The 144,179-nt window shown below is 39.9% G+C and overlaps 3 long non-coding RNA genes across 9 annotated transcripts; 1 reads left to right on the plus strand and 2 right to left on the minus strand.

Moving 5' to 3' along the window:
- Positions 1-3,127: 3,127 nt before the first annotated feature.
- Positions 3,128-96,643, minus strand: LOC132158034 (uncharacterized). 5 transcript variants are annotated; one of them, XR_009437647.1, is made up of 6 exons: positions 96,470-96,643; positions 95,185-95,392; positions 94,975-95,058; positions 94,271-94,375; positions 94,090-94,186; positions 3,128-3,137 (listed from the first exon to the last, which is right to left on the minus strand). It is a non-coding gene; the product is annotated as an uncharacterized LOC132158034 (long non-coding RNA). The 5 variants fall into 5 exon arrangements; XR_009437644.1 differs by lacking the exon at positions 3,128-3,137 and adding an exon at positions 93,893-93,950 and having other exon boundaries at positions 94,083-94,186; positions 96,460-96,642; XR_009437643.1 differs by lacking the exon at positions 3,128-3,137 and adding an exon at positions 93,893-93,950 and having other exon boundaries at positions 94,083-94,186; positions 96,470-96,640.
- LOC132157651 (uncharacterized) lies at positions 88,025-90,743 on the plus strand. Of its 3 annotated transcripts, none has more exons than XR_009437569.1 (3): positions 88,025-88,183; positions 88,952-89,369; positions 90,060-90,300. It is a non-coding gene; the product is annotated as an uncharacterized LOC132157651 (long non-coding RNA). The 3 variants fall into 3 exon arrangements; XR_009437571.1 differs by having other exon boundaries at positions 88,044-88,193; positions 90,060-90,735; XR_009437570.1 differs by lacking the exon at positions 88,025-88,183 and adding an exon at positions 90,680-90,743 and having other exon boundaries at positions 88,648-89,369; positions 90,060-90,647.
- Positions 93,310-93,788, minus strand: LOC132158035 (uncharacterized). Its single transcript, XR_009437648.1, has 2 exons — positions 93,578-93,788; positions 93,310-93,489 (listed from the first exon to the last, which is right to left on the minus strand). It is a non-coding gene; the product is annotated as an uncharacterized LOC132158035 (long non-coding RNA).
- Positions 96,644-144,179: the final 47,536 nt, after the last annotated feature.

Genomic DNA, 144,179 nt, shown 5'->3' on the forward strand with positions numbered 1-144,179 from the left:
GTGATTGCCCGCTCCATGTGAATTCCATACAAGCCTGCACTAGAAGATTGAAGCTTCACCGTGGACTAAGGGACTGAAAACACTGAGCACTTGAAACCTTATTTAAATAAACACAGTTCTGAACTCACCTTTACATCTGTGTCCCGAGTCCTACCGGATAATTACTAGAGAGACGCTGCCATGTAGAAATAATATACACGCACAATCGCTCTCACTAATGCATTCATATAAATGTAATCAGGGGCGGACTGGCCATCTGGAGCAACGGGACTTTTTAGTTACCGACTTTTCGGTACACAAATATATATTTTAAATAACAGAAATCATATTGCAACATCGATTTTCTACACAACTGGATGAACAAGTCGATTGCGAGGCCGCGGCCGACAAGGAGTGTGTTTTATTTTCATGAGTGTTTTTCCCTCCTTTCCTGTTTAGTTTGGTCTACTCCATTGCGTATCTTGAAAAACACCCACTTTCACATCATCTAATTTACAGAGAGAGAGAGAGACATATTTATCAGGTACAGCGAATTTCTCTGAGTAGCAGGCCACTGTATACGTTCACTTAAAACAAAACCGACTGTGTTTACAAGATTACTTGCACAGACAATTATTTTGAGATAATTTGTGTGTATGTGTTCATTCAGATTATTGTGTTCATTACGATACACGAAAGAATTAATTCTGTGTACGTCCATTGTCTGAAATGCTGCTCTCAGTGCGTGCTTTGAACAAGTGCGTGCAAGCTCCAAATGCACGCAAATTGTTTAAAACACTTGAATCAGCAAGGTTTAAAGTGCAAACGATTAACTACGATCCGTTTCACCCCTTCAAGTGAGAGAACAACGCGAATCAAGTTAGGAATTTTACATCACTATTCGAGATAGCCCGTCGTGCAGGGCGGTGATATATTTTGGATCCAGTTTGTGAACCATTGGTTTCCACATTTGTTTCGTCCAACAAAATAAATTATTATTTTAAAAGATTGACTCAAAAGAATAATCTGTTCACGAATCGGATCATGAACTTGTGTTACCGAGTCAAAGATGATCTATTATTGAACATCTCGAATGAATAAAGACTTCAAGTTCATCTGTAAAGCACAAAAACTATCGTTTGAGTTTATAAACTTCTATTTCATGCATGATTCATATGAATCTGTTAAATGAATGCAAAGTGTGAGCTTAAGGAGAATGTTTGTGTCATAATGAGCATGTATCGCTCACTAGGAGTTGCTAAATGAACAGCTGCTGCATGCATTTTTTTTTTTCAATGGAGGATCAGTTGCCCCATTGTTTAAAATCCCCAAACTGTATACTTAAATATTAAATTAATAAATGACATCAAAACAGGGGCGGATGCGTTATGATGTGGTGGGCTGCTGTGGGCCAGAAAGTCCAGGGCCACTTTTTGGTCCCAGTCCGCCCCTGAATGTAATCTTTACTGTGCTACTTTATCTGTATCTGATTTAGAACGAGCATCAATAGCCATGTGGGCAGTGCTGTGTCATATGCCATAGTTGTGCACTGTACAAGGTGTAAAGACTTATTTGTTCATTAATGACGTTATAGGCGACTAGTCAACTTCGACTCAACTTTCATCACATAAAATTCGACTTTAAAAAATCAAAAGACATTCAACCCCTATTTTTGACACATATTCCTGTCATGAGCACTGCAAACACCAACTCGATCACCTCAAGCTTTGAATTCCAGCTGTTTCCAGTTCGCACTGACCACATTCACTGGTCCATCTTTAAAGGAACACACTCCAGACAGTTTCAAAGTTCTTCATCGTTTGCACTTTGATTCATTTTCTCCTACTTTCAACACGTTCCTGTTTTAAGCACCGCATTCATGAATTTCGTAGCACACAGTACCGTTCACATTTTGAACTCGGGTGACTTGCAGCATCCTCTCTTTCACGTCCTCCAAATTCATAACTCAGCACTGTTGGTTTAATTATTACTGTAATCAACCCAAATTGGGTCAAATCAAGCCATCTTCCTAATCCAACAGTCTCAACTGAGTGTTTGGATTGAAACAATTACAGCGTGTTTTATATGTGTAGGCTATAATAAAGTACACAGTGCATGTTTTTGCTAAATTGCTTGCAAATATGAGATTGATGTCAGGTCACGCATACCATGTAATAACAGATACCCTTTAGTTTCAAAATACTGTACTTACAGTAGAAATAATTAAAATAAATTACAGATTATTACCACTTTATTCCCCAAATTTTGCATATTATTTTATACCTACATGGAGGTACTGAATAGGTACACTATAATTATTAAAAAGTTATGCTGTAAATTTTGTTTACTTGAGCAGTACGTTGTGGGTTGTAATCTAAAGCGTTACCTAACATTCTGTAAACACTGCCAAATGTATCTTTGCCTTTATCTTTAATGAGAAATTTGCCACATCTTAATCAAATGCACCTTTGTCTCTGTACTGCACAAACAGACTTATTAAAATTCCACAAAAAGTGGCCAAAAATGACATTTTCACTTAACTTATCAGCATCTAATGTTTATAGTTAATGCTAGTCTCTTTAAATTGGATGTATGCAATTTTAGGGGTGTTAAAATGCTATCTGTTTGTTCAGCCAATGGAAGACAGATAATGTTTGGGTAATCTGTTTGAAAACTGTCATTATTTTTCTGTTTGATGAAGTGTGAAGTGGCACAGAAAATACACACTACACCTTTAAATATTGTTTTCAGTTTACTCTGGAAGCTAATTTCAGTTATGCTAGTACAGCTTCTGTCTACTTGGGGAAATACCATATTCTCAAAAATGTATTTTTAGCAATACAATTAGTTGTGATTGAACTCAGAAATTTTGTTACGTACACTCAAAATGTATTTTAGGTTGGTCCAGTCAATGCACAAATGTGGTGTAGAACAAAAGCTGCACCACTATCTTCAAACCTCTTTTTATGTTGTAAATACCAAGTGATGACTTTTGATTTACTATAGGCTTTATTTGGAAGGCAGTACCTACATTACAAAAATATTCTAGTTTCTCCCATTCCCCATCATTCAAATGGCCCATTTATGCACTATATATTGACTTTGCATTTGTTCCATGCTTTTCTCAACAGTCACACATTATTTTGTTATTTTAGGAGCTATTTGCTGAAAGGATTGTCTTCAGGGTAAAATCTGAATTAGGTATTTGTGCCATTTTCTCCTTTACTGCACCATAACACTTTTCCACAGACAGTGGGAGTTTTAATGGCTGTGAGCTGCATGGGCACTTGCTTTTATTGAATTTACAGACAGGAATCAGAAATCACCAGTGCTGGGGTGACCCTGATTCAGTGCTTGTAGGAAAAGGGGGATTTGCATATCAGTACCGTGTTAAAATATCTTGATATCAGTTCTAAGCTAACTTTGTACTTCAAATAATAAAAATAAATAAATAAATAATAATAATAGTAATAATAATAATAATAATAATGCCAGCAGATAATATATTAATTAAAGATTTTAAGTGTACTTAAATAAAGCACATTTTCATGACTTTTCTTATCACACTTAAGTACATTTTTTAAAAAGTTTCTCTCTCTCTCTCTCTCTCTCTCTCTCTATATATATATATATATATATATATATATATATATATATATATAGTTAATTCTTAATTTAACTAGTTGCATTTAATAATGGTGGATGCCTTCTAAGGCACTAAAATGGAATCTTATTAGTTACTGATTTATAACTCAGTTACTGTAGTGCGTTCTGGGTGATTGTGACTTTTTGGGTGAAGTGCTGTCCACAACATAAAACAGACCTGACAAAAGCAGGTGAGTGTTTAATAATGGCCGGTACACTGATCTATGGGTCACAAAACACACTGCAGCACTGAATTAGGACCAGCCAATTTGCTGCATTTTTCTCACATACATAGCCTACTACTCACAGCGCTGAGCACCGCCTGAAAAACAGGATTAGCAGCCTCTAAATAGCAGTCATTCAGAGAGCTTGGATGCACTGAATGCTTCCAATTACTGCCACATCTAATCTGGGATACACTGCAGAATTAAATTTAAAAAAAAAATTAAATAAAAAAAGTAAAAATACAAATATATGCACAAAATCCTGAACACTGATGATAATGTTCTCCTCCTCCTCCTCCTCCTCCTCTTCTTCTTCTTCTGTGGAACACAAAAGGAGATATAAGTATTGATATAAGTATAATGACAGCTTTAGTCAGCATTCAAATTTATGGAGAAAAAAAAAAACAACCTGTGAATTAATTGTGACTGAAGTTGTCAGAAGTGATGTCTCTTCCATGAAAAAATAAAGCCACATATGCGTTCACAAAAAGTCATCATAGTGGTTGCTATGCATGTTATTATGTGTAAAATAAGCTATCTTTATGCAAATTATGTTGCAACATCACATCATGCATTAGTGATGTGCTTGAACTTCATTTTCAAATCATTTTAAGATAAAATGTTATATTCTCAATAGCCTGAACATGTCCTAATATGCAATCTTTAAACAAATAATAATATTGTGAATCATATATAATTAGCTGTTCACACTTTATTTTAAGGTATAAAGAACTATATAGAGAAAAAAAAAGTCAAAATTAATAAAATAAAAAAAAACACTGGCTCATGAAGATTTTTCAGATCTCAGTTTTTAGTATTAATTTAAAATGAGACAAATTTGCTATTATTTCAATCTCAAATCTGTTATTTACAAGTTTAGATTTATTTTTAAAGCTTCACCTAATAGCTGAATACCCTAACCAGTTTTAAATTCCAGTTGTGCAGATGGGGAACGTCGTAACACTGTTACAGTGTGCCCTGCTATTATTAAACTATGCTATTATATGACATATTTGTTCTAGACAAGTGTGAAATGTGCATTATTACTGCGGAACATTACTGTGGATAAATGAAATAAATAAATAAATAAATACAAAATAATAATAATAAAATAATGTGGATTAACAAACTGAGAAAGTCAAAAAGTGCTAGGCTGTGCCCTGCTCTCCCCTACTAATAAACAGTAAATGTGTTAATAATAGGCATGCTAATAAGCAACTAGTACTAAAGTGTTACTGATTAGTCAATGATAAACTCTATGTTTAGTAGGGCTGTAACGATTCACTTGTTTTATCGATGCATCGATTACAAACCCTGACAATGCATATGCATCGATCTTGAATCATGATTTTTGAATCGTGAAACACCAATTTCGGACAGTTATTGATTTAAAATGCTGGGAATCGAATGAATCACGATTTCTATAGTGATTCAATGCTTTCAAAATATATAAACATTAAATTACTTCAAGCACGAATGAATGGAGACCTTGAAAAGTGTTCGTGGCTCACATCTCTCCTTCACAAGCTCTACTAACCGCCTATTACTGTCACAGGATTGCGCTCACTCTCTATTCGTCTCACTACAGACACTTTTTTGAGTAGCTTATGTGTGATCTCTTTAACAATGTTGTTGAATCAAATGTACGAAGGAAACTGTTAAAATAACCACAGAATTAACAACAACCTTGAAATAAGATTATATGATAATCAGATAAGTAAAAGAAAGTAACGAAAGTAGCTTTTGTTGCTGTAGAAACAGACATCAGTTGCGTTTTCTTTCAGAATCATCATTAGCCAATGGAGAGGAAATTTAAGTGAAAGAGAAGTGATCTTTCACTCATAGACGTGCCAAGCTATATCTGCAGCTAAGCTGAATAAAAAGCAGAATGAACTGATGAAACGTTAAGACAAAAAACTCAATAAATAAAATTTATGAATGACGCAGTGCTAATTGACATCATTTATTACAGTACAGAAACTATAAAGTATATTTTCTACCTTATTCTGTGCAGAAATTTAAATAATTGTTTGTAGAATATAAAACAATCATAAAATTGCCATTAGGGAAACATGATGAGAAATGGCGCAGGTGTCAATGACTTGCTGTCTGTCTCTTCGTTTGTCCTTAGCCATATTTGTCTTTTTATTAATAAATAAAACCATTTGTATATGACCGCCAGATGCTCCTTAACATCAGAAGACAAAGGATGTATGCAGCATCAAAGATGTGTTGGCTGTGTACCACAGCTCTCCACCTCCTCCTTTCCTGACAACTCTACATGTGAGGTTGCGCCGTGTGCCGTTTGTGCTCACCTGGAGGAAATGGCGTAGGAGGAGAGGAAAATGGGGCGGTAGAGTCACCAGGCTAAAATTGAGCATGGTGTCTAGTCTGACAGCCTTCTGAAATTTCTGTCTAGAGTAAAGCCTTTTCTGTCCCCCAGAGATCTTAAAAGAGTCACACATGCTTTAGTTTTATTTCGATTGGACTATTGTAATTCTTTTTTTTATGCTGGAATTTCCCAGTCCTCTATTACAAGGCTTTAAATGGGGCAAAATGCTGCAGCCAGATTTTTAATGGGAGTCATCAAATGCCAATGTAACCGAATGAATAGGACGAGCGGTGGTGATTGACGGTTGTGAGTACCAATCAGCAGGGAGGATCCACTATTTAAGAGCTGGTTGGTTATGGCCTGGGATGCGTCACGTCCGGCTCCTCCTCTCTTTCCGTTGTTTACAGTGGACACAGGTATGTTTCATTAGCATGTAGCAAGTTTTGTTGTTTGCTGTGTGACAGTAATGATTCATGGCGCATTCTAGCCTGTCTTTTCCCCTCCCTGGTTCCCTCGGCTTGTGTTGAGTGGATGTTAAGACTACTAACCTCCCAGGTATGTGCGGACCGTTTATTGAAAGCATATTGGTTAGCTTGGTGGGGATTGGGGATTAGTTGATGTTTCACGTTGTGTGCAGTGTTCCCTGTATCTCAGCTGAACGGCAGTTATGTGAATATCGTATATTTGTGCCGGTAAAGGGATAATGGACCTTATCTCCACTTTTTCAGTAAGTGTTATGCACATAGTTACATGCTGAGAATTTTAGCAGGTGATGTATGCATTTGGTAATTGTTTTTCTGTGTGGATTTGTCTCAGGATTCTCTCTCCCGCTCGTGAGCGATTTGTTTCTGTTATAGTTGCAGTCCCGGTTGCTTCTCCGTTGCCATACGGCGAGAGCGCCGTATCGTCCAATTAAGCAGGAGGCTTGTCGCTGTCTGGTTTCTCTAAATTATAGTTTAGTGTATTTTGGAGTCGACGTTCACTACGTTGTGAAATAAGGAGAAGGCAACCCCGCGGTTGCTCCTTTTAAGCTGGTCTGATTTAAGTTAACTTTTTTTTCTGTTTTTCTTTTTCTATTGTACCAACATCTGTATATGGTTTGTGACTTGATATGATTTTATTTTCGCCCTGTTTTTGTGATCAGTGATGTAATCAAATTGTGATTTATTGTAACTGTGCTGAAGTTTGTCTGTTTGTTTTTTTCTTTCTTTCAGTCGCCGGGGTCCCACGGGTGACGGGTCTCTTGTGGTGGTGGTGGTGGTGCTCCCCCTACGGGGGTGTCACACTTTTGAAGCGGTTTGGTTGCGTGAGTTGAGTGCACGGTGGTGTGTGTGTGTGCAAGTGTGCTTTTGATTTACTAGTTTTGTGACCTCTTCTCCATGTTGAACCCCGGCCCTGTAAGGTTGTATTACTTTTCTTTTCAGTTGTGTAACTAATAGTGATGTGAATTGTTGTATGTCACTTGTTGTTTTTGTTTGTCTTGAAGCCGATGTCAGCCATGCACTAACGAGTCATCATCAGACATCATCATCCCGGTGCAATGGAGATTATTTTAATGTGAATCTCACACACTGTTTTTTAAATAGGATTTTGTATTAATAAAGTTTTGTATTTCTTCATGATACCTACGTTCCCGCCCACTTCCTTAAGAGAGTCGAACCTGTGTGACCTAAATTCTTAGGTATCATTCATATTTCCCGGGGTGAAATTCCCATGGGTGCCGTAGTCGAAACCCCTTGTGTATGAGACCTGGCATTGCTCCGTCACACCAACATATTACTCCTATTTTTATGTCTCTAAATTGGTTGCCGGTTCATCATAGAGTTGATTTTAAAATATTGATGTTTGTTTTTAAATCTCTTAATGGTCTTGCACCCTCGTACCTGTTTGAACTTTTAAATCTGAACACATCAGTCAGGTGCCTGCGGTCTGCAAACATTTACTCTCTAGCTCAGCCTTGAACATGACTGAAGTCAAGAGGGGATTGTGTATTTGACGTTTGTTGGACCTAGGCTCTGGAACAATAATTCTTTTTATCTGCAATCTGCAATATTCTGCAAAGCACTGTGGTCAACTTCTGTTTTGTTTTTTGTTTTTTGTTTTTTCATTTGTGCTATATAAATGAAAATTATAGATTATGATTGATTATTGTCCAACAGTGCATTTGATTTCTTATAGCAAATTCTAAGTAAAAGATAAGAAAATAATTAACTATAAAAAATAAATAAATAAATCATACATTTATACATACTTACAGTTATTGTATTTGACATTTCTGTCACTTCTGAAATGATGCCACTGGTGTGACAAAATGTTGTTGTTGTTTTTTTTACATCTTGGCTTACATAAATTTCTACATATGCCATGTCATGCCATAGCATCATTAAATTAGCATTTAACAATGGACAAAATGCCCCCCCCCCCCACCCTATGGTTCTGTAACCATAAAGGCTGCTGTGTAATATGCCCCCTGACTAGGCATTTAAATAATTTAGAGGAAGCATTTAAACAATCCTGTGAATGAACTTAAAGAATGCAGAATCAAGTTGTTATAATTGAAACAAATCAAATTTAATTGTGAATCGAATCGAATTGAATCGTTTTTTAATCGAATTGAAAACCTATGAGTCGTGGATCGAATCGAATCACTGTCTACCCAAAGATTCACAGCCCTTATTATTAGTTTACTTTCTGAATCTTGACAGAGGCAACTCAGGCTCATTGGAATAATGGGCCTATGGCTACATTTCTGCAACATGATATTATTATTATTATTATTATTATTATTATTAATAATAATATTTATTTATTTATTTTCTAGTATGCTTCAGAACACTTTCAAATGTCCAGTAAGGAATGCTAAAAGGTGAATACTCTATTGTGTTTGAAAATAACGCAACACCTACTCCAACTAAGGACAACAACTATTCAATTCAAGATTTCAGTTCAATTCAAGTTTATTTGTATAGCGCCTTTTTAAGATTAGTTAGTTAGTTAGTTAGTTAGTAGTACTTTATTGTTCAGCCTAAGCTGAAAATTGATCTTTGGTCTCACAATACAATCACAAAACAATTAACAATACACAACATTGAATGAATACATCTAGCCAAACACAACATCCACAATAACAAAATTAAAATAAACATTCCTACCTCTTATTCAAAAGACTTATTGCATTTGGTACGAAGGTTTGTTTATATATTGCTTTCATTGCTTTTGGTGTTCTATAACGACGACGTGATGGTAATAATTCAAAAACATGATTCAAGGGGTGTGTTATGTCTCTCGTTATAATCAAAGCTTTTCTCTGAACAGCAATTTTGTATTAATGAGCGACTGACTTTTGCTTTACATTTACATTTACATTCAATCATTTAGCAGACGCTTTTATCCAAAACGACTTACAAATGAGAACAATAGAAGCAGTCAGGTCAACAAGAGAACAACAACAGCATACAAGGGCCATGGCAAGTCTCAGTTAGTCTAGTATAGAACGCATAGGTTTTTTTTTATTTTTATTTTTTATAAAATTAAAAGACAAGAAAAGGAAAAGTGCTATAGTTAGTTGGTTAAGTGCAGGCGAAAAAGATGAGTCTTTAGATGTTTCTTGAAAATGAGTAAAGACTCAGCTGTACGAATTGAGATTGGGAGGTCATTCCACCAGCTGGGCACAGTCCAGGAAAAGGTCCGTGAGAGTGATTTTGAACTTCTTTGGGATGGTACCACAAGGCGTCGTTCACTTGCAGAGCGCAAACTTCTGGAGGGCACATAAGATTTAACCAATGAGTTTAGGTAAGTTGGCGCCGTGCCAGTGGTCGTCTTGTAGGCTAGCATCAGTACCTTGAATTTGATGCGAGCAGCTACTGGTAGCCAGTGTAACCTGATGAGGAGAGGAGTAACGGGAGCTTTTTTTGGCTCATTGAAGACAACCCTCGCTGCTGCATTCTGGATCAATTGCAGAGGCTTGACAGTACATGCAGGAAGGCCCGCCAGGAGAGCATTACAATAGTCCAGTCTGGAGAGAACAAGAGCTTGGACAAGAAGTTGGGTTGCTTGCTCTGACAGGAAGGGTCTAATCTTCCTAATGTTGTATAAGGCAAACCTGCAGGACCGGGTAGTTGTAGCAATGTGGTCTGTGAAGCTTAACTGATGATCCATCACAACTCCTAGGTTTCTAGCTTCTAGCTTTAAACCTATAATTTTCCCAGCTACTCTTATAATTCTGTCTAATTTAACTTTATTCACAGAAGTAACCACACAGTTATATTATACCCTAAAACACTCTTAATTAAACCTGTATAAACTCTTTGCAACACAGCTTTGCTCACACAAAATTCTTTCAGTTTCCTTAGCAAGAATAGCCTTTGATTTGCTTTCTTACAAATAAGAGCCACATTATCAGAGAAGTTCAATTTACAGTCTATCATGATTCCTAAATACTTAAAAGTATTCACAATTTCAACAGTTTGATCACATAACATTATTTCTGTTAGAGGCTCTGAATGATTTAAAATCAACTCTTTTGTTTTACTTACATTTATCAATAAAGAACTTTCTTCACACAATTTTTCTAGTTTCAAAACCTACTCCTCGTACTCAAGATGTACACAGTCTTTCCATAAAAGTGCCACAAGTGCTATATCATCTGCATATTTATATAGTTTGTAATTCTCATGCTGCACTCTTATACCACTTGTATAAACAGAAAATAAAAGGGGTGACAGGATGCATCCTTGGGGTGCCCCCGTGTTTAAGGATATAATATCTGATTTGAACCCCCGAGCACAAACTCGCTGTGGTCGATTTGTTAAAAAATTCTTTATCCAATGAACTATTCCCCCATTCACACCTAGAACCAGGAGACGTTCCAAGAGTAAATGTATCTGCATGGTATTAAAGGCAGAGGTGTAATCTATAAAAAGAACATGCACATAAGCCTTTGCTTGTTGTAAATGGCTAGCAATTGTATCAACCAAAGTGAGCGTTGCGTCCTCTGTTCCTCTTTGCGATTTATATGCAAACTGCAGTACATCTAATTGTTCTGATATGTATGGTTTTAGATGATAACTAACTACTCTTTCCATGCATTTAGCTAGTATTGAGGTTAACGCCACAGGACGAAAGTTCGGAAGGGGTAGTATAAATGATAACTTCCACATACTTGGTATCGTCTGTAAGTCTAATAAAACCTGAAATACTTTTGTTAGGGGGTCAGTTAGTTCATTTATACATATCTTTAACACTCTGCCCTTAAGGCCATCTGGACCCGGCGCTTTATAGGGCTTAATGCATTTAAGGGACCTTCTAATTTGGTCCCCTGTCAACCGAATGGGCAGCCCCACTGGAATCTTATCACTTATTTCTTCAATCTTATTCCAGTTGTCGGCTGCATCATATCTTCAATAAAACAAATTTAAATCATTAACCCATTTTAAATCATCCTTCCCTATAGTGATATCATTATTTACATTTCTTGAGTCATGCCCCATCATCGTATTCAAGCCTTGCCAAGCACTCCTTACATCTTGATTCGCTAACTGATCCTTTAACTTATGTTTGAAATCAATTTTTGCTTTCTGTATCATAGCTTTCAGTTCCTTCCTTTTAATTTTAAACCCCTAATGATTATTTTCACGAAATGCCCAATTCTTTTCATTAAGGAGTTTCCTAAAATCTTTAGAGAGCCATGGCTTATTATTCGAGTAGATTTTAACCATTTTAGTGTCAATAACTGTTTCTTCGCAAAATTAAATATACAAGGTAATACAGTCAGTTAGTTTGTGAGGGTCTCTGCATGAATCAAAAAAGACATCCCAGTTTGTAGTGCAAAAACAGTCCTTTAACATGTCTTCTTTGTCCTTACTCCAAACCTGAATTCTCTTTTCCACTGGTTTATCCCTTCTAACAAGTTGTCTGTATTTTGGCAGTAGATGGATAACATTGTGATCCGATCTGCCAATCGGTGATCGACGTACTGCTTTTTATGCGTCGTCAATGTTGCCATAACACAAATCCAGTGTGCGTGAGAAACATGTTGGACAATTAATATATTGTTGCAAGTGTGGAAGAGTCTCTGTTAATGAAAGTGTATTGAAATCCCCTAGTATGAAGACTGGTTGATCTGCCGACTTTGTTAAGATCCTAGTAAAGCACTCTGCAATATGCTCCGCTGCCTTGTTATTATTAGGACCTGGTACATATACTAGGAATATGGTTATTCGACCAAATTCCCTCGGCAGATAAAATGGTCTAAAAGATACAACCAAAGTCTCATAGTCCGGGGTACAAGTCTATTCAATTATAGTATACTGTGATGACCAACATACATGCAGAGACCCCCGCCAACAGATTTCCGTGATTTTACCTTGTCTCTGTCGGCTCGTATAGTGGTAAATCCCTCGATATCCACACTATGATCTTCATTTAACCATGTTTCCGTAAAACAGATGAGATTACTGCTCCTAAATTCCTCTTCATGTTTAACTCGAGCAAGACCTCATCCATCTTGTTATTAAGAGATCTCACATTAGACAGTGTGATCACTGGAAGGGGGTGACGGCTTCCTCGCATCCGCAATCTGTTGCGAATTCCTCCTCTTGACCCTCGCTTCTTAATTCTTGATATCCTTCTTTTACGAAAACATCCACTTGTTGGAATCTCTAAATCGACGGAATGATTAACATATCGTAACAATAACAAGAAGTCTCTTGAATAAGTCCGACTCGACACCATAGAAACCAGTTGATCTTCAAAGGCTTCGCCCACCAGCACCAATCCAACTAGCGCCAAGGCCATGCAGATCATATACACATTCATACTGCTCCCAATTTAAGAAACCAAAATTAAAAACGAATAAAATAACAACTTAGATCCACAAACAAACAAATACCACAAATAAGCAGCAGGCCGCGCCCCTGGAAGTTCAAAATCTTTCAGATTTTAGTAGTAGCTTATCAGTGGTGGCAGTCATTTTATGTGCATATGGCAAAATTATACAGAAAAAATATATTAAAGACGTAATCAAACAGACAATGAACACTATGAACAACAATTGTTATATAATACAATCACACTTAGGTAGTTCTGTATGTTGTTTAAGGGTTAGCATCATCTGGGGTCCTCTGAGGGGTGACATCATCTCTTCTCCGGTGTTCTGGATCTAGACTGGAGCTTGCGTAAATCCTAGTTACCACGGGATGTAAATCCTGTGGCAAAACAGAGAAACAAATAGAGACATAATTAGCATAGCTGCTGTTCCAACCAAGTAAAATTAATTAGTTTAACCCAGGAAGGCTATTTCAGAGTTTGGAAGCCAAATGTGAAAAAGCTCTACCTTCTTTAGTGGACGTTGCTATCCTAGGTACTACCAAAAGTCCAGCATTTTGTTACCTTAGGGAACGTGATGGATTGTGGCGTGGTAGAAGGCTAGTTAGGTAGGCAGGAGCTAAACAATTAAGGGCCTTATAGGCAGTGTTGGGGAGTAACTAGTTACATGTAACGGCGTTACGTAATTTAATTACAAAATAAATGTAACAGTAATCAGTTACAGTTACTAAGAAAAAATGAGTAATTAAATTACAGTTACTTATGAAAACTGTAATGATTACAAAGAGGATTACATTTGAATATTTACACACATCCACGTACAGCTTATTTCTTTCCCAAATTGCACTAAGACATATGGCCCATAATCTCCGAGACGCGGAAAACACATTCGTAGAATCCAGTCATAAAAATGTAATTCAGCCTATAACGCGGACGGAATATGCCACATTTTGGACGAATAAATCAAAAGTAGGTCAGTACACTTGAATCAAAACCCGATATGGACTGATGTCTGTGAATATTAAGCCGCAAAAAGACTGAAAATGAATCCTGCACGTTCTGCGTGTCTGTGGAAATCAGGCGCTGACTGGACATCAGGAGAACCGGGACTATTCCCGGTGGCCTGGCAGACGATTTGGCCTTCTACTTTAATATTGTTATTGTATAATTGCAGGCCGAATATACTAAAGCGATTATTTTCGAATCCGCCATTCGATAATTAAATATCTAATAAATCATGAATCGGTTAGTCGTGACTGACAATGGTTGGGCTCGCGCGCTCTCTGCGCCTCCGCCGAACGGTTTGGATCAGACTCCGAGTAATCAATGCGAGAGAGAGAGACCGGAGTGAACTGTGTAAGCGCACAGCTGGAGCAGAGAAGCGACACTTCTGTTCAGGGTTTCAGGTGCAGGTCAGTTTCATCTGTAAATATGCTAATGTAGTTATGTCTTTGTTTACTTAGTCAAGCAGCAGCAGCACATTGCTCACAATCACTCAAAATACTGTATAAACGACATCATTATTATCTTTTGTAATGTTACAGTAGTAAGTTAGCAGACAAATCATCATATTTTATCATAGGTTTAGGGGGAGCTAGTGGATACAAAAACACAACCCTTAGGAAAATTAATATAGCCTATGGTATGGCACTAACCGTGGTTTAATTATGGAATTTGTAGTAAAAATAAATACAAGTGGTAATTCATTTGCCAAAAAAACAAAATTGCACTTACAAAACATGGTAAAAGTCAAATAAAAATATTCAGTATTAAAGAGAGATGGATGGATAATAGAAGTGAAGGTGCAGTTCAGGAGAGAACTCTTAATTACGTTGCAAGTCCCCCAACCTAAGGATTCAAATCTTTTTGATGTCAGGTCCAAAAAAAAAAAATAGGGTTGTCCATGTTTCAGAATGGGTTGTGGGTGTATGAGTGTGAGATTTCCCAGCCTATTTTTTTCCCCAGTCCGCCCCTCATGGAAATTAATCTCTAGAACAGTCACTTCATGAGCATTTTTTACTTATTTTGAGAAACTATCATCATATCATATACAAAGAAACAGCAGTGTTTCAAAAAGACACCAATGTTTCAGGAGTTTAGTACACAAAATAGGACACATGCTTATTAGATAACCGTATTTGAGTTGATGTATGTGCTTTTATTTTTTTATTAACTATTTTTCCCCAAACCATTGTTAGATGCAGTTAGATGCCTGTAGTTATGCCAAGATTTGGTTTTAAAAACAGTATCTATAAACTATTTCTTTTGATTTTAAATCTGCTTTGAACTTCAGATCAATCTCTAAGTAAAGTCTGATTGTGTGGTGGATGTGTTCAAATGTGATCATCTTAATTTAAGTGATGAAGGATGGTGAAAGTCTGACAGTATTGAGCACTACTGTAAGGTTAAACCTGCATGGTGTAAAATGGTTGAAGATGATTTACAGTTGCAAATTAACATTCATTAGAAATTTATAAAAGTAATCAAAATGTACTCAAAAGTAATTAGTTACATTACTTTATTAAAGTAATTAAAAAAGTTACACTACTATTACATTTTAAATAGGGTAACTTGTAATCTGTAACCTATTACATTTCCAAAGTAACCTTCCCAACACTGCTTATAGGTAAGTAATAATATTTTGTAACTGATACAGAACTTAATTAGTAGCCAGTGCAGAGACTGTAGAATTGGGGTAATATGATTATATTTACTTGACCTGGTAAGGACTCTAGCCGCTGCATTTTGGACTACCTGTAGCTTACTTATTGAATATGCAGGACAACCACCTAGCAGTGCATTACAATAGCCCAGTCTAGAGGTCATGAATGCATGAACTAGCTTTTCTGCATCAGAAACAGGTAACATGTTTCATAGCTTGTTAATGTTTCTAAGATGGAAGAATGCTGTTTTTGTAATATGGACAATATGGTTTTCAAAACACAAGTTGCTGTCTAATATAACACCCAGATTTTTGACTGTAGAAGAAGTAGCAGTACATCCGTCTAGTTGCAAAATGTTATCTACGAGATTCTGTGTACTGTTATTGGTCCAATAGGTAATATCTATGTCTTATCCGAATTTAATAGGAGAAAATTATTGGTCATCCATTCTTTTACATTTTTAACACACTCTGTTAGCTTAGATCATTTAGAAGTTTCATCTGGTTTCTTTGAGATATATAGTTGAGTATCAGCATAACAGTGGAAACTAATCCCGTATTTCCAAATATAATTACCAAGGGGCAACACGTATATTGAAAATAGCATATGACAGATCCTTGTGACACCCCATATTTTACTGGTGATAAATGAGATGAGATAAATGAGACTCACCATTTAAATAAATAAAGTGGTAGGGATCAGACAGGTAGGACCTTAACCATCTTAAATCCTGTCCTTGAATACCTGGGGCCCATTCTTCGTACGTCGCTAACTCAGTTAGCTGGATTTGAATGTTGACGATTTGGCGTGATCTTGGATCATTTGGTTCTTCGAAGCTCATCCCGGAGCTGCTGTCATAGCAACAGGTCCGTAAACTCGGGAGCAGGCTTATTTCATGTAAACAGGATTAGATTGCTTCTTTTCAACCAGAACTGGTACTCAAAATATGTCTGCTACCACTGCTACTTTATTACAAGAGTATCGTACTGATCCAGGGACAATAATTAAAAAAATTATTTAAAAATAATATAAAAATGCTGTGTAGTCCATAACAGTCTACTATAGACACAGCCAGTTTTACTCACTGAAATATTTATTTGTCATAAAATTATTACTTCATAATTGTATTAGAGTCTTACACACATGCTATACAGATAATAGAGTCGTGCATTATTTTGAGTGATGACTGCTATTATAAGAGTGGCTTGATGGAGTGCAGGAGATGCAGATAACATGATATTGACCCTTAAGAAACTTTCATTAATGCTGTCACGTAACAAATCTGTCCAAATATAAAATGAAATGAATAGATAATTTCTACATTGAAATAAAAATGTAAAGACTGTACAACTATTATAAATTGCGAATATAAATAATTGGGAATCATGAAAAAAATTCTAATAAAATAAAAACATGCATCTATTATCTGTTTCATTTATCTATTATAACATTTATGTAGTTTTGTTTGCTTGGCTGTTTCCTTATAAAAGTCCAGAAATTTGTCAAGTTTTTCGTCGGGTGTCTTTTTAAATTATAAGACGTCATTACATTGCCGTTTTGCCACCAGCCAATCGCTGCACTGCTGATCATGGTTTCGAGTATCAATACATATTCCCTTTTAAGCCAACACATGAACGCGCAATTATCTCTGATAACTCAATCCAGCGATACTAATCATACACAAACAGGTTTGTTCGAAGAACCCAATTAGCCGGATCATGATTAGCACGATGATATCATCTTGGATGTGTCATTTGATCTCGGATGTAATAAGCGACGTTCGAAGAACAGGCCCCTGTATAGTTTTGTAATCGATATATGAGTATGTTATGATCTATGGTGTCGAACGCAGAACTAAGATCAAGTAAAACTAGCAATGAGATGCAGTCTTGATCTCACGCAAGAAGCAAGTCATTTGTAATTTTAACAAGTGCAGTTTCTGTGCTATGGGGAAGCCTGAAACCTGACTGAAATTCATCAGACAGATGTTTTTTTTACAGGATGGAATTTTAGGCATAAATGGAAAATTTGAAATGGGCCTATAATTTGCCAACTCACTAGGATCTATTTGTGGTTCCCTTTCAGTCAGTCATTCTCGACGGCACGTCGGTGACCGACGCAAAATGGGATATCGCTTCGATAGACCAATCTACTTCGAGTATAAACTAAATGAGTCAATGCACATTGGCATGCATTTATTGCCTCCAGCTGCTGCTGATCACAGCGTGGGTATAAGAAGGCAGCAGGTGCAATGCATACCAGCTTTTCACTTTCGTAGCCGAGCGTTAGTATCGTTCTGCTTAACCATGTCTGCTGTGAACTACGAGTTCAGCAAGCTCTCGGAAGCTTCGTGTGTTGGCGAGATGGCGCTTCAGCGACGGTCGTTCCTGTGTCAAGTGGGTTGTGCACTTCAGGCTGCACTGCCCCCTGTCATATTTCAAGTGGCCAATTCCCCTGTGCACCTCAGCACTTAAAGAGCGTTTCCTAGAGAGCAAATTTCTCTAAAAGAGCTTCACATGTGCGTCTTTATAAAGATGACAGATCGTCCTTATAAGGATGCCGTTTCACCTGTGCGTTTCTGGGTGTGGTAGTTACGGGTGATGGTCACGATCGCTGCCTCATGTGTCTGGGCATCGAGCACACTGAGGTGGCTTCGGGAAGATGACCATCTCGGAGCTGCAAACCATGCTCTGCTACCTTCAGGGGGGCGGAGTCGTGTTGCCGCGATCTAGGGCTCGTTCTGGCGGCCGACAGACGAGAACCACTATCGGCAGTAGCGTAGGTGGTTTGAGGATTACAGTGGTGGTAAACCTCGCAGGGAACCAACCCTCTGGGGACCATTACTCCTCTTGCACCTCCGATCTTAACCGTACAGCCGACAAGCTGTCTTAAGCAATGGTCCAGGGAGAATGGCGACTCGATCCCATTCCCTTACGATCCAGCTGATTTGGAGATGGTTAGGAGCCACTCAGGTAGGCCTGTTTGCTTCTCCAGAGACCTCTCACTGCCAGTTGTTCTACTCCCTGATGGATGAATCTCTCGGCACGGACGCACTGGCACACAGCTGGCCGCGGGCCTACACAAGTATGCATTTCCACCAGTGAGCCTTCTTGAACAAACACTGTGCAAAGTCCAGGAGGACGAGGAGCAAGTCTTGCTAGTGGCAGCGTATTAGCCCACTGGGTCCTTGTTCCCCGAACTAGTGCTCCCCGTGACAGCCAATTCCTCTGAGGAAGGATCTACTGACTCAGAGACGGGGTACCGTTTGGCAACCGTGTCCAGACCTTTGAAACTTCCATGTCTGGTCCCTGGATGGGATGCGGAGGTTCTAGGTGACCTACCCCAGGAAGTAGTGGACACCATCACTTTGGCAAGAGCACCATGAGACACGCTTATGCCTTGAAGTAGAACCTGTTAGTCGAGTGGTGTTCTTCTCGCCAAGAGGACCCCTATAGATGCCCGATTGCGGTTGTGCTTTCCTTTCTGCAGGAAGGGCTGGATCGAAGGCTGTCTCCCTCCACCCTCAAAGTCCAGGTTGCCGCTATTGCTGCGTACCATGACCCCATGAATGGAAAGTCTTTAGGTAAGCATGACCTCATCGTCAGGTTCCTTAGAAGGGCCAGGAGGTTAAATCCTTCGCGGCCCCCCTCTATACCCTCTTGGGACCTGACTCTAGTGCTTAAATCACTACAGCAGGGCCCATTCGAGCCTTTGAATTCAGTTGAGCTAAAGTTTCTTTCATTGAAAACTTTGTTCCTGCTTGCATTGACCTCCATCAAGAGAGTAGGGGACCTGTATGCATTTTTGGTATCCGGTATCCTCCTGTGTTCTCACCTCAAATGGGTAGTGGCACTGAGAGGCCCTGGTTAGTGTCGGCTTGCTTAAACTGCTCCAGAGTGTCCGTACTGTAGACCCTGTTGAGATCCTCCATCACCCTAGGCAGCTGGACGTGGCGGAACGTCCGGTGCAAGGCCTTCACGATGAATCCAAGAGAACCATGGAGGGCTGGGTTCCATATTGAGACCTAAGCGGTTCTCGTATATGTATAGTCCATGGTATAGCCTTAGAGCATGTGTTTCCCCGGCAGACTTCTGCCTTCCCAAGAGGGTTTTAATCACCTCAGATTTCTCCATATACACCTAAACGGATGCTATATGTGTATTTGCTCCTGAGACCTCCTTCGGGAAGGATGGGGCTTCCGCTGTGTCCCTGTTCCAAGCGGAATGGGTACGTTTTCCCAGTGTTATCAAATCTCACCCAGTGAGGTAGTGCTTTGACAATGGTGAGTGGAACGACTTGGTGAGTGGAACGACCAAGGCCTACACCTAATAAGGGCGCAGGCGGCTCGCACAGGGCACTGGAAGGGGCAGCACCTATGGCGCTTTGGTAGGGATCCCATTTTGCGTCAGTCACCGACGTGGTTGAATGGTTTTGGGACGTGAACTAAAGATAACAATGAGTTAATAACATTGAAAAGAAGTTCTTCTGCTACAGATAACTCTGTCACAGTAATTTAGTGGGTACAGGGTCCAATAAATGTTGTTGGTTTAGATGCAGTGAAAAGAATATTTAGCTCTTCCTGTCCTATAGTTGTAAAGGACTGCAGTTTATTTTTGGGTGCGATGGATGAAACTGAAGTATTAGATGTTGTAGAATCTACATTTGTTATTGCATTTCTGATGTTATTTATTTTATCAGTGAAGAAACTCATAAAGTCATTACTATGAAACTGTAAGGGACTATGTAAATCGGGTTGTTTTCAATGACTTTGTGTATATGCTCAGATCTGGCAGTTTTTAGAGCCTGTCTATGGCTGGACTTACTGTTTTTCCACGCAATTCTAAAAACTTCCAAGTTCGTTTTTCTCTATTTGCGCTAAAGACTATTTAGTTTCTTTTTAGTATTGAGTTTCTTTCTTGAGAGAGTGGGTATAACTGTTGTACCATGGCATAGTACGTTTGTCTCAGACAAATAGCACTTTATCAATGGTAACCAATTGGCCTGAGAGGAAATCTGCAAATTATTTTAGGAATTCTGTATATGGCCCTGGTGGTCTATACACAGTAGCCAGAGCAAAAGATAGATTTGCTTTACAATAGATTTATTTAGCATATCTGACTGTGGAACATTAATAAGAAGTATTTCGAATGATTTAAACCTGTATCCTGTTTTCTGGGTAACATTGAGAATATCACTATAGATTGTTGCAACACTTCCCCCATGACCAGTCTGACGTGTCTCATGTTTATAACAGTAGTTTGGTGGAGTAGACTCATTTAGACCAATATAATAATTTGGTTTTAGCCAGGTTTCAGTCAAGCAGAGTACATCAAGTCAAGTCAAGTCACCTTTATTTATTTAGCGCTTTAAACAAAATACATTTGTCAGGAAAAACGGCCTGGATTCAGTTGCGGGTTACACTGAGCTTTATTGAAAGCAGATAAGACAAGGCAGATGAGTATCGTTCCACAGTTTAGCTCGTTCAACAGCCGAATACCAGAGACATGAGTGCTGGAATCTTCTTGGAGTACTGCATTCGTGAGAACAAGAGGCAGAGAAAAACAGCAAAAGACACTGGAGCCTGACCCGACGCTCCAGAGAGGGGCCCACCTCGATGGGTTTGACAAGACAAACAGAAACAACCTTTAAGGACAGGACAAAACAGACAGGATAGCCCCTTCAGATGGCTGACAACTAGCAGGAGCATCCTCCGAGGGACTCGTCAGAAGCAGCAGACAGCTGGTCTGGTATGATATCGTCGTCCCAACCTCTAGCAGGAACAACCTCCGCGGGCTTGACAAGGCAAACAGGAACACATCTCCACGGCCATGACCCAACTGGCAAAGACGACCTCAGGACATAACCAGACCGACAGGAACATTTTACATGACCATACCTTGACATGCAGGAACACCGTCTACGGCCTTGACCCAACTGGCAGGAATGACCTCTGTAGGTCTGACAGGACAGGCAGGAACACTTTACATGGCCCAGATGTGACCGGCAGGAACAACACTTGAGAACTTGTCAAGACAGGAACAATCTCTATGGCCAAACAGACAAAGTAGGTAGGGGCAACCTCTGAAGGTGTGATCTCTGGACACTTGACAACATCTGTGGAGATGACAGGAGGAATCTCTGGACACTTGACAACATCTGTGGACATGACAGGAGTGATCTCTGGACACTTGACAACATCTGTGGGCAAGACAGGAGAGATCTCTGGACACTTGACAACATCTGTGGACAAGACAGGAGAGATCTCTGGACACTTTACAACATCTTCTGGACACTTGACAACATCTGTGGACATGACAGGAGTGATCTCTGGACACTTGACAGCATCTGTGGACATGACAGGAGTGATCTCTGGACACTTGACAACATCTGTGGACATGACAGGAGTGACCTCTGGACACTTGACAACATCTGTGGACATGAAAGGAGTGACCTCTGGACACTTGACAACATCAGTGTGGCTCGTCACCTCTCGCTGAAGGCTATCCAACAGTGTGATGAGTTCGAAGACTCGGGCACTAAGAGCGTCCACATCCTGTGCAATGGTGTTGAGCTGGATGGCATGCTGACCCTATCAAACTCCCTGCTGTATGAGAGCCGAGCGAAGTGGATCAGATCCCGCTGAATCCATAATTGGCCAGACTTTTCTGTCAGGAAAAAACGGGCTGGATTCAGTTGCGGGTTACAGTGAGCTTTATTGAAAGCAGATAAGACAAGGCAGATGAGTATCGTTCCACAGTTTAGCTCGTTCGACAGCCGAATACCAGAGACATGAGCGCTGGAATCTTCTTGGAGTACTGCATTCGTGAGAACAAGAGGCAGAGCAAAACAGCAAAAGACACTGGAGCCTGAAGACAAGACAAGACAAGACAAGGTGAGTACACAGACCTGTTCGAGCTATTGGTAAGAGTTACAACAGTCTGGCAATGGACAGAGAAACACAGGGAATTATAAAGGGAAGAAATTAGAAGAACATTGAGAACAGGTGGCGAACAATTAAGGTTAACAACGGAGAAAACAAGGAGGGCGGGGAAAACTTAAATCAAACAGGCAGATGCAGTGAGCTGTCAAACCATCCAAACACACATTCACAACCCCAAAAGGCAGGTGATTAGCCCCAAACCCTGACAACATTGCGTCAAAGCAACAACAACATTCAACAACAACAACTGAACAACGTTCATTAGGAAAACAGTGTGTCAATAATGCAAAATGATAGTTAAAGGCAGTTCATCATTGAATTCAGTGATGTCATCTCTGTTCAGTTAAATAGTGTCTGTGCATTTATTTGCAATCAAGTCAACGATATCGCTGTAGATGAAGTGACCCCAACTAAGCAAGCCAGAGGCGACAGCGGCAAGGAACCGAAACTCCATCGGTGAAAGAATGGAGAAAAAAAACCTTGGGAGAAACCAGGCTCAGTTGGGGTCAGATTGTGCAGAAGAATCATATGTTTCCTGTGGTCTTGTGCTGGTGGTCCTCTGAGACAAGGTCTTTACAGGGGATCTGTATCTGGGGCTCTAGTTGTCCTGGTCTCCGCTGCCTTTCAGAGATGTAGAGGTCCTTTCTAGGTGCTGATCCACCATCTGGTCTGGATACGTACTGGATCCGGGTGACTGCAGTGACCCGCTGATCTGGTTACAGACTGGATCTGGTGGCAACGGTGACCTCGGAATAAGAGAGAAACCGACAAATATTAGCGTAGATGCCATTCTTCTAATTATGTACCAAAATACATAGGGTGTTATGGGAAGTGTTCCCAGTTCCGGTTTACCTAATTAATGCAGCCTAAAAATCCTTTAACGGATTTGGATATTAAAGGCATATTAGTATGTTATGTGTAAGCCAGGTTAAAGAGATGGGTCTTTAATCTAGATTTAAACTGCAAGAGTGTGTCTGCCTCCTGAACAATGTTAGGTAGGTTATTCCAGAGTTTAGGCGCCAAATAGGAAAAGGATCTGCCGCCCGCAGTTGATTTTGATATTCTAGGTATTATCAAATTGCCTGAGTTTTGAGAATGTAGTGGACATAGAGGATTATAATGTAAAAGGAGCTCATTCAAATCCTGAGGTGCTAAACCATTCAGGGCTTTATAAGTAATAAGCAATATTTTAAAATCTATACGATGTTTGATAGGGAGCCAGTGCAGTGTTGACAGGACCGGGTTAATATTGTCATACTTCCTGGTTCTAGTAAGAACTCTTGCTGCTGCTTTTTGGACTAGCTGTAGTTTATTTACTAAGCATGCAGAACAACCACCCAATAAAGCATTACAATAATCTAACCTTGAGGTCATAAATGCATGGATTAACATTTCTGCATTTGACATTGAGAGCATAGGCCGTAATTTAGATATATTTTTGAGATGGAAAAATGCAGTTTTACAAATACTAAAAACGTGGCTTTCTAAGGAAAGATTGCAATCAAATAGCACACCTAGGTTCCTAACTGATGACGAAGAATTGACAGAGCAACCATCAAGTCTTAGACAGTGTTCTAGGTTATTACAAGCAGAGTTTTTAGGTCCTATAATTAACACCTCTGTTTTTTCACAATTTAGCAGTACGAAATTACTCGTCATCCAGTTTTTTATATCGACTATGTATTCCATTAGTATTTCAAATTGGTGTGTTTCACCGGGCCACAAAGAAATATAGAGCTGAGTATCATCAGCATAACAGTGAAAGCTAACACCATGTTTCCTGATGATATCTCCCAAGGGTAACATATAAAGCGTGAAGAGTTGCGGCCCTAGTACTGAGCCTTGAGGTACTCCATACTGCACTTGTGATTGATATGATACATCTTCATTCACTGCTACGAACTGATGGCGGTCATATAAGTACGATTTAAACCATGCTAATGCACTTCCATTAATGCCAACAAAGTGTTCAAGTCTATGCAAAAGAATGCTGTGGTCAATTGTGTCAAAAGCAGCACTAAGATCCAATAGAACTAATAGAGAGATACACCCACGATCGGATGATAAGAGCAGATCATTTGTAACTCTAAGGAGAGCAGTCTCAGTACTATGATACGGTCTAAATCCTGACTGGAAATCCTCACATATACCATTTTTCTCTAGGAAGGAATATAATTGTGAGGATACCACCTTTTCTAGTATCTTGGACAGAAAAGGGAGATTCGAGATTGGGCTATAATTAACTAGTTCTTTGGTGTCAAGTTGTGTTTTTTTTATGAGAGGCTTAATAACAGCCAGTTTGAAGGTTTTGGGGACATATCCTAATGACAATGAGGAATTAATAATAGTCAGAAGAGGATCTATGACTTCTGGAAGCACCTCTTTTAGTAGCTTAGATGGTATAGGGTCTAACATACATGATGTTGGTTTAGATGATTTAACAAGTTTATACAATTCTTCCTCTCCTATAGTAGAGAATGAGTGGAACTTTTCCTCAGGGGGTCTATAGTGCACTGTCTGATGCGATACTGTAGCTGATGGCTGAATGGTTGCAATTTTATCTCTAATAGTATCGATTTGAGAAGTAAAGTAGTTCATAAAGTCATTACTGCTGTGGTGTTGAGAAATGTCAACACTTGTTGAGGCTTTATTGTTCGTTAATTTAGCCACTGTATTGAATAAATACCTGGGGTTATGTTTGTTTTCTTCTAAAAGAGAAGAAAAGTAATCGGATCTAGCAGTTTTTTAATGCTTTTCTGTAGGATAGGTTACTTTCCCGCCAAGCAATACGAAATACCTCTAGTTTTGTTTTCCTCCAGCTGCGCTCCATTTTTCGGGCTGCTCTCTTTAGGGTCCGAGTATGCTCATTATACCATGATGTGAAACTGTTTTCCTTAACCTTCCTTAAGCGTAATGGAGCAACTATATTTAAAGTGCTAGAAAAGAGAGAGTCCATAGTTTCTGTTACATCATCAAGTTGTTCTGAGGTTTTAGATATGCTAAGGAATTTGGATACATCAGGAAGATAACTTAAAAAGCAGTCTGTTGTGGTAGAAATGATGGTTCTTCTATACTTGTAACAAGAAGTAGAATTTACAATTTTGGCTATATGAAGTTTGCACAAAACTACAGTAAATAATGATCTGAGATATCATCACTTGGCTGCATAATTTCAACACTATCAACATCAATTCCATGTGACAGTTTTAAATCTAGAGTCTGATTTCGACAATGAGTAGGTCCTGAAATGTGTTGTCTAACCCCAATAGAGTTCAGAATGTCTATAAATGCTGACCCCAATGCATCTTTTTCATTATCAACTTGGATATTAAAATCACCAACTATTAAAACTTTATCTGCAGCCAGAACTAACTCGGATGTAAAATCACCAAACTCTTTAATAAAGTCTGTATGGTGCCCTGGTGGCCTGTATACAGTAGCCAGTACAAACATAACAGGGGATTTATCGTTAACATTTGTTTCTCTGGATAATGTTATATGAAGCACCATTACTTCAAACGAGTTATACTTGAAGCCTGCCCTCTGAGAAATCCTGAAAACGTTGTTATAAATTGAAGCAACACCTCCCCCTTTGCCTTTTAGACGTGGCTCATTTTTATGACAGTAATCTTGAGGGGTGGACTCATTTAAAATAATGTAATCATCAGGTTTTAGCCAGGTTTCTGTCAAACAGAGCACATCTATATCAGTGATCATATTATTTACAAAAAGTGTTTTCATAGAAAGGGATCTGATATTCAATAAGCCAAGCTTTATCATTTGTTTATCCATATTGCATCTGTTTATTATTTGTTGAACCTCAATTAAATTGTTAATCTTAACTTGGTTTGGACATTTTTTGTATTTTCTAGTTCGGGGAACAGACACAGTCTCTATAGTGTGATATCTAGGTGAAAGAGTCTCTATGTGCTGAGAATTAGCTGACCTCTGTGACGTGAGGCAGCTAGCAGACGGTCGGTTTAGCCGACATCAAAACTAATTTCTGTGATCATTTAATTTACAATAACTGATTTGGGTGTGAGTGATCTAATGTTTATGAGCCCAAACTTTAAAAATTTTGTTCATTTATTATTTTTTTTCTGGTTTAATCACGTTTCAATCAATCTTAATAGATTGGACAGTGCAAGTACTTCTATCATTTAAGCAGGTAGAACAAAAGCCATCATAGCAGTTATTTGAGAATTGGCTTACAAAAAAAGCCTACGACAATCCCAGAAAAGATTCCAATTATTAATATGATAGAGGATATAAAGAAGTATATAGAAATGAAAATTATGGTGTATAAAATAAATTTTAAGATAAAAAAAAATAGTCAATAAAGAATTAACGTGACAGAGCTCAAACTCAAGACACATGGCAGCAACAAACAGGAAATGATTCCATTTGAGTATTGCTTTTCTCCCCTTTCTTTACTTTTTGTACAGCTTGTTCTTAAATACTTAATTACGACAATTGTACTCACTATGTGCTTTCAAATCTCTACTATTACTACAAACACTCGGAGAGCACTGTACGTTGGAGGCAGGCCTATTCTAATAATTTACGGCCTGTCCCTCTGACCTCTACTACTTTACTCTCTAATCCAGTTGGTCTCTGGAGCTGCCAGTCTGCTGTTAACAAAGCAGAACTTATTTATTCTATTGCTACTCATTCTGGTCTCCACCTCATGGCCCTAACTAAGACTTGGATCAAACCCGAGGACACTGCCGCTCTTGCAGCCCTCTCCACTAATTTAACTTTTTATCACACCCCTCACACGACTCGGAGGGGTGGAGGTACTGGTCTCCTTATCACAATTGAATGGAAATTTGATCTTCAGCCATCTCTTATAGGCAACAATTCATTCGAATCACATGCAATTATGATTACCCACCCTGTTAAAATCCACTTTGTAGTTATTTATCATCCCCCAGGTCAACTGAGAAACTTCTTGGAGGAGTTGTATGTGTTACAGAGGATGGTACTCTTATGGTACTGCTCAGTGACTTCAACATCCACCTAGGAAACCCCCAGGCTGCTGACTTCAACACTCTGCTCACCTCATTTGATCTCAAGCAAGAGTCTACCACAGCTACTCACAAATCAAGTAACCAAATGGACCTCATCTACACATGCTATTGCTCCACTGTCAATACTTTAGTTACTCTACTGCACACCTCAGACCACTTCCTCATCACTTCTAACCTCACATTTACTCCTGACACAGCACACACTCCTCCGCAGGGCACCGTTCAACGTAACCTATGCTCAATCTCTCACTCTCGCCTATCTTCTATAGTTTCATCCTCACTTCCTTCACCATCTCGGTTTTCAGTATTGGAAACAAACAGTGCTACTGACACTCTTTGCTTCACTCTAACTTCTTGCATGGACAACATTTGCCCACTGTCGGCCAGATCAGCATGCATCACCCCTGATATTCTCCTTTTTTTAACAACCATTCTTGCACACTTTTCAAAACGTTATGTCCTCCTCCCCCTCCTCCTTCAATCAACTCTTATAGCTGATTTCTTCACAAATAAGCAGACTGATGATAACTTCATAATGACTATTACACACTCTCTCTCCTCCTTCTCTCCACGCTCAAAAAACAGACCAAACTTTCCAAACTTATCATTTCCGATTATCCTACTACTTGTCCACTTGATCCTATCCCCACTCACCCCCTTCAGGCCATTTCTTCTACAGGCATACCTTATCAACAACTCTCTTCACACTGGTACATTTCCCACAGCATTTAAACATGCTCGGGTAAGCACACTGCTTAAGAAACCCTCTCTAAATCCAGCACTATAGCCAGCAAATAAACCCAGTAGTTGTGATCGATAATCAGTATAGGCCTTCCTGCATGTTCTATCAAGCCTCTCCAACTGATTTAGATCAGTTCGCTTGATCCGCTCGCATCAAATTCAGGGTACTGATGCTTGCCTACAAGACAACTACTGAAACTGCACCGATATACCTAAACTCAGTAGTTCAAACTTATGCACCCTCCAGATGCATTGCTACGTGTACTGGGCTACACTAATTGAGACGTGTCATGGCACTTCTATCTTGTTGTAGTTCTCTCGTTGGACTGATTACTGCTATTGTTCTCATTTGTAAGATGCTTTTGATAAAAGCGTCTGCTTAATGATTAAATGTAAATATGTCTAAACCCTACCTTAAACCTAACCATGAACAAAAACAGTGTAATGAAGTATGGCCTCTTTAAAGGAACTGATCAATTAACCATGTTCATAATTTATTGTAACAAGCAATTAAAAAAAAAAATACAATAAAAAAATACAGCAGATGGTTACACTTTATGTTGATAGTCCACTTTAAACCATCTACATACCTATTAGACTCTAGGTTTAGGGTTAGCAGAATAATATATTTCTTATAGTCAGTATGTTGTGGACACATGGGGAAGTCATGGTTGGAGAGTCGGACTCACAATCGAAAGGTTGTGAGTTCGAGTCTCGGGCCGGCAGGAATTGTAGGTGGGGGGAGTGCATGTACAGGTCTCTCTCCACCTTCAATACCACAACTGAAGGCACTGAACCCCCAACTGCTCCCCGGCTGCCGCAGCATAAATGGCTGCCCACTGCTCTGGGTGTGTGTTCACAATGTGTGTGTTATCACTGCTCTGTGTGTGTGCACTTTGGATGGGTAAAAAGCAGAGCACAAATTCTGAGTATGGGTCACCATACTTGGCTGTATGTCACGCCACTCACTCATCAAAATAAAGTGTTAGAAGATATTAAGCAGACAGTCTACTAATACTCTAATGACTGCTAGTTGACATTTAGTTGCAAAATTACTTACTATTAGTAGAATGTCTAAAGTGGATTATCAGAATAAAGTGTTACCCAGCAGACATTTAATATGTATTGATCTGCAAATAAGCCATTATTCTATTGTCAAAACTTATTATACACTATCAAAACACTTAACTTCAATATATTAAAATAAAAGTTTAACTTAATGATAATTTAATTCTGCAAACAAATGAAACAATACCCCATTTGGAAGCCTATTTTTAAAATGAGCCATTTGTGAACAACCCCTGACTAGCTACAGGCCATAACATTCGTATCTATAAATGTATGTGTATTTATTTAGTTATTTATTTATATATGTGAGCAAATAGTTTTGGCATGTTGCTCAGAAAGTAGGTTTTCTCTTAAATCCTTGAGGAGCATTTTACTGTGAACGTCTGCAAAGACCTGCTGTCATATCTAGCATCGAGTTTTGTGAGTCTGTTGGGGAATACACCAGAGGCCATTTTTTGTGTCCATTTGTGAGCCTACAGTAATTCATCACTCCTCTCTGCTCCCTCTCTACCCCGTCTGGTCTAATTGCCTCTCCAATTTAGGTTTGCACCACAGACCTGTCAAGACCTGACCTTGCTCATAGACTAAGCACTGATCCTCCTAAAGGCCTGGAGAAGCAGCTAAAAACTATAAAAGCATTCATAACTAATTAATTTGTAGCTACCCAGTGCATTTAGCATACAGTGATTAAAACAAATATTAATTACCAGTTTATTTTATTTAATCATAAAATTATCAGTACTAACTGTATATCGGTTTGCAAATAATTACCTGTGCAATCTTATTATTTCATCACACTCAAAGCCAGACGTCTTGTTTGAAGTTGTGATAAGATATTTGGGATTAGAATAGCATATTTATTCATATTAGTATGAACTAACATTGTGGGATGCGATTATGCAAACCTAAAACCTCAACCACTCTTGACACTATTATTCTGTTTCATTTTATCATATGTAACAAATTGCATAATAGTAGGTTAACCAGAGGTTCAACATTTATTTTATTTTTTTATGTAGCTACACTAATACTGCCAAAATCACTGAAATTATGTGAAATCAATATTACACTTTACATTTATTAATTTAGCTGATGCTTTTTATCCAACTTAAGCGAAACATGGGCTGAAACATGGGATGTTTTGCAGTACAAAGTTCTAGGTTTGTTCAGAGAAGTACTAAATTGATAAAATTGTTACAAAAAGTCAAAAGTCAGAGTTAAAAAACATGAATAGCAAACCACTAAGGGGTTAAAAGTTAAAAGTGCACCTTAGGGGTTGGCAGAGCCTGTTGCTTTGACAATGTATGTTGTTTATCTCTGTCTGTTGAGTAACCTGTGGGGTATTCCTAATTCTGACATTCAGACTTGCTCTATTGTTATTTAGTGGGTTGCATGTCTGTACATTTCTTTAGAAATGTGATTTCAGCTGACATTTATATCAGATTTCTTTAAATAGTTGAAAGTAACGTTCTTCTGCTAGAGAGTGTTACTATAAACTACAGTAGAACTATAGCATTATATCGTTAATTTATATCTGGTTGATTTAACAAATTATGAATCTATCTCAGTCATGTAGTCAAAAAATTCTAAAACATTATTCAGATTTGCCAAATAATGACCTTTTGTCCCTAATAATGAATAATGTGCAGTGGAAACTTTTAATGTGAATTGCAGCCATGCAAACTCATCACACATGCACATTATTATTTTTTATACCCAAGATACCGGTAAATCATATAGCAGAATACAGTTGTCAGTCTTGTATTTGAGTTATTAATGTAGTTTCATTCACACAAATTTTGGTTATTTACAGTATGGGAGTAGCAAAAGCATTCTATATATTCTACACAAAACTCACAGTGAATGTTCAAGTTCATGTTTTTTTTTTAGTGAAGCCCTGCTGTTTTATACTTGGGTGCATTTCCCAAAAGCAAATATGGTTGCAAGTTCAATGCTGTTCGGAGCTGCTCCCATGTTTTTTTTTGGTCCGCACCTGACTCAGATGCTCTGCTTTTTTCCGAGTTATACAATAATTTGATGGATGAGCCTCAGTTGGGCACTACTTACAGGTGATAGTTACAGAATGTAGGCTTGATTTAAGTTGCATGTTCATTCAGACAGTATCTGAGCTTCTATCATAAGCTGCTGTGTGAACAGGACATTTTGAGACTCACACCTATAAGTACATGTGGTTCTCAGTCCAAAATATTGTGAGTGTGAAGACAGCCACAGGAGTTTCCCTTTAGCACGCAAACTTTATGGGAGGAGAGTATTCAAATGAATCACGCAACGGCATTTACTAATGTTTGTGCTTGTCAAATTACTGGTATTTGTGTCATTATTTAAATCCCCCCAAAGAGGCATGTCTAAAACTCTCTTGCTCTTGAAATGGCTGCAATTGTTGTTGCTTGGAGGAGGCACCGCAGAGAACAGAGTGCATAGTAGAAGGGAGAGGATTTTTTCAACACATATTAATTTATTTGTAATGCCAGAAGAACACATTATCTGAACATATTGTTTGCTAAGCCATGTTTTTTTTATTTTTTTTTATTTGCTTCAGGAAATAAAAGACATCACCCGTGTTTTCACAACTTCTTGCAATTCTTAATTTTTATTTTATTTTATATATTTTTTTCAAAGTACTGTGGCTTTATTATTTCTTTATTCTTTATTTGTGACTATGTTAATTTACACTGCATTTGATATATTGTCTTGGTCAATATGTAAATGAGATGTTGCGTCTGTGTTCTTTAATTTGTAGACCTAAATCAATCAGAAATTTCCACACCCATTGGCACTGTTTTGGAATTGCGCTATTGCGCTAATTTGCCCTCTTTTGTAAAACTGGCCCAAATAGTCCTGCCTTGCCTGCACTTGAGAAAGATAAGGTGTGAGCTTCAATCTCACACTATCATTACTCCAATAATTTGTTGCAAGTCACTCTTAATTTGTATTAACATTTCTAAACTTTTTATGTCACTGGACATGCCTGCATCCAGTTACCAACTGTTACTGTTGCTTGGATTGCCAGAAATCGCCAGCTTTCCATTGAAAATGAATGGGATCATATAATTTTTTTCTCTGCATGTTGCTGGAGGTGAGAACGGGGCTTAAGAGAGACAGAGAGTGAGTGCGCAATCACCTTCTAGGGAAGTTAGGAGCCCAGGAACAGTTGATCACACTACTAGCACACCAGTGACTCACAGACACCCCAAGAGATAAAGTCACCAAAGGTTAGTGTCACAGTAAAACCAAACAACCATGCAGAGAAGAAAAAAAAACTAGAAATCTCTCCCCAGCAGAACAGCCGCACAACACATTTATAATTATTAGAATAGCTGGAATAACTGGAAACAGCAGTTGCTTGACCTCAACAAAATCACCAACATAAAATACTGCAGTGTTTGCCCAAAGAAAGTATCTAAGTCAAAGTCAAAGTCACCTTTATTTATATAGCGCTTTAAACAAAATACATTGCGTCAAAGCAACTGAACAACATTCATTAGGAAAACAGTGTCAATAATGCAAAAATGATTGTTAAAGGCAGTTCATCATTGGATTCAGTTATGTCATCTCTGTTCAGTTAAATAGTGTCTGTGCATTTATTTGCAATCAAGTCAACGATATCGCTGTAGATGAAGTGTCCCCAACTAAGCAAGCCAGAGGCGACAGCGGCAAGGAACCGAAACTCCATCGGTGACAGAATGGAGAAAAAAACCTTGGGAGAAACCAGGCTCAGTTGGGGGGCCAGTTCTCCTCTGACCAGACGAAACCAGTAGTTCAATTCCAGGCTGCAGCAAAGTCAGATTGTGCAGAAGAATCATTTGTTTCCTGTGGTCTTGTCCTGGTGCTCCTCTGAGACAAGGTCTTTACAGGGGATCTGTATCTGGGGCTCTAGTTGCCCTGGTCTCCGCTGTCTTTCAGGGATGTAGAGGTCCTTTCTAGGTGCTGATCCAGCATCTGGTCTGGATACGTACTGGATCCGGGTGACTGCAGTGACCTTCTGATCTGGACACAGACTGGATCTGGTGGCCACGGTGACCTCGGAACAAGAGAGAAACAGACAAATATTAGCGTAGATGCCATTCTTCTAATGATGTAGCAAGTACATAGGGTGTTATGGAAAGTGTTTCCGGTTCCGGTTTACCTAATTAATGCAGCCTAAAAATCCTTTAATGGATTTGGATAATAAAAGCATATTAGTATGTTATGTGTATGCCAGGTTAAAGAGATGGGTCTTTAATCTAGATTTAAACTGCAAGAGTGTGTCTGCCTCCCGAACAATTTTAGGTAGGTTATTCCAGAGTTTAGGCGCCAAATAGGAAAAGGATCTGCCGCCCGCAGTTGATTTTGATATTCTAGGTATTATCAAATTGCCTGAGTTTTGAGAACGTAGCGGACGTAGAGGATTATAATGTAAAAGGAGCTCATTCAAATACTGAGGTGCTAAACCATTCAGGGCTTTATAAGCAATAAGCAATATTTTAATATGGTCATACTTCCTGGTTCTAGTAAGAACTCTTGCTGCTGCATTTTGGACTAGCTGTAGTTTGTTTACTAAGCGTGCAGAACAACCACCCAATAAAGCATTACAATAATCTAACCTTGAGGTCATAAATGCATGGATTAACATTTCCACATTTGACATTGAGAGCATAGGTCGTAATTTAGATATATTTTTGAGATGGAAAAATGCAGTTTTACAAATGCTAGAAACGTGGCTTTCTAAGGAAAGATTGCGGTCAAATAGCACACCTAGGTTCCTAACTGATGACGAAGAATTGACAGAGCAACCATCAAGTCTTAGACAGTGTTCTAGGTTATTACAAGCGGCATTTTTAGGTCCTATAATTAACACCTCTGTTTTTTCTGAATTGAGCAGTAAGAAATTACTCGTCATCCAGTTTTTTATATCGACTATGCAATCCATTAGTTTTTCAAATTGGTGTGTTTCACCGGGCTGCGAAGAAATATAGAGCTGAGTATCATCAGCATAACAGTGAAAGCTAACACCATGTTTCCTGATGATATCTCCCAAGGGTAACATATAAAGCGTGAAGAGTAGCGGCCCTAGTACTGAGCCTTGAGGTACTCCATGCTGCACTTGTGATCGATAGGATACATCTTCATTCACTGCTATGAATTGATGGCGGTCATATAAGTACGATTTAAACCATGCTAATGCACTTCCACTGATGCCAACAAAGTGTTCAAGTCTATGCAAAAGAATGTTGTGGTCAATTGTGTCAAATGCAGCACTAAGATCCAATAAAACTAATAGAGAGATACACCCACGATCAGATGATAAGAGCAGATCATTTGTAACTCTAAGGAGAACAGTCTCAGTACTATGATACGGTCTAAATCCTGACTGGAAATCCTCACATATACCATTTTTCTCTAAGAAGGAATATAATTGTGAGGATACCACCTTTTCTAGTATCTTGGACAGAAAAGGGAGATTCGAGATTGGTCTATGATTAACTAGTTCTTTGGGGTCAAGTTGTGGTTTTTTGATGAGAGGCTTAATAACAGCCAGTTTGAAGGTTTTGGGGACATATCCTAATGACAATGAGGAATTAATAATAGTCAGAAGAGGATCTATGACTTCTGGAAGCACCTCTTTTAGGAGCTTAGATGGTATAGGGTCTAACATACATGTTGTTGGTTTAGATGATTTAACAAGTTTATACAATTATTCCTCTACTATAGTAGAGAATGAGTGGAACTGTTCCTCAGGGGGTCTATAGTGCACTGTCTGATGTGATACTGTAGCTGACGGCTGAATGGTTGCAATTTTATCTCTAATAGTATCAATTTTAGAAGTAAAGTAGTTCATAAAGTCATTACTGCTGTGGTGTTGGGAAATGTCAACACTTGTTGAGGCTTTATTTTTCGTTAATTTAGCCACTGTATTGAATAAATACCTGGGGTTATTTTTGTTTTCTTCTAAAAGAGAAGAAAAGTAATCAGATCTAGCAGTTTTTAATGCTTTTCTGTAGGATATGCTACTTTCCCGCCAAGCAATACGAAATACCTCTAGTTTTGTTTTCCTCCAGCTGCGCTCCATTTTTCGGGCTGCTCTCTTTAGGGTGCGAGTATGCTCATTATACCATGGTGTCAAACTGTTTTCCTTAACCTTCCTTAAGCGTAAAGGGGCAACTTTATTTAAAGTGCTAGAAAAGAGAGAGTCCATAGTTTCTGTTACATCATCAAGTTGTTCTGAGGTTTTGGATATGCTAAGGAATTTGGTTACATCAGGAAGATAACTTAAAAAGGATTCTTTTGTGTTAGAAGTGATGGTTCTTCCATACTTGTAACAATAAGTAGAATTTACAATTTTGGCTATATGAAGTTTGCACAGAACTAAATAATGATCTGAGATATCATCACTTGGCTGAATAATTTCAACACCATCAACATCAATTCCATGTGACAGTATTAAATCTAGAGTATGATTTCGACAATGAGTAGGTCCTGAAACGTGTTGTCTAACACCAATAGAGTTCAGAATGTCTATAAATGCTGATCCCAATGCATCTTTTTCATTATCAACATGGATATTAAAATCACCAACTATTAAGACTTTATCTGCAGCCAGAACTAACTCGGATGTAAAATCACCAAACTCTTTAATAAAGTCTGTATGGTGCCCTGGTGGCCTGTATACAGTAGCCAGTACAAACATAACAGGGGATTTATCATTAACATTTGTTTCTCTGGATAATGTTATATGAAGCACCATTACTTCAAACGAGTTATACTTGAAGCCTGCCCTCTGAGAAATCCTGAAAACGTTGTTATAAATTGTAGCAACACCTCCACCTTTGCCTTTTAGACGTGGCTCATGTTTATAACAGTAATCTTGGGGGGTGGACTCATTTAAAATAATGTAATCATCAGGTTTTAGCCAGGTTTCTGTCAAACAGAGTACATCTATATTATGATCAGTGATCATATTATTTACAAAAAGTGTTTTCGTAGAAAGGGATCTGATATTCAATGAGCCAAGCTTTATCATTTGTTTATCCGTATTGCTTCTGTTTTTTATTTGTTGAACCTCAATTAAATTGTTAATCTTAACTTGGTTTGGACGTTTTTTGTTTTTTTTCTAGTTCGGGGAACAGACACAGTCTCTATAGTGTGATATCTAGGTGAAAAAGTCTCTATGTGCTGAGAATTAACTGACCTCTGTGACGTGAGGCAGCTAGCAGACGGTCGGTTTAGCCAGTCTGTCAGCTTCCTGACCTGGGCCCCAGTTAGTCAAGTATAAACACTAAGCCATATTTCTAGAGAGAAGAGTGGCGCCACCCCAGGAGGGATGAAGACCATCTCTTTTCAACAGGTCAGGTCTGCCCCAAAAGCTCGTCCAATTGTCTATGAAACCTATGTTATTCTGTGGGCACCACTTAGACATCCAGCCATTGAGTGATGACAATCTGCTATGCATCTCATCACCACGGTAAGCAGGGAGGGGACCAGAGCATATTACAGTGTCTGACATCGTGCTTGCAAGTTTACACACCTCTTTAATGTTATTTTTAGTGATCTCCGACTGGCGAAGTCGAACATCATTAGCGCCGGCATGAATAACAATCTTACTGTATTTACGTTTAGCATTAGCCAGCACTTTTAAATTTGCCAAGATGTCAGGTGCTCTGGCTCCCGGTAAACATTTGACTATGGTGGCTGGTGTCTCTATATTCACGTTCCGTACAATAGAATCACCAATAACTAGAGCACTTTCATCAGGTTTCTCAGTGGGTGCATCACTGAGTGGGGAGAACCTGTTTAATGTTTTGATCGGAACAGAGGAGCGGTGTTTTGACCCACGACTACGCTGCCTCACCGTCACCCAGTTGCCCTGCTGCAGGGGCTCTGTTTCCGGAACTGAACAATGTACAGGAATCCCTGAGCTAGACGCATCCAAAGCCGTATCTAGAGCCCTAACATTCTTACTGTCCTCAATTAAAGTTTGGATGCGTGTCTCTAATTCTGAAATCTTCTCTGTCAGCCTAACTATTTCCCTGCATTTATCACATGTGAATCCCTCATCAGCGACAGAGATAGATAAGCTGTACATGTGGCAAGAGGTGCAAGTAACAATGACGGGAGAAGCCATTACTCACCGTGCTTGATGAAAATTCTTACTGCGGTTGTTTGATGAACTTGTGAAAAACACTTTAAAAAACAGAGAGTGATAGTAAGATAAAGAAAAAAATAAAATAAAAACAGCTACACGGAGCTACGATTTGCTACAGAAGGCCAACAGGAAGTAGAGAAAACACTGTCCAACAGCGACACCCGCAGGCAGGAGGAGTTCTGTCAATGTCAAATTGTCAACATTCAAATCCAGCTAACTGAGTTAGTGACGTACAAAGAGCCTTGCAACACAGGGCAACACAGAGGACCAAGCCACACTGTAAGCCAAAACACAATAAAAGAAAAGGTAATGAGTATTACTATGTATTTGACTATTAATGAATATTTTTCTACCACATGCTAATTTGAGTAATTTTGTACATTTGTGTAAAATATACAATATTGTCATATTAACAGCATCAAAAATGTAAATCATTTGTCTATTATCAAATTTACAGATTCATAAATTGTTAAAAATCCTTATTTATTCTATTAAAATTGAATTCATGGAATCATCCGGCTGATTCTATTTTATTTATCATCAGTTAAATTCAGTTTTCGATTGCAATTTTAAAGAGCTGCCTCATATACAATTTGCAAATTATTGTACAATGGCTCAGAAAATGTTCAGACACATGTTTGCAGATTTACACTTATTTTTAATATCTTTTATTTACACAGTGATATTATAACGGAGTGAAGTGTGACTTATGTGTCCAAATGCATTATGGAGCCACTATGTGTACATACATATACAACTGAGAAATATTCTGTTCATTCCAATTGAAAATCAACACAAAAAAGGACAGCTTCTTCACAAGTATTGTGTTTGTTTCTGAAATTCACTCTTGGTCATGTTATCCTACTGCTATTTCCCTTGACATAAATGCATGGCCAGTGGATTCATTTGCTGGTTCTCTGTGATGAGGAAGATCACAGGTAGCGCCTCTAGGAAATGTGTCTCACCATGTTACCTGGGCCCTCAGCCAGTGGCCTCATTCCCAATGACACATCAGCCTTTACAACACCAAATAACAAGCAGCGAGTCAGATGCTATGCTCCTAACAGTTGGATGTGTCAAAAATGTCTTCAGTTAAACAAGGAGAAAACTGAAGTAATTTAATTTGGAAACAAAGACGAAGTTCACAAGATGAATGCATAACTTGACTCTAAGGGTATCCAATCTTGGTGTGATTCTAGAGACGGACCTTAGTTTCAGTAGTCATGTCAAAGCAGTAACTAAATCAGCATACTATCATCTCAAAAACATTGAAGGAATTAGATGTTTTGTTTCTAGTCAAGACTTGGAGAAACTTGTTCATGCCTTTATCACCAGCAGGGAAGACTGTTGTAATGGTCTCTTCACCGGCCTTCCCAAGAAGACCATTAGACAGCTGCAGCTCATCCAGAACAATGATTTTTTATGATTATTTTACTTCCTTTTATGTAAAGCACTTTGAATTACCATTGTGTATGAAATGTTCTATATAAATAAACTTGCCTAGCCTAATTTAAACATTTTTGTTTATATTGTGAATTTCATTAAACTGAAGACAGTTTAAAGCACCTATTCTTAACCATAGGGCCGCGGCCCATGCTTGGACCATGAGCGCCACCTGGAGGGCCGCAAAAAAATTGACATTTTTCACCTGTGGGCCGCGAGGGCCGCGGGACCAAACAAGTTATCAATTGAAGACACCAGAATGACCACTTGTTATCCATGAGACAGTTACAATACACCATCCCACCACTAGTGGCAGTAATGCCTCAGTTGTTTAACAAACGCTAATAAGCAGAAGAACCGTAGCCTGAAGCAAAAGTTACGCCTGTTTCACCCTGATTTCCACTGCACACGTCTGCGGCGCATTACCGGAGCTGATGGCGGTCACTCTAGTCTATGCTTGTGTTTACACCAGACGTTCTGCGGCACTTTTCAAAAGCATCCCAGAAGTAGCTCTCCGCGCCACTTCGCTAAAGATAGGCACCTAGTCTATTTCTGACGAAAAATCATGAAAAAAAATAATGTGCATTTCAAAATAAACACCCTGTGCAGACTCCCAATCATATTTCACATTACTATATTCATGCGGCCAGAAATAGATGACAAGAGGTTCATCCTTAAAGTTGAAAAACATCATGTTATTATATGACACCACAGATCCTTTTTACAAGGACAATTTAAAAAAAAAGGAATTGTGGTGTGGAGTTTAACTGCAGGAGTTTAACTGCACTGGAATAAACATAATTAAACCGGACAAATCATTAACATTTAGCCAACCATGTTAGATCACACAGAAATCAAGAAAATAATGTTGGACCATAGGGTGTAGTGTTGGACAGGCAAATCACGTGGTCTCGCGAATCCTACCACTGTGCTTCTGATCCGCCTGTACCTTGTCTATTTTTGCTGTGCTGCACGCGCTGAATTAGTGCGTTCCAGGAGCGGTCCGTCAGGATGCCTATATTTTTTCATTTGCACTTTATTTCAATTTTCATTTACAACTTATTTAATTTGAAAAATATTATTTTGAATTTATTTTAGCAAAACATTTTATTGTTTTTATTTTATATAAATGTAATTTTTTTGTAAGTAAAATCTGTCAAATCTTACTGATTTTTGTGTTAATATGCCTGACTTGAGCCTTTTAATTTTGTTCTTGATGCAGATTGATTTGTTCCTTGAATTGTTGTGTGTTTGATATCTTGTTTTATGTGCAGGTTTATATACACATGAATAATAAACTGTTAAACTGCAAGTGGATTTCATTTAGTTATTGAATACAAATCAAACCAAGGCTGAGATCAATAAACCAATACAGTGCTAATATTTGATTGGGCCCTGGGCCACTTTGTACTGTAAAATTTGGGCCCCGACATCAAAAAGGTTAAGAACCCCTGGTTTAAAGCTACAACCATCTCTTTTGTCCACCTAATGACAAATGTGAGGTTGCATTTGAACAGTCATTATTATTATTATTATTATTAGTTTTTTTTTTTTATTATTATTATTATTAGTTTTTTTTTTCAACTTCATTTGTGGATGCTGAAGTGCAGACATTAAACAGTTCACTTTAAAAGCAAAACAATCTAAAGATAAACAAAAAGTAACACTCTGTTGAAGCTGTACATTTAAATTACTTTAAGATGAATCACAATGCAGGCAAAGAAAAACTAATAGAGAAAAAAATAAAATTTTCTAAACCAAAGCAGTCTGATGTATTTGATGTCTTTTTGTCCCACACTGGGTGATCACGCATTAACCTTCGGGAAAAGATACACCAAATCAATGCATGAATCTGACATACCACACTCATTGTGCAAAGAGACCTGGCTTTTTAACAACTTGTTTCAAAAATCATTCTTGGAAAAGAACCAAAGCGTTGGTTATGAGAGGCGAGGGACAGCAGATTCTATTTTTCAGTATTGTATATACAGAGGAATTAAGCATTAATGCAGAGATTGCTGAATGATTTCTATAGCTCTAGTTTGTTTTGCAAGTGGGATGAAAACAAATCATCTGGTGCTCACAGAATTTCATACTGTTTCCCCCAGATAGATATAAAAAAAAAAAAACAGAGGAAAAAGAAGAAATGCAATTTTCAGAGCTTTTGCATTTTGGGTCAAAGATTAGCAATACTATGCTTATTATTTTTTCCACAAAACAATAATGAGGATAGTCAACAACATTGTTTTGCCCAAAGCTGGATTTACAGTCTTACTTTCAGATGAATATATAGTATATTACAGCCTCACAGTGCCTAAAAAATAATAATGAATCACACATGCTAACACAGATGAAACTGAAATATTTGTAGATGATCGCTTACAAAACAAGTCTTTTTTTTTTATTAATTGTACACTTATTTATTTGTTTCTTTTTAATAATGTGCTCTCATTAATTTTCTTTCTGTGGAAAAAGACATGCATTATTCTATTAAACCTACTGACTGTGTTCCACTAGAAGAAAGAAAGTCAAATGGGGTTTGAATAACCCTTATGGTGTTTAAATTAGTATTTTGCTTATGTTTATTTCTGTATTTATATCCAAAGGAGAATTTGTTTCTCGTGTATACTTTAATCGTAGTTTACATGTGTTGTTATAATATAAAAGACACAATAATTATTGTGTGGCAGTTTATCTGAGTCAAGTATAGGGGAGGCTGAGTTGGAAGGAAACTCTACTCTGTGTATAGTAATTAAGCATGTTGAGATTTTCAGATATTTTAAAACAAAAGACAGAGCAATGAATATTGGACAAATAGAAGCAAAACAACAAACACTTTCAGTGAGTGAATTGAGGATGCTCTGGATGACCTTTGTGTTTCCATTCTGGCAAAAAAGAGCAGTTTTATGAATGGTCTGTGAACAGTCTGTTGGCATGACATCAGAGGCGAGGGCTCATCCGGTTGTTTTTGATGAAACATTTGGCACTTGGCTATGCACAACATACTCTGGACTGTTCCAGCACCTTCAAATCCGGACAGAATCACTGTAGTAAAAATACACAAGAAATATAAAACAAAGACAGTTGATAAAAGGAGGATTCATAAAGGAGAATGGGTTCAAGGAGGGCTGACGGAATCATTGAACATTTGCAGTCAGTTTAGTACTTGATGCATCACTTCTTACAGATGAATAAACTTATGCTGGCCTATGCTCACCTGTTTTGGCCTTAATGATTTATCTAAAAATATGAAATTAGGGTAAGCACTTCCAAATCTGAGGCCACGGTTTTCAGCGGGAAAGGGGCTATCGTGGTGTAGACAGAGCTTAGCCTGAAGGTGAAGCTCTCTATTTTCCAGTCAATCTATGTTCCAATCTCCACCTATGGTCATGAGCTCTGGGTAATGACCAAAAGAACGATCATGGATGGCAGAAATGACTTTTCTCCGCAGAGTGTCTGGGCTGACACTAAGACAGTGTGGAAATCTCAGATACCCATGAGAGACTAAGAGTAGAGACACTGCTCCTCTATGTTGAAAATAACCAGGTGAGGTGGTTTGGACATCTGGATAGAATGCAAGGCATGTCCAACTGGCAAGAGACCCTGGAGCAGACCCAAGACATGCTGGAGGGATTATATCTCCTGGCTGGCCAGGGAAATCCTTGGGACCACACAGAATAAGCTGGAGGAAGTGACATACAGGTGCCCTTACATACTCTGCTGCCACGAGAAGGGTCTGGCTGCAGACTTGCACTTGCACTCTCAGACTTACATTCTCAGACTTGCACTCTCAGACACTTGTGCTTCTGCTAGCAACGTCACTTGCAGTGTATATTTTTTTATTTTGTTCTATTTATTGATAACTTTTTGTTTGAATCTCTCAATATTTTACAACAGTAGCCAGGTGGGAAGACAAGAAAAAAGAAACTAAATTACAATGTCACTTGTAATCGCCACTTGCACTCTCCGCTACCTGTGACGTCATTTGAAAAGGATCAACTCCGTACGGCGGCTCAGGCAAGCAGACGAGTACATATCGCAGTGCGTTAAATTGTACATTAAATGTTTTTCTCCTATAGAAAATCATTATAAATAAAACACATATAGCTTGGACAAAGACAGTGGTATAAACGAGTTGTAGACAGTTTATTGTCAATGTCACCTTTATTTATATAGCGCTTTAAACAAAATACATTGCGTCAAAGCAACTGAACAACATTCATTAGGAAAACAGTGTCAATAATGCAAAAATGGCAGTTAAAAAATGGTTAAAGGCAATTCATCATTGGATTCAGTTATGTCATCTCTGTTCAGTTAAATAGTGTCTGTGCATTTATTTGCAATCAAGTCAACGATATCGCTGTAGATGAAGTGTCCCCAACTAAGCAAGCCAGAGGCGACAGCGGCAAGGAACCGAAACTCTATCGGTGACAGAATGGAGAAAAAAACCTTGGGAGAAACCAGGCTCAGTTGGGGGGCCAGTTCTCCTCTGACCAGACGAAACCAGTAGTTCAATTCCAGGCTGCAGCAAAGTCAGATTGTGCAGAAGAATCATCTGTTTCCTGTGGTCTTGTCCTGGTGCTCCTCTGAGACAAGGTCTTTACAGGGGATCTGTATCTGGGGCTCTAGTTGTCCTGGTCTCCGCTGTCTTTCAGGGATGTAGAGGTCCTTTCTAGGTGCTGATCCACCATCTGGTCTGGATACGTACTGGATCCGGGTGACTGCAGTGACCCTCTGATCTGGACACAGACTGGATCTGGTGGCCACGGTGACCTCGGAACAAGAGAGAAACAGACAAATATTAGCGTAGATGCCATTCTTCTAATGATGTAGCAAGTACATAGGTTGTTATGGGAAGTGTTTCCGGTTCCGGTTTACCTAATTAATGCAGCCTAAAAATCCTTTAACAGATTTGGATAATAAAAGCATATTAGTATGTTATGTGTATGCCAGGTTAAAGAGATGGGTCTTTAATCTAGATTTAAACTGCAAGAGTGTGTCTGCCTCCCGAACAATGTTAGGTAGGTTATTCCAGAGTTTGGGTGCCAAATAGGAAAAGGATCTGCCGCCTGCAGTTGATTTTGATATTCTAGGTATTATCAAATTGCCTGAGTTTTGAGAACGTAGCGGACGTAGAGGATTATAATGTAAAAGGAGCTCATTCAAATACTGAGGTGCTAAACCATTCAGGGCTTTATAAGTAATAAGCAATATTTTAAAATCTATGCGATGCTTGATAGGGAGCCAGTGCAGTGTTGACAGGACCGGGCTAATATGGTCATACTTCCTGGTTCTAGTAAGAACTCTTGCTGCTGCATTTTGGACTAGCTGTAGTTTGTTTACTAAGCGTGCAGAACAACCACCCAATAAAGCATTACAATAATCTAACCTTGAGGTCATAAATGCATGGATTAACATTTCTGCATTTGACATTGAGAGCAAAGGCCGTAATTTAGATATATTTTTGAGATGGAAAAATGCAGTTTTACAAATGCTAGAAACGTGGCTTTCTAAGGAAAGATTGCGATCAAGTAGCACACCTAGGTTCCTAACTGATGATGAAGAATTGACAGAGCAACCATCAAGTCTTAGACAGTGTTCCAGGTTATTACAAGCGGCGTTTTTAGGTCCTATAATTAACACCTCTGTTTTTTCAGAATTTAGCAGTAAGAAATTACTCGTCATCCAGTTTTTTATATCGACTATGCAATCCATTAGTTTTTCAAATTGGTGTGTTTCACCGGGCTGCGAAGAAATATAGAGCTGAGTATCATCAGCATAACAGTGAAAGCTAACACCATGTTTCCTGATGATATCTCCCAAGGGTAACATATAAAGCGTGAAGAGTAGCGGCCCTAGTACTGAGCCTTGAGGTACTCCATACTGCACTTGTGATCGATAGGATACATCTTCATTCACTGCTACGAACTGATGGCGGTCATATAAGTACGATTTATACCATGCTAATGCACTTCCACTGATGCCAACAAAGTATTCAAGTCTATGGCAAAGAATGTTGTGGTCAATTGTGTCAAACGCAGCACTAAGATCCAATAAAACTAATAGAGAGATACACCCACGATCAGATGATAAGAGCAGATCATTTGTAACTCTAAGAAGAGCAGTCTCAGTACTATGATACGGTCTAAATCCTGACTGGAAATCCTCACATATACCATTTTTCTCTAAGAAGGAATATAATTGTGTGGATACCACCTTTTCTAGTATCTTGGACAGAAAAGGGAGATTCGAGATTGGTCTATAATTAACTAGTTCTTTGGGGTCAAGTTGTGGTTTTTTGATGAGAGGCTTAATAACAGCCAGTTTGAAGGTTTTGGGGACATGTCCTAATGACAATGAGGAATTAATAATAGTCAGAAGAGGATCTATGACTTCTGGAAGCACCTCTTTCAGGAGCTTAGATGGTATAGGGTCTAATATACATGTTGTTGGTTTAGATGATTTAACAAGTTTATACAATTCTTCCTCTCCTATAGTAGAGAATGAGTGGAACTGTTCCTCAGGGGATCTATAGTGCACTGTCTGATGTGATACTGTAGCTGACGGCTGAATGGTTGCAATTTTATCTCTAATAGTATTGATTTTAGAAGTAAAGTAGTTCATAAAGTCATTACTGCTGTGGTGTTGGGAAATGTCAACACTTGTTGAGGCTTTATTTTTCGTTAATTTAGCCACTGTATTGAATAAATACCTGGGGTTATGTTTGTTTTCTTCTAAAAGAGAAGAAAAGTAATCGGATCTAGCAGTTTTTAATGCTTTTCTGTAGGATATGTTACTTTCCCGCCAAGCAATACGAAATACCTCTAGTTTTGTTTTCCTCCAGCTGCGCTCCATTTTTCGGGCTGCTCTCTTTAGGGTGCGAGTATGCTCATTATACCATGGTGTCAAACTGTTTTCCTTAACCTTCCTTAAGCGTAAAGGAGCAACTTTATTTAAAGTGCTAGAAAAGAGAGAGTCCATAGTTTCTGTTACATCATCAAGTTGTTCTGAGGTTTTGGATATACTAAGGAATTTGGATACATCAGGAAGATAACTTAAAAAGCAGTCTTTTGTATTAGAAGTGATGGTCTTCCATACTTGTAACAAGAAGTAGAATTTACAATTTTGGCTATATGAATTTTGCAAAGAACTAAATAATGATCTGAGATATCATCACTTGGCTAAATAATTTCAACACCATCAACATCAATTCCATGTGACAGTATTAAATCTAGAGTATGATTTCGACAATGAGTAGGTCCTGAAACGTGTTGTCTAACACCAATAGAGTTCAGAATGTCTATAAATGCTGATCCCAATGCATCGTTTTCATTATCAACATGGATATTAAAATCACCAACTATTAAAACCAGAACTAACTCGGATGTAAAATCACCGAACTCTTTAATAAAGTCTGTATGGTGCCCTGGTGGCCTGTATACAGTAGCCAGTACAAACATAACAGGGGATTTATCATTAACATTTGTTTCTTTGGATAATGTTATATGAAGTACCATTACTTGAAGCCTGCCCTCTGAGAAATCCTGAAAACGTTGTTATAAATTGAAGCAACACCTCCACCTTTGCCTTTTAGACGTGGCTCATGTTTATAACAGTAATCTTGGGGGGTGGACTCATTTAAAATAATGTAATCATCAGGTTTTAGCCAGGTTTCTGTCAAACAGAGTACATCTATATTATGATCAGTGATCATATTATTTACAAAAAGTGTTTTCGTAGAAAGGGATCTGATATTCAATAAGCCAAGCTTTATCATTTGTTTATCCATATTGCTTCTGTTTTTTATTTGTTGAACCTCAATTAAATTGTTAATCTTAACTTGGTTTGGACGTTTTTTGTATTTTCTAGTTCGGGGAACAGACACAGTCTCTATAGTGTGATATCTAGGTGAAAAAGTCTCTATGTGCTGAGAATTAACTGACCTCTGTGACGGGAGGCAGCTAGCAGACGGTCGGTTTAGCCAGTCTGTCTGCTTCCTGACCTGGGCCCCAGTTAGTCAAGTATAAACACTAAGACTATTTGCCATATTTCTAGAGAGAAGAGTGGCGCCACCCCAGGAGGGATGAAGACCATCTCTTTTAAACAGGTCAGGTCTGCCCCAAAAGCTCGTCCAATTGTCTATGAAGCCTATGTTATTCTGTGGGCACCACTTAGACATCCAGCCATTGAGTGATGACAATCTGCTATGCATCTCATAACCACGGTAAGCAGGGAGGGGACCAGAGCATATTACAGTGTCTGACATCGTGCTTGCAAGTTCACACACCTCTTTAATGTTATTTTTAGTGATCTCCGACTGGCGAAGTCGAACATCATTAGCGCCGGCATGAATAACAATCTTACTGTATTTACGTTTAGCATTAGCCAGCACTTTTAAATTTGCCAAGATGTCAGGCGCTCTGGCTCCCGGTAAACATTTGACTATGGTGGCTGGTGTCTCTATATTCACGTTCCGTACAATAGAATCACCAATAACTAGAGCACTTTCATCAGGTTTCTTAGTGGGTGCATCACTGAGTGGGGAGAACCTGTTTAATGTTTTGATCGGAACAGAAGAGCGGTGTTTTGACCCACGACTACGCTGCCTCACCGTCACCCAGTTGCCCTGCTGCTGGGGCTCTGTTTCCGGAACCGAACAATGTACAGGAATCCCTGAGCTAGACGCATCCAAAGCCGTATCTAGAGCCCTAACATTCTTACTGTCCTCAATTAAAGTTTGGATGCGTGTCTCTAATTCTGAAATCTTCTCTGTCAGCCTAACTATTTCCCTGCATTTATCACATGTGAATCCCTCATCAGCGACAGAGATAGATAAACTGTACATGTGGCAAGAGGTGCAAGAAACAATGATAGGAGAAGCCATTACTCACCGTGCTTGATGAAAATTCTTACTGCGGTTGTTTGATGAACTTGTGAAAAACTGGAGCGAGGGAGAGGAGAAAAGAAAACAGCGATAGAATGAAATTTCTTCGAAATTTTTTTGAATGAAAACGCTAATGACAAGCTAACGAGTGCTAACGCTTTGCAGGTGTACTGCACTCACGTAAATAAAATAAAAGTGAATGATCAAAGTTAATCTGATAAGATTGATCGATAATATCAGAAATATGGTGTGAATTAAGTTATATTTTACCACTTTAAAAAACAGAGAGTGATAGTAAGATAAAGATTCTAGAGAAAAAAATAAAATAAAAACAGCTACACGGAGCTACAATTTGCTACAGAAGGCCAACAGGAAGTAGAGAAAACACTGTCCAACAGCGACACCCGCAGGCAGTTATTCTATATGGAAAACTGCTTAACGCAAATCTTTGCATTTTGCGTTTATTCTGGGATCACCTGCTTGCCTGTACATATTAGTTATGTATTTTAATAATGTAGAGAAGCATATAGAGTTTGGCTTTTATCATCTTAGTCCATTATGCCACATTTGATAATTTAGTTGTAATAGCACTAAATATAAAATATCAATAGAGGGGTACGATTGCCCCTACTGGGGTAATGTTCATGAGCGTTGAATGGCCGATGACATTTTTTTTAATGGCCTAAAATTTGAATTAAAGACTTTTTAATGATCCACATGAACCTAGAAGATAAAATAAATGGGCAGTAAAAAAGGCTTTGCACTGGCTCCTAATTTAAGCTTTTTCACACCATGTGTCCAGAACAACATCCTGCTGAATCAATGGAATTAGTTCCTGGATTAATCTGACTCGCCACAAATCATTACTTTTAGTGTGTTTGACCCTAAATGAACCAAGAACTGTTTTTGTGTTATGTTTTACTTTAATCCTGTATAGCAGTAGTGGTCTAACTCATATAGTGCCTTAGGCAAGTTCAGACATAATCTGAAAGAATCAAAGATGGAAGTTAAACTGAAAAGAAACACAATGGAGAGCAACAGTTTTAAAACAACAGTTTCAAAAAAGAAACAACAGAGAACAAAAGGGTAATTAAAGACTGAGTTAAAATGCATAGGACTAGGCTGTTCATATAGAATAGATCATCACCAATCTATCATGGTAAAGTAAAAGTTTGGGAAAGTATTTTGTCAACCATGTGTCCCCATATTTTGGGAGAGAACCGATTTGCAGTAAATCTACAAAAAGCTATACGTTTATGTGAATTTATGTGAATGTGAATATATAACTCTGTTATTCACTTCTTTCTTATTCTTTGTCTGTAAACAAAGGATTGCATGCATTGGGTGTGTGTATGTAAAAAAAAAAAATGATGATGCAGATCATTTATTGTGTAAATGCATGTTTTATATGGTACTTATATTTGAAAATTAGAAGTCATGTAATTACAGGTACAGCTAAAATTAATTTCTATAGTTACATACATCTATAATTACACTGCTGACCCTACATCTATCACTTAAACCTAATCATACCACCAAACCTGTCCCTAGCCTTACCTGTATCCCACCTCAATAGCAGCAAAACTGTTTATCAATTCAACATGAACACAACAGATTCAATGTACCTAACAATTCATTATTTTAAGTTCACACCTCATGTAAAGTGGAAACACTTCTGCCTATAGTAGAAAGTAAAGCATCTCACATATTACCTTAATATATTATCACAATCTGTTGGAGTGGAGTAATGCCCAGGTATGAATAATACGCTGCTGTGCAGTAAATGAACCAGTAAGAAAACATCAAAGAAGATGAGGAAAGAAGCTGTCACAAACTGAAAGATAGGGTTGATGGTGTCTGCATGGTGAAATTAGGGCCCATCAATCAAAAATGAGCAGGACATTATCTAAATGACTGAGAATGATAGATTTAGTGCATCGATCTACCTGCTAATTCCAGCCTTCATTGTTTGCCACATTTTTCACATTATCTTTAGCTTTTACTAAAGAAATGTTTGGTAAAACGTATGGTCTCTGACCAAATGAGAGCATTTAACATAAAACACAACAACAATAACAATTTAATTTTTAAATCATAGATACAGCAAAATGTTATAGTATTCTACATAATTGTAAAGTTTCATTAACTGAGTATAATACAGTACATGGTCTTTTTAAAACTACTGTATTTTTCGGACGATAAGTCGCACTTGAGTATAAGTCGCATCAGTCCAAAAATACGTCATGACGAGGAAAAAAACATATACAAGTCGCACTGGAGTATACTGTAAGTCACATTTATTTAGAACCAAGAAACAAGAGAAAACATTACTGTCTACAGCCGCAAGAGGGCGCTCTCTGTTTTCAGTGTAGACTACAGGGGCACTCTTGGTTCATTTCTCTTAGTTCATGTCAAATTAATTTTTTTTTAAGTCGCAGAACCAGCCAAACTATGAAAAAAAAGTGTGACTTATAGTCCGGAAAATACGGTAACTACAATACAATTTATTTGGTGAGTCAGTTTTCATATTGAGGTTTTTGATAGACTTGACACACATCTATATGGTCATCTATTCTACACTCTCAAAAAAGACAGTTCTAAACTTGCAGCACATTGTTATTAATTTATCTTTTGAACGCAGGAAAAGATGAGGAGCAGTGTGTGTTTGTGTGTGACTGTAACAGCCAGCAGCTGTCAACTTAAGCAGAGTTTGGTTTGATTAGTACCTAAATTGAGTACCTTCTTCCTTGATTTGTGTATATATATATATATATATATATATATATATATATATATATATATATATCATAAATAAATAAATCAAAGAATGAACTGGTGCGATAATTTCAGGAAAAACTGCAAATTTAAAAATTAAAAAAAAAGCAAAACTATTAATTTATTTTTATAGTTCAAAACAGCAAAATGAATGTCCTAGAAATGTTTGGTTTGGCTGGTAAACACTTATGAAGCTACCATTGGCTTGTGGTGATTTTGTACATTAAAAACCCAAAGTGTTTCAGGGTGTGTGAACCTGAAGTCCAATTATTCCCACCTATGAACTGGCCACATCAGTTTGTATTTTTCCAGTAATAAAGAGTGTGATATGCATTCTTGTGCACTGAGGGCAGTTGAAGAGACTCTTTAAAGCACAAGTGCATTGATGGTTCTCTGCTGAACTCAAGAATAAAAGTGGCCATTTTCAACCTGTTTCAAAGTAATTAGACACAGGAGAAATGTTTCTGGAAAACCCTAACTCTAACCCTAAATGTTTGCATGCTTTCTGGTCTGCATATGTCAACTGCCATTGAGATGAATGGGAATGCTAAGAGACTCTATGCTCTCTCTATGCTCTCTCTGGGTATTTTAGACCTGCTTGGCAGATCCAGCAGATCTGAGTGAAGCCCACACAATGGCCTGTATTTCATCGATAAGATAGCCATTAACTGAAGGAATAGACTATTGATTTCTTGGTTGTCCTCGTCTCAATGCAAAGGAAGTCTTAAAGCACTATCAAACGATAAGGTGCAGACTCAATGTAGCCCATTGTAGGTCTTTTCCAGCACAAGTGTGCGGACAAGACCGAGCTGTTTGCGCATGCAGTCGGATTGTGGTCCTGTTTTGCATTCCCTCACTGTGAGGTGTACCATTAGCGGGCCCTAACCTAATTAATGGAGCAGCCAGCAGGAGAAGAGAGGTGCTGAGTGCTGCTGGTAATGTGATGTCACTGCGCATTAGACTGATGGGCCTGAACTCTCGGCAGGGATACGACAAAACGCTTTCCCTGTCACTGGCTGCTTTCCTTGTCACTCTGACCCAAGATAGACCCATTCTCTTCTCCCTGCTCAACATTTCAGAGTGCCTCTGATTCAATCACATCTGTCCAATCAGTTCTGCAGATCTCCATAGGCATGCTGATTAAATGAAAGAAAAATCAAGATTCTTTTGCTGTTGTTGTTATACACAGTGGGAGGATAATGGAAGGACCTCTCAGCACTCTCTTGGTTGGTCTAAGGAATCTGTACTGTTTGGTTTTGCTTGAGTCAGTCATGGGCAGGGCAGCAAGACTGAATGACTCAGCAAAGTTGAATGAGTGGCTCGGGAGAGGATGGATGGACTGCTAATCTGATCTGTAGCCTGTGGGCCTTGACTTTCGACTGCTGGAAGTGACCGCCTCAACCGCATATTAGCCAGTCTAAGTCTCTTGCACATTTACAGACACTTGAAAGCACTCCTAGATTAAATTGTCACATCTCCAATTCCTGCAGTCCCCTCCTTCTTGTCATAAGAGAGCTGTGGTGAGGTTCCATGTTTCACTCTATGTCTGCTTTCCCCCATCTGTAATAAAAAAAGAAATAATCTGAGGTCCGTGCAAACCACAGCAACTTCATGTTATCCAATGACTTTGAAAAGCTTGTATTCTATCCCTGGCATTAGATGAATTAGAATATTGCAAACTTGCAGGTCTTCAGTTTTGCATTAAAGTATAACTAATTCTATTCAGGATTATACATAGTCGGGAGGATGTATATTTTATATACAGTATATTTTAGAGAGTCTCTCAAAATTTCTGATTGCTCAAAGTCAGGGACCTGCGTTGTATAGGGGAAGTCCTGGCCTAGTGGTTAGAGAGTTTGACTCCTAACCCTACGGTTGTGGGTTAGAGTCTCGGGCTGGCAATACCACGACTGAGGTGCACTTGAGCAAGGCACCAGACCCCAAAACTGCTCCCCGGGTGCCGCAGCATAAATGGCTGACCACTGCTCCGGGTCTGTGTTCACAGTGTGTGTGTGTGTGTTCACTGCTGTGTGTGTGCACTTTGGATGGGTTATATGCAGAGCACAAATCCTGATTATGGGTACTTGGCTGTATGTCACGTCACTGTATAAGAGAATTGCATGAACAATTGCAGAAGCACAGGGCCAATACTGAACTAGTATTTATCATATTACCATGGGACAGATTACAGCAAATTAGTCTAATGTTTCATTGGACATACAGACTTTGAACTCAACAACGAAAGATATCGGAAATGTTACCTCTTCTCTTTAAAAAGTCATATCTAGGAATTTTGCCTTGCATTTCATATATTTTTTTTTTTATTGTTTGCACACTGCATGGTTTGGGCCAAGAGCCACTAGTTGAGAGCCTCTGCTGTATAACTACTTCCTAATGGTTAGCTATCAGTTTTATTATTTTTTATTCTTTTTCTTTTTTCAACACAGAAAACTGCTGTGAAATGGTTGCTGTGTTGAAGAAGGTAATTGTTCTGCAGGTGCTCATCCTGTCTGGGACACCAAATTACAGCTTGATATCTAACAGGGAAGAATAAAAATGTGTGTTTCACATGATGACAATGATATTGGCATGCTGTGATAGTGAGAGGGAAAAGACAGCAAATACTTCTGGGCATATTACTGACTTGCAGAACAGATGTGAAGTAAAACACTGCATCATAACACCATTATTATCTCCTCCCATTTTGATCAAATTCACCCTTTGCTTTTGTAAATGAATCCACAATCAAGAAATGTTTTGCAGACCAAATGTTCCAAGGGGCCTTGAACTATTGACTTCATTTCTGGTGAGTTCTATGGAGCTTGAAGGAAAGTACACATGGAAAGCGTGCTCTCCTCATCTAATATTTCTAACTTTGCACAGTCCTTGTTCTTGTTGCAGTTTGCATGGTTAGCAACTGACAGTACCTCATGACACTCGATATCTCAGCTGCCGTAAGTGTGTACTGAACTGCAAAAAGACTGTCCAGAAAACCATGGCCCATCAAACTAGCTCCAATTTTCTCATGTCAGCAGGAAAACATCAACGTAGACGATTTCACCTTTGTGACAGCTGGGTACTTAGACTTTTTTTTTTCTTTTGATAAATCAAGTATTAATGTGTGCATAAGTACAGCATTGCAAAAGTCACATGTCTAGTGACCTAATTTGAGGAGCGGGAAGGAACCTACAGTATATAGGTTGGAAAGGTGAAGCGGGAACAGTAAAAACGAAAAATGAACCTTATAACATCACTTGCCCGACTCTTCTCAAACTTTTTGTCCAGTAAACACACTGGGAAAACCTACAAATCACAAAATGGGAAATCACAAAATATTATTATATCAGGAAGTTAACAGTTTTCAAAATTAAGATATCTAAAATATACTGCAATTGTGACCTAAAAAGCCTTACAAAACACTAAACTTAATTTTATGTTAATTTAAACTAATTAAAAAACATCTGTAAATTGTAAACTGGTTAAGTTTGAGAATTTTTGTTGTTTTTTTTGTGCTATTTCGTCTTCTGTGTTTAATATCTTCACTGTGTCAGCATCACAGGATGAGTTTACTTACACCTATAGCACACTGATGACTCATCAGTGAAAAAGTGGTCGCTGAGGAGTCTGAAGGTCAGGAGCCAATCCTTGCAGATCTGACAAGTTTGACATATAACACAAATGGATGCTCGGGAGGCAAAGAGCAAAAGGAACAAGAATGGCGATTTAAAGCCCTAGCTTCAGTTTGGCTGGCTTTAGATGGAGGAGCAAGCTCGTACTACCCCTACTCCTGATTCACTAGCTGCAAATTTGTGTCCTGGAGAAACGCAGGATGGTCACCATGATTCCAGCCAACCATTGTCTCATTCTAAGGGAAGTGAAAGAAAGCATCATCAAATGGACTATAAAGGTCAGTTTAAATAAGCAAAAAAAAAAACTAAGTGATCCTGATGATGAAGATCACTTGATAACTTCTTAAAGAATTTCTGCTGCTTGTTTTTGGCATTAGCGTGATTGGGCTTTCTGTTTGATTCCCTTTCTGACCAGTAAAGCTCAAGCAGCATATGTACAAATGGACATTGACATTTTTCTTGATTATGATAGTGTGAAATCAGCTATTCTGAGAAAGCATGACATTAATTCAGAAACTTATCGACAAAGACTTCTTTCAGAGAGCCTAAAAGAGCTATATGTCAGACTAAATGAGCTGTATGTAAAATGGATTCGTCCTAAAGATAAAACCGTTGAGGAAATTGGATAAATAATCATTCTTGAGCAGTATCTCAGAATGTTCTCTCCTGAGCTCCAGGTATGGATCTATGAGTTGGGCCCAGAACCAGCTGCTGAAGCTGCATCACTAGCCGATGTATTTGTGGAACCAGCCATGGAGTTGACGGAGTGGCAAAGATTCTCACAAACCCAATGTCTATCACCTGTCTCAGTAAAGCACCTCCAGTAAGCCTACTATAGGAGGAAAACATGATTCAATAACATTTAAAGGGGTTGTATGATGTTGCTAAAAAGAACATCATTTTGTGTATTTGGTGTAATGAAATGTGTTCATGTGGTTTAAGGTAAAAAAAAAAAAAACTTTTTATTTTCCACATGCTGTACATTATTGTTTCTCCTCTATGCCCCGCCTTTCTGAAACGTGTCATTTTTTACAAAGCTCATCGGTTTGAAAAGTGAGGTGTGCTTTGATTGGCCAGCTATCCAGTGCATTGTGATTGGCTGAATGCCTCAAGCGTGTCACGGAAATGTTACGCCACTCACCATACTGTGATGACGTGTCCTGGTCAGAACTGGTACCGGCACGACAGGACAAAAACAATAAAACCCATTGCAAACAGGGAATTTGATGCATCCAGTAGGGACATAATTACTGATTATAATGACTTATAATTTCTATTTTACACATTGTGTTGTGCATTGCACTGCGTAAACATAAAACCACATCTGCATTTGTGATAGAGTGAGGAACGGCTGTCGGCTTGAGTGAGGATCAGCACCTAGAGAGGACGTCTACAACCCTGGATGTCAGCGGAGACCAGGACAACTAGATGAGCCACAGAGACAGATCCATAGTCAAGACCTTAGATGGCTATTGGGACAAGACCACAGGAAACAGATGATTCTTTTGCACAATTTGATTTTGCTGCAGCCTGGAACAGAACTGCTGGTTTCGTCTGGCCAGAGGAAAACTGGCCTCCCAACTGAGCCTGGTTTCTCCCAAGGTTTTTTCTCCATTCTGTCACTGATGGAGTTTTGGTTCCTTGCGGCTGTGTCTCTGGCCTGCTTAGTTGGGGACACTTAATTTCCAGCGATTTCGTTGACTTGATTGCTCAGATACTATTTAAACTGAACTGAGCTGAATGACAGCATTATTGAAGTCAATGATGAACTGCCTTTTTGCTTTATTGACACACTATTTTCCTATTTAATGCTGTTCAGTTGCTTTGTTACAAATATATATTGTTAGAAGTGCTATATAAATGAAGGTCACTTGACTTGACTGTCTGGGAACTGTGCTGTCTTGGACGGGTGGTCGATGCATATTTATCTGTTTTGGTTTACTATAATTATTTGATGTTTATATTAATTTGCTGTTTATGATCTACTTCTTTGTTTTTCTATCTTTATTTTTTAATTAATTAAGTTAATTATTCCCTGTGTAACCCCCTTTAAAAAGTGAAGGAGGTTAATGGACTTTTAATTTGAAAAAGAAATGTAGTACCTACTATTCTCCACTATAGGGTTTTTCTCCGTGGTGAGTGTAATAATAGACAAAGGAAGCAAGCAGCCATTTTTATTACCAAATGAGAGTGGAGAAAGAGAACAACTGTTGATTCAGAGCATGACTACTATAAAAAATGTTTAAAAAGAGTGAAAAAAAAAGATTTTACATTTTTTTTTAGTGAAATTCGGGGGGGATCTTTAATACTTTTGTTTCAAGAAACTCCGGTGAGTGTTTTCCTCTGTTGTTGCTCTGTGATCGTGCGTATGTGTTCAATTCATAGGCGGAAATCACCCTGTCTGAGGGTTGTGCCCCCCTAAAATATAATTGAAATATGTGTATTGTAAACAATATAATGATATATAAACTAATTGTGTAAGTAGTAAAACAATACAAATACAAACTGAGCAACAACAAAAAAGTTTTAAACATCTCGAGTTCCCCCTGCTTTGCCTCACAGTGCTTTGGTCCACTGCCTGCTCCCCTTTTACCTCACCACCACCGACACACACACAGTCCGGTGCGAGAAAACAACGGGTTTTAATTGTTGTGGAACACCATAAGTCTAGCTTACTTTATTCACATTAAACATCGGATGACGTGATTATTTTCTCTTTAATATAGATGATGCTGAGTCATTAATAAGTCGTGTCCAAAAAATATTATTGTGTACCAATTTACTTTTGTCACCGATGTAGTCTGCGCTGTAAGCGATTATAACAGCCGTTTTATACAGGCGTTTACCTAGCTTGTTTAATAACGTCTTACACACACCCATAGTGTACGCATATACAAGTCTTGTACGTTAGATTAGACTAGTGCGGGTGCGCATTTAGATTTTCCCGTGTTCACTATGATTTAGCTCGTCCGGGGAGGCACATTTTCCCCAAAATTTTTAGGTGAAAATGAGGAAGATTTAATGTTAATAAAATTCTCTATTCATTTCAGTTCATGTCTCAGAATGTATATATTTTTGTTTGTAATTCCACAGTTGTAATACCATTACATGAAAGCTCCGCTTTTCTATCGCGAATGTGCCGAATCTGCTGATGTAATTACAACCGCTAAGTGAAAGAGAAGGGGAGGGGCAGGCCAGGGGAACCAATCAGCATTGAGTGTTCACTTTCAGCGTTGAGGAGTGCTGAGAAAAGTAACATCATAGAGGAGGCTAGCCTCCCTTCTGGAATATCAACCAACCATCATAGAGACATAAATTAGATGCTATTAGTTTGAACCTGTTTTTATACAGTATATGATTTGAACGTCTCCCGGAGTGGCTGGGCTGATAATTTACCAAGTATTTATAATGAGTAGCGATACTGAATATATTTTCTTTACGGTTTCTGACTAAAAGCTGCCAACAAGCCATTTTAAAATGGTTAATAAATAATAATAATAATAATAATAATAACAATTGGCAGGGATCCCCAGACCAATACAATTAGTTTGCCTCTATTAAATTCACAAGCTGCCACTGGTCGGTTTATTTCATTTAATATAGTTAATCTAATATAACATCATACTAAGAGTGCAGTTGTTCTCCAGATGTTAGCATAACAAATGTGATTTAGATTTTTACAAAAATTGAATAAAAAAGAAGTTAATATTAAGTGCATTTTAGGCACCATATTGCCTGTTTTAGCTCTTTCACCAACGAATAAAGTTGAAAACTAAACTACAGTCATGGCCAAAAGTTTTGAGAATTACATAAATATTGGTTTTCAAAACGTTTGCTGCGAAACTGCTTTTAGATCTTTGTTTCAGTTGTTTCTGTGATGTACTGAAATATAATTACAAGCACTTCATACGCTTCAAAGGCTTTTATCGACAATTACATGACATTTATGCAAAGAGTCAGTATTTGCAGTGTTGGCCCTTCTTTTTCAGGACCTCTGCAATTCGACTGGGCATGCTCTCAATCAACTTCTGGGCCAAATCCTGTCTGATAGCAACCCATTCTTTCATAATCACTTCTTGGAGTTTGTCAGAATTAGTGGGTTTTTGTTTGTCCACCCGCCTCTTGAGGATTGACCACAAGTTCTCAATGGGATTAAGATCTGGGGAGTTTCCAGGCCATGGACCCAAAATTTCAACATTCTGGTCCCCGAGACACTTAGTTATCACTTTTGCCTTATGGCACGGTGCTCCATTGTGCTGGAAAATGCATTATTCTTCACCAAACTGTTGTTGGATTGCTGGAAGAAGTGTTTTGGTACCATTCTTTATTCATGGCTGTGTTTTTGGGCAGAATGCTTTACTGTTGGCATGACACAGGACTGATGGTAGCGCTCACCTTTTCTTCTCCGGACAAGCCTTTTTCCAGATGCCCCAAACAATCGGAAAGGGGCTTGATCGGAGAATATGACTTTGCCCCAGTCCTCAGCAGTCCATTCACTATACTTTCTGCAGAAGATCAACCTGTACCTGATGTTTTTTTTTTTTGGAGAGAAGTGGCTTCTTTGCTGCCCTTCTTGACACCAGGCCATCTTCCAAAAGTCTTCGCCTCACTGAGCATGCAGATGCGCTCACACCTGCCTGCTGCCATTCCTGAGCAAGCTCTGCAGTGGTGGCACTCCGATCCCGCAGCTGAATCCTCTTTAGAAGATGATCCTGGCACTTGCTGGACTTTCTTGGACGCCCTCAAGCCTTCTTTACAAAAATTTAACCTCTTTCCTTGAAGTTCTTGATGATCCTATAAATTGTTGATTTAGGTGCAATCTTAGTAGCCACAAAATCCTTGCCTGTGAAGCCATTTTTATGCAACGCAATGATGGCTGCACGCGTTTCTTTGCAGGTCACCATGGTTAACAATGGAAGAACAATGATGTCAAGCATCACCCTCCTTTTAACATGTCAAGTCTGCCATTCTAACCCAATCAGCTTGACATAATGATCTCCAGCCTTGTGCTTGTCAACATTCTCACCTGAGTTAACAAGACGATTACTGAAATGATCTCAGCAGGTCCTTTAATGACAGCAATGAAATGAAGTGGAAAGGTTTTTTTGGGATTAAGTTAATTTTCATGGCAAAGAAGGACTATGCAATTCATCTGATCACTCTTCATAACATTCTGGAGTACATGCAAATTGTTATTATAAAAACTTAAGCAGCAACTTTTCCAATTTCCAATATTTATTTAATTCTCAAAACTTTTGGCCACGACTGTACAGCAGTAACAGCACTAATTGCGTCTTTGGGAAACACACTGAGGAGGTGTTTCCTAACTGAATGAATCCACTTTTTGAACAAATCAGTCAGTGCTACATATATGACTTTAAGGGCCCTATAATACATCCGGTGCAATGCGACGTAAGGAACAGCCCAAGGGTGTTTGCTAGTTTCAGTCCGGCGCCGTTTGCAATTTCCCGTTCAGCGCCATGTCGTTTAATTAGCAAATGCATTTGAGCTCATTTTTGCGCCCAGGGACGTGCTGGTATAAAAAAAGAGGTGTGTTCAGGCGCATTGCTGGCGCAATGATATTTTAAGGAGCTGAAAATAGACTGCGCCATAGACCAACCTGGTCTAAAGTCTGGCGCAATGTTTTTTCTTTGTTATTTAAAGTGCGTACACTCTGCTTATTAAACACAGGGAGGCACAGCAGCACAAAAACATGCCAAATATAAAAAATTAAAGGATTGCAATGCATAAGATATATATATATATATATATATATATATATATATATATATATATATATATGCCTACATGTCATAATGGATAGTCATCGCATATATCAGAATTAGGCTATTTGCTCGCACACGAACAGATCCGTTTCATCTCGGAGACGCGTTCTGTTTTTGAGCTTGCCAAATTCCGCGTGTAAATAGCAAATCCATCATGGCACGAGCGCAACTGGCTCTTAAAGGGAACGGAAGATGAGACTCTGATTGGTTTATTGCATGTTACGGCGCCAACCGTTTTTCCGTCATTAAAATGGCAAAAGTGGATTTGGACACACCCTGAGTGCACCTAAGACTTCCACCTGTTTGTGTGTGAAATAAGTTACTTATCTGAAATTTCAAATAAGACATTTTTACATTTGATCTTTTTTGACTGGAAAAGTGTTGCATGGTTTAACATTGATTGCTAAAAAAACATCTAAGAAAACTTGACTTTGAAAGATAGACAACCCCCCCAGGGCAAGCTAGGGTACTCCACTAGTGTGATGTGAAGGTCTAAAAAAAAGCAGCTTTGGTTTATTAACCGTCTACCCTTTGCTTTACTAACCGTCTGAACCTGCTCTGTATGCTAGTCCATATGACTCTTGATCTCAGTCCCACCCTGCCAAGCACAAGGCCTGATCGCAGGATCCTGCCTGGCGTTAATTGTCACGGCAACTGTCTCTTGGTGAAATGCATTCAAATCCAAGCGAAACACAATTAATGCAGAGCAGCAGGATGTTAAAAGCAAAATGTGTCACTGTTGGAATCAGTGTTAGCTAATTGCCAATCTGATTGGAGAAGATGCCTGTGTCCCCCTTCTAAATTGCACCCCTGCCACCCCTTTATTTGTGCAAGATCCTCTCCTGCACAGAAAAAAGACCCAGTGTTGTGTCCCGATCTCATTCTCCTTCTTCTCACTTTTTCATTTTTGCCTGAAGCATCCCTTTAACTGCCAATGCTAACCAGCCAAACTCAACCCCCTTGTATATGTAAGGAAGAAGGAACAATTGAGAGAAAGTCAGAAGAAGGTGATAAAGAACACAAGGTTATGAGAGCAAACAGGCCACCTGCAGTCCCATTTGAAGCAATCTGTTCAGCAACTGGATCAAAAGAATCAAACGGACACACATGATATTGCGCTGCTGATGAGAGGGTGGGGAGTGTCTGTGAGCGTGTGTTTTGTGCCTTTCAGATTACACCTCACCTAGTGGGCAGGGTAAAGTATATTCTCTCATACTTCACATGGACTAGAAAATAGCAGAAATGGTGTGGATGTATGTGATGACTTATTCATGCAGTCTGATTCTACCTTTCTCTCTTTCTTCTCCTCCGAACACTCTCTCATCTGTCCTTGTAGCCTGAATTCATATGAAGTCAATACCGATGCTATATCTATACTATAGTGAAATAGATGTCCATGTCAAATTAACAAAGACAAATTGCATACTTTATTTTCTAGTAGCTGTTGATGTGGCTGGCAGCGTCTTGTCTCTACACCAGGGGGCAACATCATTCTATTGTACTTACCATTACACATAGGTTTAGAGCTTGCTTGGCAATATCAACGGACCTAAATAAAATAGTTTAACTTGATACTTTATCTAGCTAATTTGTAATTCATTACATTTTCTAAAAACTGCAGATTTTTATTCTGTTTTAAACTGTATCCTGTGTCCTTTATTTGTATGTTTATGTGTGCTGCAGCTGTAGCAAGGCTGCAAAATGCATTCATATGAATAACAAAGAAATGCCTCTTGTAATTTTTCCATGTTTGATAATAGAACTACTATTTATACTATTTACTATTTATTTTTATATCTAAAAAAAAACATATGCTGGTTATATATGTTTTGAAAAATGGCTGCTGGTTTGAGTTGGTTCTTAGCTTGTTATGAGCTGGTTTGAGCTGGTCATGTGCTGGTCATAAGTGCTTCAAAACATACCAAACCAGCATATTTATCAACAGGGTAGAGAGAACAAGAGAACAGAGAGATGTGAGTGTGTGTGACAACCATATTTTGGTGACAAATCTGTACCCAGAAGTGAGCTTATTCTGACAAAAGCCACTTTTTGTCCCAGGAACTTTCTTTCCCCCAGACCTGTTGTTGTCTGCATTTCCATCGCGATCTAAAGTACATTCAAAATAAGGCAGTTAGCCTTAATGTAGAAATGTACTCGACCGCTCCTCCCAGTCCAGGGACATTTCTCAATGGCAAGTACGCAAATTTCGGACTTGTGTCCTTGGTAGTTCGACTTCGCAAGTTCGGCTAGGAAGTGTGGACTCCCAGGACAGGACGACACAAGTCAGTAATCAGTAATTCTGCAAATGGAACAGCAGCGTACTTGATAAAGTCAGTCAGATCGCCTTCATTGCTACTGCTATTTCCTTCACCGTATTAAAATTAGACTAAATATGACATCAAACACCACTGACACTTTTTTTTTCATTTAAACATAGGCTATTTATAGCAACAGAAATGTAGTTTACGAATAATACATGCATAACAATGAAACTAAATATTATTTCAAACAGCATTGCCTCTTTTAATTTTAATAAAGTTATAAATATATATATATATATATAAATGTAGATATTTATATATGAATTATGAAACATAACTTTGTGCTCAGCCAAAACGATATGACTTGGAACAAATAACAGATTAATAAGAACAAAAAGACTGCCCATTAGATTTATCCAAAACAAATTGTACTTCATGTTTAACCACTACAGAGACATCAGAGCCAGTGGGAAATGTCATAAGGATTAGCCAAGTTGAGGCTGCTTCAGTGGGATACATGAGCACTGACCGCCATCTGATCGCCTGGAGCTCATATCTCCAAAATCAGTGAAGCACATTGTCAAATAGAAGCTGTCTTTTTTAATAAATGTCTCTGGTTACGAATGTAACCATGGTTCCCTGAGTAGGGGACAAGACACTGCGTCTTCTAGGGGTCACTATGGGAAACACCTCGTCGTGACCCATGTCTGAAGCATACATTGAAAAAACACCAAGTTGTTGGCCGGCTACAGCCTCTGACATCACTACTGGCATAACTATAAACAAGCACCGGGAGAACACGTCATTCACTTCTTCGTCTGAAGCTTGCGTCCGAAGAATGACAGGGAGCTAGAGGATGCAGTGTCTTGTTCCCTACTCAGGGAACCATGGTTCCCTTTCAGTCGGTCATGTTCGACGTTACGAATGGGATCTCGCCCGAGAGCCCAATCACCTTCGAGTGGTACAAAATGAGCCAATGGAACACAAAGTACCTTGGTCTGCGGGATTTGCATCGCGAGTTCCGCCCAGCAGAGTGGGTATATAAGGAGCAGTGCGAGCAACTCACATTCAAGCTTTCGCTTCGGAGCCGAGCACATCACTTGCTGCTTTCACCGGAGTGCTACAAGCAAGAGTCACTGGTGTTGATGTGACTACGCAATTCAGCGGTTCGTCTGGGTTTCCTGCGACAGCTCCCGCGTTCCCCTGAGCGCTTCAACACCTCTGAAAGAGCAAATTTCTTTCACAAAAGAGATACCGGTCGATTTGCGTCTTTTTAAAGATGTCATTTCGCCCATGTGTTTATGGGTGCGGCCACGATCACTGTGTCACGTGTCTGGACTTCCAGCACGCTGAGACTGCATTCGTGGATGGCTCATGTTCTCATTGCGGGGACATGACCATCTCGGCTTTGAGATCGAGACTCGATTACCTTAAAAGGTATAGAGTCCCCTCTGCCACACCCCGTTCTAGCTCTTCTCGTAAGAGGACTACTTCGGCTGGTGGCCAGGGTGATCTGAGGGTTACTGTGTGGGCTTCCCCGATGAGCCAACCTCCTCGGGCCACACCCTCCTCACATACGCCGCAGCCAGTTGAGTTTCCGGATAAGTTTGCATGACCCTCTAAGGCTCCTGACATATCATTCGGGGCTCGGGAAGAGGACCGTATGTTGATCGCCGCATCACAAGGCGGGCTTGAGTCCTCGGGAGATGAGGATTCGGCTGCGTTGCCTCACTCGGGAGTGCCAGCGTTGTCCGAGTCCGATCCCGAGCTGACGGCCGTGCTTTCCCGGGCAGCGGAGAGCATCGGGCTTGAGTGGAATCTTCCGCCCTGTCCTGAGCGCTCGAGGCTGGATGATTGGTTCCTGGGGGCTGCTCATGCGGATCGCCAGCACCCCCCTCTGGTTCCTTTCTTCCCGGAAGTGCACCAGGAAGTGACCAGTTCATGGAAGGCACCTTTAACCCTCTGAAGTCGATTAACGCGGATACGCGTTTTGAGTCATTTTCTCCTGATAACCCCGAAAAGAACTTAAATTACACTTTCAGTTTTAATCGTTCAGATAAGAGCAATACATCAATCGAATCTGTAAAGGGTCTACTTTTTTTTGGATACAGACATAATAACAACAAAACTTTGTGCACTTATAAAATAAAGATAACAAACAAGGTGTGCTGTCTGCAGCCTTTGTCTGCGCTGATCTTTATTTACCAACATGTCATTAAAATGAACTGTAACTCCGTGAATACTCAACGAAGAGACATGAGAGAGATATCTATAGAAAGCTTGACATGTCTACTTTTAAACTAAACAAGTGTCGCCGAAAACAGATATTCTGTGATAAAGTAATCCATATGAAAACAACGCGATGTCTGTTTTTCATGTCTCCCTTCATTATATCTAATGTGACCACGCCCCCGCGCTGAACGCGCTATTCAGATTCAAACTGAAGCGCGCGGCTTGAGTATGCCCATAACAGAAGAAAAAGCAGCCAGACTGTTCTTCAAGTTTTATTTTACTGTATGCTTCGCGATGAGAGGAACAAGACATAATTCACCCCAAAAAGATGTGATGTGGTTGAGGATTTCTGCTCGAAACCGTTCTGGTACTTCCTCCGCCTCCACTGCCCTCGATGGCGGGGCGGCCAAGGGGTATGCTGGGATTCCCCCGGTGGAGAGTTCTGTTGCGATGCAACTGTGTCCACTGAGCGCCTCCGCTTGGCGTGGTGGTCCCAAGCTGCCCTCCAAGGCCTGTAAGTTCTCATCCACGCTTGTGGCCAAGGCTTACAGAGCTGCGGGTCAGGCCGCTTCTGCCCTGCATGCCATGGCCTTACTTCAGGTCTATCAGGCCAAGCTGCTCCGGCAGCTGCACGAGGGCAGTGCTGACCCAGGGGTTTTGCAGGAGGCGCGCACTGCTACCGACCTCGCTCTCTGGGTGACAAAGGTCACTGCGCGCTCCTTGGATCAGGTGATGTTCACTTTGGTGGTCCAGGAGCGCCACTTATGGCTGAACCTGGCAGACATGAGGGAGCCTGATCGGGCTCAGCTCCTCAACTCCCCGGTTTCCCAGGATGGCCTCTTCGGCGACGCGGTAGAGAGCTTTGCCCAGCAGTTCTCTGCCGCCCAGAAGCAGTCTCCTCCACTCCCGCTCGGCCACAGCAGCAGCCTTCACCCCGGCCGCAGCGAGGAGATGGCTGCAGAAAGGTGGTGCAACCCGTCTCTGCCCCTAAGCCTGCCAAACGGTGTTCCTGAGATGGGCGACCCGGAGTTGGAGACGTCAGCTCGTCAGGATATGGTAGCAGGACCACTCCTTCCCCCGGAGGAGGGCCGGGGGAGAATCCTTTGTTCTTGTTTTCTTTTTTTTCCGCCAGTGGCCCTGCGGCCGGTGGTACCCAAACCTTCACTAAAAGAGCTGTTTCCTCTAACTCCGGGTCTCAAAAGGCCACGAACGACAGTTGGCGACGTGCTTCCTCGCCACTCTCGTTCTCCTCTCTCCTTGCCAGTTTCCATGCAAAACCGGCTCGTAAACGCTTCGCCTTCTCATGCCTCTTTGCTACTTGGAGTCAGACGAGTGCCCGCACTCCGCCCCCACTAAGGGACGCCATGCCTCCCATGCCGGGGCTGTCTGCTCCACTATGCTGCACCACCGTGGGCATGCCTGTAGTCCCCTTGACCCCGCTGGTTCGGTTTCTGGGAGCCTGGCTAGACGTTGTGGTTTCTACCAAGTCTTGCCTGTCACACAGGGGCTACCATTAGCTTACGCATAAGCTTGCTGAAAGAGCTGTTTCAACAGTTCTCTAGTAGCAACACCCTGTTTAGATGGGTATCCGAGGATACATAGGTGGAGTGGTGCTCAAGATGAACAGGGCTTTTACCAACTCAAGAAATGGCACAAAGCAAACACGCAAAACCCTCACCGTATAGGATTTTAGAAAGAACAAAGAATACAAGGTCTAATCATCTCAAGAAAGGGAATGAGGTGGAGCGCGTAAACGTTACAATTTAATACACATAAGTATATACAGAGAGGGTTACATACTCACCCACCCTCCTGCGCTGGAGCCCTGCTCAAGGGGGCTCCTCCTTTTAGTCCGGACCATCAGTAAGATGGTTGTTATGAACATAAAACCAGCCAAAAACATTATAGGAGGAGTAGATTCCTCGGTATCACTCTGAATCGGACGAGAACGCTGCCTCGTCTGGATCACATTCCTTAGGTTCTGCTTATTTCCTTGTGACCCACGTTTCCTCTTACCCCTGCCCGCAGGTGGGGGACGAGCATGAATCGCGACACTAGCCTTCTGTGCCTGTCTTTGATCCTCAGATCGAGATAGGCCAGGACCCATATGTTGTTCGGGCTCGGACCTAGACCTTCATGGAACGAAGGATCTGAAAGCAGCAGAGCGCGCCTTCGTCTCTCTAAACTTCTCAAATCATCTCAACGGAAATACTGATAAGTTCAGAAGGTGAAACCTGAGTATCGAGAAGAAAGACTTTTCTTTCTTCTCGATGTCTGCCAGGTTCATCCACAGATGTCTCTCCGCTGCCAACATGGCCGTAATAGTCTCGCCCATGGCGGAGGCGCCCTGCTTGGTAGCATGGAGAGAGGTAGCGTGTGTGCGCGGCTACCTGATCAGGAGAAAGGCCCTTGCCATTTAAGCCAGATGAATTTCTGAAGGGGCTTAGATGGCAAAGAGAGCTTAAGAGAGGATGTCTCCCCCAAATAATTTTTTTTTTAGCTCTTTCTACAGGGGGCATCTTCTCATAGACGCTTTCGCGCATCATCTCAATGTCGGCAGATTAACTCTTATGCTGAAACCGATGGATGCGAGAAGAAAACGGTCTCTTTCATATCTTTTTGATATCTGTATGGAGATCATGCAGAAATGAAAGGCTCACCTGAGCTGGAGGGCTATGTTCAGAAAGATAACACTCATTGAAGGTTTTTTTTTTTTTTTTTTTTTTTAAATGGCCTTACATAGCACATTTTAGCACATTTTTATGAAAAGTACAACTTTGCCGTGGCATGATCCATAACCTCTAACAGCTCTACATATGTAGGGCAGGAGAATTGAGAAGGCTCAGCCTCAGCTTCTTCACCATCCTCAAATATTTCCTGTTTTTCCTGGGTGAAAACCCAGCAGAGCACTAACCTCAGTATCAGATAGTGTTAAAGATATAACATCATCCTCCCGAGACTCTCTCTCGTCCGACGCCATTAAGGGCGCGAAAGGGAAAATCCCTCTTTACAATGCACAATGCATGCATTTTGCCTCCTCAAAGACTTCACGTGCATGCTCTTCACCAGAACAAATGACGCAAATATATCGTGTGTCACAGGGTGTCAAAAAACGCAGACACGGATGCACACATTGTCTAAACGCTTGCTAGTATTTGCCATAATATACAGAGACAGATCCACCTTACCAGTTCTTTCAGATGCACGCTTCAAACAGAACAGTCAGTGAAGACGAAGAAGAGAATGACATGTTATCCTGGTGCTTGTTTATAGTCCTGCCAGTAGTGACGTCAGAGGCTGTAGCCGGCCAACAAGTTGTTCGTCATAGCAACCCCTAGAGGATGCAGTTTGAAGTCCCCTAGAAAGGGAACCACAGACTTGAGTTTTAAACAACTACATTCTCGACTGAAATAGTGTTACATTTAATAACTTAATAACAGTAATAATTGTAATATTATGCTAATAAATGGTGGTTGAAATAGATGTGTGAACTCAACCAATCAGCATGTTCAGCGCCCAAGTCCCACAAAGTTCCAGACCTTTGAAAAAGTACTACCTCGCAAGAAGGAACTTTCTTAGGGGCAATTTTTTACCTGATATTTTATTTTAATCCTGGTTCTTGCGGTGGAAACAAACCGAGTACCAGCCCAAAGTCCCTGGTTCCTGGGAAGAGTTCCTGTGGTGGAAATGGGCTTAAAATTTGGGAATGCCCTCACTTGTAAAAAACAGTGTAAAATAAATGTATTCATACTTTATTCATTTATATATTAGTTGTAAAAATGCAAAACATTTTATAGGTTACAGTATTAATTGTAACAAATGAAAAACTTAAGGATGAGGGGAGTTGAATCCAGGTGCAGACGATGATTTATTAAAAAAACAATAATATACAAAACAATGCAAAGCAACAATAAAAGTCTGAAACTGAAAACACAGGGGTTTCAACACACTTAAATAAACACTGCAGAAACAAAACTTTCTCACTCCCAACTTGTCGCATATTGACACTTGGTCAGGATCCCTTATTGTCGCTTTTTGACACTTAAGGTGCCACTTTAGCATAAAAAAGTATTACAAACAAGACGTGTTGCATTCCAAGTCTTCTGAAGCCATATAATATCTTTATGCGAAGAAAAGAGTAAATTACACGCTTTTGATAGCTTAAAATGATTCACTCCGTTAATGTTCTCACATCTCATTTAAAATGTTTCCGAATATTAGCATGATGCATTCAGTCATGAGACACACAAAAGCCAATGACATTTCACAACCAAAGCTGATGTAATGCTTCTGAGGACATTCAAGACAAAATGGAACAACATTGGTGGAGCCATAAGAACTGTGTACTATGGCAGAGCAGAAGACTGCTGGGGATCAGGAGGCCATGGCTGAGCCACACAGGTGAAAACCAGCTGAACTCAGGGATTGTCCACATGGTCATTATAGCACAGGCAAGGAGAACAGAGAGGTCAGCTGACAGTAAAAACAGGGAACACACTGGAACATAGAATCTGCATTATTAAACAATGTCTTAAACAATGTCAACAGAAAGTTTGATTATCCAATTTAACCGTACTAATAAGCAAAAATAACTTTACTTAAGCATCACTGCTGTGATGTAAGTAGGGCTGGGAATCGTTAGAAATTTTCCGGTTCCACCTAACGGTTCTGGTTCCGATTCAGTTTAAATTTAAATCATTAAACAACTATTCACAAGTTCACACTTACATATAATAAACTAAGTAAATGGTTATGCATATTTGGCTTGCTGTCTGGGGAGAGGGCCCGAATTTAGCCCGACCCCAAGTGCTACCCAAAAATGCAATTAGAACAGGACAACAGCCAGATACGTACATTTGCAGACCCCCCAAAAGCAAGTCTTAATGTTAGAGGGGTGCTGGACATCCTTTGGTATACATTTGTTGTGCCAGTATCTAGAAAGAGAATTTGGCTTCTGTTGAAACGTTCACTGCCGCAGCAGTGGAGAAATACAGAGAGGCTCCTGTGGGTAAAGACACTGCTGTGGCAATGGAGAAATATAGATAGAGGCTCCTGCAGGGGCGGATACTGCTGCGGCAGTGGAGAAATATAGATAGATGCTCCTGCGGGAGCGGCTACTGCTACGGCAGTAGGGAAAGACAGAAAAGGCTCCTGCGGGAGAAGACACTGCTGCGGCAGTAGAGAAATACAGAAAATGACTCCTGCGGGAGTGGTGACTGTTGTGGCAGTGTGATTATTTGGTAAAGCTCCTGCGGTATGCTGCAGGGACGGCTGGAGTGGGGATGGGCAGGTATAGATGGATTAGATGATGTTAGAGGGGGTTAGATATGGTGGGTCAGGAGTTAGAGTGAACAGGGATGAAATGGCGTTAAAGGGGTTGGATGATGAAGGTTTTGTGAGTTCTTTGATATAGAATTGGTTTGACCGCCTGTAGGTCTTGGAGCCCTCTGCCTTCTGACAAAATCGGTGTCCTTATGTTGCTGGCTACAGGGGTGGTTCCAAGGCAAGACTGTTTGGAGGGATGGGAGGTGGAAGATAGAGAAGGAAGGCGGTTGCATGAGAGGAGGAGGAAAGATAGCTCCTGGAACCACTTGCGGAGTCGTGCTCACGCTTGGGATGGCTCCAGGAGTGGAAGAAAGAGGGGGAAAGAGAAGGGGGAATGGCGGGCGTCGGTGTCTGCACCATTAGGGGAGGTGTGCTCACGCTTGGAATGGCTCTGGGAGTGGAAAAAAGAGGGGGAAAGAGAAGGGGAATGGCGGGGTAGCAGGCCATGGGGCAGCAGATTTGAGGACCTGTGTTGCAAGTGGAAGCAGCTTTACACTTGCTTCACATGCTGTAGGCCACAGGAAGGGAGTCCTGAAGACCCCGTGTGAGGTCTGCGCTGCTAACGAAGGCAGCCTCACACTTGCGTTTGCTACGGAGGCCACTGAACATAAAAATGGTTATTAGTAGCATGAGGGAGTGGAAGAGATGTGGGCATGTTTACAAATGAAAGCAGGCTCACGTTTGCTTCAGCTGTTGTAGCCTGTGTAGCCTGCACTGCTACCAGAGGCAGCCGTATCCTAACATCTGCTACGGAAGCTGGAGGACACTGAAAAGAAAAAAGGGGGTCAGAAATAACAGGATGGAAATACTGAGATGTGCGGGCCAGTGTTGGAAGTAGAAGCAGCTTCATGCTTGCTTTGGCTGCTGTAGTTGTAAGCTGCGGGAAAGTAGAATGTTTAGTAACATTTGATGAGACACGCTTAAGATGCCTGGCTAGCCTACGGTGTTGCAAGCTTAGCAATTTGTTACTAGATTTGACAATTTCTCAAGCCTTGTCCATATCACTACGTTCCTGTTGAAAAACCCATCCTTTCCTCTCATTTTGGCCTTCCAGCCTTTTAAAACGCTCTCCAGAGCGGATACATTTGAAAATGCTGTTTTCAAATTGTAGTATGGACTGTGGAAATTGAGTCTTTTGGAAACGATGAAGCATTCTTTGTCTTGTAACACACTGTACCAATAGACATGTTTATAGAAGTAACGTTAATTTTGCACTTATGTGCTATTCACTTTCACATTGTTGCTAAAGATATTTACTTTGCATGCTTTTCATAGTACAGTCCTAAAAGACAATAGAAAATTTACTTACAATTGCTGTCCTGCGACAAAACACAAGGTTTTAGATCAATTCTGAGTGAGCGCACCAGTAAATGGGTAAATATTTCCATAAATGAATTGATCCTCCCAGAAGAATTGCATGAAACTTATGTCTGTATCATCTCGGTGAGGTTTATGCATGCACAGTAAGGCAAATGTAATGCCTTCAGACATTTCAGTGTGGATGACAAACTTTAGCCGCGAACCCTGCATTTAGCAACTTCACCTGAAAATGTATTACTTTGCAGCACACGGCCTGAGCTGCTAGCAGAGGCAGCCTCAAACTGCGCTGCGGTCGAAAGAGCCGTGGGTGAAAGGCTGAGCCACGGCGGGAAGCAAGTGAGGCTTTGCTGCAGTGTAATCTGGTGCGCAGCCCAGGCTCGCTGAATGCCTGCTGCAGGTGCAATCCAGCACTCGAGGAGAGCCGGGCTCTTGAGCGGGACAATGGTTGTGTCGAGCGAGGTGAGCTCGGGGCTTTTCACTGTCTATTGGGCACAGCGTATGGATGGTCGAGAAGTGCAGTGGCCGTGATAACGCCTGGTGCTCAGGGGCCAGGTCTGGCGGGGTAGGAGTGATCATGGGGCCGGCAAATTGCAGCAGATCTGAAAAAATACCCGGTATAGATCTCTTCGTTGGACGAAAAATTGGGTCTGTAATAAGATGGCAAACAGAGCGAACCAAATGCTAAAAGCCTAGAATAACGAAGGTAGGACCACTTTGATTATTTATAGGGGTTATCGCTTGCATTGATTGGATAGATGGATGTGATTTCTGATGATGAATTGGCCGTATTAATTATCTGCGCGTGCTCCTCCCGAAACTTGTTAAAAAAACATCACTTAAAAAATAGTGGTAAGGAGAAATGCACAATACTCAACTACCTAATGCTCAATACTGTTTATTACTTATTGTCAACTTAATTTAAAGGTTGGGAATGTCAAAATGCAACAAATATCACAGTGTACCGATCTCCATAAGTAGGGTTGGATATTGTTAGAAATGTTCTGGTTCTGGTTCCATTTAGATTAACTATTTATATGTTTTTTACTGTTTTACCTTCGCAAAATGTAGTGTTGCTGGAAGGTAGTAAGTAGTATTGAGTAATGCTAGTCCATCAATCAGCATGTGCTTCAAAGTTGATGTTTTTTACATCAGTAACATTTTGCTTTTCAAGCAGGAATAACCTGGTTGGCCAAATAGTCATTTGAGGGCTAAGACACTTGTTCATTTCCATAAATGAATTAACTATAAACTGCTATACTTATAACAATGTATACACACACTCCATAAAGCCCCTATTTTACAAATAATAATGCAGTCAGGATATTTTTAAACACATTTTTAAACATTTCAAATGCATCTTTTCTATCACTTTGTTTATCACTCTCGAGATGACATGTACACTAATTAATCTAACCCTCATACTTACATAACAATAGCAGTCTATTTATTTAGCAGTCCAAGTTGAAGTCAGTATGTATATTAATGGCGATATGTGACAAATATAATGTAATTTAGTGGCGGCAGCTGCTGTGCGCTGCCTGCACATGTACAGTCAGACAAAATGATGTGCACAGTTATCAAAGGCGCTGATAAAAGATATGAGGCGGTGCAGCACGTCTGTGGAATGTATGATTGGATTCAATATGCTCAGTAATTAAAAAGGCAAGGCTAGTTTTCTTTATATTGCTTTGTGACATCCTTTATGGGAAACGCAGATAACAGAACACGGAAGGCTGCTCACAGCACTTGGTCATGTGTGGTACCAGATCCGTTTTCAGAACCGAAACTTAGAAATTGCTCACGGTTCCGGTTCTTTTCAAAGAACAGTTCTCGGGTCCCAACCCTAAATGTAAGAGCGTTGAACTTGCTTGTTCTGCATCATGTTCTTTTGATAACTGTAAGAGCAGCACAATTGAAATGTGCATTTATGTTGGGCTCTCCTCTGTACATGTATTTGTCATGAGGCAGGCCTCAAAATAAACATTGATGGGATGGATGCAGTCTTGTGCCTTTTTGGTACTCCTGTTATACACCAATGATAAGGTATCTGCAATGAGTGTAGTTATATTATATTACACAGTTATGTTCAAGAGCCAGTGCTTTAACATAATGTTCCATTCTACTCTCAACATATTTTTTTAATTTTTTCAAAAGTCCCACCATGTCATCAACAGATAGTCGACAGAAGAATCTGTGCCAAATTTTCCCCGTCCTTTCCTTCTCCATAGAAGAACTTAAGAGCATACAGATTGATAATTTCACACTCCACTCCATTTCTCCTTTCAGCATGAGCTGGTTGCTCAGGACCAGGCTAGAAATCAGTCAGGTGGCGGAGCAGATGGAGGTTGAGCCCAAGGTGGAGATGGAGAGCCGAGGAGCCAGGGCAAAGGGTAGGATCCAGATGGCCAAGGCATAGCAGATGGCTCTGGTGACCAAGGCAGAGGCAGGGATCCGGAAGGCCGTAGTGGAGCTGGAGCAACAAAGGGACAAGGAGAAGTTCAATTCTGAGGTGGTGGATAGTCAACCACTTTCTAATGCAGAGCTGGAGAAAAGAGGGAGCCCAGTGGAGCTGGTATACTGACTGGCCATGGCAGACAGGAGGGAGCTAGGAGCAATGGTGGAGCTGCTGGGTCAATGGGCTGAGGTGGAGTCTGGGTCCTAGTGATTGGAGGTAGAGACAAGGGATCCTCCAGCCATGACGCCAATGGAGACTGGCAGACCCATGGTGATTCCACTGCACAGATGGTGGGCTATGGGTGAGCTTCTCAATCACCCTGGAGCCAGAAGCTGTGGTGTTCTGGCTGAAGCTCTGGGCAGTGGCCTTATGGTGGGCTGGGCGCTGGGTCTGGCTAGGAGATGTCTGGGAGGTGTGGCCGGACACTGATGTTACAGGCGACCTCTGCTTTGTCTGCTGTGTGTGTGGATGCATTCACCCACAGTGCAAAACTGATGTAATCTTTCAGGGTCCAGTACGGATCTCCTCTGGAGATGATGAAGCAAATGTCATCATCCAGACCACACAAAAATCCCTTCAATAAGTAGACGTCATTGCAGCTTACATGGTGGAGTCGAGAAATTTCACCATTTAATCCTCCAAGTTACGGGTGTCTTGAAAAATAAAAATGGATGCTCCTCTCAACAGCATGTTGCCCCTCTGATGGGCAATGTTAATGGAAGCGATATCCATAGTTCTTTGTGTGGTCAGGTATTCCGTCACAGTTTAGGTGTTGGTGAACATGCAATAAGATTAAAATGACGAAAAACAGTATTTAATAAATCCAAACAAAAAAGGTAAATACACATAGAGGAAGGTTGGTGACACACATAAACGCTGATATTAACAATATCTGACTAAATAAAACTGAAACGATGCATAATTTTACTGATTTGGATTTTCTGTAGAAAGGGAGACAGCACAACGCATTAAATTAAAAATCTTCTAGAGCAAGGGGACCCTTGGTGTATCTGTTAGAGCTGATATGTAATGATTGGTGCAACATTCATGCATTTAAGGGTTAAACAAATTTAAACAGGGTTAACATGGGTTAAACATTCTTGTTGATCCTGGAACAACATTCCAATCAACCAATCAGAATCAAGGGATAACTTTACATGAAATATCTGTTTTAGGCTTATGATTGCTGTTAGGTACTTCTACATCCTTGTTAATCAGCTAGCATTTCACACTGATTTTAGGAATAAATTATGGGTAGGGTTACATGAAACAGAAACATGGCTGACCCCCTCAGTACTGGACAATGCCGTAGCACTGTCTGATAGTTTCTCTCTTCTTTGGATGGACAGGACTGCAGAGGCCGGCAAAACCAGAGGTCTGTTTCATGGTCAACAACAAATGGTGTTTTGTCGCGTTCCTGTTCGCCTCATCTGGAGCATCTAATGATCATGTGCCGCCCATTCTATTTGCCTTGTGAGGTTACAGTGGTCATCGCCATGGCTGTGTACATACATTCCACCTTAATCGGACACGGAGATGGCCCTGTCTAAGCTCCATGATGTGCTTAGTGTCTGCTTAAACAAGCACCCGGATGCTGTCATCATTGTGAGTGGGGACTTTAATAAAACCGATCTTAGACATGTAATGTCAAACTTTTACCAGCACATTTCCTGTCCAGCCAGAGGGGGAAATACATTGGACCACTGCTTTTCTAAATTCAGGAATGGCTATAAAGCGTGCTCGCTATCTTCTTCATACAGGAATATAAACAAAAGCTTGTGCAGGCAGCTCCAGAGAGGTGGGTGGTGAAATGCTGGTCTGCCCAATCAGAAGCTGCGTTAAAGGATGCATCGATGATGTGAACTGGGACATGTTTCAGTCTAGTTCGACTGCAGATGTACTGCGGATGTACAGTAGCTGTCAGCTTTGTCGGCACACTGTTGAGGAGTTAACACAAACCATAGCAATAAAAACTTTCTCGAACCAGAAACCATGGGTCAATAAAACAATCTGGGCAGTGGTGTATGTGCACACGGCTGCATATAATGCGGGGCTGATGCGCTGTGAGAACTGGTAAACAATAGTACATAGAACGAGTGGAGTCTCTCTAACTGAATGACTCCAGGCGAATATGGCAGGGACTAAGAACTATCAGTTATTTTAAAAGTAAACCCTCCATCGCGGTGAGTGCTGACTCTTCACTAGCCAAAAAGCTGAACACCTTTTATGCCGTTTCAAAGCAAACTGCTCTGGCAATATCAACAGTCCGCCGACGTTCACAGAGGATAAGAACAGCTGAATCAGTGACATGTGCACAATCTCTGTATCGGCGGTTGAGGTTCGTCAAGCTCTGAAGAGTGTGAACATCAGGAAAGCGGCTGGCCCAGACGAAATTTCCGGTGGTGTATTGATATCATGTGTCAATCAGCTGGCTGGATTGTTTACGTCCATCTTTAATGAGTCCCTTGTTCAGTCAGTTGTCCCTGCATTAAAAATCTATCATTGTGTACACATCAAAACTACACATCATGCCTATATGACTGTGGCACTCACATCACTAATTATGAAGGCCTTTGCGAGGCTTATCAAGAACACAATCAGCTCCACTAACCCTCACATCACTGACCCACTCCAGTTCGCCTATTGCCCTGATAGGTCTAGTGAGGATGCTGTCTCCCATCTCCTACTATCAGAATTGCGGAGCTACGGGTGGGCCCGTTTTCAGCTGTGGCCCACCCAGTGAGAAGCTGTTAATTTTCCAGATGTATGTTATTTATCAACAGATAATTATAAATGTATAGTTTCATGATAACTTTATATACAAGCTTTAAAATATTTTTAACATATAACAAAATATATTTAACAAAATATATTTTTCATGGTCAATTACAGGCAGTTTATTAATTTTCCCTCTTCTTATAGGTGCTTACCATACGCTTGTCAAAATAGTGTTTAATCAGTTTCTGTTAGTCCCACCCATAATTTGGTTAATAACATGAGGTGTTTGAAAAGTGTTAAATTTGAAAGTTGTATTTGAAAATAGTGAAAGAAACCTCATTCAGAATTTAAAAAGCATATATTGGATTTCCCAAAGAAATGTCTTAGCACTGAATCCAGACTGCTAACAAATCAGACCAGTGGGTGATGGATTTATAAATTAAAAACTTCTGAGCCAAATTTGTTTAAAGCATCAAATTATCATAGGTACAGTGTTTGATCCCCTAAATAGATGCGTTCTTTGTGGAAAGAAAAAAGTAAACATTGTGCTAGATTCTCTTCTCCACAACGAACTGCATATTTGCAGCTGCGCTCATTTCTATGGTCCTCGATATCTACTCTCCTATGAAAGCAAACTGAGACACTTGATTATGAGATCATCTTCAAAGCCCCATCATCTAAGGTATTGCTTTACATACAGTGTATAGAGCAATATCTTAACTAACAATGAGAAATACATTTGGTACAGTATTAATTAATCTTTGACTAATAAAATTTCAACTTTTCATTAGCTCCGGTTTGGTAAACACAGATAAAACTTTTAACTGTAATAATGATTTAGTAAATGTTAAAATTTTAATTAATTTATTCAGTGCTTTAGTAGTATTATGTATTGTGTAATATCTGTGCTGTAATTTCTGTTAGCAATTTGATATGCAGTTTTCATATGCTACACTTTGCCCACCCAGTTTTATGTAGGCCCACCCACTTAAACATTTCTAGCCTCGCCCCTGCTGCACACCACTCTCACCCACACCAACACCAATAAGGGGAATTATGTGAGGCTGCTGTTTATAAATTAAAGCTCAGTTTTTTTAGTTGAATTTTGTTTGCTGATGTAGTGTAACAACAATACAATTTATTTCACCAGAAAATACTAACTAAAATTTTCTGTTTGTGCAATAATAATCAATTAATCAATCAATCAATTATTTTTGTGTCCACTTTAAAGTTCACTTTTACTGGTTACTAATACTCAATAAAAGGTTCACAGGTGTTCACTTTACATCAAGGTTCACTTTCACATGATTCTAATGTCTGTAACTCATTAATAAATGGTTTAACATGTTACTAACATTTGTAATTAATTAATGAATGGTTCATCGATGTTCACCTTACATTAAGGTTCACTTTCACAGGTTACTAATGTTTGGAACTCATTAATAAATGATTCACAGGTGTTCACTTTACATTAAGTTTCACGTTTACAGGTTACTAACGTTTCAAACTCATTAATAAATGTTTCATAGATGTTAAATTTACATTAAGGTTCGCTTTCACAGATTACTAACGTTTCTAACTTATTAATAAATGGTTCAAAGGCGTACACTTTACATTTAGGTTCACTTTCACAAGTTACTAATGTTTATAACTCATTAATACCTGGTTCACTGATGTTCACGGTATATTAATGTGCACTTTTGCATGTTATTAACGTTTATAAATCATGAATAAATGGCTCATTACATTAAGATTTACATGTAATAATGGAGTTACAATATTCAATATTAATATCTCATCAAGTCATGGTTGTACTTTTATGATTTTTCCCCAAAATAAAAATCAAGATGATAATTTAATCTTGATGAACAAAATATATTGGTTTCTAATCATTGCTGTGGATACGTATCATGAACTTTTGCGGAGGATCATGGGTAAGGTACAGACTAGGTTCCGGTAAGGAACCTACTAAAACTAAACGCATAATTTGATTTGCTATGCATACTGCTATTAATAATTCGCTAATAACTCAATCCTGAAGTTCTATGGATACTGATGCTACACTCCATGAAACTACTTGAACTGCTGTAGCCCATCCATGCATTTCACTAAAATTTCATTCAATTAAAGTACTTTCTGCTGCCCCTGCTATATTAGAAATAATAACTGGTTACTATGCAGACTGCAGCGTGCTTCAGCAATTTCAAGTGAATGCTAGCCAGCCATATAAACGCAAGGCATATTCAACATGAACCAGTCAGTTTGTGCAAAGTCATTTAACTCTATAAATACCATCAGTTACATTAACAACCCGTCAGCCTGCGCCATCTAGAGTTTCATGACCAAACACATAAAGTACAGACCAAAAGTTTGGACACACCTTCTCATTCAAAGAGTTTTCTTTATTTTCATGACTATGAAAATTGTTGAGTCACACTGAAGGCATCAAGGGCTATTTGACCAAGAAGGAGAGTGATGGGGTGCTGTGCCAGATGACCTGGCTTCCACAGTCACCGGACCTGAACCCAATCAAGATGGTTTAGGGGTGAGCTGGACCGCAGACAGAAGGCAAAAGGGCCAACAAGTGCTAAGCATCTCTCGGGGAACTCCTTCAAGACTGCTGGAAGACCATTTTAGGTGACTGCCTCTTGAAGCTCATCAAGAGAATGCCAAGAGTGTGCAAAGCAGTAATCAAAGCAAAAGGTGGCTACTTTGAAGAACCTAGAATATGAAATATTTTCAGTTGTTTCACACTTTTTTGTTATGTATATAATTCCATATATAATTCCACATGTGTTAATTCATAGTTTTGATGCCTTCAGTGTGAATCTACAATTTTCATAGTCATATATATATATGATGCTATCTAGAAAAAAACCCAACACATGGTGAAATTTTTATCTATTTTAGGTTTTGATACCAAATGAAAGCCAAAACTTTCCAAAACTGCTTTGATGTTGTCTAAAGCTTGAATGTAACTAAAGTTATGGCTATCTGAATCTGGCTGATAGTGATAGCTATGATTTTCCGGAATGGAATTTTGAGAAAAACGGGTTTAAAGTGAGAAAGTTTCACTTTCACTTAAAGATCGCTGTCTGTCAAGAGCACTTTACTGCATCATCACACAAACAGACTAACGTTACCCTGAAGAAGACAGTTGTCCATTATTTATCATGATGGGCATAGATCAGCCCTTCTATGTTTAGATGTCACAAATAGTGTACCTTGTAGTTTACATTTAGAAAGCGAGCTCAGCGCAAGTGTTCATGCACATGTGCATATGCCTGTAACAGATATCAGACTCTTCCTCTTTAGTAACTGCATCACTTGATCTCTGGATGTGAAATAGTCCATTATAACATAATTTAGGCTACTGACATGAAGACTGAGCAGATTGAGATGAGAAAGACCATTTAAATGAGCAGCTACTTCATACTGTTGTTTTCTTGCGCATCGTAATCTCATGATATTAATAAATAAATGTAATAAACCTTTGTGTGCTGTAGTTTACACAGGTCTTGTGGGAAATATGCATTGATACACCTTTATTATGTATATATATATATGGTTTATTTTGATAGGTTTGTGATGTTAAGAGAAAGCACATCAGCAGTGCTCTTAACATGATAGATTGATCATTGCTCTTCTTTGAAAAATACTTTATAATAAATTAATTGGATAAGACAGTATCTGTGTAATCCAAACTCGGAATTTTCCTGAATGGGAATACAATCTGGAATTTTATCCCCAATTAGGCTTCTACTTTTCCAAATAAGGTGGTCTCCCTTTCCTATTGATCTGTAATTATAATATTGCTAGAATCCCTTACAATTTATCTAAATTTCATAAACAGGCATTCCTTGCATGTTCATTAATTTTTAAGCACCCCTCACCAGTACATCATTTGGAACAATCAAGACATTTTATATAAGAGAAAACCTTTGTTTTTTAATTTTTTGGGTTGTTTCCTTGTTAACTCGGAAAGTTTTATTTTAAGTTACAAAGAATTCTTATGTAAATGTAATTTTCCAGTAACTCCCAAATAATTCTCCATTGTCATGGACGCTATTCCTAAAGGAGCTGTTATGCTTTTAAGGGACTCTGTTAGATCATCCAGCACTTTATCTTTAGACCAATTTGAAATCCCAGTAGGAAAACTATGCTTTTTGTCACATCCTTCATCACGTTACTATAAGGAACTTGTTACAACTCCATATGCGGTGTCTTATTAGAGGAATGTGGTTGATCATATTGATTGGAAAAAAGTATGGACTCTGTCTTCGAAATACATAACTAACAAGATTAGAGAAATCTCATTCAAATTGTTACACAGATTTTACCCAGCTAAAGTGTTTTTGAAAAAGTTTAAATCAGACATACATACAAGCTGTTCTTTTTGTGGTGACTCTAATGAAACTGATATACATATCTTTTGGGATTGTCCTCAGACACAGCTATTTTGGACTGAATGTTATCCATCGCAGTGTGCTACAGGGTTTCTCTCTGCTTTTTAAGTATGTACTGTTTGGCTAATTTAATATTCAAAAAGACAAAATGAATGAATATTTTATTATTAACCTATTATGACTTGCAAAATTTCATATTCACCACAGTAAATTCACTCGAAACCTTTATATATTGTTTTTTAAAAAAGAGTTTCAACAGTATATCCAAAATATTTAATCTTCCAAAAATCTTAAGGTTGTTAACACAGTTAATTTATTTAATCTTTTTAATTTATTTTGTTAAAGCATTCGTTTAGTATTATTTATTTTTTTGTTTACATACGTTTGTAAATGGTGCTTTGCATGTAATGCCACTTCTTTGTATGCAATATTAACATTCTTTGGTACCTTGGCATTAATAAAATAATAAAAAGACCTAATCACTTCTCTTTTTGACTAAACCCCACCCTCTCCATGTAATCTAATGGGACGTGAGACAAGCTAAATAATTACATTTCACTTTATATATTTTGTTTTCAAACATGGTTTATGTCATTTGATGTACATTTCATCACACTGATGTAAGATAGGATGCTCGTTTTTAAAATAAGTTTAGTTTTAGTTATCTGATGCTACAAAAAAATGGGTGTGTGACATCATGATTGACAGCTGAGACTGACAGCTTCTCTGAGCGAACAGAAAGAGACTGTAGTTGTATTTACCTTATACTAACACAAGCCTCTTACACGAGAAATCAGCAGACAAAAGTCGGACCAGTCAGGCTAATTTAAAAAGTGTCTGGGGCGTGTTTTTGTGATTGACTTTGCGGGTGTGTGGGCTGGACGTGTCTCCACTTCGCTCGCGCAGACTTTAGTCCTGCGTTTGCTACTGCGCAGACTCTAGTCCCAAATCAACACAATATGGCCATGCCCTATTGGGACAATGGTGGGTTCACTTTTTGTCAATGGAAATTAATGAAGGTGTGTCATCCATCTTTTTTACAATCTATGGCTGGAAATGATGTGTTTTGTGTGTGTGCCCGCATGCACTGACACGATCACTTCAACTGTTTCCTTATACCAGCAGAATCAACACTTATTGTCTTATTAATAATGCATCACTGTATTAAGGTCTGCTTTTATTTGAGTGCACTCACAATAATAATAATAATAAAAAAAATAAAAGTAAACGTTAAATGTTTAAAAGTAAACATTCAGATTTTCTAAATTAAAGAAAAACAAATAAGATATTGCTTTCTGCTATTTCAGTTTTCTTTCTGTGAAAAAATTGAGCCTGTCACAAAAATGAACTAAAACTCAGCATATATAGGCAACGTTACATATCACACTGTTTTTCCCCTTATTTATCTGTAAACATAAATCAAATATATTTCAAGAGTTTATTCCTTGTATGTATAGGCTATATGTACTGCAGATTATGTAAGGGATAATGTAAATCCAACTGGTTGTTCCCTTAGAATAAAGAAAAAGATTCAAAATCTCAAAAAGATTTAAGATCGTTTAAGAAAAAATGTTTTAAAATCTCACCAGCTTATTTTATAGTCCATAGAGCATCACAGTCCCCCCCACAGCCCGAGAGAGCTTTGGTGCCGGAAGTAAATTTCCCATTCATTTCTCCCATTGACTTTCGGAAAAATCCGTATCTAAAGAGTTTCAGAGCATGTCTGAAGATAACCAGCTACGGCTGAACTCATAAGCATATAACATATCATTTCGAGTGAAAAAATTAAGAGAAAATCCCAAAAAAAGTCAAAGGTACAAGACTGTGTACATATTTTCATTTAGAGCGAAGGAACTACTCATCCCATAAACCACCATGCCTCACTGAAGTCGAACCTGACTGCAATAACCGCTCAGTAGTCAACACATGTCGTTGCCATTACACAAATGTTCAGTAAATACACAAAAAGGTATGCCTAGGCTAAATATTGTTTTGACAGTGGCATTATAAAATGCTTGATATGACTCATACCATATGAAGGCTACAGTAGCCTAGCTAAAGTGGACGATAATGCTAACTAATGTTTCCAACTTCCCTGCAAAATTCACCAAAACTTTGTAGGTCTTATCCCTCATGCTGGCCCTTACACAAGCTGACCCTTGGGCACGCTACACTCAATTAACGTTACATGACCCTATCTGAAGTGGTTTTCACCCCTTAGAACACTTTTGTTTTCCTCCTTGAAAAAAGCCATCATGACAGCCAAGGAGATCATGATTGCACTGATAAGTCTACCATTCAAAAACGCAACACAGGTTTTTTTTTTTATTAATAATCTTCAGTCTTCACGGACCTTCGCGGGGTTTAACCAGAGTTCCACCAATCAGATGCATCACTGTGGGATTGTTCAGGATTGTGGGTAATGAAGTACTTATCCAAGACATCGCGAATAAAAGGCATTTATCTCAAAACAAGGTTAGTGCTCCATGAACCTTTGGCATTTTTATGAGCATATACTATCGATTAGTACAGCCGTAGCTGGTTTTAAGTCTATCATGTATGGTTGAGTTTTTATGGCTTATACCCCAACTGTCAATGCAGAAATTGTATTGAATTTTTGCTTCCGGCACCGGCTGTGGGCGGGATTGTGATGCTCTATTACAGTGTACAAAACATTCGTAGCAAAATGGCATCAGCTGTGTTTGTATGAAACGAGAGAGCGAGTCAATAATTCAATAATTGTACACCATTTTGAATCTAGTTTTAATATTTTATTAGCTAAACAAATGCAAAGCTTCCACCAAGAAAAAATGTTCCTAGCAAGAGTGCAATGCCGACTTCAGTTACCCGGATGAGCCTGTGTTATCAGTTTCTCCTGGCTGTTATCGAGGGATAACATACCTCGGAATGTAGCGACTGACCAATCAGAATCAAGTATTTCACAGAGCCATGCAATAAATATATTAAACATAATGTAATAATATGTATTTATTTATTTTTAATTTTTTTGGAATTGTCATTGATTCCAAAAACACCACTATATCCTAACAAGGCAAAGTAGAAATACAAGAGTGTGTAAATAATACGAAAAATTGAGAGAGGGAAATAGAAGAAGGGTGGCGGTTCTGGGAAGAAGATAGGAGAGTAGATTACTCCTGTGCTATTTTTCATTTTAAGCAGCTTGTTGACCTTTTGCAGTCAAGCCTGTAGGTGTAGTTCAGCTTCTGTGCTGGAGTCTACTGTAATTTAGGTGGGAACTGAAGCACAGAGAGGAGTGACATAGAGGGGGAGTGTGTCTGTGTGTGGCTCTGGGGCGATGCAAGAGTCTGGGCAACCGACCATCTCAAAATGATTGCCTCTCATGTGACTGCACTTTTATATGAGTGGGATTTACTGCCCTCCTTCAGTAGCAGCTGTGAAAGGACTCCCATTCAGGACGAGCCAACAGGAAGTGATGATGCTGTTAAAAACCATCAACACCATCAGAGAAGCATAATATGTCAAACTTACAGTCTGAAACACAGCTGTCTTACCCAACAACTATGGCAGGCAAGGGATGTAAACTGTAAAATATTACAAGGATTTCACAAGATCTAACTGGAATTTCTTACAACATATTGTAAGAACATTATATTTTAGTATGAAATCAGCATTTATATGTTGTTATAGGTTATTATTTAAGTTATTTGGGGTAGCTTTATTTTATTTTTTTGTCATTATTGTGATCAGTGCTAGGACCACTAAACTTGTTGATGAACATTTAAGTATAATTATAACTTGCGATTTGTGAACAGGTGGGTCAGTATTATACATGTCCTCACCTCATTTCTATGTGTAGTGTTTAACCTTATTATATATTACCGTCACTTTTGGGAAAAAAAAAATATATAACTTGTTTCTCAATACTTAAGCTATTTTTTTAGACAGTAGGGTCAAAATGTAATAGTTGCATTGCTATATCTTCACTGACGATATTTCTGCGATAAATAAACAATTCTTTGGGTCAGTTCTTTTCAACTGATTCAGCTCGAGCTAGTCATAATCAGACACACAGTACAGTACTAGTCAAGGTGAATCAAATAAATTTTACCTGTTTAGTGCTTTAACAATACAAAACCTGTTTACACAGCAACAAAATGTGGTTGTCATTCCTGTATTTGAGTCCTTTAATTTGGTTGCATTCACACACAATTATATTATTTTCAGGGGTGACAACCACATTATCTAATATGATCTTATATGCCCAGATATATTGTATTTTTGATCAAATAAATGCAACCTTGGTAAGCAAAAGAGCCTTCTTTCAAAAACATTAAAAATGATTGAACTTTTGACAAATAATATGCAAGTTTTTGACAAAAACTGTATTATATAATTAAAACAAATAACAGCCAGATCAATACTGACCCATTTGAATACTGTTTCTCCCAATATTTTACTCCTGTTTGTTTCTTTCTTTGGCTTGCTCACTGCAGGATCTAAAGAACTAAATAATTACAAAATACTGTAAGTAATGTTAAATGGATGTGGATGACATGACCAAAATCTTGAATAACAAGATGGATAATTATCGATCATGATAACTAACTAAATGCCTCAAATTAAAATGTGTAAACTTATTGTATCATAGGAACTTAATCACCAGGGGTCTCATTTATAAAACTCTATAGATTTCATCCCAAAAGTGTACGTATGCACAAAGTTTTCAGATGTATAAAACCATGTGTTTGCCAGAACCCGTGCAAAAATTCCTTAGTCAGGGGAAGATTGTGCGTATGTGGATCTCCACGCTGACTCATCCCCGAAATCACCATATATGGATTTTACAATGCCTAGTTACTATAAACCCATCTGCATATCATTTCCACGCACATTCCCATCCACGTGACACCATATGTAACAAAACATTAAGGAAATATGATACGGACTATAAATGCTTTAAACAATTTTTATTGCTAAAAGTCCTCCAATATCCTTGTTATGTTTTAGAATAAATATATAAAAATAAAAATACATCAAATCAAAACTGTTTAAAATAGTTCTCAGATAAATATTTTAGAATAGAGTTGGTCTCATTCTTTTCCAGTGGCCAAATAGTATTTCAATTGTTTTACACAATTTAATTAATGCATTTTTGCTGATAAGGTGAACATACAGTATTTTAGCATTTTTTTTTTTTTTTTTTGCCTATATTTATTGCAGTGTAAATATAATTGTTTGACTCGGCACATCACTGACAAAGTAGCCTATTTTAAAAAGAAAACATGCAAATTATCATTTTCTTCAAGTTGTATCCTTCAAATACAGTGGTATTTTTCATAATGTTGTGGAGATGCCTTCACACGGCATCAACACCTGTGGCTGTACAGTAAGCTATTATCATTGGACCTATTCAAACCGGACAATAGACCATTCGACCACTGAATCCAGCAATGTCTGCCATAATATCAGAGTAATTGAACATTATTGATGATTGTTAACACTAAATTATTTTCGCATAGCATGATATTTGCAGTTTAGATTAAAGATGAATTTATTGAGCACCTATAGCACTCCTCGCTGTTATTAAAACAGCATGGCACAGAGAAAGCGATCAAGCGCATTCCATTAAATATATCTAAATTCATAAGATTTTTGTTTAACTTCTGCATAATGACTATGTATTTTCAGTGCTTATCTCCATTAATGAGAGTTGAATATTTAATGTAAATGTGTATATCGAAATGAAAATGATTTTAAATTTGTTGGTTACTTCATTACATTTTTCTCACGCCAGGAAAAAGAGTGTTTACGCATGGTCTAGAGGTGCGCACATATTTACGCTAAGTTAATATTTTTTATAAATTCCGAAATGTGCTTGGACAATTGAGTTCACAATTTCTATGCCTATTTTATGTATACGCAATGTTACTGTATAAATGAGACCCCTGCATAGTACTATGGACACTATTGCAATTAATTTATAAATGAGACAATATGCATATACAAGAAAATACTGTAAAATAGACAATTATACATTGTAATTCTACATCACGGCAATTGTCTGTTCCAATTTATTGTGAGGTTCTAGAGTTCACATTCATATAATTCTAATAAATTACACAACTGTAAAAATGACTGTAATAATTACTGCATCTATTAGCCATGAGTATGCTAACAGTTTTTATTTATTTTATTATTTTTTTTATTAAAAGAATATCCAGGAATTGTTATATAATTGTTATTATATACTGTATCCCAGTAATATTAAGGCTATAAATATTGCAAGTTTTCAGACACTGTTCTAAAGCGATAAGGGCTGATATATCACTCCACGTGGTGTATATAAGTGGCAGGCTGTGTATCCACTAACTATGGTACATCTATAAAATCTGCCGGCTGCAATAAATACCATTAAATGATTCTGAACAGGTGGGTCAGTATTATACACATGTCCTTACCTCTGCTGGAGCATTGGAGGCTTTTACTCCCGCCTCTCAATCCTTTAGATTGTGCTGCCTCTAATGTGCCATTTAAAACTATTCTATCCTCAATTATAATATGAAAAAAGCCTTATTTCCCCCTCAGCAAGCCCTTCAATTGGGAACAGATGTTTCTCCCTCCCCAGGAAATGACTCGCTCCTTAGTGACAGAGGCAGGCGGCTGTGCTTTATTAAACATATAAAAAGCCTCATAAATGATGTGATTCAGAGGAAATATAGGCTGATATTCATTCTTTCAATTTGGGGCAAGCGAGTGCCGCTGAAATAATTATAGAGATAGAGTGGCAGCTCTCATCGTGCTGTGAAAATGTCACGTTTCAGATGCCGCAGCTCGAGGAGGTGCACCACCAACTGATCGATGGAAAAGTTAGAGCTGTTCTTAGCATGAGATGCAAAAAACTTCCACTTTGCACAGGTGAAGAAAGAAAGTAGCATGGATTTAACTAAAAACACCATTCAACAGTGAACATGCTCTCATCATTCTCTCACCTTCATGTCATTTCAGACATATCATACAGCTTCAGGAGGATTGAAGTATAGCTTAAGACATTACCCATTATTTGCATAAATAATTACAATTCAAAATTACATGAGCTGTAAAACAAAACAGGGTAATGAAAGCTTCCAATGAAGTGAACTGTAAAGGAAGCAACCCGTTCTCATCAATCTGCGTATAAATAACACGACTTTACACTTTTTCTAGTTGCGTGTAATGCATACGCCAAATACCAATTTTGCGTGCATATGATACGCCAATCCTTCACATTAATTTCGGTGGGGAACAGATGCGTCCAAATAGCACACATCATCTTCAGCGGTAGTGACGTCACCAGCGAGGCTCGTCCAGTTCACCTGATGCACGTACACCTTCAAACAGGTAAGTAAGGGTAACGATCTTTTTTTTCTTCTTCTTTTTGTAATGATATCACATGGTTAACCATATTGTTATAATTATTTCAGTATTTCTGCATCACGTTAGATGGGGTCGTGTGTTTAAAGGGCAGCGTATGCTCAAATTATGGGACAGTGGGCTGCTCAGCTAGCCTACCATTGTCATTAGCCTAAGCTAACCTCTACTGTATATAGACCTGTTGCAGTTTTAAATAAATAATGATGTGACATGGGTCTTCAGCTTTTAGACATGACTGATGCAAGCACAACAAATCAACCAACCCAATATCAACAGCGTGATAATCGTGATCGTGTAAAAAGTCCACACATTTACCATATTTTAACAATAGTAGCCAAACTGTTGCTCCACCACGTCATGTGTAGTCAATACACAGTAACTAATGCTTCTCCTACTGTAACCGCAGTTTTACTCTGGTATTTGTAGTTACTAACGTACAATAACCACAACATTTACTATGGGTTTACCACGTTAACCGTAGTTTTACTGTGGTATTTGTAGTTACTAACGCACAATAACCACAACATTTACTATGGGTTTACCACGTTAACCGTAGTTTTACTCTGGTATTTGTAGTTACTAACACACAATAACCACAACACTTACCAGGATTTTACCACAGTAACTGTGTTTTTACTCTACACTATTTGTAAAACACAGTAACCACTAAGTTTGCCACGCCTTTAATACCTTTTTGTGAAGTAATTGTAATTCAGTGTTTTTTCTGTCTTTCAGTTACGTCGGATTACATACTCCACAAGAACCTGTAATCCAGCAGCTCTTTAAAGAAGCCATCTCTTGTAAAATCTCTCTCTCTCTCTCTCTCTCTCTCTCTCTCTCTCTCTCTCTCTCTGCTAGAATTAACAGGGGACTTCAACTCCACGCTTCCAATGCTGATTTTGAAGAAGCTGTCAAGGGGGCTGAACAAGTCCTTTAAAGGTTCAACCCTTCACAGGTAATGTAGAAGACTTTTAGTTATAACTGATTTGCTTTAATGAACGCATCCTTATATTATGTGTTAATCAGATATTTTGGTCACCGATCATTTTAACACACTGTCTCAACATGTTTATTTGAGACTTGAGATTTGAACTTGACCATCCTGTGCATTTATGAAGAAGACCAAAAGCTGCAAAGGCAAACACTTCCAATGGTTCGTCTGTGCGTCTGAGCTCCTTGACTGAACCTTACTGCAGATACATTTTTCTCAGCATTTGATGTTTCTTAAATTTTAGTTCATATAGCCCATCAGGAAGAACAGTCAACAAAGAGCATGTTGTAGTAGTAATTATTCATACAATAATCATATTATATTGTAAAGCGTACTTGTACAAAATTCTACAACTTTTACTCCTAATGCTGTTATTGGCCATTACCACAACTCCCATCAGATTGTGCCCATTGTAAGAGTGTTTATATCATGAAGTTTATATTAAGTCCATTGTATTATTTATTAATCTTTACAAATTGGTGCCGTCTCTTCCTGTTTCAACAGTACATGATATCTGTCCACACCTCATAGACTGCCTTTCTTTCTATGGTGATTTTACTCAACACATCTGTCTTAGAAGCAAAAGAATGGAAATGCTAGTTTAACTTTTCAAGTGCTACAAATCATATCTTCAATGAATTTGGGCAAATCAGATCACTTAAAGCTGTTCACACAAAGACCAATAACTATAATGAGAACAATTTTAGCATCCACACTCAGCATCCAACAGACGATACTGTTCTGTTTACTGTTATGCACACTGCAGTTACTGTATGTTGTATTCTGCCATTTGTTGTTGTCAGTGTTTTTGTTGTTCACCATGTGATACATTATCTTTGTTTCTTCTTGCAGGATTTCTCACAGATTACTTAATCATTCTTCATCAGCTCTTCACAATATCAGCCCATTCAAAAGCTTCCAGATCTTCCTCTCTTGTGTGACACATCTGTTCTCAGCCCTTTACTGCCAATCTCCAGTCTTAGCATTTCTGCTTGTATTAATTTCTCCTCTACAGTCATCACTCCGATGTCTACTATAAGCACTCCCGTCACTCTCTCTACATATATATATATATATATATATATTAGTATATATACATAGTAATAATTATTATCATCCATTTATTTGTTTTGCATTTATTCACAATAGAAGAAAACAATGATTACAGGATATATATTTTTAAAGGTGATAATTGTAAAATATTGAAGCATTTTTCTAAATCATTTTTGCCTATTTGTTTGATAAAGGGAAGAAAATAAAATATTTTCAACTGTAGCCTTGATTATTCTTTGGCATCTTTTGTCAGGATTTCTGTAAACAAATTCTCTTTTAATTTTTGAATATTAAACTTGTTTTTTGAAGGGAGTTTCTGTTGCAATTTTGTTTGTTTGTTTGTTTTCGCTTAGTTACCTCTATGCAATTTTTTTTTTATAATCAACTGTTTTTTTGTTGATTTCATTGTTTTCATAAAGGAATAAACTGGAGAGAGACTGTTCTGGGCACTATGTTTATCTGGGAAAAGTTTGACATATCAATAAAGATTGTAAAATGACTAGACAATGAGTGATTCATGATGTTTTTTGTTTGTTTGTTTTCTATCCCTATAGTTCAACTGGTAGATCTAAGAATGGCAAGTTTTTAGGGTCCATTTCCAGGAAACGTAGAAGAGATTGTTTACCTTTAATACACTATAAAAACATTGTAATTATTACAAAAGGAAAATTGAATAGTAGAAAAATACTGTGTTTAAATAATCTTCAGAGGTGTTTTTTTTTTTAAGCAATTTAAACATTTTGACATTCATTTTTCACACAGTATATGCAAACTTTTGAGTTTAAGTATTGTACATTAATATTAGTGTAAACAATGTAGCCTATTCAATACAATGGGAATCATTATGCCTTCGTTGAAAAACAAAACAAAAAAACACCTTTAATTAACAAATTTCTTGCTGCATCAAGTTAACTACAGCTTCTGTCCATTCACCAAAGGAACCCGGAAGCTCCTGGCATAAATGACCATATATGTACGAGTAAGTGTGACGCCTCTGCTCAACTGGGTTGCCATTGGCTTGGAAGTTCCCGTGGCTTTCGCAGAACTCGCTTTGATTGGACTATCTTTTAACCCAAATTAAAACCTGCTTAATGTTGCAAAGTCCGTTTGGCTGTAATTATTACGTCAGTAACACCTTCAGTTAACAATGCAGTGTTGCTATGTCGTGAGAAATTACCTCTTTACCGAGATCGTAACCCTAACCCTAAGCACAACTCCAATAAACTACAAATGCCAGCGCCATTTTTTTTCGCATTCAATCAATAGAATGGCTGAGGCTTATGGGAAATGTAGGTTAAAATGTTTATTAATAAAATAAGGGAAAATGCAATCTTCTTTTAACAAAGGGTCATCTAAACATGTTCATTGTGTAAACATTAATGACATATTTAAGAGGCAGGCTGAAATTCGATATTTTACTAAGTGCACTTTTTTAAACACCTTCATACCACCTTTCCATATATGTTTGAAAACTCTGTCCAACATTATTTAATTAACATAGCATAAGTAGTTGTCCTGCCAATTTTTTCTTTGACACTATAATCAGACTTTGATTTACAGCCATTTGAAATGTACATTTTTTTTTGCTCTTCTAGGGGACTCTACTGGGCCCCTGGGGATGGAAGGGCACTACAACATACACATACCTTTTCTCATCATGGACAACAGACTGTGCTGAGTCATATTTTTAAGATTGTCTTTTCAACAACTTGCCAGTATGTTAGTTGTAAGTCATGTTTATCTTAGAATAAGAATAGAACCACAAAAATATACATCAGTGCCTATTTGGAATGGGCTCCAAATATTTAATTACATCAGGTGCAAGAATACAGTGTTGACAGTAAACAAAGACACCAATTTAAACAACCAATACATAGTGTGACACTTCATTGTACTTTCACAAAATGTCAATGTGTATTCAGTAAGACAAGGTACAGAGAGTATGTAATTTATGGTGCAAAAGCCATACAATTCATGCAATGCAAAGAATCATAATATTAAGAGCTAATTTGTGTCTCTGTGTAAAATACTCCTCATATTTGTCCTCCTCTGGTACTAAACATCAGTAATGTGCATGCTCATCTTGCTTATTATACAGTATTGGATTCATGTTGATCTTTCCATCATACATCACCTTCAGTTGTGCATGAAATTCCTGCAGCATTATAGTCCATGCATGCAGTATCTTCTAATGCAGCTTTCAGCCTGCCCTTCATCTAACTGAATGTCATTAATGTAACCAAATGTTAATTTCTTAATTAAAACACATTATGTCTATTGTTTACAAAATGAAATGGTGTATTTACCAAACACCATTCTTAATATAGAATATTCACCTTACTTTATTATCCAACGCCATGTGCAGTACTTTACTGAAGGATACAACATAAAGACAACTAAAGTAGTGTATTAAGACAAATGATATACATTTTTAACGATATTAAAAATGGGTTATGTTAAAACCATGTTTTTTAAATCAGATGAAGCCATCCAAATGTATGCATGGTGAAATGTCTTGAGCACCAAAGAATCACATCAAGTTTCCAGAGCTCTCCTGGTTTTCTTCCTCTTCTTGATTGTCCATGTCCTGGACATATCATAATCTTCCATGTCATACATTTTTTTTGCAGTTGTTATGCAGCACCCTACAGCACAACTGATGAACAAAAGACATGTAACTAATTTAAATCAAATTGCTTTATTGTCACAATACAATGAACACAAGTATACAGGTGGTGAAAGTCTTGGGTGCAGACTGCAGCGTGACAGTATGGATGACAAATTAATTAATTAATATATATGAAATACAAATTCTGAATATATATGCTACACACATAAGGGACTCAGTACAGGTAGAGAACAATATATGTTAAAAATTATGCTATACAGAGAGCATGAATTGAACACAATAATAATCACAGTACACATACATCTCTGCAGTGCAGCACGGTATGAATTAGTGCAAACAGAATGTCAGGGTGCATAATAATATTGAGTCCAATCAGCGTAACTGATAAGAGTGCAGGGCATATGAGGTTGGTGGGGTGTGTATGGTTTTACTGGTATGAGTTCAGTTCAGTCTGATTGCCTGTGAAAGGAACTTGTCTCACTGTCTGCTGGTGTAGGTTCTGTGATAACGTCTGCCTGATGGTAAGGGTGAGAGCAATCCATGGCTCGGCTGGCTGGAGTCTCTGACAGTCCTCCTCATACTCCACCTGGTGTAGATGTCCTGGAGGGACAAAACATGTATTTAGGGTATTGTAAATCAATAAACAATATATAGTATTTTTATTTATAATTGTTGCACTGGACTTAACATTGATTCTTGTTGGGGATATGGGCCAAAAGAATCCCCCCACAACTAGCTCTCGTTGTTTAGCTGTGATGTTTACTTTTACGGGCCGTAACATCTGAGCTGTCGCAGTAGAGCGGTTTGTGAATGCAGTCTTCACAGCAGATAACTGATGGGTTCAGGTAGCAGTGCTGCAGTCGGTGGCCATTCAATTGATATCTTCATCAACTGGCTTCATCTTAATTCAAACTAACAGACAAAACAATAAGTCAGCAATAACAGCAATAACTATTCTAGAGAAATAGTGTTTGTGAATACAGGTGCAGGTGTCAGTACTCGCCATATTCAGTCATTTCCTTCCCAAATCACAGAGATGATGCACAGCTGATTTGCTCATTCTAGGAGTTATAAATAGATGTATATGTGAAAAACTATAACTGCTGACTTGAAAAGTCTTTTGAGAGATCAACATCAATGTTGTACCACACATAACTGCATTGAAGTCAGACATACAAATGGAAATGTGAAACTTTTCACCTTTCTGTCTTTTCTTTTGGGGCACAAGAAGTCCATGTTCATTCCTCATTTCTTTAGGACTGGTTTGACTGATTTTCTCTGCGTTTCTGGTCTTCAGCTGTAAAACAAGAAAATATTTATTGACCACGTTTAATCATTATTGTTGTTTAAAAATATAAATTAAACCGTTATAATTATACACTTCAAGCTCAAATTCCCTGGCAACTCTAGCAGGCTCCTGAGTTCATCTGTACACATCAGATTCAGCGTCTGAGAAAATGCCATCATGCAAACTCTCAGTTTCTACCTTAAAACAGAGCATAAAAGAATGTGTGAGTGAGGGAGTACAGGATAAAGATGAAGTGAAAAAGGCAGAGAAAGGCAGAATTTTGTGTATAAGTTTAAAAGAATGAGAGGAACATTTAAGAGATTTAAGAGAATAGTATCGTCTGTATCATTCTCTTGCTTCTAAGACAGATGTGTTCAGTAAAATCACCATAGAAAGAAAGGCAGTCTATGAGGTGTGGACAGATATCATGTACTGTTGAAACAGGAAGAGACGGCACCAATTTGTAAAGATTAATAAAGAATACAATGGACTTAATATAAACTTCATGATATAAACACTCTTACAATGGGCACAATCTGATGGGAGTTGTGGTAACGGCCAATAACAGCAGTAGGAGTAAAAGTTGTAGAATTTTGTACAATTACGCTTGTACAATATAATATTGATGATAATAAGATATAATAAGATTATTGTATGAATTATTACTACTACAACATGCTCTTTGTTAACTGTTCTTCCTGATGGGCTATGTGAACCAAAATTTAAGAAACATCAAATGCTGAGAAAAATGTATCTGCAGTAAGGTTCAGTCAAGGAGCTCAGACGCACAGACGAACCATTGGAAGTGTTTGCCTTTGCAGCTTTTGGTCTTCTTCATAAATGCACAAGATGGTCAAATTCAAATCTCATGACAGGCCTTCCTGAAATATAAACATGTTGAGACAGTGTGTTAAAATGATCGGTGACCAGAATATTTGATTTAACACATAATATAAGGATGCATTCATTAAAGCAAATCAGTTATAACTAAAAGTCTTCTTCATTACCTGTGAAGGGTTGAACCTTTGAAGGACTTGTTCAGCCCCCTTGACAGCTTCTTCAAAATCAGCATTGGAAGCGTGGAGTTGAAGTCCCCTGTTAATTCTAGCAGAGAGAGAGAGAGAGAGAGAGAGTGAGAGAGAGATTTTACAAGAGATGGCTTCTTTAAAGAGCTGCTGGATTACAGGTTCTTGTGGAGTATGTAATCCAACGTAACTGAAAGACAGAAAAAACACTGAATTACAATTACTTCACAAAAAGGTATTAAAGGCGTGGCAAACTTAGTGGTTAATGTGTTTTACAAATAGTGTAGAGTAAAAACACAGTTACTGTGGTAAAATCCTGGTAAGTGTTGTGGTTTTTGTGTGTTAGTAACTACAAATACCAGAGCAAAACTATGGTTAACGTGGTAAACCCATAGTAAATGTTGTGGTTATTGTGCGTTAGTAACTACAAATACCAGAGTAAAACTACGGTTAACGTGGTAAACCCATAGTAAATGTTGTGGTTATTGTGCGTTAGTAACTACAAATACCACAGTAAAACTACGGTTAACGTGGTAAACCCATAGTAAATGTTGTGGTTATTGAGCGTTAGTTAATACAAATACCAGAGTTAAACTACGGTTAACATGGTAAACCCATAGTAAATGTTGTGGTTATTGTGCGTTAGTGACTACAAATACCACAGTAAAACTACGGTTAACGTGGTAAACCCATAGTAAATTTTGTGGTTATTGTGCGTTAGTAACTACAAATACCAGAATAAAACTATGGTTTCTATGGTAAACCCATAGTAAATGTTGTGGTTATTGTGCGTTAGTAACTACAAATACCAGAGTAAAACTACGGTTACAGTAGGAGAAGCATGGTAAATATGTTGTAGTTACTGTGTATTGACTACACACGACGTGGCGGAGCAACAGTTTGGCTATTATTGTAAAAATATGGTAAATGTGTGGACTTTTTACACGATCACGATTATCACGCTGTTGATATTGGGTTGGTTGATTTGTTGTGCTTGCATCAGTCATGTCTAAATGCTGAAGACCCATGTCACATCATTATTTATTTAAAACTGCAACAGGTCTATATACAGTAGAGGTTAGCTTAGGCTAATGACAATGGTAGGCTAGCTGAGCAGCCCACTGTCCCATAATTTGAGCATACGCTGCCCTTTAAACACACGACCCCATCTAATGTGATGCAGAAATACTGAAATAATTAAAACAATACGGTTAACCACGTGATATCATTACAAAAAGAAGAAAAAAAGATTGTTACCCTTACTTACCTGTTTGAAGGTGTACGCGCATCAGGTGAACTGGACGAGCCTCGCTGGTGACGTCACTACCGCTGAAGATGATGCGTGATATTTGGACGCATCTGTTCTCCAACAAAATTAATGTGAAGGATTGGCGTATCATAAGCACGCAAAATTGGCATTTGGCGTATGCATTACACACAACTAGAAAGTGTAAAGTCATGTTATTTATACGCAGATTGATGAGAACGGGTTGAAAGGAAGACACATTCAGTTAGGTGGAGCTGGGAAAGGAGGAGGGAGTTATTTGCAAGCAGCGATGTGATGGAAGAGACGCTAAAGAATGGGAATTTAAATAGACCGCTTGTGATAGGTGTCATGACTGGATTGGTACACATCAGGAACAGCTGACTGGTGGCTGATGCGAGCTTGACTGACATGGCCTGTCTGAACTAACACAATGCTGAATTTCAATCAGGACTATTTTCGTTAAGTATGTTTATTACAATTATATTGCATACAGTTAGTGTTGGCAGTATGGTTATGTTCTGGGCAACACTCCACACGGCTATCCATGCAACCATGCTTGGACATTGTGGGGTGAGCAGCAAGACAAACCCCCAAAACAACCATATGCAAAAAAAAACCAGCAAAACTGATGCAATCTGAATAGTCAGTGATGGGAAATATTGTTTATATTATTAAATATTGTTTAATACTATATTTATGCGGGAAACATCACCCCAACTCAGTAAGGGAGCATGCTACAAGCATGTTGCTTAAGCTGCTTATACAAATATTTGAATGTACAGGGGGACACCTACACCCATAGCAGCATCAGTCTAATACGACGGCAGTTTCTATATTATCCAAATTTGCATTAAGGGGGAAGCGTCACCCCAAGTTAGGTAATCAAGGATATGCAACAAGCATGTTGCTTAAAATGCTTAAAGCAAATATGTGATTGTAAATGGGGAAGCATACGACCCCTAGCACCTGCACGAGGAGCATGTTATATGTATTAATGCTGTAAATTGCATACTTGTGGGTGGCAGTCCAGCAGGCAATGCATACACCCTACGGAAATACTTGTAATGACTGTCATTGATATCACGTTCTTATACGTATAGAAGCTGAAATTAACCGCACATCAAACACAGCTAATTAAAACATCAACCTTAGAAATAAACAACCATGACATTGAGATAAATACAGCGAACCCCCGTTTAAATGCCTACAAGAGAATGCTTGTTTCATTTAAACCTGTTCTCATGGCCTTAACTATCGGCGTGTCCTCAGAGTGCACCAGGTGTATAAACACAGATGTGTAAATGCTGCTATAAATATGCTTAATATTTATAGGAGTGACAACCACATTATTTAATAAAATGTACTCCCTTATATCCCCAGATATTTTACATTGTAATATCATTTCACAACATTACTGTTTTTGCTGTATATTTGATCAAATAAATGCAACCCCAGTTGAAACGCCTACATGAGAAAGCTTGTTTCATTTAAACCTGTTCTCATGGCCTTAACTATCGGCGTGTCGTAGGGCTGTGCAAAAAATCAAATGCGATTTCCATGCGCATATCATCAGTAAAGATGCTCCTGTGATTAGAAGTATATCGCCAGCACGTGCGTTCAGATCAGGGTTGCCAGGTTTTCACAACAAATCCTGCCCAGTTGCTTCTTAAAACTAGTCCAAAACTAGGCCAATCGCGTTTCCAGGAGGTTCCCCGATAAAAATTGCTTCCCAGGGTTGAAATATAAATTTTTTGGAAGGGTTGCCTGGGTAAAATTTGCCTTTTAGGGGCTAAATATCACGTTATTTGTATTGGAGTTCTTCAAACCGCGGACATGAAAAACAATCGCAGACTTGGCAACACTGTTTCAGGTGGAGCGGCAGTTACTACACAGAGCCGTAGTCTACCGACAACTAACACAAAATCGTTTTTAAAATCGACAAAGAATCGCCTGCGATTTTCACATCGATTTTGTGTAGATTGTCAGTGAATTACGGCTCGGTGTAGTAAATGTCAACCAGTGTTGCCAAGTCTGTGGTTGTTTTTCATGTCCGCGGGTCGAAGCGCCCCCAATACAAATAGCATGATATTTAGCACCTAAAATGCGAATTTTACCAAGGCAACCCTGCTAAAAAACTTATATTGTAACCCCAGGAAGCAATTTTTATCGGGGAACCTCCTGGAAGCGCGATTGGACTGGTTTTGGACTAGTTTTGAGAAGCAACTGGGCAGGATTTGTTGTGAAAACCTGGCAACCCTGATCTGAACGCACGTGCTGGAGATATACTTCTAATTACAGGAGCGTCTTTACTGATGAGATGTGCATGAATATCGCATTCAATTTTTTGCACAGCCCTAGCGTGTCGTCTTAGACTACATGTTGCTCCAGGTGTATAAACACGGATGCGTAAATGCTGCTGCAAATATGCTTAATATTTTGCTCTTGCAAACAATGCAAAACTGCTAACATCATTTAATTTTTTATTTTTTATTTTATACAATTAGCAGACCAGGCAATATACACAGTGATATGGATTAAAAGAGCATTCACTTATCTTAGATGTGATTTCAGATGTTCTGAAACACGCTGCAACACTTTGATTTACACACAGCGATCTGATGGAAGAGACGCTGAAGAATGGGAATTTAAATAGACCGCTTGTGATAGGTGTCAAGACTGGATTGGTACACGGCAGGAACAGCTGACTGTCGGCTGACACAAGCTTGACTGACGTGGCCTGCCTGAACTAACGCAATGCTGAATTGTATTCAAAAATAATGTTTTGTTGTGAAAGATGATCCTAACCAACAAAAAAGGCACACATAAATTGAAAACACAGAAACAAGCTAATGCTATATTTGTTATATTATCAACAAACAGAATATAATTGAGCTGTAGCTTCTACGTGCTGATATTCTGAATACTGATTCTCCTGAAATGCTGGAAATATGTTCCGTCATTCCAGAAAAAAACCTCAAAACAAACAAAACCTGATTGCCACTTATTCCCATCTGAAGGACAGATTTCAGTGGGTATGGTCCTCATTAGCATAGAAATGAATATGATGTCAGATAATGAATATGTCTCTTGATGCTTCATGAAAGAACTTCAGAGGGAGAGAGGATAAGGAAAAAGGAATGAGAGAGATATAGAGAAAGAAAGAAATAGAACAACTTTTATTTTAACGGAGTGCTTGTGTAAGACATTAGCATGAAGAGAGAGTGGGTGTTTGAAAACTAGGCTAAGGAAATGGAAGACATTCTCAAGGTCAGCTTCAGAAAAAGAACAAATGACAAAGATAGAAGTAGCCAATCATCCCCAGTAAAATAAAATAAAACAAGGTGTTCATTCATAAATAATAAAAAATTGTCAACACATCTGTCTAAAAAAAAAAGAAAAAGAAAAAGTGAAACAGGACTATGATATAGCTATAAGCTCTTAAAAAGTGATCCTATTAATATTTGATGTTATTTGTATAAGTATAATGTACATTTTCAAATTTTTTATATATATATATTTATATATATATATATTAGGGCTAGTAAGCAATACAATTTTTTACTCTAATTAATTACACGATGTGGTGATTTATCTAATTAACCGCATATCAAATTTGGAGAAATTACTCTGAAAAGATTATTTAAAGTCATTGTTGTGCAAAGCATCAAACAGAGATTACAAAAATTAGGTTTAGCAAGAAATATTTTGTTTGATACAATTTATCACATATACTCTTTTGGACCATGTGAGTAAATGATGACAGAATTACCATTTTTGGTTGGGTGAACTATAACTTTAATAATTTCTTTTCTTAATTTTTTTTATTATTACTATGAAAATATGAAATTAATTCTTTAATGAAATGATACTCTAAATAATAAACTAAAACTGCCAGTAGGTGGTGGTTAATGTCTTAATGATTAAGTCATCAAGTCATTTATTCATTCGTTTGATTCGTTCAAATGGCTGATTCATTTAGGAGTGAAGTAAATGATCCTTTATGAATGGTTCATTGAATCATTAGGCTTGTTCGACTTGAAGCAGATCATCACAATTAGACCGATCGATGTGTGACATCAAAGACCCGCAAGATCTTAGAGAGCAGACGAGTCCTTTTACTTTTGAATCGCTCTCGCGGTACTTTGATGTCATACACCGATCGGTGTGCAGTGCCACTTCAAGGGCAATGGTTCAATGCACCAAATGGTTCACCAAATTCGTTCAAAACGTTTATAAAGAAATTAAATGCCGCTATGGGTTGCTCTGAGTGTTACAGCTGCTGGTGTGTTAATGAAGGTGCATGAGGAAGAAGGTATATAAAAAGGTTCTTTTAATATTCGGGGGAGAATAAGTGCACATCCAACATAAAAATACAATATGATACAATAATCACGGACAAGGAGAAACTAAACAGACAGGGTATTTAAGCACAAGGGAAGTAATCAGGGGAATGGAGACAGGTGGGGATTAATCAAATCAACCAAACAAGAAAAGGAACATGACCAAATAAGGAAACTTAAAAGGAACAGAAAGTCCATGGACGTAACAGTTTGCCCCCTCCCGGAACGGTGCATCCTCGCACCGAAAGAGGAATTCCAGTGGAGGTAGGGTGGGGGTTCTGGAGGCGGGCGTGAGGCAGGCAAGGGGCAGGCAATGGAGAGGAAGTATGGAGCATGGTCCCAGGGTGAAGTAGGAGGGAGGAGCCAGGGAGGAGCCTGAAGCAGGGTAAGCCAGATGGTCCTCCAGAGACCAGCAAGGATGACTCACGGTGGAGCTGTCGGCGGGAGGAGCCATGGTGGAAGGGGGCCGATGACACCCAGGGGGCCGACTGACGGAGACTGCGCCGGTGGATCAGGAGCCCAGGTTGGAGCCAAGCAGCTACAAAGCCAGGGTGATGCAGAGGGTCCGGAGGTCCAAGGCAGCGCTGAAGGCATCAGCGACCGAGGCGGAGGCGGGGCTCCGGAAGCCCGCTGCGGAGTCAGAGCGACTGAGGATGGAGGTGGAGCCGGAGGGAAGGAGGAGCCTGACAGAGCCGGAGGGATGGAATGATGAGGTGAAGCCATAGGAGTGGAGTCCCGAGGCGGCGGATGGTCGACGACTGACCAAGGTGGACGAGGGAGCCCAGTGGAGCTGGTGGGATGATGGGCAACGGCGAAGACGAGGGAGTAGGGTACCAAGGCGGAGCCGCTGGGTTGAAGTACCGAGGTGGAGTCCAGGGGTCAGAGGCTGGAGGCGGAGACAGGGAATCCTCACGCCAAGGCGGAGCTGGAGACTGGAAGTCTCACGGCGAACCATTGCACCCAGATGGTGCTGACTGAGGGTGAGCTGCAGGACTGACTGGCACCAGCGGAGATGAGGTCGAGGAACTAGAATCAGGGCTGGACAGAACCAGCAGAGAAACAGGAGATACGGGGCTTGACAGAACCAGTGGAGAAACAGGAGATTCAGGGCTGGACTGAACCAGCTGAAATGGAGCAGAGGAACTGACTGGTCTAAGGAGGCTGGGAGGAAACACAGGAGGATCAGGGCTGGACAGAACCAGCGGGGACACAGGAGATTCAGGGCTGGCGGGACCAGCGGAGAAATAGGGGATTCAGGATTTACCTCCACAAACCAGCCTATAAGGTCCATTTATTCCTCCATATAATTCACAGAAACCAAGTGCAGCTCACCCTCAGTCGTAGGAGTGTGGGAAAGGCTTTCCTCCACCCCCTTGATCTCCACCAGTAATCCCACGACGCACGGTGTTGCCGGCTCAGACACCTTGTCAGTCGCGCTCGCGAGTCCTTGCTCCCCGACAATGATAGGCTCGGGCTCTGCGGCTGCGGTGGGCTCTGGCTTTATCTCCGTGCAGCGGGATGACGGCTGGCTTGTCTCTTTGGGACCGTTCGCTGGCAGGCGTGCCTTACACCGCTCGTTCAGGCCGGTGTAATAAAAGTTACAGAGCGAGAGGTCGGGGAAGTGGGTAAGGCACGCCAGATCGAGAAAGTCCCTGGTGTGGTCCTCCAGCGAATGGTCCAGTTGCTCCAGGCACAGGAGTTGGACTGCTGGTAAGGCCATTCCGGGAGAGGGGAAAGACAAAACAAAAAAGAAAGAAAAATGCCACTAAATACACTTTTAGGTCCGTGATTCTGTTACAGCTGCTGGTGTGTTAATGAAGGTGCACGAAGAAGAAGGTATATAAAATGGTTATTTTAATGATCGCGGGAGAATAAGGGCACATCCAACATAACAATACAATACGATAATCACGGACAAGGAGGAACTAAACAGACAGGGTATTTAAGCACAAGGGAAGTAATAAGGGGAATGGAGACAGGTGGAGATTAATCAAATCAACCAAACAGGAAAAGGAACATGACCAAATAAGGAAACTTAAAAGGAACGCATGAACGTAACACAGAGATGAACAGTTCTGAGTTGTCTTTATCTTCTGGTTGGCAAAATAAAAAAAAAAGACAACATTGTGGCTAATATAACACAATATTAACTTCTTAATGAACTGTTGTATAAGATGAGTATTACATTTGCACTCGTGTGATATTGCACTTAGCCTACAGCTCAAGTGATATTTCTTAATGTAAATAAGAGACAAAATTAAAACGGGCATTTTGCCCCTTACCTTGCATTTTAGGGACATTCTCTGGGCTCCATCATGCAGTAAGTTGTTGCCCTGCCTCATATTAGTTATCAGTCGACTGTATGGAATGGCAAATGATCCACATAGGTCTGGGGTGGGGCAAGTGCATTAAATGAATTAATAATTTTAACACGTTATTTTTCTCCATAATTAATTAATCTAATTAACGCGTTAAATTACCAGCCCTAATCGCACAGAAAAAAAGAAAAATGAAAAAGAATGTTTTGAAAAATACACATATTTAAGTGAAATTAATCAAAGTGAAAAAATGTCTCATTCCCCGAAGGAGGGAACGGAGACGCCACATTGGTGACCGACGAAAATGGGATATCGCTTCGATAGACCAATCTACTTAGAGTGTAAACTTAACAAGCCATCCTCTGCTTAGAGACGGCATACTCCTTCTGCTGGCCTCCAGAAGAAACACAGAGCTGGTCTGAGGTCCTGAAGCTTTGTGTCTGGTCGACATAGCATCTCAATGCTCGGATGGGTCAGAGCAAAGTCAGGGCTGGGTCTGCCTCCTTCAGGGGCAGCGCTTGCAGGTTCACCACTTGGTCTTCGAAGGGTGTAATGGGAACCTTGGGCACGTAGCTGGGCCGGGGCCTCAGGATTACTTGGGTGTCAGCAGGCCCAAGCTCTAGGCACAAATCGTCGACCGAAAATGCATGCAGGTCCCCTACCATCTTGATTGAGGCCAGTGCAAGCAGGAGCAAAGTTTTCAATTAAATTAAATTTAGCTCAACTGAATGAAAAGGCTCAAATGGGCCCTGCTGTAGGGATTTAAGTATAGGATATAGAGGGGGGCCAGGAAGGATTTAACCTCCTGTCCCCTCTAAGGAACCTGATGATGAGGTCATGCTTACCTAAAGCCTTCCCATTCACAGGGTCATGGTACGCAGTAATAGCTGCAACCTGGACTTTGAGGATGGAGGGAGACAGCCTTCACTCCAGCCCTTGCTGCAGAAAGGAAAGCACAACCGCAATTGGGGGTCCTCTCGGCGAGAAGAACACCACTAGATAAACAGGTTCCAGTTCAAGGCATAAGCGTGTCTCGTTGACGGTGCTCTTGCCGAAGTGATGGTGTCCACTACCTCCTGAGGTAGGTCTCCTAGAACCTCTGCGTCCCGTCCAGGGACCAGACATGGAGTATCCAAAGGTCTGGATGTGGGTGCCAAATGGTGCCCGTCTCTGAGGTAATAGATCCTTCCTCAGAGACATTGGCAAAGGAGGGGCTGTAGCGAGGAGCACCAGTTCGGGGAACCAGGTCAGAGTGGGCCAATATGGCGCCACTAACAAGACTTACTCCCAGACTTTGCACAGTGTCTCTGTGAGAAGGCTCACTGGGGAAAATGCAACTGGAACAACTAGAACGACTGGCAGTGAGAGGTCTCTGGAGAAGCAAACAGACCTACCTGAGCGGCTCCGAACCTGGTCTAGGAGGAGGTCTCCAAATCAGCTCGACCATCAGGGAATGGAGTCTCCATTCTCCCGGGAGCATTGCTCGAGACAGCTCGTCGTTGAACAGGCTCGGAACGTGAACGGCGTGAAGTGACCTCAGAACCTTCCGACTCCAAAGGAGGATGTGGCGGGTGAGTTGCGACAAGGCATAAGCCATATATAACTCGGACCCGGTGAGTGCCGCGCTTCCACGCTCACCTCGGGACTCTGCCATAAAGCCAGTGCTGGAGCGTTCTCATATGTAACAGGCCAAGCAGTGTAAGTGCCGCTGTGGCAGCCATCTGCCCCAGGAGCCTCTGAAAAAGTTTCAGTAGGACCACTGTTCTGCCCTTGAACGTATTCGGCCTAGCACTGACCGCGCACGTTCCTCTGTGAGGCGTGCTATCTGTTCGACCGAATCCAACTCCATACCAAGAAAAGAGATCCTGTGTCTAGATAGTTGAGAATGCGAACACCCTGCTCTCTAAGGGGAACAAGAGCCGCCTCCGTGACTTTTGTGAAGACACAGGGAGACAGGGACAGCCTGCAGGGCAGGACCTTGTACTGATATGCCCGTCCTTCAAACGCGAACCGCAGAAAAGGTCTGTGGCGCGGAAGGAACGATACAGGAAAGTACTCATCCTTCAGGTCAAATGCTACCAATCTTGGGGACGGATGCACCCAAAGATGCGTTTCTACTTCAAAATCTTGAACGGTAGCCGATAAATGGCCTGATTCAAAACTCGCAGATCCAAGATCCTCCTCCAGGGGAGGGAAAGGTGCCTTCACCATCCCCCAGAAAGCAACTACCTCTCTCTGGGTCGCCCGTCCTGGGGCCTCTTTCTCTTCCACTCACCGGCAGGTTTGACAGGGACCAGGATGCCGCTCCACCTGCGGGATTGGCAAATAGCCCTTTGCTGCACTGCCATCGAGGGTGGTAAGGGAGGAGGAGCTCATCTGCCGGTTTCTGGCAGTAAAAGGTGCCTTCCACAACTTTGTGAGCTCATTATGCACTTCCGGGAAGAAAGACACTGGGGCGGGCCACCCTGAGAAACCGATAATCCATTCTGGATGGCTCGGGACGTGGTGGAGGATTCCACTCGAGCCCTACCATCTCGGCGGTCCGGGAAAGCATCTGAGGTGGTCATCTTCCTGCAGTGGGAACATGACTCATCCATAAAGGCCACCTCAGCATGCTCGACGCCCAGATACATGAGGCAGTGATTGGGACCATCACCCGTAGCCTGGTAATGACCGCACCCAGAAACGCACAGGTAAAATGGCATCCTTATAAGGACGATCCGTCGTCTTTACAAAGACACACCTATGAAGCTCTTTTAGTGAAATTTGTTCTTTAGGAAATGCTCTTTTAGTGCTGAGGGAAATTGGCCGCTTGCAATACAACAGGGGGTAGTGCAGCCTGAAGTGTGCAACCCACTCAACAAAGGTACGGCCAACGCTGAAGCGCCATCTTGCCAACTTCCAAGAGCGTGCTGAACTCATAGATCACAGCAGACACGGTTCAGCAGAACAATACTAACACTCGGCTCCGAAGTGAAAAGCTGGTATGCACTGCACCTGCTGCCTTCTTATACTCACGCTGTGATCAGCGGCAGCTGGATGCAATAATTGCATGCCAATGTGCATTGGCTCGTTTAGTTTACACTCGTAGTAGATTGGTCTATCGAATCGATATCCCATTTTCGCCTGTCACCGACATGCCGTCGAGAGTGACCGACTGAAATGGAACAGCCCATTATAACATAGCCACAAAAACTTATTTTTGGTATGAAATGCAAAGTAAACATTCCATTGTGTAAATGCACAAGAAGAGAGAAATGTAAGTAAAACACTATAAGGGTGGCCTTAACCCGAAAGACATTAATAACACTAAACAGAGGTAAAAAAAATTATAACTGGCCAAAATTACATAAAAAAAATAATAATAAAAATGGTGGAAAATTATTCAGGTGCAATCAATGGCTTACAGAGTTCACTGTAAAATGTCCAGGATTTTAGCAAATTAAACAATGTTTTATTTAAATTGTGAATTTAGAATTTATTGAGTATTACACTTCATACTACTGTAAAATCAGTGCAGGTGGGGAGATCATTTTATGGGGCAAAAAATACAGAAGGCACTGCACTGTGAGATAATAGTGTTCATAGTTGTAATTCATCTGATGTCACCATTACATGTTGCCCTTGGCCTTGAAACAAAAATTCAATATTCCCAGCCAATATAGTGGTACAAAGCAATCAATTTAGTTATTCACCAGCACACTGGTCTTGTCATTGTGTTGTTACTAAAACAATTTACACATTTTCATTCAGACCAAATGCAAAATACAAATACATACATTTTTGACAATGGTATGGGCAGCAACAATACGGGTAAACCGTGTAACATTTGCCCAGAGTGTTTTGACAGGCTGCTCATGGTGACAGTGTACGTGTCAAGCAGGGCAGCCAATTGTGATCTCTTTTCGGGTGCGAGTTTGAGGGCTAGTAACCGGTGTTGGGAGGTGATTGTCTTTGATGGAATTAACTTGGCATCCATGATGAGCTTGAAGCCCAAGCCAATAGTCAATCTGGGTCAATCATCTGCTGCTAGTATAAGTGGCAAGATGGCAATCACATTTCTTGAAAATAGTGTTTTGGCGACAATCAGTTTGCAGGCCTTAGTGCAGTCAATAATTTGGCTGCCATCTCCATTTTGGGTTCCACAGCCTTGTCCACCGTGTACCTGCTAGTACCCATCGTACCATAAGTGTCATCTACTGTAAACCTCCAACTGAATCACACTGTAATTTTGCAGTTCCAAGTGGCTCACTTTTAATTAAACCGGCCCAGAGAAATGGGTTCAATTTAAATATAGTTTCTGCACCTCTGCTTTATACTTTGAATTGCCTCACATAAGTTGCTTTGTTCTGTGGTTATTAGAGTGTTTCTCTGGCTGACAACATTGATCACTCCCTCCTGTTAAATACCATTGAACAATAAAATTAGATTAATTAGAGCTAATTTTAATGATTAAAAGCCTACAAATAGCCACGTACGTAACCTTGTAAGCCTGTGTTCAAAAACATCTGTAGCATTTGGACCAATTAGACACACACTTATTTTGTTATATTTAACAAATAATATCTAACGCCCCCTCATCTAACCCCCGAAATGCAACTAAGACCTCAAAAAGGCCAACAGGCCTTTGGTTCCATGGTAAGCAGACACACTATCTGATAACACTAGTTTTATTGCCCGAAGGAATGCGGGCAGAACAACACTCACTTCATTTCCCCTTAGGAGAGACACATAATGCCCATAAAACGCACTCTTCTCTAATAAGTTCATAAGAAAACCTTTCTTTTAATGTACACACATATACTTCAGATCATTGTGTATTTTAGTCCTGTTCTTGTATATTGTCTGTTGAATTTGACTGTGTTATGCATGCTTTTGATAGATCACTATTTAATATCACCTCACTAAGTATACCATGTATGTCTCTATCAAATAGTCTTCTGATGATCTAAACCTATGCAATATTTTAGTATTCTATGGACCTTTACTAATTTGTATATCAACTTCTGATCCAGATACATTTGTTGATCAGACTAACAGCCAGTCTTAAATGTGGCAGTGTGTCAAGAGCATGATTAACACACAACACAATGTGTTGTTTTTTGAAAATTATATTTTTTCTGGTATTATGTACACACTCACAACATCTCAACATAAATAAATGTAATGTACTAGCAACAGTTATGTTGTTAGTAGTCAAGGCATTTTAACACAGTGTGTGTGCCTGTGTGTGTGTGTGTGTGTGTGTGTTTGTAATGAATATTCACAATATTCAACAAAGAAAATAGAAGAAAAAAAGGAAAATGACAAAATGGAGTGCGTGTATCTACACCATGGTGTGGATGTGTGTGTGTATAATTTTTTTTTTTTTTTTACACAGCTTAATAAGGTTTATTGGTATCAAACAAGCAAAAAAAAAAAAAAAAAGAAAAGGACAAAATGAGAAAGTCAATCATGTGTGTGTGTTTCTACACCATGGTATTTATTTTTCTTATTTATTTATTTATTTATTTGCACAGTTGAAGTGCTCATCTTGTTGTGTAAAATGTAACATATTTAAAATATAATGAACAGGTATAATTTAAAGAACATTTTTTTCTTATTCTATATTTGTACCTCCTGTTGTCCATGCATGGTAATTATTTCCTTTTACGGTGCAAGGATGGCAGTATTGAAACAAATACATATTTGTAAACCAGAATATCCTTGCTGATTCTGGCATCACTTCAAAGCACATCAGCGTGCTAAAGGGACCTGCTGCTATGTTTTGTTAATTAAGACATAATAAATATTAATAAAGCAAGATGCACTGTTGAACTATGAGAAACTGATGGTTTATTTAAACTACCTACTTGAACGGTTTCCGGGTCGTAGACTGCAGGATGTGGAGTGAGGATTTGAGGAAGCATCAGCACTGCGCCTAGTGTGTCTGCAGCACATCTGCTGCCTGAAGCATCACTGCATCAGGAGCCTCATGTTGGGCTTTTATGCTGACATCGTTTATGTTGCGTAAAAGAGCTGCAGCTTTAAACAGGAAATAAAGTTATTTCTGGCTTGTCATATTGTGTAAATTTATTAACATACCTTTATTAATGACCATAAATTATGATATGGTGATCAAAAGGGAGGTACTGAGAATTATTACAAAATTAATTATCATGAAATCTAATTTGCAAGAGGAGGTGCATTATATTTACACCCCAATGGTAACTAATCTACTGTATACTGAATCCAAACCCTAAAGCAAGGTTCTTCAGCCCTGCTCTTGGAAAACTGCATGCTTGTTTTGCTTTATAAAATCCTATATTGAAAAAGTTTGTGCTGGTAAATGTGCAGCACTGTTCTGCATTAAACATTAAACACTATATTCAGTGCTGTGTTTATGATGCTTCTGGGATGCAGTACCTCATTTACAGCTCTAACCTGTTAATGTGGGCACTTAAATAAAAATGCACCATTCACATTACCCAGGTAAACTATGTATCATACTGTTTACAGCCAATAATTAAAATTTGCTGAAAATGTTTGAAGTTGTTTCTTACAAAATCATAGTTGTTCACTTCACAAGATTTTACTAATTTGTTCCCTTGATTTGCTTATTTGTTCCCTCGATTTGCTAAATTGTGCTCACATTTTACTAATTCGTTTTCGTCAATTTATAAATCATGTGCACGATTAAGCAAATCAAAGGAACAAATCAGTAAATTGTGCACACGATTTAACCTAATATGTTTTTTTCCTGCATGCCATGTGCGGGACTTCGTACAGGAGATAACATTTGCATGAGATAAAATTTTGCTGCGTTTCCACCGAAATTACCCGGAACATTTGTACCAGGAACTTTTTTTCCCAGGAACTATTTTCCCCCCAGACCTGCTGCTCTCTGCGTTTCCACCGCGGTCTAAAGTACCGGGAAGATTAGGCAAATAGACTGGTGACGTAGATCTGCACGCAATGTGCGCTGTTTTTGGACTTGCATCCTCGGTATTTCAGACTTCGCGCATTCGACTTGGGAGTGTGATGTCCGCGACGACGCAAATCCGGTAAATCTTCAAACAGCAGCGTACTTGATAACGTCAGTCAGCTCACCTTGACTACTGCAATTTTCCTCAGTGTATATTTACAATAAAACAAAATATGATATGAAATACCACTGCCTCCTTTCGTTTTCATTTAAACATAATAACAGCTGCAGAAATGTTCTTAGTTCAGGGATATGTGTATATATACAGCCATTACAATATTATATAAATTTGCCTTTTTTATTTTCATTTTAACATATAGATAAAATGAATATAGACCAAAGATTACCTGTTAGATTTACCCAAAACTTAATTATATTTTATGTTTAACCACTAAAGAGACATCAGTCTACAGTCGGTAAAGTTCCTGCGGTGGAAACGCTGCTTTTCAGAAGAGATAATAGCAAATAGTGTGGTTACAGGTAACAGACATTAAAATGCAAACTGGAATTAACATTAAGCATTAGCACAAGTATAGTTTGATATAAACACTTACAGACATTTTGTCTAAAGTTATACCCAAACTTGGTTGTTATGACATTGCAATGGTGAGCGTGTTTTCACCAAGTATAACATGTTTGTGGATCAACATCCAATCAGAATTGAGATATAACTTTTCAGGAAATATCTGTTTTAGGCTTACAGTCAGGGTTAGGTGCTTCTACACCCTTGTTAAACAGCTATCATTTCCCACTGATTTTAGGAATAAACTATTGGTAGGGTTAGGTTTAGGGGTAGGGATTGGATCAAGTCTATATTTTTTTGACAAAAATGTTGATACAGGATCATCAAAAGATGTTGATCCAGGAACATGTCTTACTTGGCAAAATCACTATGACCACATTGCAAACTGGTAAATTTCAAAGTATAGGTGCAATGAAAGGGTCATGACATTTAAATTACATTTATGCATTTAGCAGACACTTTTATCCAAAGCGACTTACAGATGAGGACAGTGGAAGCAATCAAAAACAACAAAAAGAGCAATGATATATAAGTGCTATAACAAGTCTCAGTTAGGTTAAAACAGTACACATATCATTGGATTTTAAATAAAATAATAAGAAAAAAAAGAAAAAAGAAAAAAAGAAAACCGATAGAATAAAAAAGAATAGAGCAAGCTAGTGTTAGAGATCTTTTCACATATACACACACACACACACACATACATTCAACTGCATAATAAATTAAAAGAAAATAGAATACAAAAAGATTAGAAAGGTAGTTAGATTTTTTTAAAGAATAGAATTAGAATAGTGAGTGTTAAAGTTAGAGGGTCAAATAAAGATGGAAGTAGGGATGCACCGAAATGAAAATTCTTTGCCGAAACCGAAAACCGAAAAAGAGAAAACCAAGGCTGAAAACCGAAACCGAAACACCGAAAGAAATAATGCCAATTATTAGTATCATTGCATTTATTGCTATGACCGTGTACTAACTTTACTGAAATTAAGACATTGCAATTGCATAAATTAATATTAAAGTTTCAAAGATAATTACAATTACATAAATTATTTAAAAAATACATAAAAATACATAATTACAAATTATGCAAATATTTATTAAGCGCATTGCAACAATGCACAGTATAAAATAAAATTCAAACTAAAAATGTATTCCACTCATGTGTATATTAAATAATAATGTACAGGCCTACTGGCCTGCAGAAAGGTTTTAAAATGAACTGTTCTCTCATAAAAACAATGTGCATTTAGGTGAAGTGCATTAGAAATTTTTCTCTGTAGGACTAGAAAGTGCATTACTTCTCCAGTAGGCAAGACTGTTATCACTTCTGGGGATGGGGACTTCAGACAGATAACCATCTAGCTGTTGAGCAGTTGAACTTGTCATCTGCCTGACATTTGAGAAATATTTGAGAGAGTGTATTTAAATAGGGCCAGGGCATAAATAAACATTTTTATCAAATTAAAGCAGAAATCTAGCAGAAAATCTAGCAGAAATATGGCTACAATCTGATATTATGTATGTATATATGTGTGTGTGTGTGTGTGTGTGTGTGTGTGTGTGTGTGTATATAATGTCACATACAGTGCAAATGAGTACACCCCCTTTAAAAAGTAAAAATTCAATCAGTAGCTCAATGAACAAAAGAACAATTTCCGAACTTTTCACAAGGCTGAGTTTTATTGAACACTTATTTAACTCCATAACATGAAAGTAAAGGTTAATAATCTAACTTAGATCACAAAATCTTCAGTTTTACTCAAATTAGTTGAAGCAAAAATGAATACACCCCACAACAAAAACTACTAAATCTAGTATTTTGTATGAGCACCGTGATTTTTAAGGACAGCACCAAGTCTTCTAGGCATGGAACGAATAAGTTGGCGACATATTGCAACATCTATCTTTTTCCATTCTTCAAGATAAACCTCTTTTAGAGCCTGGATGCTGGATGGAGAGTGATTCTCAACTTGTTGCTTCAGAATTCCCCACAGGTGTTCGATTGGGTTCAGATCAGGAGACATACTTGGCCATTCACCCGGTTCTTCTTCAGAAATGCAACAGTAGCTTTAGATGTGTGTTTTGGATCATTGTCATGTTGGAAAAGTGCACGACGACCAAGTGCACGGAGTGATGGCAGCATCTTCTCCTTCAGTATAGAGCAGTACATTGTTGAGTTCATGATACCATCAATGAAATGCAGCTCCCCAACACTAGCAGCACTCATGCAGCCCCACATAAGGACACTGCCACCACCATTTTTCACTGTAGGCACCATGCATTTTTCTTTGTAATCCTCACCTTTACGACGCCATACAGTTTTTGAACCATTAGTTCCAAAAACAGTGATCTTTGTCTCATCACTCCAGAGTATAGAGCAGTGGTTTTCAAACTTTTTCAAGAGCGACCTTTTTTTTTTTTTTCTTGGATTCTTAAACCAAGCATAAGAATAACAATAACAACCGCTTTTGATGATGCACGTGCACTGGATGATCATTGACGCGATTGCAATGCAAAGTTGATTCTGCACTAATTTGATCAAGCTATGGGATGCTCATCAACCTGTTAACCATTACAGTTTTTTACAGACGCTAGGACACATTTCTCAATACTTAGGTCACTTTTGCTAAACTCTTCACACAGTTCTCCTAACCAACTTTCAGCTTGGCAAAGCAGTTCATTTCACATTCAAAATGCACTACAACTAACAAAACACTTTATTCAGGTCTCAAATCAACTCATTCTTCCATAACACTAGCAAAGGTTGACAGTCGACAAACACATTTTGTCACCCACAAAACAATGACCTAAAAAACACTAACAACATGTAGCATTATACAGTGTTTTCTTGTGTAAAACAAGGAGATATCTCTGTTTATAATTCACTGCAATATTTGTTACTTGAATGAATCAGACATGATGCAGAATTCGTCAATATTTTATGTCGTTTATTTATTTTTATTTTTTTGCACTGAGTACAGTTTTTTACAGACGCTAGGACACATTTCTCAATACTTAGGTCACTTTTGCAAGACTCTTCACACAGTGAGCACAACAGAAGTCTATTTGGGCTAAAGTGAGGATTGATTATCATTGCTTTGGCACAAAATGCATTCAATGACTACATCTCTCAAATTTCATGAATTATTTTCTCACTCAGACACAACAACTGCCAAAACTCTTTGTACGTACAAGTCAATTTGCACATGCTTACATACTGTTTTCAAAACTGTTAAACTTATGTTCAAAACAATAACATAATACAAAACTGAATAAGACAGCAATTTGCTACATTTCTACAGTAATATTTGAATTAAATTAATTTTAAATCTTAAAATTAAATGCTATAATAACAATTGGACAATTAGTAAATTAGCATTACTATTGTATCTGTATCAGTGGATGGTGTGTATACAATTTCTTCTATTTTTTGTCCGAACAGTTGACAAACCCAAACTTCAAAAAATCATCTTTATATGGCCTTACTCCGGATTTCTGCTTTTTCTTTGCTGGGCAAGTACTGCTACTCTGTCACATGCATCGCCTTCGTTATCTTCCCTGCTGATCTCCGCTGTTTGCGGCAGGGTTTGACGACTGGCTGTGTTTTCTGCTGCTTCATTTAAAGGGGTCTCTGTCTCTGGCCCTCTTTTTCTTGTGAAAAAATCATAAATACTTTTTGACTTTGGCTTGCTCATGTTCAGCATAAAATAAATTAAATACGGGCTACTAATGTCACGCTACCTAAGATGTTGCATCATCTCAGTGAGAAAAAGAAAATGGCTGTATCAACAACACTGCGCGCAAGATTTTTTTTATTTTTTATTTTTTTTATTTTGCATGTATTTAAATGATTTTTCAGTGTACTTCTATTCAAAGTTACTATTATTAATATTATTATGATTAGAAAACTGAATTAATTATTTTAGTAAAAAAAAAAAAGAAAAATCACTGGCGACCCATTTTTTAATTCTCGCGACCCACCCGAGGGTCGCGACCCAGGGTTTGGAAACCACTGGTATAGAGTCCCAGTAGTCTTCATCTTTTTCAGCATGGGCCCTAGCAAATTCTAGGTGTGCTTTTTTGTGCATGGGCTTTAGGAGAGGCTTTCTTCGTGGACGATACCCACGCATGCCATTCCTCTGCAGTACGCATCGTATGGTGTCACGGGTCACTCCAGTTTGGCTTTCTACTGCTTTAGTTAACTGCAGTGAATTTGCATGGCGATTTTCTTCAACCCTTCTCATCAGAAGACGCTCCTGTCGAGATGTTAACTTCCGTGGATGGCCTGGACGTCTCTGTAAGATGGTTGCACGTCCATCTTTCTTAAATTTTTGGATCACTTTTGCTACAGTATTTTGACTGATATGTAAAGCTTTGCTGATCTTCTTGTAGCCCTCACCTTTTTTGTGTAAAGAAATTATTTCCTTTTGTGACATTTCTCTTCCATGGGGAGCCATTGCTGACAGCATGAAATGGGAAGGGCTTTTCTTTAAGTAATGCCATTTTATAGTCACCTGTCTGCTGGACACCTCTTAAATGAATCATTAGACTCACCTGTGGTTGAATGCCTGTTAATTAGAATTTTGTAGTCTTAAGTGTAGCTTTTCTCCTAAGACTATAATTGGGGTGTACTCATTTTTGCAACATGGGCTTGAATGAATTTGTTAGGAAAATCACATTTTTGTGTGTGCAAATTAACAAATCTTGTTTGCAATCAATGGCCCACATTTGTGGGAGTATTTTGTAGTATAGTATCTCATAGAAAATGTTGATTCTGAAAGGAAACTAAAGGTTTTCTGACAAATGTAGTGGGGTATACTCATTTATGCTGAGCACTGTATATAGTAGCCTAAGAACAAAATAGCCAACCTATTATTATTATTTGAGGCACTTTCTTGCAGAATTCCACTGAACATATCAGACAACGAGGGTGCATGAGGATCCGAAGAGATCTCAGTGAGACGTGTGCTAACAGACTCACTTCGTGGTCCGTCTTAATCTCTTTGTTAGGAGATGCTTTAGTGCTGCAAATAAAGGAATAAGAAGAGAGAGAATGTTCTCATTGGTGTGAAGTGAATGTCGCGGGGAGCTCGTGGTCTGCGCTATGCAGGTGCACGAGCAGGTCGCGGTTTCTGTTTGCGTCATCACAACATTTCGGGCGTGTTGTTTCGGTGATAAGTCTATCGGCCGAAAACCGAAAATGCCCTTTTGGGCCATTTTCGGCCGAAAGTTTTCAGTGGCCGATTATTCGGTGCATCCCTAGATGGAAGAGATGTGTTTTAAGCCGATTCTTGAAGATGGCTAAGGACTGCTGCTCAGATTGAGTTGGGGAGGTCATTCCACCAGGAGGGAACATTTAATTTAAAAGTCCGTAAAAGTGACTTTGTGCTTCTTTGGGATGGCACAATCAAGCGACGTTCACTTGCAGAACGCAAGCTTCTAGAGGGCACATAATTCTGAAGTAAAAAATTTTGGTAAATGGGTGCAGAGCCAGTGGTAGTTTTGTAGGCAAACATTAATGCCTTGAATTTTATGAAGGCAGCTATTGGAAGCTAGTGCAAATTGATAAACAGAGGTGTGACGTGTATTCTTATTGGCTCATTAAAAATTAATCTTGCTGCCGCGTTCTGAATTAATTGTAAAGGTTTGATAGAATTGGCTGGAAGACCTGCCAAGAGGGCATTGCAATAGTCCAGCCTGGACAGAACAAGAGCTTGGACAAGGAGTTGTGCAGCATGTTTCGAAAGAAAGGGCTTGGTCTTCTTGATGTTGAATAAAGCAAATCTGCAGGATCGGACAGTTTTAGCAATGTGGTCTGAGAAAGTCAGCTGATCATCAATCATAACTCCAAGGCTTCTAGCTGTTTTTGAAGGAGTTATGGTTGATGTGCCTAACTTGATGGTGAAATTGTGATGAAACGATGGGTTTGCTGGAATCACAAGCAGTTCTGTCTTGGCAAGGTTGAGTTGAAGGTGATGGTCCATCATCCAGGAAGAAATGTCTGTCAAGGTGGTTGTTGTTTGTGAGAAATGTAGAGACTTGGTTGAACACAGCTCGTTCAAGTGTTTTTGCAATGAAAGGAAGAAGGGAAACTGGTCTGTAGTTCTCTAAAAGAGATAGGTTGAGGTTGGGTTTCTTAAGTAGTGGAGTTATACGTGCCTGTCTAAATGATGAGGGAAAAACACCAGTGTGGAGGGATGTGTTGATGATGTGAGTGAGTGCAGGTACAACTGCAGGAGAAATGGCTTGAAGGAGATGAGATGGAATAGGATCAAGCGGGCAAATAGTAGGGTGATTAGAAAGGAGTTTTGAGACTTCTGCCTCAGAGAGTGAAGAGAACGATGTAAATGAGTGTATGTTTGTTGGTGATATGAGCTTGACTGATTGTGGTGTGGCAAATTGTGCACTAATGTGTTTAATTTTATTAATGAAAAACGTTGCAAAGTCGTCAGCTATTAGAGATGAAGCAGGAGGTGGAGGAGGAGGACAAAGAAGTGAGGAAAATGTTTTAAAAAACATGCGAGAGTTAGACGAATTGTTTATTTTGTTATGGTAGTATGTCATTTTAGCAGTGGAGACATTAGCAGAGAAGGAAGATAGGAGTGACTGATACACATTAAGGTCAGTAGTATTTTTGGATTTGCGCCACACCCTTTCAGCAGCTCTAAGCTTAGAACGGTGTTCGCGTATAACATCAGATAACCAAGGGGCAGAAGTGGTGTTACGGGCTGGCCTGGAAGATAAGGGATAAACAGTGTCTAAACAAGATGTAAGAGTGGAGCAGAAAGTATCAGTAGCACTGTTAGCATCCAAAGATGCAAACAGTTTAGGGGAAGGAAGTGAAGATGAAACCATTGCAGATAGCCGGGAGGGTGAAAATGTGCGTAGGTTACGTCGAAAGATGACATGTGGAGGGGTAAGTGATGTGGCAGGGGCCATGTTGAGGTTAAGAGTGAGGAGGAAGTGATCCGACGTGTGCAGTGGAGTAACCAGAACATGATCAGTAGAGCAGTGTCGTGTATAACTAAGGTCCAGTTGGTTGCCTGATTTGTGAGTAGCAGTAGTTGACACTCGGTTGAGATCAAAAGAGGCAAGCAGAGTGTGGAAATCAGCAAACAGAGGTTTATCTAGATGGATGTTGAAATCTCCAAGCATAACTAGGGGAGTACCATCCTCAGAAAAGGTTGAGAGCAAAACATCTAATTCATGACAAATGTTTACAGCAAACTTCACCCATAGGAGTTACGTTGATAATGCATAACCACTTAGTCAAAACGTAGTTCCATTTTAAATGCTCTTTTTGTGTTATTTTATTTATTTATTTATTTTTGCTTTAAAAAGTGCTAATTAACATTGTGCTGCATATGGTATTGGAGCTTGATTTAAATTGTATTGAACTAAAACACGCTTTAAGCAGAACAGTGCTGAATTTGATGTCTTTCTTTTCCTGTGGATTGAACATGAGACCATCCTTCATATAGCGGACTCATGTAGAGTTTTGAACGTGCCTCCTGGATTGAATCTCGACAGGAACCAGCATGATGCACCGCTTATGAGACAGTGAGCTAATACAGAGACAGAAAAGGAGACTGAAAGGAGAGAAAAATGAGGGGTTGAGTGTGCAGATAAGGCAATTTAAAAAATTCAGATTAGAAACAAAAGCCATCAGTGCGTGAGCAAGAGAGTGGAGAAAAGCGCTAGTGATGCAATTATGAAATGACTGCAGACTTGCAAAAGTGGTTTAGCTGTCAATCTCTGTTTCCTTCAAGACCTTCCCAATCATTGTCAAGGACAAATGTACAATTTGTTTTTTATTTTGGCTCCCCCCAATTTTAAATCATTGCTTTCAGCATTCCATTCAGAACATTTGTGTGGCAGTCCATTTGGAGGAAATTACCACCTTTACAGTTCCAATCTTGTCTGATTAAGAAAAAGAAAAAAAAAACTTTTATGTTTATCAGCAGAAAAACTGTTTGGCTGCTCTCTCTCTCTCTCTTTCTCTCTCTCTCGCTCTGTGTGTGTATTTACTTGTGAGTTTGTACTGTCGTTTCTCCAGTGGCCCTTTGGCACATTTTGTCTGGGTATTTATATAACAGATATATTTGTAAAAGAGTCTGAAATCTCAGCTCTTCTGAACCTATCAGTAGGTGCCTAGGTCAAAAGACATACTATGAATCATTAATTGTTTTCTGGCATTGTCAGTCTTTAGTAATTGAAATTACTGAATAAAGGTTTGTACACTTTTGCTTGAAAGACTGAACTAAATTATAACAAAATAATACCAGTACCAATACTGCTGTCAGGATCATGGACCGTCTTGGTTACGTATGAGACGTTACGTCAGTGACTGATGAAATTGGGATCTCGCTAGAGAGGCGAATCGCATTCGAGTGTTAACAAAAAAGACAATGAATATTGGCATGCGAGATATGCATTGTGCACCCCGTCCCACAGCGCAGGTATAAAAGGAGATCACGTGCAGACACATATTCACTGTGCTGCGACTGTTGGCTGGCTGACAGCAATGGTGGTAATTTTGGGCACGTATCCAGGCCGAGGTATCAGGACAACATGAGAGTCGGCCGGCCCGAATTCAAGGCACGTATCGTTGACCAAAAATGGTTCAGCCTCCTTGCCCCCTCTAAGGAATCTGATGACTAGGTCGTGCTTCCCAATGGACTTGCTGTCTACTGCATCATGATGTGCGGCAAAAGCGGCAACATACACTTTGAGAGTGGAGGGAGACAGCCTGGTCTGGGCGCAGGTGCCAGAGGGTGCCCTCTCTCTGTGAAAGAAGATCCTTCCTCAGAGGAATGTGCCAAGGAGGGTCTGTCACGAGGAGCATCAGTTCTGGGAACCAAGTCCGACTGGGCCGGTATGGCGCTACTAAGAAGACCTGCTCCTCGTCCTCTCTGAATTTGCAATGCATTTTTGCGAGAAGGCTCACTAGGGGAAATGCATACTTGCGTAGACACCGAGGCCAGCTGTGTGCTAGCGCATCTGTGCTGAGGCAGACAGGGAGTAGAATAGCTGGCAGTGGGATGTGTTCGGAGAGGCAAACAGGTCTACCTGAGTGTCCCCGAAGTGTCTGCAGATCAGCTGGACGGTCTCGGGGTGGAGTCGCCATTCTCCCGGAAGGGCGGGCCGTCATGAGAGCTTGTTGGTTGCACAATTGAGCTCGCCTGGGACATGAACAGCACGAAGCGACCTCAGATGATTTTGACTCCAAAGGAGTCGATGGCGGGCGAGTTGCGACATGCGACGGGAGCATAGCCCGCCCTGCTAGATGATGTACGAACCGGTCACACAGTTTTCCGAATGGACCAGTACGTGCTTGTTGCGTAGCCTCGATCTGAAGCGGCGCAGAGCCATACTGCCAGCAACTTGAGGCAATTGATATGCCACTGCAGGCGGGGCACTGTCCAGGTGCCTGACGCTGCATGCCCATTGCACATGTCACCCCAGCCGATGGCAGAGGCATCTGTTGAAACAACAACATGCCTGGACACTTGCTCTAGAGGAACCCCTGCCCGTAGTAAAGCAAGGTCTGACCATGGGCTGAAGGTTTGATGGCAGGACGGGTTAACCCAGACCCAGTGTGTGCCGCGTTGCCATGCCAATCTCGGGACTCGATCATGAAGCCACCGCTGAAGCGGTTTCATATGAAACAACTCGAGCGGCCCGAAGTTCCCAGTTCACCCGAAGCCCCAACCGGCAGAGACCGAACAAGTGGAACTAGGGGAACCACCAACATACCCGCGGTGGGGCAGCAAGCCAGAGCACAGGGACCCAGAGTGAGGTCTGAGTGAGTGATGCAACTCTTACCTGGCTCCACGATTGGGCAGGGGGCACGTGAGAAGGCTGCCCGCTGGCAAAAGTAGAGGGGGATAGGAGTGTAGAGGCTACGCCTCGTGCACCTCCATCCTGGCCCTCTTGAGACCCAGAGAAACAGGAAACTGTCACTATGGCTGACAGCAGCAGCGGGCCGCCGGGGCAGGATGTGACTGATTGCCTCCGTCAGCTTCTGTGTGGCGGAGAACTGTTGAGGCGAAGCTCTCCACCGCAACACCGAAGAGGCCAGTCTGGGAGATCGGAGAGTCCAAGAAGCGGTGCTTGTCAGACTCCCTCATATCTGCCAGGGTAAGCCAAAGGTGGCATTACTGGACCACTAAGGCAGACATCGTCTGACCCAAGGACCCTGCTATGACTTTCATCGCTCTGGACGGGAGGCGTGGATTACCCTGCCAGGCGGCAGCGCTTTGCTGGCAAAGCTGCATCGCAATAGCGCGCTCAACTGGGGGGATCTCCACATACCCCTTAGCCAACCCTCCGTTGAGGGTAGTGAGGATGGAGGAGGCACTAGATCTGTTTCGGGCAGAAAAAGGTGCCCTCAAGGACCTAGTGACCTCCTCATGCACTTCCGTGAAGAATGGAACCGGATGTGGCTGCTGACGATCAACGTGTGGCACCCCCAAGAACCAACTGGGCAAGCATAGCACTCAGCTCTGGATCTGACTCATGCAACATCACTCTCCCAGAAGGAGGCAACACAGCCGAATCCTCATCTCCAGAGCCTAGTTCGTCCACAGATGCAGTGATCAACATCAGGTCATCTGCTTGTGGGCTGGATGAAGTGCTTGGTCCTGCCCTGTCAGAGGCACCAGCATCTGCATCGCGGTACACCAGGGGGCATGGAGGAGTGAGGGGCCCGTGGAGACTCACACGGGCGAGGAAGCTCTCACTGTAGTCCTCTAATCACCCTGGCCATTAGCCGAAGTAGCCCTCCTCTTGAAGGAGGAACTAGAACGGGGCTTGGAGAGGGGGACTCATCCTCGTTTGATATAGAGTTGCCTTGGATGCAACATCGCAAGGAGAACATGACTCATCCACGGACGCTGCCTCAGCGTGCTCGAGGCCCAGGCACAAGATGCAGCGATCGTGACCATGAGATGGAGACAGGCAGCGACCACATCCAGAAATGCACAAGTGGAAAGACATCTTTAAAAAGATGCCCCATCATTCGTAGAGCTCATTTAGAATTTGCTCTTTTCATTTGAAAAAACACAGAAATGTTGAAGCGCCCAGGAGAAGTTGCAGCATGACTGCAGAATGGGAAGCTGCAGCACGCTGAGAAAAAGCAGCAGCACTGGCAACCTCCGCTGACGTGCCGTAACGCTCGTCAAACGGCTGTCTTGACGACACTCTGCTCAGGAAGCTGAAGGCTCAGCTCCGAAGCGAAAAGCTGAATGTGCGACTGCACACGATCTCCTTTTATACCGCGCTGCAGGGTGGGGTGCGCGATACAAATCTCGCATGTCATTATACATTGGCTTGTTTTGTTAACAGTCAAAAGCGATTAGTCTCTCTAGCGAGATCCCAATTTTGTTATTTTCCCAATAACATTGAATGTGACTGACTGAAAGGGAACTGTTTTGTTGTGTTTTGTCCCTGTTTATGTTCCTTTGTTCCCATTTGGTCGCGTTCCTATCCTCGTTTAGTTTATTTAGTCATTCAGTGCACCTGTGTTTGTTAATTATCCAAAGCATTTAAGTTATTGTCTGTGCATTTCTCCTCTTTCGGGTCTACTCGTTATGTACGTGTGTTTGCTCCAGTGCCCTTTGTGTGGATTTCCCCTGTGTTCCTTGTATTAAAGACTGTTTATGTTTCCTTGTGCCTCCGGCTTGCTTTCAAAACAGTGTGATGTGACAACTACCACTACTATTAATAATAATAATGACATCTACTAAATATATGGTAGATATTTATATTATAATATATGATAGAAAATCATTTGTGCAAAAAATATTTCTAAATGTTAATATTTCTTTGTCCCTACATATGGCCTCATGAAATCCATTTTATTTTCCCCTAAATTGTGTGCGGTCCATTTTATTTCCCGGATTCTGTTTGTTATTTAATACAAATCCATCATTTAAAATGCTGTGTAATGAAATTAATGAATACATTTAATCAGTTATTTCATATTATTAATTCATATTTCATGGTGGTGTGTTTTGCATGGACCACCACCACTCAAGTGAAAAAAAGGTGGCTTGTAGAAAATGAAATATGGTCTGGTGTTTGAGCTTAGTCATAAGTTTGAGTCTACCAACAAGTCAAAACTGTATAATGTCAATACTGTACTAATAGTTTATCCTTACAAACATATACGTACATTGCATTTATGTTTACTGTATAGCAAAAAATTGGTGAACAGCTGCTGGAACAAATAGGAATAGTCCAATTACAGAGTCAGGGGAGCTCATTTGGCTAAAGTTTCTCTCCAAATTTTCCTGAGCCTGCAGTTCATCTTGGCACTAGCTGTGCTGCCACTGCTGTAGTGAGATCAGATTTCCTCCCCAACAGGCGTTATTAGCTAACAATAAACTCTATGTAATAGTAAAAAAAAAAAAAAAAAAAAACCCAGACATCGAATGCAAACCCTTCAAAACTTAAGGTGATAAACAGGTATTGATTAAAAAAGGCCTCTCAGCATGAGGCTGGACAACACAGGCTAAGCAGAAAATCCCATGGCATTATTCTCTCCATTGAAATGTATTTGTGTTACAAAGACAACTATCATTCCCAGCTTTATTATTATTATTAATTATTAGAATGTAGCAGAATCTATAGTGTAAACACTTTTCTTTATATGTATATGTTTATATATGTATGTGCATGTGTACCCCATAGTTTTACTCGGGGTATGTATACACAAAAAAGGACTGTACTAAGAATGGTTACTTTTTTAAATTGGCATTTTTGCACGGATCCATGAAAATTACAAAAATGCTGTACTATCCATGTTGGGCCAGTAGTTGGCAATGCCACTTTTTAAAGAAAAAAATAATAAATTTGCCTATGCATATACGCATTTCTAGACCTAACACATAATATGCATGCTCATGACGTCACCATTTTGACAAATTAGCATTTTTGTAGTTTAAAAAGTTTGCGTTTTCAGGCCCATCACAGTAGTTGTGTAAATAATTGGCCAAAATGCATAAAAGTTGTGTAAGCACCCCTATAAATTAAGATACATTTGCTTAAAATAATTAAAATACTCACAAGATAGAACTTGTTTTCTGAAAAACTGATCAAAATAAAATACAATAGGTCGATAGGTTCTAACTTGATATAACTCTGATATAACTGCATCATCATTAATATGGCACAGCCAATTGGTTTCTTTTTACATCAGCAGCTAATGAGCTTTTTGCTCAAAATTAAAATATTAATCTAGTATGACTGAAGTTTACTTCCCAGACAGCAAGCAGTTTCGGCCCAGAACCGGCCCACATCTGGTCCGTGTGAAATCCATACGGGTCAAATGTGGGCAAGATCTGGACCGAAACTGCTTGCTGTCTGGGTTGTACTTAGAAGTCGACAGACTGCTCATACCAGAAATTAATTTATGCTTACAAGAAGAAGAAAATAATAATAATAATAATTAAGGAATATATTACATTACAATTTTTGTCAGTAGATAGGGTTAGCCAAAACCACCAAACATTTCCACAATTTGTCACCTATGATCCGGTCCTTCTTGGAAGATACTAAAGATAAAGACAGTATATTACAACTGTATATTATGATTTCACATTAAGTAGGAGCAGGAAATGGCAGTGCTGTATCGACATTATACTCTAGATTCACACAGATTGTCTTATTACAGTAACTTCACACATTAACTATGTAACTGTGTGATATCCATGGTACTATGCTGGCATTGCCAGCATGTACTGCAACATTAATAAACGTTATATGATCATTATAAAGAATCAATCATTAAGCTTGTTTTCTTAATGATTCTTAACGAGTTGCATTCTCTAATGGTTTCACTAGCTAAAGGATTTTTTTGTATTCACAGAAAATTACAAAATTTTATTTTTAGAAGTTTCAGTGAAATGTTCAATTTGTTTATATTAAAAAGATAAGTATCTCTTATTTTGTGCTTGCGAGTTAATGTCTTAAACTGCCGATCTTGTTACCGTGCTAATTAATAGTGTTTTCACTATATTTTGGATTTTAATATCCATTGCAAAGTTGATGTTATACGGCTCGTTCAGTAAATCGCTGGCTGACTCAGAACAGTGGGTGCTAACCTGCTTGAATGTTCACGGGCAGGACAGTGGTCCCACTGAAATTTTTCAGATGCTCCTGGGGTATATGAAGGCCACAGCAGATATTTCACCACTCAGTCTGTTACATATGAGACCGCTTCAGCACTGGCTTTATGGCCGAGTCCCAAGGTGGGTGTGGAAACGCGGCACTCACTGGGTCCAAGTTACACCGCCCTGTCGCCAAACCCTCACCCCTGTGGTCAGATCTTATGTTCTTCCAGGCAGGGGTGCCCCTAGAACAGATCTCCAGGCATGATTTGGTTTACACGGATGCCTCCACCACTGGCTTGGGGGCCACGTGCAACGGTCATGCAGTCTCAGGGGTTTGGATGGGCCCGCAGCTGCATTGGCACATCAATTGCCTAGAGTTGTTAGCAGTGCACCTTGTCTTAAACTATCTCAAAGGGTGCTTACAAGGCAAGCACGTACTGGTCCAAATGGACAACACAGCAACTGTTGCGTACATCAACCGACAAGGTGCTCTTTGCTCCCGGCGCAAGGTTCTGAGGTCACAACATGCAGTTCACATTTCAGTCCTGCTCAACCATACAGCCAACGAGCTGTCTCGAGAAATCAGTCCGGGAGAATGGCGACTCCATCCCCAGGTGGTCCAGCTGATTTGGAGACGTTCTGAGCTGCTCAGGTGGACCTGTTTGCTTCTCCAGAGACCTCTCACTGCCAGTTGTTCTACTCCCTGACGAAGGGAACACTCTACATGGACGCACTGGCACACAGCACAGGCCACAGAGCCTACAGAAATATGCATTTCCCATTTCAGACACTGTGCAGAGTCCAGGAGGATGAGGAGCTAGTCTTGCTTGTAGTGCCGTATTGGCCCACACTGACCTGGTTCCCCAAACTAGTTCCTCTTGACAGCCCCTCCTTGGCTGATTCCTCTGAGGAAGGATCTACTGACTAGAGACGGGGCACCATTTGGCACTCGTGTCCAGACCTTTGGAAACTTCATGTTTGGTCCTTGGACAGGACACAGAGGTTTTAGGTGACCTACCCCAGTAGGTAGTGAAAACCATCACTTCGGCGAGAACACCGTCTATGAGACACGCTTACGCCTTGAAGTGGAACCTGTTCATGGAGTGGTGTTCTTCTCGCCAAGAATACCCCGGAGATGCCCCAATTGCATTCATACTTTCCTTACTGCAGCAAGGGCTGGAGCGAAGGCTGTCTCCCTCCACCCTCAAAGTCCAGGTTGCTGCTATTGCTACATATCATGACCCCGGAAATGGAAAGAAAAGGGAAAAACATAGAGTATGCGGCAGTCCTGTAGGCGAAAATGGCTTGTTGATGCTAGAGGTCAGAGGAGAATGGGCAGACTGGTTCAAGCTGATAGAATAGCAACTTTGACTGAAATAACCACTTGTTACCACCGAGGTATGCAGCAAAGCATTTGTGAAGCCACAACACGCACAACCTTGAGGCGGATGGGCTACAACAGCAGAAGACCCCTCCGGGTACCACTCATCTCCAGTACAAATAGGACAAAAAAGGCTACAATTTGCACGAGCTCACCAAAATTGGACAGTTGAAAACTGGAGAGTCACAATTTGGCGTAAACAGAATGAGAACATTGATCCATCATGCCTTGTTACCACTGTGCAGGCTGGTGGTGATGGTGTAATGGTGTGGGGGATGTTTTCTTGGCACACTTTAGGCCCCTTAGTGCCAATTGGACATCGTTTAAATGCCACAGCCTACCTGAGCATTGTTTCTGACCATGTCCATCCCTTTATGACCTAAATGTACCCATCCTCTGATGACTACTTCGAGCAGGATAATGCACCATGTCACAAGGCTCGAATCATTTCACATTTTTTCTTGAACATGACAATGAGTTCACTGTACTAAAATGGCTCCCACAGTCACCAGATCTAAACCCAATAGAGCATCTTTGGGATGTGGTGGAACAGGAGCTTCATGCCCTGGATGTGCATCCCACAAATCTCCATCAACTGCAAGATGCTATCCTATCAATATGGGCCAACATTTCTAAAGAATGCTTTCAGCACCTTGTTGAATCAATGCCACGTAGAATTAAGGCAGTTCTGAAGGCGAAAGGGTGTCAAACACAGTATCAGTATGGTGTTCCTAATAATCCTTTAGGTGAGTGTATGTGTATTTGCTTCCGAAAACTCCTTCGGGAAGGATGGGGCTTCCTCAGTGTCCCTGTTCCCAGTGGAACAGGTAGGTTTTCCCAGTGTTGTCCAATCTCACTCAGTGTGGTAGTGCTTTGACAATGGTGAGTGGAACTTCTTGTGTACACCAAATACACCAGCACAGGCAGTTCGCACAGGGCACTGGAAGGGGCAGCACCCATGGTGCTTTGGTAGGGATCCCAGTTTGTCGGTCACCGACATGAAGTCGAGAGTGACTGACTGAAAGGGAATGTCAACCCTCATTCCCTGAAGGGTCCCATCGCCATGGTTGCTGTACCATCGTTGAGCCACTGGGTCACCGGCTCGTCTCCTCAGCGAAAACCCGGTACACATTGCACCTGCTGCCTTATTATACTCATGCTGTGATCAGCGGCAGCTGGATGCAATAATTGCATGCCAATGTGCATTGGCTTGTTTGGTTTACACTCAAAGTAGTTCCCTTTCAAGGGAACTTTGAACTGCATCCTCTAGGGGACGCTATGTAACTCGTAAGAATGAGAATGGAAGAGGCCGTTTTCTTCTCACATCCATCGGTTTCAGCATACGAGTTATGCCAACATCGAGGCGATGCACGACAACGGCTATAAGAGGATTCCCCCTATAGAAGAGATGCTGGCTAGCTATCTCTCTGTGGGGGAAACATCCTCTCTTAAATGTCCCACTTTGCCATCTAAGCCCCTACAGGATACATCCTGCTTAAATGGCAAAGCATATGCAGCATCAGGTCAGGCTGTGGCTTTGTTGGACACGATGGCAGTGCTTCAGGCGAATCAGGCTGATCTACTGAAGGACCTGGATAAAGGCGAGGGCCTTTCAACTGACCAGTTAGCCGAGCTGCACCGCACCGCAGACCTCTCTCTCCATGCTACCAAGCAGGCCGCCAACGCCATGGGAAGGTCTATGGTGGCCATGGTGGTAACGGAGAGATATCTGTTTGTGAACCTGGTAGACATTGGGAGGAAAGAAAGGGGCTTTCTTCTCGATGCTCCGGTCTCGCTTTCCAAACTTTTCGGTACCTCCGTCGAGATGGTGGTCGAAAAGTTCAGGGAGGCAAGGGTGTGCTCAACTGCCTTTAAATCCTTCATTCCACGAAGGTCCAGGACCGAGCTTGAACAACATAGGGGTCATGGCCCGTCTCGATATGAGGATCAAAGACAGAAGGCTAGTGTCATGGCTCACGCTCCTCCCCCGTAAGAGGAATCGTGGGTCACGAGGAGATAAGCAGGACCTGATGGATGTTTGACAAGGCAATGTTTTCATCCGAATTTGAGCGATACCTAGGTAGCTACTCATTCCCTTTGGGTGTTTTAACTTCTGCTTTTATCCTCCCCTGCCTAATTCCCCTGTAACCACCAGCTCTCCAGCTGATCGAGGTTAGGTGGAAAATTCTCGCATAACAGTCTCCTATGCTTGACCTATGATGTTTTTGGCTGGTTCTATGTTCATAGCAACCACCTTACTGATGGTCTGGACTAAAGGGAGGCCCCCCTTAAGCGGGGCTCCAGTGTAGGAGGGTGGGTGAATATGAAACCCTTTCTGTATATACTTTATGTGTATTAAATTGCTAGTGGTTATGTGTCTACTAATAAATGGTAAATGGACTGCATTTATATAGCGCTTTCAACAGACCACATGGCCATCCAAAGCGCTTTACAATTTGCCTCACATTCACCCATTCACACACTCATTCATACACCGACCTGCGGTGTCAGCCATTCAAGGCGCCATCCAGCTCGTTGGGAGCAGCTGGGGTTAGGTGTCTTGCTTAAGGACACCTCGACACTTAGTCAGGTGGAGCCAGGGATTGAACCACCAACCTTCCGGTTTGCAGACAACCTACATGAACCACTGAGCCACTGCCGCCGCCCACATAAACTATGTGAGTTTCGTTTGCAGTGCTCAGTTAAGGCGTTTACTAAACACTCGTCAGCACTGGCCATATGGCCTCATGCTCTGGTATAAGGGAGCCGAGATTGCAGGCTTCTGCGGGAGCCTCGCTGATCATCAGACCTGGCATAGCACTCCAGCGGGAAGTGGAGGTGGTAGTTACGGAAGTCTTCCTGTATATACTGATATAGGTGATGCTCCCCTTGCCAGAGGTTTGCAAAAATTGAGCTTGCCTCTCCCATGCACCTCTGCGATGCTTAGAAACATTTAAGTTTTAATTTTTAATTTTTAATTTTTAAGTTTTAACGCAAAACTCTGTGCACTTTTCTGAAATCCTGTACGGTAAGGGTTACGCGCTCAGCTTCGTTCCTTTTTCGAGATGATTAGACCTTGGTTCCTTGTATATTTGTTTTGTATATTTGTATATTTGTCCTTGTGTAATTGTTTATACACTTCAAGCATCACTTCCCTCAACATGAGGGCCTATCTGGGCGATTCTCGTTGTAGTTTAGCAGCGCTCTTCTTTTCCAGAAAGGTTAGCCTATGAGTGCGCTACTCTGAATTCGGAGTTCTCCTCTCATATGACGTGAGTTCTCTGTCTTTTCCCCAGAGCACTCCATTATTTCCACAGATCGAGTTGATGACTCTCAAACATATTGTTTGAGATGCACCATTCCATCTATGAGCTGCCCGATCAGAGTGCCACGAGAGCCCCTCCTTAAAACAGTATTTGAAAATCCATGTTATGGTATGTGTGCACGTCAAGTCTTTGCACACTTTCTGAAATCTACACTGTGGTAAGTTCGCACTTCTAGTGCTCTGCGTTCTTTATAAAATCCTATATGGTGAGGGCTTCGCACGGTTGCTGCGTGCCCTTTCTTGAGTTGGTAAAAGCCCCATTCATATTGGGCACCACTCCATTTATGTATCCTTGGATACCTATCTAAACTGAGTGTTGCTACTAGGTATCTGTTGAGACAGCTCCTTCAGCAAGCTTATGCAAGAGCAAGTATAAATACTGGTTCTTAGCTGTATTCCTTTAAAGGAATCCTTCCTGATTCCAAGCCTTTAGCTCTACCCCGGGCCGAGGCCGTAACAAATAACTGAGTATGTAGCTTAGGCCTTTGGCCGTAAGGGATAATGTCATGGACAGCCATTTAAACGTCCCAGGGGCAACTCCCATGGAAATGGTAGAGTTGGAACTTAGTGTTTGCCATGATTCTGGCCTGCACTCCCCTCAGCATTGCGACATGGGTTTACTGAACCATTTAGGGCCTTAAAGGTAAGTAATGATAATTTGTAACTGATACGGAACTTAATAGGTAGCCAGTGCAGAGACTGTAAAACTGGGGTAATATAATAATATTTTCTTGACCTGGTAAGGACTCTAACTGCTGTATTTTGGACTACCTGTAGCTTGTTTATTGAAGAAGCAGGACAACCACCCAAAAGTGCATTATAATAGTCCAGTCTAGAGGTCATGAATGCATGAACTAGCTTTTCTGCATCGGAAACAGATAACATGTTCCGTAGCTTGGCAATGTTTCTAAGATGGAAGAATGCAGTTTTTGTAAAATGGGAAATATGATTTTCAAAAGACAAGTTGCTGTCTAATATAACACACAGATTTTTGACTGTAGAGGAAGTAACATTACATCCGTCTAGTTGCAAATTGTAATCTCCAAGATTCTGTGTAGTGTTTTTGGGTCCAATAATTAATATCTCTGTCTTATCCGAATTTCACGAGTTCACGCTTACATATAATTAGCTGAGGTATGGTATGCATATTTGGCGTGCTATCCGGGGAAGGGCTCAGAGCTCGGGAATGGCCTGAACCTAGAGTCCCCCCCCCTTCCCCGTCTATTTATAAAGTGATCTCAAAGTGAGGAGATGGGGTGGAGGAGGGATGCTGATAAACCGTCAATGGATAGAGGTAAGCCAGCGATATTTATTTTATGGGATTGATTACTTGATTATGGAAGTGTAAAGGTTGTCTGGCCAGGAGGCTCTCGTCGGCGTCCGAAGGGAGCACACACATCAAAAAGGGTGAACCTCACTGACCATAGAAATGGAAAAGGTAAGGTTGTCTAACCGGGAGGCTCTTGCCGGTGTCCGAAGGGAGCACACGCATCGAACGGGTAAGCCTCTCCAGATGTGAGATGGAAGAGGTAACATTAAGTGGCCAGGAGACTCTCGCCAGCATCAAACGGGGACTACCTGTTCCCGGAATCGACTGGGTAAGCCTCGCAGGCCATAGAATGGAAAAGGTAAGTTTGTGTGACCGTGAGGCTCTCGTCGACATCTTATGGGAGTTCGCTACTCATGGCATGAGACGGGTAAGCCTCAACGACCGTAGGATGGAAGGAGGAAACGATGAAGCATGTTTAGTCTTGTAAAACATTGTACCAAAAGACATGATTATAGCTGTAACATTAACCCCTTACCAGTCACCCCCTATTTTTGGCATGGAGACAGAAATTACAATTACCCAAAATAAAAATGTTTCTGCTCATGATTCTTTCTGACTAGATACATGATCAACATTTGTCCACAAGCTGACACTTCGAAGTTACTGTTCGGGAATCTGCATCATTTTCCTGACATAAATTACTAAATAACTGTCACTGTAACAATGTTTTATCGAAACATTGGTCAAATATCGAAGCTAGAGTCTTTAGACTTTCAATTGATGCACGGTTTGTCCAGATCAAGTAAGAGAGTGATGTTCAACGTGCTGTGAAAGTGAAACGATAATAAACTGGGGCCGTTGGCGATGCTTGCAAGCAAATGGGTTAATAGCAGTCATGTGCTATTCACTTCCAAGTTATTTCTAAAGATATTTACTTGCCTGTTTTTCGTATTACGGTCGCAAAAAGGCAACAGAAATTCTACTCACACTTGCTGTCCTGCGTCAAAACACGAGGGCAGTTGTGTTATAGATTAATTTTGAGTGATCACGCCAGTGAGTGGTGAAATAGATCCCTAAATAAATTGGTCCTGCCAGAATATTGCATGAAACTTAAATTAAAATGTAAAATTAAATGTATGCATTTAGCAAACGCTTTTATCCAAAGCTACTTACAGTGCATTCAGGCTATCGCTTTTTTTTTTTCTTTTTTTTTAAACCTATCATGAAACTTATGTCTGTATCATCTCAGTGAGGTTTAAACGTGTACGGTAAGGCAAATGTAATGTCTTGGTCATTTCAGTGTGGATGAAGACTCTGGAAATAATGCCTTGGCTTCGTGGTCAAAGGTGGCATCAGCATCTGACAGAACTACGTCATGACGTCATTAAACAAACTTTAGCCGCGAACCTGCTTTTAGCATTTTCGCCTGAAAATTTATTGTTTACTACACGCGGTCTGTGCCCCAAGAGGAATAGGCCTCAAACTGTAGGAAGTGAGAGAGTCTTGCTGCGGTGAGAACTGGGGTGTGGCCAAGGCTGGTTGAATGCCTGCTGCTGCTGCAATCCAGTGCTCAAGGAGAGCTCGGTCTTGGGCGGCACGATCGTTGTGTCGAGCGAGGCAAACTCTGAGCTTGCACGGTGCCGCGACGAGTGGCTTGGCGAGAAGAGCAGCTGTCGCGATGACGCTTAATGGTGCTCAACGGCCGTGTTTGGCTGGGTAGGAATGATCGTGGGTCCGGCAAAAGCAGCAGATCTGAAAAATCCCCGGTATAGCTCTCTTCGTTGGTAGGAAGATTGGTTCTGTGATAAGATGACAGACGGAGTGAACCAGCATGCTGATAAACCGTCAATGGATAGAGGTAAATCAGCGATATTTATATTATGGGATTGATTACTTGATTATGGTCCACCTGTGTTGATTAGGCTAAGTATCTGATGCGCTCCTCCCGAATCTTGTTAATAAAACATAATTTAATTGGAGAAAATTATTGGTCATCCAATCTTTTACATTTTTAACACACTCTGTTAGCTTAGATAATTTAGAAGTTGAATCTGGTCTCATTGAGATATATAGCTGAGTATCATCAGCATAACAGTGGAAGCTAATACCATATTTTCTAATAATATTACCAAGGGGCAACATGTATATTGAAAATAGAAGGGGACCTAGGATCTTTGGGGCACTCCATTTTTTACTGGTGATAAATGAGATGACTCCCCATTTAAATAGACAAAATGGTAGCGATCGGACAGGTAGGATCTAAACCATCTTAGAGCCTGCCCTTAAATACCTGTATAGTTTTGTAATCGATCTATGAGTATGTCATGATCTATGGTGTCGAACGCAGCACTAAGATCAAGTAAAACTAGAAATGAGATGCAGCCTTGATATAACGCAAGAAGCAGGTCATTTGTAATTTTAACAAGTGCAGTTTCTGTGCTATGGTGGGGCCTGAAACCTGACTGAAATTCTTCATACAGATCATTTTTGTGCAGGAAGGTGCTAAATTGAGCAGACACAACATTTTCTAAAATTTTAGACATAAATGGAAGATTTGAAATAGGCCTATAATTTGCCAGTTCACTAGGATCTAGTTTTGGTTTCTTAATAAGAGGCTTAATAACCGCCAGCTTGAATGGTTTTGGGACGTGACCTAAAGATAACGACGAGTTAATTATATTGAGAAGCGGTTCTTCAGCCACAGGTAAAAACTCTTTCAGTAATTTAGTTGGTACAGGATCTAATAAACATGTTGTTGGTTTAGATACAGTGATAAGTTTATTTAGCTCTTCCTGTCCTATATTTGTAAAGCACTGCAGTTTATCTTTGGGTGCGATGGATGAAACTGAAGTATTAGATGCTGTAGAATCTACATTCGCTATTGTATTTCTAATGTTATCTATTTTATCAGTGAAGAAATTCATAAAGTCATAATGCATCAAATGTATTATCAACGTGAATATTAAAATCTCCCATGATTAGTGCTTTATCAACTGTAACCAGAAGGTCTGATAGGAAATCTGCAAATTCTTTTAGGAATTCTGTATACGGCCCTGGTGGTCTATACACAGTAGCCAGAGCAAGAGATACATTAGATTTCTTTTGCATGTCTGACAGTGTAACATAAAGCAGAAGTATTTCGAATGAGTTAAACCTGTATCCTGTTTTCTGGGTAACATTGAGAATATCACTGTATATTGTTGCAACACCTCCGCCACGACAAGTCTGAGGGGGCTCATGCTTATAACAGTAGTTTGGTGGAGTGGACTCATTTAGACCAAAATAATCATTTGGTTTTAGCCAGGTTTCAGTCAAGCAGAGTACATCAAAACTATTATCTGTGATCATTTAATTTACAATAACTGCTTTGGGTGTAAGTGATCTAATATTTATGAGCCCAAACTTAAAAAATTGTTTTTGTTCATTTATTTTACATGTTTCTGGTTTAATCACGATAAGATTTTTTTCTAGATCCTACATTAAATTTATATTTTGACCTCACTATTAGGAGAACAGACACAATATTAATAGATTGTACAGCGCAAGTACTTTCATCATTTAAGCATCATTTAAGCGGGTGGAACAAAAGTCATCATAATAGTTATTTGAGAATTGTCTTACTAGTAACAGTTATAACAGTTTCTGTTCTTTACACCATGACTACAACCATTCATTTAAAGCAACAAGTCTAATGACATTCATCCGCCATGAAAGCAACTAACAGTGAGTACAGAAATGGTAATGTGTGAGAATAGAGTATTAGCAATATAAGCACAGTTAGCAGCAACCACGCTTGCTAATGGTAATGGGCTATAAGCTAATAGCGGACCCAGGAGATCAAAATAAAACTAGTGATAACGAGACTGTCACGGCGTCACAGCCTACACCCTCTCCACATGCCATGCCTACTCGTTCACAATCACCAGAATTCTGAACACCTGTCCATCATCTCCAGGCTCTCATATAAGGACCATCACTTCCCCTCACTCCTCGTCTGATCTAGCATTGACCCACATGTACTTACCTGAACCCTCGCTATCATTGTTGCTCCCCTGGATACCCGTTGTTCCTTCATCGTCAGTTCCTCTGTGCCGCCTTCCGATTCTGTCATCTACTTCCATCACAACCAGAGCTAAGTTACAACTTTCTTCATGTCAAGACTATTCCTGTTACTTCACCTGTGTCTGAAACCTCTGTCACAATAAATACTGCTACACGTTCACCTACCTCTGTGTTTCTGTCTTGTGTCTGACAGAAGATCAGACCATATGCAGAGCTCTCCGGACACAGGCGGGGACCGCACCGCGGATCCATTTGCTGCACTGGTTCACGCTGTACGGTCCTCACTACCACAACCCACGACGAACCTATCCCATGTTTCTCCCGAGATCATCACGGCCGTACAGCAAGCACTCCAGCAGCCACCTGCAACAACGACTACTTCGTCAGCTGCCTCTGCCAGTCCCGTGGCCCGACCAGCGACATACAGCGGCGCGGCAGAGGATTGCAGCGGGTTTTTGCTTCAATGCTCGCTCTACATCGAGGCCAACACTCACCTGTTCCAGAATAAACGCGGTTGCGTTGCATTCGTCATCTCGCTTCTCTCTGGACGAGCACTACAATGGGCTCAACCCCTCTGGGAAACAAATGCTCCGGTAACGACTTCACTCTCCACCTTCTTTGCTCACATGAAAGATGTTTTTGGTCATCATACCGCTGAACTGTCCGTCCATTATCAGTTATATCATATTCATCAAGGAGAGGAGTCTGTCAGCATGTATGCACTCCGATTTTGCACTCTGGCTTCAACGAGTGGTTGGAACGAAACTGCTTTGATAACTGCTATTCGTCATGGTCTGCGAAGGGAGGTTCAGCAGCTAATAGTCGTCTACGATGATACCATGGAACATGAGAAGCATGTACTCCAAATCCTTCAAAAACTACGAGAACATCAACTGTTTCTAAAATTAGAGAAGTGTGAGTTCCATATCTCCACCGTCCAATTATTAGGCTACATCATCAACCAACATGGTATCAAGATGGACCAGAGGAAGGTGCAAATCATCCAGCATTGGCCATTACCCAACACCATGAAAGAACTTCAACGCTTCTTGGGATTTGTCAATTTCTACCGACGCTTCATTAACCAGTACAGTATGCTTAGTGCTCCTCTCACTTCTATGCTAAAGAACTGGCCCAAGTCACTCTCATGGACAACACCTGCCCGAGAAGCCTTCTCCCTACTGCAACAGGCCTTCCTATCGGCTCCAGTCCTGGTTCACCCCAATCCAGATCTACCCTTCATAGTGGAGGTTGACGCCTCAGCAACCGGGATCGGAGCGGTCCTCTCTCAGTGGCAGGGTGACCCCCCATCGCTCCATCCATGTGCCTTCTATTCAAAAAGGTTATCCCCGGTGGAGCAGAATTACGACGTGGGAAACCGGGAGCTCCTAGCCATAAAATCAGCTCTCGAGGAATGGAGACACTGGCTGGAGGGAGCCAAGCAACCTTTCCAATTCATTACAGATCATCGCAATCTTGAGTATCTCCTAGAAGCCAAACGCTTGAATCATCGCCAGACCCGATGGGTTCTCTTCTTCACCCGATTTAATTTCCAGGTCACCTATATATCAGGTGACAAGAATGGTAGAGCGGATGCCCTTTCTCGCCTTTACCAAGCCGATCTTGAACCATCCGTTCCTGAACCCATTCTCCCTCCAGCCGTGCTTGTTAACCCGATTCCGTGGACCATCAACCAACAGATTACTAATGAGAATCTACAAAACCCAGCTCCGCTGGGAGGTCCAGAGGGGCGTCTCTACGTTCCCCCAACCCATCGCCAGCCCCTCTTGGACTTAACTCATACATCCCTGGGCTCTGGACACTCAGGCAGGAGAAGGACCCTCTCGCTCCTGAAACAACGCTACTGGTGGCCCTCCATGGCTCGGGACGTCTCTCGATATGTGCAAGGGTGCTCAGTCTGTGCCGTTGCTGACCCCCCTAGGAAGCTACCAGAAGGGAATCTCATGCCTCTGCCCATCCCCGAGCGACCCTGGACGCACATTGGAGTAGACTTTATGACCGATCTTCCTCCATCCCAAGGTTACACTAGCATCCTGGTCGTGGTTGATCGATTCTCTAAATCTTGCAAACTCATTCACTCAAGGGTCTACCTACTGCTCTACAGACGGCAGAAGCACTCTTCCATCAAGTTTTCCGCCACTTCTGACTCCCAGAGGACATTGTCTCGGATAGAGGTCCCCAATTCATCTCACGCGTCTGGAACGCCTTCTTCCGTCTCCTATCGGTGTCCATCAGTCTCTCCTCCAGGTACCATCCTCAAACCAACGGCCAGACTGAGCGTAAGATCCAGGAAGTCGGGAGATTCCTGAGACTGTATTGCCACCAGAATCAGGACAGCTGGAGCCAATACCTACCCTGGGCTGAATACGCACAAAATTCACTCCGTCAAACTACCACTGGGCTCACTCCGTTTCAATGTGTCCTGGGCTATCAGCCACCTCTCTTCCCCTGGTTAGGTGAGCCCTCCGAGGTTCTAGCTGTCAACCACTGGTTCCAGCAAAGCGAGAGGGTCTGGGACTCGGCTCTCGTGCATCTCCAACAGGCAGTCCGGAGACACAAGGAACAAGCCGACCCCTGAAGGGGTCCCACTCCGCAATACCAACCTGGCCAGAAGGTTTGGCTATCCACTCGGGACATCCATCTCCAGCTGCCTTGCCGTAAACTGAGTCCCTGGTATATTGGTCCATTTACCATCGAGAAGCAGCTGAACGAAGTAACCTACAGACTCAACCTCCCTGCTCACTACCGTTTCTCACCTTCATTCCATGTCTCGTTACTGAAACCTCACACTGACCCTTTGTCTCCTCCCTCCACAGAGTCTGGTGATGATGTGGTACCTCCTCCTCCTGCCATCGATGAGACTCAAAACATCTACTGGGTACTGGCCATCCTCGACTCCAGACGACGGGGTCCACAGCTGGATTACCTCCTGGACTGGGAAGACTACAGCCCCGAGGAACGATGCTGGGTGAACCGCAACCACATCCTGGACCCTACCCTACTTACCCAATTCCATCAGGAACACCCAGATTGTCCAGCTCCTCGGGGTCATGGCAGACCCCGTCGACAACATCCCGTCCGGCCGTCGGGAGCAGCCCGTGGAGGAGGGGGTAATGTCACGGAGTCACAGCCTACACCCTCTCCACATGCCACGCCTACTCGTTCACAATCACCAGAATTCTGAACACCTGTCCAACATCACCAGGCTCTCATATAAGGACCATCACTTCCCCTCACTCCTCGTCTGATCTAGCATTGACCCACGTGTACTTACCTGAACCCTCGCTATCATTGTTGCTCCCCTGGATACCCGTTGTTCCTTCATCGTCAGTTCCTCTGTGCTGCCTTCCGATTCTGTCATCTACTTCCATCACAACCAGAGCTAAGTTCCAACCTTCTTCGTGTCAAGACTTTCCTGTTACTTCACCTGTCTGAAACCTCTGTCACAATAAATACTGCTACACGTTCACCTACCTCTGTGTTCCCGTCTTGTGTCTGACAGAGGTGCTCTGATTGTGTTTGTTGTAGAATTCAATAGACGATATATTCACATGTTATATAAATGGAAACGATGGTATATAAAATAGATTTTTAAGATAAAAATAGTTGATAAAAAGAATATAGTGACAGAGCTCAAACGTCGCTAACAACAATCAGGAGAACCATGATTACATTCGTAACCTGAGACAATTTGTTTTCAGCTTGTTTATTTTCATATAAAAATACAGCATGGAGTTGCATCAGACAATGGTATAAACATCAATCAATGCAAAGTTCGATAATCATAATTAATAATCACAATTCTAATTCCAAGGGAATAATCAACAATTATGTTAATTATGTATAATCGTGCAGCACTCTTCTGACATACAATGAAGATGCCATTGGGACACTTTGCATGTAGTAGCATATACTGCAAGTTGAAATTATTGATTTTTATATTTCAAAATATACAAAAATACAGTCTTCTGAGTCTGTAAAAAAGACTTTACAGACTTTACAGTCTTCAATCTTCTGAAGTTATTCACTAACTTTGTGAAGAATGAGATTTTCACTGATTAAAAACCTTAGATTCCTTACACAAAGAAATGTACTGCTCTTCGAAGATTTGCATGTTTATAATGTTTGAATAAATTGTGACTGTACGTTTGCCTTCCTGTAACTTTTTTTTTTTTTTTCACGAAGGCGAATGCTGTGGTCGCTACAGATTTGCAATTTAAACCTACAATTTACAGAATTAATTTGTAATTTTTAAACAATTCAAATGTTTCATGGCTAAAGTTTTTTGTTCTTAGCGTTCACATTTTCCTCTATCAAAAACAACAGCTGGAATCCCCCAACCTCATCCATAACTCTTAACATTAAACAGAATAAGCAGAATAAATTGCATCATGGGCCACAAATACTATCAATTCTTAAGTCTCCACATTTTTTTTATTTAGTTTGTGTTGACACAGATTGCTATCTTTTATCACTCGTCTACTATCGCAGTGAAGAAATGGAATTTTTGACGCCATATATAGGTGATTCTCCAGGAGCTTATCTGTCATAGTGTGGAAATGCCTTATCTGTCATCAGCAGTGACTTTATTCATTTTTAACAGCTTTCACCCATGTACAGATTTATAGCCGTTTTGTCCTTGCTCAAAGCCTTGAGCTTCAACCCTTGGCAAATAGAAGCAGCGATTGAATGGAAGCCTTTTTAATGTTTCTCTCCCAAGGCCCATCAGCAGTGCACGCAGGCCAGGTTTAATCTTGCCTCAGATTGAACTACATGCAGGGCAGCTCTCAGAGTCATGATCGATACCTCTGCTTTGATTATTGCTTAACATCAAATTGAATGGGGTGGCGGAATGAATTCTCAGAACCCCTGTTAATTGCGTACTAAAGGTACAGTGCTGCATGTTACTATTGGATGATGCCTTGATAGGGAAGACATTTTTTTTAGGACCATAAAATGTATTATAAATATTAGGTATTATAAATACTAACCACTATATAATACATTAAAACTAGAAAGACTAGTGTGTGACTAGTGTGTATATATATAAATATATATATATATATATATATATATATATATATATATATATACAGTACAGACCAAATGTTTGGAAACATTACTATTTTTAATGTTTTTGAAAGAAGTTTCTTCTGCTCATCAAGCCTGTATTTATTTGATCAAAAATACAGAAAAAAATGTAATATTGTGATATATTATTACAATTGAAAATAATTGTTTTTAAATTTATTATACTTTAAATTATCATTTATTTCTGTGATGCAAAGCTGAATTTTTAGGATCATTACCACATGATCCTTTAGAAATCATTCTAATATGATGATTCATTAACATAGTTGGAAACAGTTCTGCTGCTAAATATTTTTTCAGAACATGTGATACTTTTTTAGGATACATTGATGAATAAAAAGTAAAAAAAAAAAATATACATATATATAAATATTTTGTAATAACAATATACACTACTGGTCAGTAATTTGGGGTCAGTAATTTTTTTTTTCTTTCTTTTTTTTTTTTAAATAAAATCAATACTTTTATTCAGCGAGGATGTGTTAAATTGCTAAAAAGTGATAGTAAAGAAAATATAATATAATAATATATATATTATTAGAATTTTTTTTATTATTTTGAATAAATGCAGTTCTTTTTAACCTTTTATTCATCAAATATATTAGACAGCAGAACTGTTTCCAACACTCATAATAAATCAGAATATTAGAATGATTTCTAAATGATCATGTGATAGACTGGATGTTACATGTGACACTGAAGGCTGAAGTAATGATGCTGAAAATTCAACTTTGCATCACAGGAATAAATAATTTTTTAAAGTACATTCAAATAGAAAACTATTATTTTAAGTTATAATAATATTTCACAATATTACAGTTTTTTTCTGTATTTTTGATCGAATAAATGCAGGCTTGATGAGCAGAAAAAACTTCTTTCAAAAACATTAAAAATAGTAATGTTTCCAAACTTTTGGTCTGTACTGTATATATATATATATATATATATATGAAGAGTTCATATGCAAAAGCCTCTAAGTGCCATCTGAAATGTTCATCTAAAATTAGGATTTTTAATAAATATATATGAAGAGTTCATATGCAAAAGCCTCTAAGTGCCATCTGAAATTTTCATCTAAAATTAGGATTTTTATCAGGCTCCTATATTTATGTTCAGTTATTTCGCTTTAATAGCCTGAGAAAGGACCTGCACATTGCAATTAAGTTAAATGATTCAACCCAAGCATAATAGCTTGATAAAAATCCTAATTTTAGATGAAAATTTCAGAAGACACTTAGAGGCTTTTGCATCTGAACTTTTCATATATATATATATATATATATATATATATATATATATATATGTAGCAATACGTGGCCGTCTAGTAGTGACTACGCCACCCCGAATTACCGGGGAAATAATCTAATAAATAGGACACAAGTCCGTTTACTCAGGAGAGGCAAGAGACGTGAGTTCACATTGAAACAGGCAATTTTTATTAAAGAAAGCAATTAAACAAATAACACAATCAATTGTGTCATTTCGTAATCAAAAAAAGCAACCAAAACAAAAAGAATATGATCACTGCAGGGGCTGAGACCACAGAGAAGCAGGCTAGCTATAGCTGCATATGGCAATCAAACACACTTTGAAGAATCACTCCACTACAAAATAGTGATAAAAAGTCACACCACACTTATAACCCCTACTTAGGGTGAAGGCCTGCAGCTAAAACCACCAGCCTGCCTCCAGGAAAACCCAGCTCCTGCAGAATACAGAAAAGAAATAAATATAGAAATGATTAGAGATAAACCAAATCACAATGAGACAAATAATGAAAAACAAAAATCAAGTTATAAGATAAATGGTCATCTATAATAAAGACAAAGAAAATAAATATAAACCATTCAAACGGTCACAACACAAAAATCACACAATCAGTCCAACCTACACAAATGATGGGACCAGTTTGGTAGGCTAATTATCACTCCATGTAATAAATCACAGGTATTTAACAGTGATGATCATGCGGCTAAGGACTGGTAACAAAACCAGCCACATTCATACAACATAAACAACATATTGCCTGAGCAATAGATAAAGTGGAGTCCAGCAGTGATATTCGGCTTCCACAAAGCAGCAAACGTGGCTCAATGAAGCATGGATTGCTGACAGCAAGTTGCTAAAGTAGCTGCTCAGCCTGGCTTTAACACGGGCAAAAGAGAACTCCTAAACACAAATATTCATTAACTATCTAATTAAAAACAGTTGCAGATTAAAAGAAACGATCGTAAATGTACTCACCCTGATTCAATTTCGGCGCGCGCACACAAACAATCACAGGCACACGGAAATCATATGACAGTCATTTGATGTTAGTGAGTCAATAAACAGCTGATACTCCGACGCAGCTATGAGGAGACGTCACACCAATGGGAGACCGAAGGCACGCCACACTAAAACGCATTGCAGGTCGCTCAAACAAACAAACTACACAAAGTTAAAAACTAACATTAGAACTTACCACAATGTGAGTGTCGCCACGAGAACGTGCACAGCCTCGATGGCCGAGTGTCACACTAAACAGATACAGATGAAGGCACAATGAAACATCACTTAATACTAACATCAAAACAACCGGCTACACGGCTAACACACATACCTCCACGGTCTCTTGGAATGAATGACAAAGGGGCGGGCTTTCAATGACGTATCCCAGGGAGCATCCAAAGAGTCTATATACCCCAAGGGGCAGAACCCTATTGGCCATATATGTAATGAGGGTGACGTGGCAACGAGTCACTCACTTCACCACATATATATATATATATATATATATATATATATATATATATGAAATACTCACATTTCACTGCTGGTTATATATGCTATATATAATTTTGTATGTGACGAATAAAAATCTTGAATCTATATACATATACACACACACACACTACACTGAACAAAATTATAAATGCAACACTTTTGTTTTTGCCCCCATTTTTCATGAGCTGAACTCAAAGATCTAAGACTTTTTCTATGTACACAACATTTCTCTCAAATACTGTTCACAAATCTGTTTAAATCTGTGTTAGTGAGCACTTCCCCTTTCCTGATATAATCCATCCACCTCATGTGTGGCATATCAAGAAGCTGATTAGCCCTTTAACTGTCACTCACATTTTTGAACATAGACTTTATAGTGCACGATTCAAACTTAAATTTTTATAATTCATTTTGTAGCATGATTGTGACGAGTGGGGCGGGGCCTCGAGACCGGTGGGACGAACAGGTGTAGTTCATCTCCAATCACTCCCCCGGCCTCGCTCCCATGTCCCTCGGCCCCGCCCCACTCGTCACAATGATATTGATGTAAAATTTACATGGTAATGCAACGTCTGATTTTAAAATGGGTTTTAAAGGATGAATTTTGACATTTTAAGTTTTCAGTTGATATAATTTCTGATGATTTCTAAAATGTGACAGAAAAAGGCAATGAAGTCGTCTTTTTTTTTAAACAAAAGGTGAAAACTCTGGTTATAATGTAGATTTTTGAGGGGGCACTCTTGTCATAAATTAATCTATTACTTTTCCTACATAAAAAAAAAAAGCAAAATTTATATTTGGGAGTCTTAGACCTTTCCAACGATATATAGTGTTATAAAGAGAGTCAGAGGCGTTCGGATCCAAATGCAGTATTTAGAGAATGGTCAGATAGGCAGAAATCAGGAATGGCATCAGGTGTGTCAGGGATAACCAGAAACAAGCGGAGATCGGGGCAGGCAGCAGAGAAATCAGAGTCGAATACACAGTTCAAAGGTCAAACACGGGAATAACACATGGGAAAAATGCTCGGAAATGTCAGACAGGCTAAACAAGACGTCGCAATGTGGTGGAGTGAGTGTGCTGCTTATGTGTGTGTGTAAATGAGGTGCAGGTGTGGCGAGGTGATAGTGATGCAGTGAATCATGGGAGATGTAGCTTGGGTGTGATGAAACCGTATGAGAGGTGCTAGTGTCCAAGTGATGATATGGTGACATCTGGTGGTTGATGTGTGGAATGGTCCTGAGTGGAGTGCCCTCTACTGAAGTTAATGGGCACTCTAGCTAATGATCGTGACATAGCTCTGGGGGTTCCATGGTGATTTGACTGGGTTCATGAAGATCGTTGTTGACTTGACTAGGCTTCTGAAGATTTTTGGAGACTTGACTCGGCTCTTTAAGATCGTTGGAGACTTGTCTCAGCTCCTGAAGATCGTTGGAGACTTGACTTGGCTTGGCTCCTGAAGATCGTTGAAAACTTGACTTGGCTCGGCACCTGAAGATCGTTGGAGACTTGACTTGGCTCGACTCCTGAAGATC

This window comes from Carassius carassius, chromosome 15 (genome assembly GCF_963082965.1).
Source record: "Carassius carassius chromosome 15, fCarCar2.1, whole genome shotgun sequence".
Lineage (NCBI taxonomy): Eukaryota > Metazoa > Chordata > Actinopteri > Cypriniformes > Cyprinidae > Carassius > Carassius carassius.